We start from the raw sequence: 122,743 nt of genomic DNA on the forward strand, positions 1-122,743 counted from the left end.
TTTTTTTCTCAGAGGCTGGCCACAGCTACATACACTTTCAGACTCCCTAAGGTTTGGGTCTTCCCCACTCTTTCTAGTGGATGTGTGTAGGTGTTGAAAGGCATAACTGATGGTGCCCAACCTCTGCCATCTCCTGACTCTCTAACATCCTTGGCTGAGACATCCTCCCCAGAGGTCCCTATGATAATAATCCAGTAGTAAGTTTCAAACACCCAGCAAGATGCAGAGACAGACTCTGTATCCGGGCCAAGTACTCTCTGTGCCTTGGTTTCTCCTTTGTATAGCCAAGGTCGCTGACTCTGCGCCTCTGAGATTTTTCTGACAGACTCAGCTTATATGGTAGAGGCTTTCCACGTGATCATTGCAAATAATTTATCATTTTTTGTTTCTTTGGTAGTTACCAACCTTACTTAGAATAGCGTAGGTCTTTATTGGTATATTCTTTATTTAACAGTAACTGACAGTATCAATGATCAGTTTATAACCTTTATCCTTGGATGTTCTGTGACAATAGACAAAATTCTTGTAAGCATTTCTCTTAAAATAGCCACTACACTGGGCTCCAGAGATGGCTCAGCAGTTAAAAGCATTGCACTAGCTGCTCTGCCTGAGGACCCAGGTTCAATTCCCAGCACCTACATGGTAGCTTATAACCATCTGTAAACCCACGGTACACAGACATGCGTGTTGGCAAAACACCTGCACACGTAAAATAAAAATAAATGTACTACAGGGACATTGCAGAGTGACAATGACTCTCCCAAGACTCTCCTAGCTGTGACCTGGGAGTTGGCTTTGGCAGTGAAGCATGTGTGGTGCTCTCAGCCTCAACCTTGGACCCAGAAAACTGGGAAAGCCCAGGAATTTTTATGACCTCAGCCTGTAAATTTCTCTGGCCCTCTGAATATGGAACCCAGCATTGTAGAACCCCTGGATGCTGACCCAGTCAGGCCCCTGTGCTTCACATCTGGAGCCTAAGGGCTCTCCCAGCCCCAGGTTCACACCATTGTGGCTGGCATCACCTGCCTCTCCCATGCTCTGCCTGTTGTCTCCTGCTTGTCTAGTAACTGCTGACTAGAACTGGATCAGACAAACAGGCAAACTACTCTGTTGTAGAGTGTGATAAACTTTCTCGGCTGGGTGCTTGCCTTTAGCACTAGGAAAATCATCGAAATTTTTCTATACAGCTTACAGATTCTTATATATACTCTTTTCCATTTAACTTCTCTATTAAATATATCATTTATTTTCTACCTCTTCTAGACTGACATATTAGCTTAGTTGGGGAAAATACTATCTTCATTAAAAATGTTACTTCTACCATAAATTCTCAATTAATTAATCCCTTCATTTATTTGATAAATATTTATTCAATAATTACTTAAGGATAGACTAAAGTAAATAAGGAAATGTGAGTCTTATATTTTAATAATTGGTATTCTTTTTCCTTTCTTTATAATGTCTTATTTGTACCTGTTTTTCTGCTAGAATTGATACTGTTCTAATTTTAATGAATTGCCTTTAAATATTAAAAATGCTAACTTTTGGCGTACTTGTGGGAATACAGTCCCAAGAGCAGAGTTAATATCTTGATTTTGTGTGTTACTTTAAAATAACACACTGATGAAGCGTCACTGGCCATGTCAGTTGAGTACTGGATTGTGTGACATGAGAATCGGCCATAGTCAGCTGTTCTGACCAGGGAAGGAGGGGTTTCAGTCAACTGGTGCTTTGTGCCAAAAGGTTTGGGTGCTGGTTTGGGGAATGATGTGTGAACTAGACCTGGAAGAAGGCATAAATAACCAGTTACTAAGCACCCTGAGCATTTGACATCTGCTGGGTGTCCCGCAAGCAGCCAGCATCTACCTTTGACCAACAGCTCAGTGGGTGATGAGCTGCAGTGCACAGTCCTAAGGCAGCGTTGGGTTTCCCAAGAGGAAACATGGCTTCTGGTTTGGATTTCTAGCTGTGTCTGAGCCAGCCATGTGAAGCGAGCCAGCAGGCAAGCACCCTCCATGGCCTCTGCATAATATTTAACGTGATATTTTTTTCTTTCAAGCTGATTTGCCAAGTAGGCTCTCTCCCTGTCAAAGAGAACACGTCATAATGTTTCTACCTTCCCAAAACATTATTACTAGCTTGATATTGAAAATCAGATCTCAGCTTATCAACCAAGTATATCTTTATACCCCAAATACCAGATTATATTTTATGTGTTATAAGAATGTTATAGTCAATGAAGTATCCTCCCAGGCTATAGAATGTCGTTTTGTTTTCTTGCTTGCCTAATTAGGTAAAGGAAACTTTGAATCTGACATTTGAAGACGCAGAGATTCGTTCAGATTCAGCTACTGAAAATCACGTCTTTGTCTCACTAAGCCTGACTGTGCTGAAATTTTCATCCTGTATATTGAGATCTCATTTTCCCCAGTGCTGGCTGGTTTTGAATGTCAACCTGACACAGCTTGAGTCATCAGAGAGAAAGGAGCCTCAATGTCACCCTGAGAGCCAGCTGTAAGACATTTTCTCACTTAGCAATCAATGGCGGAAGTCCCAGTCCATTGTGAGTAGGCCACCCCTGGGCTGGGAGTTCTATCAGAAAGCAGGCTGGCTTGTGAAGCAAGCCAGTTAGCAGCACCCTCCATGGCCTCTGCATCAGCTCCTGCCTCAAAGGTTCCAGCTCTGTTTGAGCTCCTGCCCTGACTTCCAGAGATGGACCCTGATCTGGAAGTGTAAGCGGAATAAACCATTTCCTCCCCAACTTGCTTTTAGGTCATGGCGTTTTCATCACAGCAATAGAAACCCTAACTAGGACACCCCTCAATTTCTCAACTTGAAATCAGTAGTGGAATTTCCTTCCCTGAGGAAAAAAAGAAAACATGTCAGAATATGAATTCCTGAGCGCTGAGTGGCTATACCTACATGACATGTCCCATCACTAACTTGTCTAAGTTCACCACCAGATGTAGACATCAAACCTTTCATAAACAAATAGGATCTAGTGGGCTAAGGCAGTCATTAGTGCCATCTTGATCAGTCAATCAAACCAGCTACTGTGCATAATGTCTACCGATCTGTACTGTGCTTCGGCTGATTTTTTTTTTTTTTTTTTTTTTTTTTTTTTTTTTTTGCTGTGCTGTAAACTCCGTGGGAATCTGTTAGCTGTGTTTCCAGGGAGAAGAAAATAGAGTTTTAAAAATCTGTCTTTAAAAAAAGAACTTGTGAAAATAAATAGAAAGAGTTCTCTCAGCAGGTTGAAACTGTATCCCCGGCAGCACCACCTGTGAAAGCAATCTTCTTTGTCACTCTGAAGGAAGTTCTGAGTCCCTTGACATTATTACATTGTTGCTGCCACACTGATACGGTGGGAGAATCTCTTCAATTGGCTCAACAATATCCTTGTTTTTCATCCTACAGATGACATTGTTTTCTTTCGGTGGTTGTTGCTTTAATTATTCACTCGGTTCTGGATCTGCTTGTAAAGTGAAGGGTGAGCAAGAAGTCTCTTTCTTGGCATAACTTAGAGTTCTGTGAATGTTGGGGAACTTTCAAGATGTGCGCCTACAGGAATTCAGCAGTTAAGCATCTCCTGGGAGGAAAGGGAGCCTGGGGCAGAGCTGGGGGGGGGGGGGAGGGATAAATTGGTAACACTGAGGAATAGAAGACTAGCTGGCTATTCAAGACAGCTAAGGTTTATACGGTCCATACAGAACCTCCCTCTTCCAACTTTTCCACCTTCCAAGGGTCAGGTGTGGGTCCAGAAGCATTTCATTAACTCTTTATTCCCCGCCTTGGTCTTTCTGCAGACAGGAATCCTTCCCAGACTTTTCTCCATAAGACATGTTGGTAAAGATTCAGATACCTAACCTGTTCAGGCTCTGTCAGCATCGGACCCGACTGAGAGCTTCTCTGGTCCCATAAATAGGGGACGATGGGAGTCCCGAGTGAGTTTAGGAGCAAACAAACTCATCTAGATCGAGCATTTACCATATGCAGAGCAGTATGGAGACTTGAAGTCAGCTTTACGAGGCTGAATTCACTCTTATTTACACCACACTATGCTGCGTAGTAGGCTATCCTGCATCAGGTCCACTGCCCCAAGCCACTGAAACCACAAATAAGGAAAGCCTTGAGCTTTGTAGAAAATACTATCTCCCTGCCTGATTTTCATAGCCGCACTATTACAATTAAACATCTGTGAAATAGGTTCATCAGATTGGTTGTCCGGCAGTGTCTGGCAGTTGAGCCTCCTTCCAGCAGTCAGGGAAACAAGATCAGGCTGCAATAAATCGGGAAGAGACTGGGTATTGCCAGAAGACAGCAACTTACTTGCTTTTCTGGAGGTATCTCGAGAAAGGAGAGATGGACGGGCTCAAACAGTTTTGGTTTTTATCTTGGTGTTTTTAAGGCTGAAAGATGTGAGCACAAGTTTAAGCTAAAGGGAAGTTTCTCAAGGTAGAAATGTAAATAGAATAAGTGGTAGAAATCTCAGTAGTAAGTGCATGTCAAAAATTATTATAGAAAACATCTCTCTGAGAATTTGACATACTTAATCAATTTACTTCACTCAAGAATTTTATATATTGGGCATGATGGTACTTGGCTGCCATTGCAGCACTCAGGGGTGGGGGGTGGGGTGGAAGCAGGAAGATCACAAGTTTGAGGCCAGTTTGCTCTACATAGGAGACCGTGTTGGGTAATGGCCTCATGTCCCATCATGAGGAATTGAGTCAGGCTATACTGAGCAATAGTCCCTAGCCGTAAAGAATTGCTTGACCCCAACCACCATTCCACTCAGCCTACAGAAACAATACCCAGGTATTAAAATCAACTCACCCTGCTTCCAGTCAACCACAAAAGAATAACTGCAACTTCCTATGTGCGTATGTGTATATCCATGTTCTCAGCTCCACTAAGTGGATTCAATTTTTATCCTATGGAAAGGCTGAGGCTCCTCTCTGCTCGATAAAACAATTTTATCTTGTTGAGATCAGATCTGCCTGCTTCTCTGCCTCTGTTTCTTTATAGACTCCCTCCCATTCAAAACTATATATATATATATATATATATATACTATTCTGATTAAACAGATTAGGAAAGGAAGGACGAAATCACACAATGTCAAGTCCTAACATTGAAAATGGGACTCAGATAGTTCAGAACCCAGACCCTCCACAGTGGTGCAAACTAACCTCTCTAGGGAAGGCTTTTGGGTAGAATGAGGTACACAAATAATCTGAGAGCATTCTGAGGAACAAACGACCAACATTTCTCTTTAGCAGAAGGCAATGAAAAAAGTCCAAGGGAAATAACAGAAAAGTGCAGAGGAACAAGGGAGAGGAGCTGAGGTCACACACCTTGGATAAGGAGGCTTGTATAGACTGGTAGCGTGACTAGTGAGGCTTGTATAAACTTATGGCCTGGCCACTCCGTGTTATGGTTAGGGTAAGGTTTTTATTGTAGATAAGAAAAGGAGAACTGCCTGAGGCATCTGCAAGAGTGCAGAGCAGAGACAATGTAGATGACCGAAAGGGCAGACGGGACCTGGCCATGTCAGAAGCAAGGGCAGAGTAAGTGAAGGGGTGGGAAGAGAGAGGGTGGATGCAGAAAGAGGAGAGGGGGAGGGGGAGACAGAGAACTGGGGAGAGGGGAAATGGAGACATCAAAGAGAGGAAGACAAAAACGGTGAGCTTAGCAGGGTTATACGGAGAACGGGTAGGTGGGGAGAGATGCCTAGGAACTGAAGAAGTTTAGGGTAAGGGAGGAGGTGAGAAGACCTAGGAGAACCCTGGACTCTGAAATGTGTAACTTGTGATAGTGAGGGAGCCAGGAGGCCAGCATTTGCTCTGGTATGCTAATAGGTACCTCAGGTGGCCATCTGTCCCTTCTGACAGTGATGAAGAAAAATGTTTCCTTTCAGTAGAGACGAACCAGCTTCATGAGTTCATAAGGAGTGCTGGCTTTAGCTTAACTGCCAGAATGTAGGGAAATGGAGTTCTCCTTGGACCTCACGAGACCAGCTTAAGGTCCCTTAAGAGCAGGAGAGTAAAGCCTGTTGTCAGTACAGACACTCAGAAGGGAACTACCTCTCTACTTCCTAGAGCAGCTGGTGTCTTCCAATTAGTGTACCAGCTACAATTACGTAGGCGGAGGTGTGAAGGGCCCAGAACAATTTAGCAGTAAGTGTGAGCATTTAGTTCCTCTACTTGCAGCCTGTTATGGTGTGAACTTGCGAAGAAATGGGCCCAGCTTTGTTTTGATATGTCTCTTTGATATGTGTAAACATATGTTTAAGCTAAGGAGAAGCGGGCTCTGTCCGGAGACTGGGCAGCTTTGAATCTGATGCGTGGGGAGGTTGGTAATGGCGGGGGTTGGGGGAGCACAGTTCAAAGTCAATGGAGCAATGAACTCCCAAGGTACACAGCCGTGTTTAGTGTTCTCCTAGGAGAAGTGAAAGAGCAAATCTCTGACTGGTCCTAGACTGGGTGTATTAGCCAGAGCTCTCTAGAATAGCTTATAGAATGAATCTACATATGAAAAGAAAAGACAGCACGACCAAGGCAGCTCCTATAAAGACAGCATTAAATTGGGACAGGTTCAAAGGTTCAATCCATTATCATCAAGGCAGGAGCATGGCAGCATCCAGGCAGGCATGGAGATGGAGGAGATGAGAGTTCTTCAACTGAAGAACATCTTCAACTGAAGGCTATGAAGAGAAGACTGGCTCCCACATGGTTAAGAGGAGGGTCTCGATGCCCACTCCCACAATGACACACTTCCTCCAACAAGGCCAGATCTCCTAAGAGCACTACTCCCTAAGTCATGCATATTCAAACCACCATAGACATAATAGATATAGACATATATAGATACAGATATAGATATCAATGACATAGATATATAGATAATAAAGGGGATTTATTAGGATGGCTTATAGGCTCCAGCCCAGCTAGTCCAACAATGGCCATTAACAAAAGGTCCAAGAACTCAGTAGCTGTTCGGTTCAAGAGGATGGATGCCTCCAGTGGTCTTCAGTGTATGCTGGAATCCTGAAGAAGCAGGCTCTAACGCCAGTGAAGGAATGGACTTGTCGGTGAGAGTGAGAGCAAGCAGGCAAAAAGAGAGCAAGCTTCCTTCTTTCACATCCTTTATGCTGGAAGCAGGAGTTGCCCAGATTAAAGGCATATCTTCTCTCCTCAAAGATCCAGTTCAGACGTGGGTTTTCACACTTCAAATCATTTAATTAAGAAAAAAAAAAAGTCCCACACAGGTGTGCCTAGCCACTTGGGTTTTAGTTAATTCCAGATGTGGTCACGTTGGCAAGCAAACATATCCATATAGTGAAGATTATCTAGGGTCAGCACATGCTCATAGTTCATGCAGTCTCCAGTTTGGAGCCCCACCACGTGTACTGCTCCTTAAAAACCGCATGTTTCAGACCATAAATAGTGAAAGATCTCGGAGAAGAGAGTTGTGTTAGAGTTTCCATCACCATCACAAATGTTGAAAGAAACTTTTTGTTCTTTTTGCTCTTTGAGACAAGATTTCTCTGTGTAGCCCTGACTGTCCTGGAACACACTCTCTAGACCAGGCTGGCCTCAAACTCAGAGATCTGCCTGCCTCTGCCTCCAGAGTGCTTGGATTAAATACAAGGCCACTGCCTAGCTGAAGAGAACTCTTAGAAAGAAAAGGCTTTATTGGTTCATTGGCTCATCAGTTCATCAGATTGTGAGTTCTGATTAGTCAGTGCTGTTGTTTTTATGCTTATGAACGATGAAAGAATCGCATGAGCCAAAACATTTACCTCATGGCAAGAGGGAGGCAAATCCTCTTCAAGGGCAAACTCCCAGTGACCTAAAAATCTCCAACTGAGTTCCTTCTCTCAAAGCCACCACCTTCCCACGGCAGCACCCTGAGGACAACTCATTACCACATGGGCCTTTGGGAAGCTTTCAGATCCAAACCAGAGCAGGCTGTGGTGATTAACATCTATTTTGAGCTCTTTAAGGCACCAAATTATTTTGTGCATCTGTATAAAATGTGAGGTGAGTGACAGTAAGTTCTGGGCCAGCATGGACAAAAAAGTCGTACTCTAGAGTGGGGGTGGGGTGCTGGATCCATTTTATACACAGGCCTATTAACTCAAAGTGTTCATTTAAGTTGACCCGAGGTGATGTGTGCTCATTAAATGTTTAGAAGCACTGCTTTAGCCCACAATGATCAACTTGGGGCTTTCTTATACCAAGAATAGGCTGTGCTTTAAATTGTTGGTGAGTAGGCGGGGACTGACACATAACCAACAACCTTCGATCTTTCTGTGTCCCCTTTATGGCAGCTACAGTCTGTAACTACAAGACATAACACTCTACAGGATAGAGTCTAACTCTACAGAGGAAGGCTTTTGCCTCATTAGCAGCTACTTTAATCAGCAAACTTTCTTCCATTAACCTTGGCCACCTCAGAATTTACTTCCATAACTGTACAAGCATCTTTGGAGAGCTAAATTCAATTACATTCCTCTCAAAGGCTTCCTCTCAAAACTAAACAAACAAACAAACAAACAATAAATAAATAAATAAATGCAAACAAAAAATATTGTTCTGGATACTGGGTAGTTCAGAGCTGCAAAGAAGAGACCAAATAGGAAGTGATATTGCTGGACACAGACCTCTACAAAATACTAACTTAATTCATGCCACAAGACTTCATTTGAATGTGACCAATCAATACTAAGCTTAAGGTAGAAGTAGAGAACCTTTGGTTCAACTTGGAACATTTCAAAAGGCTTTTGGGGATGTTTGACAAATTCACCATCCACATAGGTATCTGAGCGTGTTATGGGCTGGGTTTTTATTATATTTGTTTTCTGTGTCCCCACAAATCTATTGGCTTGATGAGGGAGTGGCTACAATCCAGACATAACTAAATGCAGATTCCCAAGGCTCCCATAGGCATTCAATGATGAGACAAATGCAGTTCAGAGAGGAAGAAACAACAACAAAAAATCAACAGCATCTATTTGAGATTTGAAAATAAAGCCCACAATTTTCCTGAGAAGTGGGTACTATGGGAACAGGAGTATCCACCAGCCAGTATGAGCCTAGTTACACCCAATCAGCATAACCTCTGCTCCATATTTCATCCAAGCATCGTAGGCTAACAAACAAACAAAAAGTCACACACTGAAGAGTTACTCACCAGCTTGCTCTGCTCCTGGGAGGAAGTAAAATCGTGGAGTCCGTAGGATATGGGGCCTGGTGTATGTCCTGAAGGGGACATTGGGATTCTGGCTCCTTCCTTTCTCTTTGTTTCCTGATCTCCGTGAGATGAATGTGTTTGTTCTGTCCCACTCTTTCCAAATGTGTTTGTCCTGTCCCACTCTTGTGGGAAGCCACATGTGCCGTTGCAGAGTGGCACTGACTACTGCTGGCCACCACGCATAAGATTGGACAAACAACCAATGTGTACATATGCAGTAAAGTTTTTTGCAAAGACACTGCCTGGCCCAGGCATGATAATGAGGTTCTGTAAGGTACTGAGAGTATAACCAATCAGATGTGAGACATGCAAATGAGGTATGATAATGAGGTTCTGTAAGGTACTGAGAGAGAGTAGCCAATCAGATGAGGAACATGCAAATGAGGCTTAGTGCATAACCAATCCGGGTGTGAGACACGCCCCTCCTAGGCCTATAAAAGCAGCACCAGTTCTGGGCTCGAGGTCTTTTCGCCTCTACAATCAAGCTCTCCCAATAAACGTGTGCAGAAGGATCCTGTTGCAGCGTCGTTCTTCCTGGCCAGTCGAGCGCGCGCAAGACACTCTTCCCTGTCACCATAGGCCCCAAACCAAGGCACCAACTGAGTGTGGACTGAAGCCTGTGAGACAAAATAAACATGTCCTCTTGACTGTTGCTGACTTACGGCATTTTTGTTTTTGTTTTTGTTTCAGAAAGCTGACTAAGACAGTCAACATTCATTAGAAATAAAACAGAAATTTCATTTCATGAACCTTAATGATGAGTTTTAAATAAAAAAAAATATATATATTGATCAAATGTTTGCCAAAGTGCTCGGTAGCCATTACCTTTTGTTTACGTAGAGTTTAAAATTGAAAATTTTATAGTAACAATATATACTTGTTACCATAAAATTAAATTTTAATTTATTCTTATCTGTGCCTTATAAAGTAATGTTTACCTATTAAGGAAAAACATAGTGACATATTATAAAACATGATATTCAAGATATCATACCGAAATATTTGCATTAATAATAGGTCCAAAGTCTTTTTATTCATTCTCAGAATTTATAGATTTTGAGATGTTTACAGAGGAGAACGTTATCTGCTCATTTAAGTTGCAGCTGTATTTGTTAGAAGAGATAGATCTTTCTGGGTAGTTTTATGAATAATTAACCTGACCACTGAGTTCACTTGCGTCTACTTTTAATTAACTCAACAAAGATAGATGATCGGCATATCCTTCTAAAACCAGAAACAAATCCACAGGGGTTTTAAATCAAATAAATAGATTCACAAAGTTTCTTCAAAACAATGTAAGCTCTGCTTTTATTGATATCACTTTATAGGCGTTCTAACAGCCCCGTGGAACGCCTATTTTATTTCTCACTTGTAACTAAAGCACAGCTCATAGTTGCATGTCCCCCAAGCTCAGGCACTGTCTACAATCACCCAGCACACCTCATGTGTCCTCCACTTGAGCACACTGCTGTTTCATTGGAGTAAAATATAGGACTTCCTAAAACCTGTGTCAGTTTGTCTGTGGAGGTCAACCAGTCAGAATACAGTTCAAAACTCACCAGAACATCTGAAACCCTCCATGTTCATCCTCTTGTTCCCATTGGAAGACTGCAAGCACATCAGAAAGTCCTCTTTGTGGATTATCCCAGTGCCCAAATGGATAATGTCACTTTGTCAATGAACAAGACGTCAATGCTGGTGTGTGTGCTGGCTGGTTTTGTGTGTCAACTTGACACAGACTGGAGTTATCACAGAGAAAAGAGCTTCAGTTGGGAAAGTGCCTCCATGAGATTCGGCTGTAAGGCATTTTCTTAATTAGTGATCAAGCTGTGGAGGGCCACTGTGGATGGTACCAACCCTGGGCTGGTAGTCTTGGGTTCTATAAGAGAACAAGCTGAGCAAGCCAGGGGAAGCAAGCCAGTAATAAACATCCCTCCATGGCCTCTGCATCAGCTCCTGCTTCCTGACCTGCTTAAGTTCCAGTCCTGACTTCCTTTGGTGATGAACAGCAGTATGGAAGTATAAGCTGAATAAACCCTTTCCTCCCCAACTTGCTTCTTGGTCATGATGTTTGTGCAGGAATAGAAACCCTGAGTAAGACAGTGGGAAAGGTCCTGCGGAGACATTTCATTCTTCACGTAATCCCCTCAGGTTCCCTCTCTGTGCTGTACTAGAGAGACAAGGAATAGACACAGATGACAAAGCCTGTGTGGAGGTTATGCTCTAATGGAGAAGCCATATTGGAGTTTTTGTTCGTTGTATTTTTATAGAATCTGAGGTAGCCCAGACTGATCTTGAATTTGCTATATATCCAAGAACAACCCTGAATTCCTGATTCTTCTGCCTCTATCTCCCGAGTGACAGGAGATATGCAGAGCGTCAGCTGCTCATCCTCAGAAGCAGGTCCTAAAACAAGAACTCAGATTCTACACAGCTACAGCAGTAAAACATGTGGCAACACCTAAACCTGTAACAACAGGCTTGTCTCAATACACACGGCATTGATCAGCTCAAGCAAGGTCAAACTGGTGTGAAAAGCCATAGACCAGGACAGCCGTAATAATTGTAAAGTTAGTTTGCCAACTGTAGACATATCCTATAAATTATAAACATCTGACTAAAATCTTTTGTTCATTTAAAAAAAAAAACAACCTGTTGATTTTAATTATCTGCTTTCAACAAACTCGTTTTGAAAGTTGGGTTGACATTATGAGTTAAGCTACAGAAGATTGTATTGTTTATTTTTTCAGGTCTATTAAAGTGTAATTTGTACATTCACCCTTTGAAGTGCTGGGTTCTGTGAGCTTGACAAGGAAATGCAAGGTGTGTTCTCCTCACCACAGTCACGATGACTATTAACTAGTTCTAGCACCACAAGCCCTCAGCATGCCCTGTGTAGCTCATTCCTCTCTCTGGAAGGCACTCATGAAATCTCTGGGGTTGTTTGTTTGTTTGTTTGTTTGTTTTGTTGTTGTTGTTGTTGTCAAGAGTGCCTTGAAGAAGTGAAGTGGGAATTCCTGGTTTCTTTGGAGACTCAGTTGTGTCATGTGATGTTTTTCTGGAAAGTGTCTTCTGAGAAGATGCTTTTGCTGAGGCAGACATGTGGTGTTTTCCTGAAAGCTGCTCGGTAAAAAGACATACGATGTTTTGTTAAAGCAAACACTTGAGAGGATACATGATATTTGGAGAGTGTAAGTACAACCCAACAGACAATGGATGACACTCTTGCATTGGTTCGCCTTGCTTTCTTCACTCCCTTGCACTGGTTCGCCTTGCTTTCTTCACTCCCTTGCACTGGTTCGCCTTGCTTCCTTTGCTGATCATTACTTGTAATGACTGAATAGAGAGAAAATGACCAGATAATTTTTTGTGGTATCCTGGCTGTTTCCTGCCACTTCCAAGGACTTGTGCTGATCGGTGGAGCCTCACAGTTTCTTCTGGATGGGCCTGCTGCTACTAATTCATGTTTGGTGTTTGCTAGTGCACTGGTCTGCTGACAGCAAAGATTGAAATCACTCCAGAGAACTATTTCTAAATAGGTCTACAACCCCCATTTCCTGTTAACCTTTCTTTTCCCCTTCCTCTGCTGGGTGGTGGGCAAGAAAGAAGTTGAAGCATTAAAGAACCACAACTAAAGTAGGTTTTGAAAAATCTAAGTCAACAAAGAAGAGATCTCAATATGTGGTGTTTTCTCTCTGGCTTCTTTAACTCAGGATCATGTACTAAAATCCATCTACTACATAAGTTGCTTGGGATCAATGAAATAAGACTCAGAAAGACAAATACCACCTTTCTTCCTCTCATTTGCAGTGTGTGTATGTATGTATGTATGTATGTATGTATGTATGTATGTATGTATGTGGGCATGTATGTATAATGTATGTATAATTTATACACATAAATATATGTATGTATATAAATCTGTGCATAGATGTGTGTGTGTATGCTTGTGTGTGTGTGAATGTTATATATGTGCCTGTGTGTGTGTGAGAGAGAGAGAGAGAAAGAGAGGGAGAGAGAGAGGAGAAAGAACCCTATCTCTGGAAAGAGGAAAGAAATCAAGAGAGAAGAGGAGGAGCAAGAGAAAGAATAAGAGTGAATATAATCAACGTATATGATATTCATGAATTAAAGTGTTAGTACAAAATATACTATATGTTCTAATAAAGATAACACTACAAAAAGTACAAAGCAAAATGCACCAAAACTTTAAATGCCCTTTAGAGCATATACTGTTTTCCTACCATTAAGTGCTAAGTTGCTTACCTGTCCACTGGTTTTTTTCTCCCTCTCCCATTAGGTTGTGAATATACACTTCCCAGGAGAGGGGCTAGCCTGCAAGGAGCACCAGAGAGCTTTAAAAGTGATAGAAATATTCTATATCTTGATTGCAGTAGGACATTACACCCTCACTCAAAATGAACTGGAAAATACATTTAAAAAAAAAAAAACTAACCTTTTTAGAAGCCCAGAAAAGTGACTGAATGATAACCATGAATTCTCATAAGAAGTTGGTTCCCATGCAACAGATTAAAAGGCAGAGCTCCAAAAAATCATGACGTTTGCCCAAGCCACACCTATATAACACACTCAAGCCCTCGTCTTCGGTCTGCCTACCTGCCTCTCTTCAGAATGAGTCCCTTACAAACTAACAGCCATACTTTGGTTTGGGTCATGATAAATGCTTTCACAGAAATCTACTAACTGGAGAGATAATATTTTGAGAGTCCTCTGTGTTAATTTCTTGAAGCTGCTGTAAGAAAATTATCACAAACTTGGTGGCTTCCAATAACCAACCAAAACTTACTATTTCACAGTCTGGAAATCCAAAGTTGAAAATCAAGGTGCTGCCAGAACCCAGCTCCCCCTCTAGGCTTTAGGAGACAATGGGTTCCTAAGTTCTTCCTGCTTTGGTGGCATAAGTGACAAATGACAGGAGGTTGTGTTGTTCCATGTTCTCCCCCACCCCCTTACCTCTGCATGTTCCTCTGAACAATAGAAACCACTGAGACACATTTCAAAGAGAGCTCCTTTATGTCGTTAGAGCTGAACAGACTCAGTTTGCCATCAAGGTCATGTTCATGGGTTCTGGGGCTTAAGGCGTGTATATCTTTTCAGGAGTCATTCTACAAACCACTGAGCCCACCCTGGTTCCATATAGCAGTGGGTTTGGAAACACTCCAGGCAACAGGCTAGAGTATCAGAAGGCTGACTTCAGCAGTTGTTCTTCTCCCAGTCCTGCTGTCCTACACCACCTAGCTCATCTGTCAACAATGTGTTGTATTTCTCCTCTGTATGCATGATGTGTGTGTTTGCTTGTGGGGTATATATATGTGTGGTATATATATATGTGTGGGTGACCATTTCAGCATACACATGTAGGGACCACAGTTGACATGAGTGTCTTTCTTGATTGCTCACCCTTTATATATTAAGGCACAGTCCCTCCATCAGATCCAGAGCTCACTGCTAGTCTAGCCATCCAGCTTGCTCCTGAAATCCTGTCTCCACCTCCCCAGCACTGAGATGACAGTCAAACTGCCACATCCTGGACTCTAAAAATGCTAAAGCAACAACTTGATCCACTGAGTTATCTCTCCAGCCTCTGCTTGTATTTTTAAATCAAATACTGCAGAGTATTTTGAAAGGAAGGAGCCCAAGTGGAAAAGAATAGCGATGAATAACATTGTTGGGTAAATAATAGTACTGCTGAGTCATAATAACAGTCCTGCTGAGTCATACTAACAGTCCTGCTGAGTCATAGTAACAGTACTGCTGAGTCATGGTTCTGTGAGGTGAATAACAGTGCTTGTGAGTGAGTGATATTACTAGTGAGTGGTAGCATTGTCATAGAGATGTGAGGCCCTTTTTTATGAAAAATAAATGACAGGCAAGTAGAAAATATGTGTCAAAAGATAAAAGAGAACTGCCTACAAAAGAACACAGAACATAGACTAGACCATTCTATATCAAAACAAATGTAAAGACTAAGAGTGTAGTTCAGTAGTTGACCACTTATCTAGTATATAATGTTTGGGTTTAATCTCTGTACTACAAAAAAAAAGTATTAATATAGCCATACGCAGAGGAAAAAAAGAAAACATTTCCAGCACTATGTCTAAAATCAAATATCTGTTAGTTAAAAAGAAAAGGGAGTTGCCATGATCAGTGACATACAAAAAGCCAGGTGCTATCACTCACCACCCAGGCTCTTGGAGGACAGATAGGAGAATCCTGGCTTCCTGCCAGCCAACCTAGGCACCCGGACAAGGCCTGGGTGTCAGGGAGAGACTCTCTCTGGAAAAAACAAGGAAGGTGATCCTGAAAAGAGATTCCTGATGGACCTGTGACATATACACGCTCAGGTGTGCACACATATAGATATAAAGCCAAAACCACAAAGGAAATGTCTTCATTTTGTAAAAACACAAACGAACTAGACAGATGTCTTCCCCTAGCAATAGACAGTACCACCGTATGCAAATAAGAGCAAGATTTCCCCCTCAGGTTTTTAACCCTAGAGGATGAATTTATTTGACTGCTTCTCGAAGCAGTATGGCTGGTGACTTGTCAGGCTTCATGCAGAATGCAGTAAGGCACAGCCTTGTGACTGCAGGCTGTTTGATTTAGTCTGCACAGATATTTGAACCTTGACCTTCAACCTTTCACTGCCCACCCTCAAAGTCTCTCTGACAGGAGGAGGTCACTGCAGGGAGCCTGAACCTCCCCCCATCCCCCCACCCCCAGCAGCAGTGCATAACTACTCAGCAGGGCACGTGGACTGCAGCCTCCTGCTACAATATTTACATCCTATTCCACTGAGATGGCCCGTCTCTGCTCACATGACCCAAATGCAGTTCTCACTCCACCAAGAACAAACAGCCAGCACGCAGTCTGCGCTGGCGGCTTTGCACATGCTCCGTCTGGCCCTGTGAATCTCACTCACTCATTGAGGTTTCTATTGGTTTAAAGCGACCTTCCAGTCGCCTCAGCCGAAGCTCTGAGATCTGCAGCATTTTCCTGGCCCAGATCCAAGGCAGGCACCCCCGTGAAGGCTGTCTTATTTTAGGGTTTGGGATGTTTTGTCTGTCTGCTTGGGGGAAGGGTATATAATACTCACACGTCAGTGTTGATGGTGAATGGGATTCTGAGAGTAACACTTCCTCCCCTGCAGAAAGAGTGTTTTTTATGTCTTTGCAAAGGTAGCCTTGAAGGCGCCCGGCAGATCTAACACACACTTAATTCTACAACGGGAGCTGACGCCAACGATGCTGAAGCTGACTGACGTTGGCTGCAGTGTGTGAAATGGTGTTTTCTCCTCTCCAGAGCCCTGACTGGGTTTTTTTTGCCGTTCTGATGGTAAACGATGAGACAGGCTACCATGGATTTCAGCACCTCTTCTGTGTTTGATCAGCACAAAGGTAACACGATGTTTTACCACTCCAATGGCGAAGAGATTTCCAGTTTGTAAGGAGAAGAGGAAAGGTGTGTGTGTGTGAGTGTGTGTGTGTGTGTGTGTGTGTGTGTGTGTGTGTGTGTGTGTGTGTGTGTGTGAAAACAAACCTGGTAAGGACTTGATAAGCTTTTAGGAAAAGAAAAGAAAAAAAAAGCTTACGGGCTTTCTGTCTTGCGGATGTATTCCTAGTCCTACTCTTTGGTTTGAGACATATCAGCTACTTTAGATAGTATCATCTTTATGTCATGTCATAAAGTATGTTAGAGAAAGCAATATCAGAATGCATACCGGGCCTCTTTCAGCCCGTAAATCTCATATTTCGTCACTTCAGCCATCACGAGGCACTGTGGATTCCCCTCCAAGAGAGACCTGACCCACAGACGGGTCCTGCTGATGCCACACCTCGTTCAAGACCGTGCAGTGACTTAATACTGTATTATTTAATTGCAATGGCAGAGTGGGTTTTTTCCCCCTACCCTTCATTTGCATACAGAAAGTCATCCTTCCACGGGCCAAGTAGGCTGTGAGATTCATTGCCATCATCAGACTCACAGCCTGTCAGTCTGTGTGAGTGTGGCTTTGCATGTGCTGTGTGCCTCCACACATGTATTTGTCATCTGTGTAATTAGACCATTTTTTCTATGTACGATGGAGGGGAATTCCCACACTTTAAATACAGCAGACCTTCCCAGAGCCTTTTAATGAAACGTACGGCATCTAACCCACTCGCCGCACTAGGATTCTGCAGCTTCTCAGAGCTTGGTTAGTTTCTTTCTTTCAGCTACACTATGAAATGGTGGCTTGCGGAAGCCTCATTAGCAATAGCCATTTCTTCTTTCTTTTTCCCAATTATCGATGCTTCAAGGCAAGGTCACCTCCTCTAGATCTGGCTTCGTGGCATGGGTAAATGATGTTTGCTCAATGGATTTCTCAAATAATAACATAGATTTAGATTCCTGAGGCAGATAGAGTCTTCTCCAATTCTTGCTCAGAGAGGGGGTAAAGAGGGAGAGAGAGAGAGAGAGAGAGAGAGAGAGAGAGAGAGAGAGAGAGAGAGAGAGATCGATCTTGAGAACATCTTGATTCACACTGAGTCTGTAGACAGGCACCACAGGAAGGGGGCTTACTGTAGTTCCCCCACCACCACCTCCTCTCCTCCCTGTACGTTTTGTTCCACTGATGGCAATCAGCAGAAGTGAGAGCTCTGCTTAGAATCAAGCTGCTTGTGCTGGTTAGAGAAGAGTGTTGCCAAGCCGCAGAATCACAGAGAAACACGGTGGTCATTTGGGAGACTAATCTGAGGGAGCAGGGACTGACTGCAGAAGAACAAGTCCTTCAAAACAAATGTATCTGTGCCAGCCTGGCTCTTTCTATCTGGAGTGAGCTTGGGAAATAACTAAAGTGCTGGTTTAGAATATTTTCTTGCAGCATCTTTTGTGGGAGCAATTCAGGGCAATTCTTCTACCTGATTCTTCCCATAATATTAACTCTAACTCTCTCTCTCTCTCTCTCTCTCTCTCTCTCTCTCTCTCTCTCTCTCTCTCCATCTCTCCATCTCTCACTCCTTTCTCTCTGATGGCAGCAGAGGTTTACACATTCATAGCTCTGAAAAGCAAATCAGTTCAGCTTTTCAGGCTCCACATTTTATCTGACCTCTCTGGACCTTCGCTTCCTTTGCAGTAAAATGATGGAAAAGCTGTTCACTGCAAAGATACATAATGGCATTTAAGCAGTTGCCCCCTTGTTGAGGCCCGGTGTTCCAAATCATGGCTGTGGCTGTTGCTGGTGATTTTAGTACCACTTGATCATCCCCTTGACCTCTAACTTAAATGTAACCGTCTCACTGAGGAGGTTCAGTTGCTGTTGGGTGGACTAGATTGCATACCTTCTTCAGTCAAAACCCCAAGGGGGCCTCTCAGAGTAAGTTCTGAGAGATAGTTGACAGAAATGATACCCACATAGTTCTATCACCACTCCCCAAGCCTTCCCCCACTGTAAAAGCACGGGAAAGCCTCATAACTTTTAAGGCATGAGTAGACTTCAATGTTATCTCATTTAGCAAACTATGGTTAAATGACTAAAAAGGTTGAGAAATTGAGCATGATTGCTTCCCAGCCTTTGACCTAAGATGAAGTGAGAGTGGCTGTTCTTACCAGTTTATTATCTGATATGACAGGGAGGTAAAATGAGAGCTTGCTTCAGCCACTCGGTGCATCGGCCTGGTATTACGGTATCTCCAGGAATGGTACAGTCCAGGGGATCGAGAGGGGGAGAGAGAGACAGAGAGAGAGAGAGAGGGAGAGAGAGAGAGGGAGAGAGAGAGAGAGAGAGAGAGAGAGAGAGAGAGAGAGAGAGAGAGAGAGATGGGCTGAGTGTGGAACTTGAGGGAAGGGATCTACTATGAATTGAAGCCAACAGCACCAGATTCGCATGTATATGTCGACAAGACATATCTTCTGGAAGCAGCTTAAATATATTTTGTAAACTTTCTCTAGGAATAAATAGACAAATGTCTACCTCCTCCTAATAGTCTACCAAGACTGGGAGAACCAATGACCTTATTGGGCTTGTTTACTGAATAGAGATGAGAAATTACTCACGAGATCATGAGTGACCCCCAAGCTGCCATACTACCCCAAAATCTCACCCCAATAGAGATAACTTTTCTAACACTGTGTAGATGGAGTCCCCCTCTCGGTGAAACATCCACAGTCTGTGTGTCCTAGAACCCCCCCCCCCAAGGCCCCAAGGTCACATGCAGTTAAGGAAGAATTGCATACAAATGTCTGGGAGGTGTGGGAGGGAGTAGACAGGATCTGAAGAGAGACTCCAGTGATCCTCTTCACGCCTTCTTTAAGAGGCAAATGAATGAATGTCCACTGTCAACAGGCTCCATTTTGAGGGTCTCCTGCAAGTAACCACAGCTGCTCTGATGGAAATGGCAGCTGTGGTGCTCAGAGGATATCGTTCTACAGCAGATACTACACAGTCCACTGGGTCCTGAACTTAGATGCAAAAGATATAAGCTGGGGGTGGGAAGTTAGGGGGCATTGAAAATAGTGAACTTGGCTTTTACCTGTGGGGTATCCAATAAAATGGGTGTGACTATGGCTTGATCCCTACCCCCAGGATGTTTCACTATGAAGCAAGGGTTGTAAACTGCTCAGTTCACCCCCCTAACATTTCAGGTGGCATGACTGAGCAGTTCAAGGTAACTCTTATAATAATCACAATCCACTGGTAACTAATAGGGAGGACCTAGACCTGAGTGCTCTCTGTGCAGACAACAAAGTAAGCTTTCAATTCATCAAGTGTCTAAACATAGACCAGAACTCAGCTAGCTCATGGCTGAGAAAATGGGGGAGAGAGTGCACGCAGGACTAAGAAGGTAAATCTCTATGACTGTGATTTTCTACAAAGTCTTGTCTCAAACCTCCAGAGCTGCCTGAGCCGATGGCTCTCTCTTGGCTTTGGTTTCTTCTCCCATGTGCTGGGCATGGTTTTGCATATCCACAAGGTCTCTTTGGGTTTCAAGACCAGGTTATCTGACTGGACCAGACTCTAGCTTGCTTTGTAAACTCCAGAAGGAGAAAACCTAAGACTGCAGGGCTTCCCCGTGCCTGTTCCTGTGTCTTGTGCTTTCTGCTCTCACCATAGCAACAACTCTGATCCCACGTGCTTCCCCTGGCTGTCTTCCCTCTCAAAGCCCACATGCAAGAAAGCACTGTAGTAAAACTTACTACAGAACACAGAGGTTCCTGCTCAAGTCAACGTGCTCTGTAACTGTAGATAATCTACGTTATCTACATTTTCAGCTCTGCCACAACTTGAGCAAAGTAAAGCTTTGTTCAGAGAGAAAGCCAGAGACAGGACTCCACAGCCTCCTCTGTCCCAGGCACTCCCTGGGTGGGTCAGAGTGAGGAGGGTCAGGTCTACTGGAGCGCTGTTGGGAAATGGAGCTGATGAAGTTGACTGTAGCCAGTGCAGCATCCTCAGGACTGCAGGCTCCTCACAGCCCGTCTCTTGCAGAAGCATTGCTGCGAGGATGAGAGGAAGGGCTGGTCTTCTGCTTGGGTTAGGACAGTTGACTAGTATCCGTGAGCTACTGTCATGAAGAACCACCACCAAGTGATGCTTAAAACAACAGAAATCTCTCTGTGTGCGTTCTGAAAGACGGAAGTCTGAAATCAAGATGTTAGCGGGAGCGCACTCCTTCTAGAACTTTCAGAGAAGACTCTTTTCTTGCTTCTTCCAGTTTCAGGCTCTCATGACCTCACTGTTTCCATGTCTGCTCCCATCTCTGTCTACCAGGCTGTATGTGCGCATCTCCTCTGTGTGTGCAGTACATGGTGCAAGTCACAAACTCCTCCTGCTCCAGACAATGCAGGAGAAACTCCTTATAATCTATGACTTAACTCAGTTTTTCTTTTCTTTTTTTAAACAATTTTTTATTAGATATTTTCTTCATTTACATTTCTAATGCTATCCCGAAAGTCCCCTATACCACCCCCCTGCCTTGCTCCCCAACCCACCCACTCCTGCTTCCTGGCCCTGGCATTCCCCTGTACTGGGGCAAGACCCAATCTTTGCAAGACCAAGGGCCTCTCCTCCCAATGATGGCCAACTAGGCCATCTTCTGCTACATATGCAGCTAGAGACATAAGCTTAGGGGGTACTGGTTAGTTCATATTGCTGTTCCTCCTATGGGGTTTTAACCCCAGTTTTTCACATCTAAGGCAATTGTGTGTATCTGTCTGTGTGTCTATGTGTCATATAATGCAATCATCATAGGTTAAATGATAGAAGTCAACTCTCAGGAATCAAATATGCTGTTTAGTTTTTTTGTTTTGCTTTTTTGTTTGTTTGTTTTTTGTTAGCCTGACACAAGCTGAGGTCATCAGGTAAGAGGAAACCTTAACTGAGAAAGTGAACTCTATCAGGTTGGCTTATAGCTGGTCTGTGGAGGAATTTTCGTATTTAGTGATGATGTGGATGGTCACCACAGGAGGCCCAGCCTACTGTGAGCAGTGCCATCCCTGGGCATGTGGTCTTGTATGGGAAAGTGATATACGCCTTTAATCCCAGCACTCGGGAGGCAGAGACAGGAGGATCTCTATGAGCTCAAGGCTAGCCTTGCTACAGAATGAATTCCAGGACAGCCAGGGCTACACAGAAAAAATCCTGTCCTGAAAAGCGGAGGGGGAGAAAGCAGGCTGAGCAAGCCACAGAGAACAAGCCAGTGAGTACTCTCCTCCATGGCCTCTGGTTCAGTTCCGACCTCAAGGTTCCCACCTAGAGCCCCTGAGCTGCCTTTCCCTCGTGGTGGAATATTATCAGATTGTCAGATGATACAAACCTTCCTGCCTCAAGTTGCTTCTGATTATGGTGTTCAGTAGAACACTGAAAAACCCAACTAAGACATAAGGCAAAATTTTATATATATATATATATATGTGTGTGTGTGTGTGTGTGTGTGTGTGTGTGTGTGTGTGTGTGTACATATATATATGAAATGCATTCTTACTCGATTTATATGGAAAGTTGGCATGCAAGAGATGAGCGAGAACACCTCTTTGGTGCCAACTCTGAACAGACACTATGTGTAGATAACACAGTGGTAGAACTGATGTCCCCCAAGCACTGTAGAGCCAGTCTCCTGTGCTAAAGACTACACACAGACCAACTCACAAGGGATCTACTACCGGCCTCTTTCTGTTTATTCCGTTGTATCAGCGTAATTCAGAAAGCTCATGACCTAACCGAACAATTACCACAAAGTTGGACAGCAAAGCTGGAATCCCAAGTCTGTTTTTCTTTAAACCCTATGTTTGTTTTTGCCGCAGTGTGTTGTTTTATTGGGTAGCTATAAAAATTTAACAAGAAAATTAAGACATCAATGAAAAAGATAAAATCAACGAGCTACTTTTCACAATCAAGTTACCCTGGGATATTTTAGATCAACACACAAATGTGCTGATTTTAACACTCAGCTTCTGGTCTAAAATGGGAACGCCAACGGAGACTTACTTGCGTTATGCTGAAAAAACAAAAGTTCAAACTGCTGGGCCATATCCAGGTGCCCGCAAAGGAATAAGCAAATTTGAAAGGGTTCAAGGAAGAGGGCAAGAGAAAGCAGGCAAAGGAGGGGGTGAAGAGGGGGCCTTACCTGGGTTTACCTGATGCTTTCAGGCTGAAAGACTGAATTTGAGGTTGGTTTTCTGATTGACAGTATAGGCAGAAGGAGAGCACACTGAGCCAACAATCCATGGGTTAGAATCAATTCCCTAAGGTGATACTCAGCCTTATTCATCCCTGGGTAAAGGAAGGAGAACAGAGAAAAAGAAGGGTGGAAGAATCTTTTTGCCAAAGTTTTGGGCCATTTCAGACCAACCCTGGCTTCACCTCCTCTCTGTTCTGCCCCTTTCTTCCCATCAGACAGCTCTTGGGCCAGGCTATGAGAGACTGGTCCATTCCAGAGACAGCGGAGGCTCACGTCAATCAATACCTCAGAAGACTCCACCTCCAGTAACCTGAGCATTCCTCCCCTTCTACCCTTCTCAGTACCTTTTATGGAGATGAACAGAAGGGAGCCCCTGACTGGTATTAGCCAAACAGCTCCCAGTCACACCTTAGGGAGGCTGGGCAAACGGGGAGTGATGCAATTCTCCACTACAGGACAGCTCTGTTGTTAGGGGCGGACTATGAGGATGGTATCCAGAGATTGAGGAAGCCCTGCTTGGGTAGCCAAGTCTCCGTGGTTTCCCACGATGTCACCAGATCCATTTCAGAAGTCTAACCCTCTACTCAAGCAGAACTGAACTGGTTCGCCACACAGTTCTCCATCTTCTCTGTTCACGAGCCCCACTGCATTGCAGGACTGCACCTCTGTAGATTTCCCCCTTCCCAATGGATTTCCCTCTTTGGGGGCCACCATTTTGGCACCTTAACAAAAGAGCACATCATGGCTCAGGGTCCATGAGAAAAGTGTGGCATGTAGTTGGTGTGGTTGGGCTAGACACCATCTCATAGAAAGACTGCTTCTAGAGGTTGTCACATGCCCAGTGTGCTCAGAAAGCCTGTGGGGGGGGCGGGGGCGGGGTTTAGTGTCTGCGTACTCTGTTATGTCGTGAAGGATCTGCATCTCCGATTTTCTGATCTACCTTCTAAAGTCCTCAGAGTTTCACCCACAATGAACTCTCTGCTAAGAGATGTGTGTGTTTTATAAGTGTCCTTCATTTATCTCTGTCTGTAAAAACTGAGCCTAGCACTGGGACATTAAAGAGCTTGTCCTGGGTCATTGGTTATACTGGGGAAGGAGAAGGTGTTGTGCTCTGTGCAGGAAACATTTCTATTTCTAAGTGTGCCCTCAAACATAAAATATAGGCACATAGTAAGCAAGTGCTCTGATCATTTTTTTTTAGCTTATTTGAAAATAACTTCACGTGTGTGTGTGTGTGTGTGCGTGTGTGTGTGTGTGTGAGAGAGAGAGAGAGAGAGAGAGAGAGAGAGAGAGAGAGAGAGAGAGAGAGAGAGAGGCCAGTGAGAGGATGGGGAGAGGATGTTTATACCTGTGGGATGAGCATCGGGAGGCCAGAGGCCATTTTGCCTGGACTGACTTGCCATCAATCCACAGCAGTGCTCCTGTATCTTCCCCACATGGCAGATGCACACATTTCCCTATTTGACTTTTTACAGGGTTGCTGGGACTCAAACTCTGGCCCTCAACACTCACACGGCAAGAAGTCCTGCCCACTCTACTGTCTCCCCAGCTCCTGAAGAGAGATTTTAATTTACAGAAATATAAGACTGAAAGTCTCCACCCAAATTACATTCATATAACGTAATATTTTAGCCTGTTTTATTATTTACTCTCTTCCTTCCATTCATTTTCCCTCCCTGCCATCCCCACCCCATATGTGTGTGTATTCATTCAATCTATGCTATGTACCCCAGTGCTATCTATTGACCCAATAATGCCTTTTATACTACTACCCACAACTCCAGTAAAGAATCCAGGCTAAGTTAAAGACATTCTGTTTAATTCTTCTGGCACTTTTTTTTTTTTTGTATCTGTAGACTCGTTTGGTCTCTTAGGACATTGAGATCTTTGAAATTAGAGCCTTCTTCATTTGTTAAAAATTGAGTTTCTCCTTTTGTAGCTCGTCTGAGTCTCCCTCATAGCTCAAATGAGAGCCTGCTTTGTTCTCAGGTGTCAGGTATTTCTCTCCTTATCACAGTATTGTCCAAATCCTCTACGGTGATCATCTGGGGGGAGGGGTCGCAGTAGCCAATGTCAATTGATACTAACAGGGCCAATTTTTTTTCCTATTTATGAAATTGGTGACTACTTTCTTCAAAAACAAACAAACAAAACCCAAAGCAATACAAGAATAAGTGAAGGGCAAAAGATGTAGTTTTCCCTTATCTAGTGGGGAAAAAAAGTGTGTGTTCTTCATAGCTTCACCACAGCCCGTTCCCAAAGCTCCTCGGTAGCAAGATGGCGCCCGCCACAGCACCCGTGAGTATCAGCTGCCAAAGAGAAACAACACAGTCAAGATTGCTAACCCAGATTAACTGTTACTAGAAGAGGTAGTTCCTCAGCTCAGGTAGCAGGCATGGTGACAAACTCTGCATTTTAATCATCTCATGTCTCTGAGATGAGACTCCATTTTTGGTCCACCCAAGGTTGCAGGACTGCCAAAGGCAACAAGATAAGAGCAAGGCAGCCATGTTAACTCAGGAGGCTTGCTCCCAGTCTCATCTCTCCTCATGCTACCCTTTACCCCCAGACACACCTCTTCTGTCCATCAGTGCATCCCACCAGCCCTTTCTTGACATGCAGCACTCACTATCGGGGAGACAGCTGGAGTTCTTGACAGAGCATTATCTTTCCTCTTGTCCGATGCCATTGGGCTAGGCTATAGGGAGATAAGCCAAGAAACCTGAGCTCATATTGGCAGCCCAAGTTCTTCCAGGGTGGGGTGGAACAGTCTCCATAGAAGCTGGCCTAGGGAGCAAAGAATGACATCAGCATCCGAACAAGAGAAAGAAGGAGGGGGTCAGAGCGCGAGGCCGTGCTGGCATGTGACCTGGGGAAGCCCTGTGATGGCCAGAGGCTTTGCATCCACAGACAGGGCTTGGCTTCTATCTCAGATGCTTCTGAGCCTTCTTCTCAGTCCCTTTGTTCTGTGAGGCAACAAGTCGACACTTCTCCAAAAGATGGTTTAGAGGGCCTGGGGCAGCTGTAAACAAAGGCGCATGAAACAACTTTTCAACCTGGGTCCCTGGCAGGTTGGTTGTGGTGCCTTCTGTTTCACCACTGAGATCATGGCTTTGATCTGAGGTTTCACCACAGTGAATCAGAATGGACAGCTACTTATTTTTAACACCTTGGTTTTTAAATCAGTGAGAGGGCCATCTAAATCCACCTGACTTGATGCTCTTATTCTGTGCTTATTTAATATTATGTGAAAAAGTATCCCTAGGCTTTGGGCCATAAGCAGATTGACCTGGCAGGGAACCACTGGGCATGAGATGGTACACAGGGATCTGATAGTCATAGAAGAATTGACTTAAGGATGCTGTTTGAACACTTGGGTACCATCCAAGTTTCCCAGCTTTATATTGCCCTGGCAATCAGTCCAGTTTTGATGTGGATCCTTATTATTCTAGTAATTATAGTTTTTTAAGTTTGGTTATTCCATAGAAGAAATTTCCTTCAATATCGATCTGTTTTCATTAAGACGTCCTTACCCATTCTATTGTTTCCTCTTTGTGTTTGTTTCTGTTTGGGGGGGGGGGGGTGGTAGCACAGTCGTGCCCTTTCTTCAAAAAATAATGACACTTTCAGAATTGAGAATTAACTTCCACTCTAAATATATAACACCACACCCTCCCTCTTTACATGTGAGATTGAAGGACAGAGGGATTCCCAGTGATGGAGTGCTGGGGACTCTGTGGTCATTGAAACCACAGAAAATGCTCATGTCCCAAGGGTACCAGATACTGTTTAATGTCTTGGCTCCCAGCTCTTCCCACTTTGCAAGACGTACTTGCTGAGATGAGGCTACAAAGGTGTGATACAAGGGTTGAATTAATTAATACATGCAAAGTACTGGGAACTATGCCTGGCCCACAGTAATTGCCTAGTAAGCGCTACTGTGGGTTCTACGAGGCTTATAAAGATAGTTATGATGATCCCCTTAAGATTTTTATCAAGATTTAATGAAGTAATACATGCAAAGCCCTTGAAGCCATCCCAGCCTATAGTGTTGACTTGGAAAGTGCTGGTTGACTTAAAAAGACTATTACAAATGACTCATCTAAATTCCTTGGGGCAAGCTCTCTCCCCAGGTTCAAGCTGCCCTCTCCTCTGTAGTGGATTCATGACAAAGCACCTCTTTTCAACTGAGGCAGGGGTGCAAAAACCACAGTAGAATAAAAACTAATGTCCCTGGACAGCTGGTAGATCTTAGATGATGCTACATACAGTTTTTTTTTCTCACTCTAGTCCCTTTAGCCTATAATGTTGGGGGAGATTTTACTAACACATACCCACAAATCCAAGTGTCTTCATGTCCTGCTGTTGTATTCTTTTTAGTAGCAATGGAATTTATTACTGATTTTTGTCCAGTAGAATTTAATTTGCAGTTTTGTGTTTACAAGTTTAAATGGTCAATAAATGCCTCTCTCCCTCTCCCTCTCTTTCTCTCCTCTGTGTGTGTGTGTGTGTGTGTGTGTGTGTGTGTGTGTAAGAGAGAGTGTGTGTATGTGTTCAGTTTAGAATAAGCTTAGAAAATCCAATTTTTAGAGAAAAAGAACATCACTCTTTTTCTATATGAATTTCTCATCTCTTGATTATTTTAGCATCTATCTTCACATTTTAAGGAAATCTTCTCACACACTTTGAGGAGCTTTGCGCCTCTGCCGCTTGCTTTGCCATCTTCCCTGGTTGTGTGATCAATATCGCTGCTGTGCTTCCACCTTTGGCTTGGCTGTGAGATGTATTTTTGCTAATGTGAGTAGAGACTCTAACAGGATGATGTTCCTGAGCCACAAAGCTTGTACAATGGTGGAGAGTTGGGGATAGGCTGCCACAGGACAGAATGGAATGTGGGAATGTGGGAATGTGGTGTGCCCATCCTGAACCAAAGAAAGGTCAGCGTCCAATGGATCATATGGGGTCTTTGCATGCTGGTAAAAGGGCAATTACAGACCACAGTGACTGGGCGGTTACAGGTCATGGGGTCTATGGGTCAGAGGGGAGAACTGGGTCTAAGAACCTTCAGCATTAGTTGGGTTCCTCCATTTACTACCCATGCAACTCTGGATAAACCACTTACTCTCAACCTGGGTTCCTTCACCCACAAAATGAAAGAAACCACAGTCCCTACTTCTTAAAGTAAGAATTAAATAATCAGATGAGTAGAGTGCTTATCACAGTGCCTGGCCTATTCTGAGCATTATGCAAGGGTTTCTCATAATTGCAAATATTACTGAGACAGCAGCTTAGCACCTGGGTGCCCTTGCTGTGACTCAGAGGTGTTCCGTGGAAGTACTTGTGAAGGAGTTTTCACTAACACTAGCTTTGTGTTCAGATTTCTTCAGAAGTTCCCAGAAAAGTTTTAGAATCTGAAACTGTGCAAGAAACAACAACAACAAAGATTCAAGAACTCTTACTGCGAACCTTCCATGAGAATCTGGAGTGTGAGCGTGGCAGCCACCGGCTGCATCTCCAAAGTTGTGCATGAATCACTGCAGAGACAACAGTTCTGGGAGGTCCCTACTTTCCACATCATGGTGCCATAGCCAGGGACATACAAGGCTCCTCCTCCAAAGTGTGGATGACGTAGTATCCAACCAGGTAGCCATTATAAATTACTGGGGGGGAAGGAATTACCTAATAATTGACTTGTTGAGTAAAGTTGATTGCACAAAAGTAAATTTTTTTAAAAAATCATGTTACTCAAAATTAAAGGTTTACAAATAATTTAGTGATCAAGTCTAACAAAGACTTGTCTAGCCATAAATGCAATATTATAAATTTTAATATAATATGCATAGGTTTTCGAGTATATAAATACTCAAAAACCTATTCTTAAAACCAAGTGAAACCAATAGAGCCAAGTGAGAACAGAAGTGGCAGAGAGGAGCCCAGAGCTGGAGCATCGCTAACTGATGAAGGGTTAGCGTCCTTACTGCACAGGAAGCTCGTCTAGACCTGGCCAAGTGATGCCTTGAAGTAATACAATGTGACGTCATCCTGTTAGAGTTTATACTCACGGTAGCAAAAATACATAGTTAATTCATAAATGCCCACAAAGATGAAAAAACTTTTAGGAACAATAAAAGAAGTGACCATTGAAAATTATATAGTAGTGTCCTTTTGCAGCAGCAGTAGTAGTTATGGAGAGTGTTGATATAAGGAACCCTTGAAGCTGAGGCAACGTGAGCATCTAAATGACTAATAGTGAGTAAATGATCAAATTAGCCGTGCTAAGTTCAGCAAGTCACATTTTAGGTACACTTTAAAAGGGATGTCATGAAACTTCTTGACATAGTAACTTGCTTATAATCAGATATTATGTGGGAAAGGGCAAAACCCCAAACTATTTGTATTAACATAGTTATACCTTTATAAGGAACATATTATTTCCACATTATGCTCAAAGCTATTAGTTACTGTTTATTTCAACATTAAAATAATTCCAGGGTCAGTGAGATGGCTCAGTGGGCAAAACCCTTCCTGCAAAAGCCAGGCCATCTGAGTCTGGTCCAAGGAATCAGAATGAAGGGACAGAACCCAATCCCAAAAGTCATTCTCTGACCACCACACCCACGCTCCCTTACTCTCCTATGCACATATCTCTCTCTCTCTCTCTCTCTCTCTCTCTCTCTCTCTCTCTCTCTCTCTCTCTCTCTCTCTCTCCCTCTCTCTCTCTCTCTCTCTCTCACACACACACACACACACACACACACACACACACACAGGAGCTCAGAGAATTCCATTCTGTTTCTCAAATCCTGTCACAATCTCATCAATCCACAGAAGTAACACCATTTGAGAGAAAGTTGGGATCTCTGGCACCAATGGCCGACAGTAGTCCAGACTTCAGCCACAGACAGCAAGTCACTGTTCTAACCTCTGAAAGCCACACCAACTTCAGCAAGTAGCCCCTTCCAGAACTTTCCTTCTCCTATTCCTTGCTGCATTTGTTTCAGAGCTATTGGGACCTGTTAACCGCCTGCTTACTCCTTGGGAATGTCCCTTATCTTTTGTGTTGCTACTCAGAATACCTGGAAATAGGACTTCAGTCTTTTTTATTTGGAGTTCAAGATGGAGAACAAGAAAAGAGTTCATGGTCTCAGTGGTAGGGGAAGACCGACCTAACAGATGCTTGTAACTATACACTCTGATACAGATAGATCTCCACCTCCAAGCTCATCTCCCATGAATACTCCTTCACCCACCTAGGACTTCATGCAGTGGGTAGAAATAAGTCATTCTAGGAAGGGGTTGGAATGTATAAAACCCCTCCACGCCTATAGGTAAATAAGTAGCATTAAGACACCAACTTTTAAATTTTTGTTTATGTATTTTTACATGTGTGAGTATTTTAGCTGCATAGATGTCCATGTATCACACATGTATAGGGGGCCCCTGGAGGCTGGAAAGGGCATCAAACCTCCCAGAATGAGTAACAGACATTTGTGAGCTGCCATGTAGACCCTGGGAATCAAGCTGGGGTCCTTTGTAAGAGCAGCCAGTACTCTTAACCACTGCATCATCTTACCATCGTCCTATGCTGTTTAATCTTTTCATATATATTTTCTTCTTACCTGGATGTCGATATTTTTAAATGAAAAAGCAAAATAATGTAAAATGACAGTTCAATTAAATCAAGATGTCCAAGAATAGGACTCAGACATCACTTTTTTCTTTTCTTTCTTTCTTTGTTGTTTTGTTTTTGTTGCAAATTCCCAGGACAATTCTAATGTGCAGCCAGGGTTGGAATCTAGGATGTCTTGTTTTACCAAATAGACTTTCTGAGTCACAATGGTGCATAATAAATAATGTGCTGGATACTCAGAAGGAGAGTCAGATTAAGAAATGGTTTCCGATGTCAGCTTTTCAGTGTCTTGTAACTGTATACTGAGAGCTCTGGTGTGAAGTTTGAACCAGCTTTGCTTAAACTACGTGTTCACAGTGAGGGCTGAGGGCAGCTTCAACTCTTACGATGCCAAGGTCGTGCCTTCCATTAAAGGAGGAGCTACCTTCTTCCACCACTTCAGTCAGCTCTAGCCCAAAGGTTATGAGCTGTAAGCCTTCACTTTTTACATCTTCCCTGTAGTTGATCTTTCCTACTTTATGGGTTCTTCTTTTTCTCACCCTTTATCTCCACCCCCTTTCCACCCTGATCACTAGATAGGAGACCAAGAAGGAGGGGGAGAGAAGATCTTTGAATCTAATTTCTTTCTTCTTGTTTTTTCTTTGAGCATAACTACTAACAGCCAATGGCCACACCTATTGGGGCTCTAGCATTTATATACCCTCTGAAAAGTTCCCAGAATTCCAAATGTCACATAATCACAAAAACTATCTGCAGCAGACAAACCTCTGCTGGAGCGCAAGGCAAATCGAAGACAGATGCTGCTGGGCTTAAAATGAAAACATATTTTTATAGTATTTCTGTGGTTTTTTTTTTTTTAAAGAAGCCAAAATTCCAGAATTGTCACTACATTTTGCCTCTTCATTTTTAAGCCATTGATTATGCTGGGGGTAGTAGGTAATTATAAACAGAGACATTTTCTCTTTTTTTATTACATATTTTCCTCAATTACATTTCCAATGCTATACCAAAAGTTCCCCATACCCTCCCCCCCCACTTCCCTACCACCCATTCCCATTTTTTTGGCCCTGGCGTTCCTCTGTACTGGGGCATATAAAGTTTGCGTGTCCAATGGGCCTCTCTTTCCAGTGATGGCCGACTAGGCCATCTTTTGATACATATGCAGCTAGAGTCAAGAGCTCTGGGGTACTGGTTAGTTCATATTATTGTTCCACCTATAGGGTTGCAGATCCCTTTAGCTCCTTGGGTACTTTCTCTAGCTCCTCCATTGGGAGCCCTGTGATCCATCCAATAGCTGACTGTGAGCATCCACTTCTGTGTTTGCTAGGCCCCGGCATAGTCTCACTAGAGACAGCTACATCTGGGTCCTTTCAATAAAATCTTGCTAGTGTATGCAATGTTGTCAGCGTTTGGAAGCTGATTATGGGGTGGATCCCTGGATATGGCAGTCTCTAGATGGTCCATCCTTTCGAAACAGAGACATTTTCAATGAACTAAGTGCTTTTGGGGTCACTGGCCAGACCTTTCCTGCTCAGATATAATCGTAAGTTTTGATGGTAGCCACAGCTTTTCATTTCCTGTGGAAATATAAACAAATCTGCATCCCCATTATGAAACTTTCAGTGGCTTCCATTCTTATGTTAACATATCCTTATAGTATATGCTGATTTAATTCCACAGTACTTTCTATAACCCAGTGTCTCTCAGCTTCTATTTCAATCCCGTTTATTTGCAATTTTAATTTTGGCCTCAGATCATTAACAACTGTTTGCCAGAACACATATTTTTCAGTACATCCCGACCCTCCTGTTCTTTCTACTGGAGTGGCTTTGCCTGTGATGTAGGGAAACAGCAGCTTGGCAACCCTATCACCTGTGTTAAATTGTATCTCTCTTTTTGCATAAGCCATTATTTTCATTTCTCCTTGGAGAACTTCATCTACAATTCTTGGATGCACAATGAATCCCTGGGAAGTCAGTCCACTCCTTCCCAAGATCATCCCTACTGTCCCAGAGGGCGAAGGACCATAAACTCCAGTCGTTATTTTATAACACTGAGGTTTGGGGGATAGAGGAAGATGTTTATTTGTGGCCAAGTCTACAGCGAAGCTGCCTGCAGTATCGTGCATCAATCTCCAATGCTGAATGGAGGATTTTTGGTCTGCACGTCGCTCTGGCTGTAATGGCTCATATTTTTTTGCTGTGGGGCCTGGAGCTAGGCCCCCAAGGCTGTTTCTGACTAGTAAGAAATTACCTCGAATATCTCTTTAAGACCTACACTCATTGGTCCAGTGTCAACCCTCGCTATATTGCCTCACATCCCTGGAAGCCTAGGCCTTGTTTCTAGTTTATATTTAGAAAATCATTGCCCTTAGAGATGCCTTATTCAGAATTTTGTTGCAAATATTTCCCACAATTAAAGCACCAGTTATTTTGAGATCCGAGACCTTTAGCAGCTTGGTCACAGTATCTTTGCAAATGATTGTATTTCCTGCAGTTGAAACCCTGGGCATTTTGATATCTGAAACCTCTGACTATAACTTGATTAGTATGATACACATTAGAACCAACACCTGGTGTATCCCTTATACACTTGTCTATAGGCACTGCTCTCACCTTTAATGATCTAATAACTTTTTTATATTTAGTATTTGAATTTTCATATGCCAAGGACTCTATCAACATCTGTCTTGCATCATGGTCTGATACAGTTTTGTTCATTGCTGAGACCGATGTTCGTAAAAACTCAGTGACAGCTCCTCCGGAACCATGTATAATCTTTGTAAACCAGGTGGACTTTTTCCCCAGGGCTCCTCAGCTTTGTCCCAAACTCTTAAAGCCACTAAGAAACATTCTTCTATAGTAACATCATCAAGTTGAACCTGTGCTTTTACATCAGAGTACTCCCCTTCACCCAACATCTAATCTTTTTCTATATTCACCCACCTCACTCTATTTCAATGTTCAATATTCACAGCTTTCCCACCCCCACCATGTTAACCATTAAAACTGTGGACCAGTCTCTAGTACAGCTGTTACAAATACCTTCCAAGCTTGAGAAATGAGTCTATTTTGAGTAGCCCAGTTATTTAGAATTTGTCTCACAGAAGGTGAATGCATCCCATATGAAATCATGGCCTCTTTAAATGCCTTAGAGCTATCATTTCTATAGGATGTCATCCTATCTCATCATAGCCTCATTACACCTTTAGCAAGCATATGAGAAAGTTGATGGTGATGATCTTGTAACCCCAGGTTCCTCTCACTCTAGTGACTCCGTTGCTTCTAGATTAACGCTTTCTCTCAAAATGGGCTGCATCATCAGCACATCCTCCCACTTTTTCAGCTTCTCTCTGACCTGACCAACTCCAGCACCATTTCTTTCACCCTTTCCTTCTACAGGAAACCTCCACTCTCTTGCCTTTCTTGCCAGGACTGAGCCTTTTTTGTTTTCTCTTCTCCTGTGAGCCTCGATCCCCAGGTACTTCCACCTCCACCGGCAACCTTTCCAGTTGCATAGACAGCCCCCAAGAGCACCCCCTTCTGTTTCCCATTTCAGCCATCTTTTGTTTCTCATGCCCCTCCATTTCCACCTGCAATATTTCCACCCACTCATCCAATCTTTCAAACTTTTTTTTAAACAAAATATATGAAGAAAAAAGAAAAAAATAACAGAAAAATTTCCTCTGGGAGCAATGTGGAGGATGTCTGGTTGCAGCTCCAATAAACTTTTTGCTTGCCTCTTGAAAAAAATATATTGATTCCTTTGTTCCCTGTCATTTCATTCATGGCATTTGAAATCAAATCCTCTACTTTATTCTTTAACTTCAAGCCCCATGTTGATGTGCTGCTTGTAGCTGGTCTTTGCTACTTTGTGGATTCTTCTTTTTTTCCCACACTTTATCCCCCCAGTTTCACCTCCTATCACTAGATATAAGAGAAAGGATAGAGGGGGGAGAGAGCCCTAAACCTAATTTCTTTCTTTTAGTTTCTTCTTTGAGTGTGAGTACTAACAAACTGCTACTCCCCTGAATGACCACCAACCAACAATCCCACACACACACACACTCCTTTATCAGGGCCCTAGCACTTAGATTCTCTCTGAAAAGTTCCCAGAATTCCAAATATCACACAATCACAGAAACTATCTGCTGCTGACAAAACCACGCCTCTGCTGGAGGGCAAGAGGCAAGCACAGTCAGCTGCCGAGAGGCAGACCCACATTGCCACATCTGATGAAGACAAAAACTGTCCTTATAATATTTCTATGGTTCTTTTTAAAGAAACCAAAACCCAAAATTTTCACTATACTACCCTTCTTCAGTTTGCCAATTTGGAGACAATATGCTAGTAAAATCAGCAAACACCTGACCAATATATTAAACACTGCTCTTACTCATAGTCTCTGAAGTTTAGAATTATTTTTCTTCAATAAAAAAAACAAGTCATTTATCCCAAACAACTGTGCATTGATGCATAGGACCTTCAAAAGAGGTCCTATGGGGAACAATTATATACCAGGTTAGGTTCTATTCATTGCTTTTATGAAGCAAGTAAGTAGCCTAAGACAAGTAATGTAACAATTATCTCAAAGATTAAAAGCTGCTGTATTTCAATTCTTTGTGGGCAGCTTTGATGGCAGATCATCATTGTCAATTTGATTTGGTTTTAAATTATCTAAGAGATACAATTCTGTTTATCATATGATGATAGGTGACTCAATATTTGGCTCCCCACAGATGTTAGGTAGACATGTTGAGTACCAATCAGAAAAGGAAACATAGAGGTCAGCAGTCTACTCAACACCAATGTCTCCTCCAAAGGTATCACCAAGATATGTTCAGTCAGAACCTACTGAGGTACTGGCTAGGAAGCACTAGTTCACAATGTAGCTCCATCCCTGTCTCTGGTTCTCTGAAAATCTCTTCTCTGGTTTGTGCTCACCAGAATTCAGTCTGGGCCTGCAGGAAACAATTATTAACTTGTTACCAGTATTTGAAAGCAGCTGTATGTTTACCACAGTCTGCTCCTTTTTAATTGAACCAAATCTACTTCTTTATATACTTCTTATCTTTCCAGAGTTCCCACAGGATGGTAGAAGCCTGACTCTATCACCTGATACTTTGAGAAAATGAATAAGGTAAAGATAGTCAGATCATTGTCCAGAATAATGAAAGGGGAGATGACATAATGTTTATTTATATTTAGTTTTCAGAGCTAGGCAGGCTAACACAATCCTTTTTAAAAATTCATGTAAAATTTACACTCCCCTAATTAATGAAGGACTAATGCAATATATTAACATCAAGAGTTCAATAAGAATTGAGTGGATAAGAAAACCCATTTGCATTTGAAGATACACCCTAAATTGATCAGTAAATTCAGTTACCCCATTTTAAAGGTTTCTATACGTTAAAGCAAGCAAGAAACAACAACAACAAAGCCCACATCTTTTAAAGAATCACTGACAGGGCATTCTGTGAATGCTCCTTGAGTGCATGTAGTCTCAGCACAAGGGAGACTGAGGCAGGAGGCTCACTAATAGTGCAAAGCCAGTGACTTCCTGGAAAGCCTGGACTATTTACCAAGATCTTGTGTGAAACAGAAACAAAACCATCGAAACCTTAGGCATGATGAAGTATGCCTGCAATCCAGGCACTCAGAAAAGAGGCAGAAGGACTGCTATACATTTGAGGCCTGTTTTCATAGTGAGTCTCAGGCCAGCCAGGGTTACATAACTAGCAAGCCTCTCTATTTAAAATTAAGTATTCATTGAATTAATCAACAAATAAATACCCATTTTTTAAAAAAGAAAAGAAAAAAGTACTTTCTAGAGAGGCATCTTTGCTTGCTCCTGTGTATTTAGAAAGCTCCAAACTGGCTCTAAATTATGTTTTTAAAGATTGGCATTCCCCTGGCTCAGAACCCAGAGACCATAAAGACTCCTCACCACCAGCGGGTGGCAATGTTGTACCTTGGAGCCATTATGGTGCTGTGAAGGCTGGTTCCTCCTGAAAGGTGCAAAGGTCTTCTTATCTCCTTACAAATAGTTAGAGCTTTCTAGGTTGCCCCAAGACATAATTTCTCTGCTGTCCCACAATACCTAAGATAACTGTGTGGAAATAGAGAGGAATCTAAATTAGAAGAAGGCCCTGGAAAGTATCTCTTTAAGTGATTTTACTGTCCAGTCATAATAGCCCAAGGATGTCTCAATCACCACTTCAACATCTGTCTTCCTTCTGGATTATGTTCTTTTAAAAGACAGAGACTCTACACCCTTTGTGGCCAGGAGATGCAGAGTCTATGGATGGCTTAGTATATTTAAATTCTCCAGGGGCAATATGTTCTAGTTAAAAGAATAATCTAAGATCTACAGATCTCTCTATAAATGCTTATAATTAACTCTAATGTCATGGGTGAGTTCTATTACCCAAGGATGCTCATAATAGAATATACCAAGGGAACTCTCTCAAATCCTCTGGTTTCGATTCTAAAGGCTAAAATGCCCTTTACACTGACACGGCCACTCCACGAAAGGGCCATGGCTTAAGCAGTGCAGGTGTTGATCTGGCCTCAAAGCAGTTGCAACAAAATGGGCTCAGTGACTTTTTAATGCAATCAGTGACTTTCCAAAGAACACCACAGCTCTAAAACTGGAACCCAAGAAGACACAAAATCTGAGGAGCTCAGGCACCCCAAACATTGGTAGTAGCCAGCTGTACATCTGAAGCCCTAATGTCCCGAGGATTCAATAGACAGTCTCTAATACAACTGGAAGCAAATTAGATTTTGGCTAATCAGAATAAGCAAAGAGATGTCAAAATTAGCTACCGATCCTTGTGTTTTTTAAGTAAAATTAATCATCTAAAATAGTTATCCAGGGTTGGTTTTTTGGTTGGTTGGTTGGTTGGTTGGTTGGTTGGTTGATTTGTGGGGTTGTTAAAGATCCAATTTTCGATGAGCTCAGATTTTACTAGAGTCCACACTCAGAAGTTACTGTGAGGAGGTGCTGCACAGTTTCTAAGCACACAGCATCCGTTCTGTTCCTCTCACTGCAGACTGGACACGGTTCATAGACAACACCAAAAGGTACCACTTCAGTACAGGTTTTGTTTTTCCTTCATCATTAAAATGTTCACCTTCTTTTGTCTTTTTACAATAACTATATTGCCAAGTGTCACTTGCTGAGTAAACCCAAAGTTCCCTTTGAATAAACCCCAGATTTCAGCGGTGGCCTCAGGAGCAATCAATCTATAAGATGGCTTTACCAGTTGCCAACCTTTTCAGTCTGTTTATAACTTATGAAATGTTCTCTTTGTGTTAATTTTCCCACAGCAGTTTTTAGAATTTCCAAGTGTCAACTTTGGACTGTTTCTTTACTTGTATTATTGAAGTATTTGTACAGCTATGACCAAGGGGTCAACAGAGCAACTTCAAGGTGGGAAGATTTCCTTTGGCTCATGTAACAGAGGGTTTGGTCCATCCTGTAGGCAAGGCATGGCAGAGTGATTCACATCCCAGCAGTAAGGAAGCATCATAAAGAATCCAGGAGGGGCTGGGAACAAAAGACCCCCAAGGACCCACCCCCACCCCAGCACGATGTCCCTAGCTAGACCCTACCTCCGAATGAAGCTCTCAAGCAACACCTTACTGGATGCCAGTCCCCAGCACATGAGCCTTTTAGGGGAACACATTATATCTAAGCCAGAACAGTGATGACTGTACAAAGCTCTATCTCCTTTTTGGGTAATGAAATACTAGTGTAAAGTTACTAAGCCGCATCTCTCTCAACATTTATGAGAAGAAAATCTTGGCTAACTTCGATGACCATAAGCAATGTCCATGCCTTATAGAGTCTGAAAACTACAGGAGGCACAGAACATGACCAAGACATTCCATTTTTTTAGCCTGCTCTTCTGGTTCTTTCTGTATTCCATGCGTAGAGACACATGAAATGTTTTAGAATATACAACTAATATTTCCTCCCATGGTTCTTCCTATTCATTCATGTCCTCTCTTGCTGCAGACTGGCCTCAACGTGAGGCCCTCAATCTGCAGGAGAATCAGAGTTCCGGTTCAGGTGGACAGGGAGTGACAAACAAATACAGACACAAGGGAGTGTTGTATCTGAATGTAATGTGTCAAAGTGAGCATCAGACTTATATATTACAAAAGAAAACAAAGAAGTTAGGTGATACAACAGTTAAGCTACTTTGAAGTTTTCTGACACAAAACAGAGAAAGGCATTCAAAAGACTGGAAGGCACCAGGCAATGTTTACAGTTGAGATAAGAGTAACCCTGCCTAGAGTCAGCTAATGACAGGGACCAGGAGGGGATTTCACACCCTGTCACAGTTTATGTTATTCCTCTGAGCCTTGTGAAAGCTTGCACCAGGGGGTTCTGCTCTAGCAGACCTTTTTCATGAATAATGCAGTACTGTAGTTCTTCCTTAAACCATAGCCCTCCTTTTTCCTAGGCCATGGTAAATTCTTGCATATGGGAGTAACTTGGCTGCTCTTTTAAGTATCTGTAGGGAATGTCCATTTGTCAGAAGAACTCACCAACTTTCTTCTAATATGCAATGTAGTCTGCCATGCCCAACTGTAATGAGAATTCTAAGTTTACTATTTTGAACTAGCCCTGAGAATACTAGCTCCTATCTGGCAAACGGAGATGCCTGATTACTAAATGTCAGCAGTGGGGCATTTCGTCTGGATAAATGACATTCTTACAAAATTCCAAGCCCAGGGTCAGCTCAAGGACTGCCTAGGACATTGGTGAAGGCCAGACAGTAGAATTCAACCTGATTTAGGTTTAGTAAAATCATTTCTTGGAGGCACCTATAATAAAACAATACTGAAAGAAAGCACACAGATCTATACGCTGACTAATGCAGGGACAGGTTTGGAACATTCATGCCAAGGTTCCAGGAGACTGAGTTTCCATGAAACAATTTGCCTCGGGACTGTGTCCAAGCCTTTAGGCTTGTCACGCAGACTTCACTGGAGTGGGTGTGGCTCTCTCTCTCTCTCTCTCTCTCTCTCTCTCTCTCTCTCTCTCTCTCTGTGTGTGTGTGTGTGTGTGTGTGTGTGTGTGTGTATTCTACCTTTCTGCATGCAGCTGTGCATAGGTCTTTCTGTTTAGGCTTCATACACAGAGGTGAGAAGCATTTAAAACCTGCTCCCTGGGAAGATCAATAGAGATATGATGAATTCTTGGTGCTAAATAGGTAGATGATAGAAAATAGACAGATACATACAGAAAGATACATGGAGGATAAAGGGGGCATGTGTTGTTCAATTATATAGAGCTATTTGGTGATGTTAAGTGGATTTGTGACCTTTTGTTGAAAAGAAACTCTTCTGCCCTCATTTTAGATCCCAAAGGATGATCAACCATTCTTTTCTTTGTAGCAGCTCCAAGGTAAGACTAGGGATCCACACTCACCATGGTTTAGACTGAGCATTTCTACGGAGCCTCTAAGAGTCTTCTCGTTCTTAATTGCTAGTTTCCTAGCAGATCCTAAGCTAAATGAACTCGGAAGCTCACTTTGATCAGCCTTGTAGGACACCTCCTTTCCTTCTCCCTTCTTCATCTCTCACTTTAAGTTCCTTCTTAGCATACTTCCTGGATGGTCTTCTAGCCAAGACTATCTATCTTTAACAGGATGTTTGTGTTCTTGTGGCATGACCTGGAACCTGGCTGTCAAGCTCTAGTAACTCCAATGTCTTTCTCTGTCACTCCATCACTGTTACTTCTGACTGCGTAGGAGTCCAGGATAATTTCATTGTAGCACTGTTTACACGAGGGCCCTTTGAAACCAAGACCATTCACAATAGAAAAAGAAGAATAAAGTACACAGAGATGAACTTAACCTAGAAGGCAAGGGACTTGCACACCCAAAACTACAATGAGGTGCTCAAGTAAATTAAAGAAGATGCCAACAAATGAGAAGACATCCAGGGTTTCCTGAACTACAAAGGCATATTTAGATGTCACTGGTTCTCGGAGAAGTACAATCTCTGACAAAAACTCAATGACTTTTTTATAGACATGGGATATTTCATTCAAAAATGTCATTTGGAATCCTAATGATCTCCCAGACGTTTCAGACAGTTTTACAAAAAAACAAAATTAGAGAGAGGCCTCACCTTTCCTGGTTTTACAAATTATAAAGTTACAGTAACCAAAAAGTGTGGTACTGGCATGAAGGTAGTAGTCATACAGATTAATGGAGTAGAACTGAAAGTCCAAAGATGATTCCATATATCTATGGCTAGCTAGTTTTTAAGAAGGGTGATAGCCATGTGTGGTGGTGCACACCTTCAGTCCCAGCACTCAGGAGGCAGATGCAGGTGGATCTCTGTGAGTTTGAAGCCAGCCTGGTCTACAAAAAAAAGTTCCAGAACAGCCAGTGCTACACAGAGAAACCATATGTTGAAAAAAATAAATACAAATAAAATAAAATTAAGAAGAGCGCTAAGATCACTCAACAATGATCTTCAAAATACAGTGCTTAAGACAGTAGATAATAACAGGAAAGATTTTAAATTCTCACCTTACAGCAAGCATATCAAAGACCCAATCATAATGTGTAGAACCATAAAACTTTTAGAAAGGAGCCCAAAGAAAGAGCATCTAGCAATGGGTTTGGCAGGGATTTCCTGGACATGATGCCAAAAGCACAAGCCACAAAAGAGAAATATAGACAAATTTCTGAGAGACTCTACTAACTGCAAACAGGAAAGCCATAGAGGAGTAGCAGTTTGTGCATCCAACATCTGTTATAGGCATTAATATCAATAGCGAAGTTCTCCATATGTCCCTAAAGGCCAAGATCACAAAACAATGACCTTATTACAAAGTGAAAAAAGAATCTTAATAATCATTCTTCCAAAAATAAAGGGACAGCCAATGACATATGCAAAAGATATTCAACATTGGCAATCATTAGAGAACTGTAATTTAAAACTACGACTAAATACTCAGCCACTTTAACCATTCAAAGGTTGAATGGCTCAAAGGGATGGTTGTTATGAAAGATAACATCCTTTCACACACAATATGTAAGCAAGATGAGGATGTGGGAAATTAGAACCTATATACAGATGTGGTATAAAATGGTATAGCTGCCTTGAAAAAACAGTTTCTTAGTAGGGGTTTCTATTGTTGTGATAGAAAATACCATGACCAAAATCAACATGAAGAAATGGTTATTTTATTTTACAACTCTCAAGTTATAACCCATCACTGACAGAACTCAGGGCAAGAATCTAGAGGCAAGAACTGAAAGAAAGACCATAGCGGAACACTTCTTACTATACCTTCCCCATGGCTTACTCAGCCTGCTTTCTTATTCAACATAAGACCACTCACACAGGGATGACACCAGCCACCGTGGGCTGGGACATCCGACATCAATCATAAATTAAGAAAATGCCCTGTAGATATGCCTGTAAACAAATCTTATGGAGGCATTTTTTCAACTGAGATTCCAACTTTCCAAATGATTCTAGTTTGGGTCAAGTTGACCAAAAAAAAAATCAACACAAGCAGTATAGTTGATTGTTAAAACTGAGCATAAAAACAATATAATCACATTAACCAGCAATCCTACTTTTGAGGTTATAGCCAAAAGAGTTGAGAGCAGGCTACCAAAGCAATTTGTGCACACATGTTCACTGGGGCGTTACTCATAATAGCCAAAAGAAAGAAAAGAAAAAGCAAAACCAAGTGGACACCAAGAGATGAATAGAGAAATAAATATGATTGGTTTGTATGTAGAAAAGAAGATCACTCAACATTCAAAAGGAAAAGTGGACACATGATCCTCCATGAATGAGCCGACACTATGCTGTGTGAAATAATCTAGTCACAAAGAGACAAACAGTGTTCATTCCACACATATGAAAAACCTAGACTCAGATTCACAGACACAGAAAGTACGGTCGAGCTTTCTAGAGGCTGGGCAGGGAAAATAGGGGTTATGATGTAATGGGTACAGAGTTCTGGAAGATGAAAAGGGCTTGGAGATGGGTGGTGGTGGTTGTGCAATATTGTGAATGCCTTAAGGCCAGAGAACTGTAAAGTTAAAATGGTTAAATGTTGTGTATGCAAACTCAACTAACTAGACCACCTTCGTGACCTCATGGAATTATCTCCAGAACTAACCATCCTGCTCTCTTAAACCACTCAGGATACACAAATGAAGTTCACGACACCTCATTGTAGCCTCTCTCCTCTTACTCTTCCCAGCCTCCTCCAGCCACATTTAACACACAGGGTAAATATCTCAGTGTAACCCTGACCTGTGCAGAATGGACGGGCCCTATCACTCCCTCGACGTGGTAATAATCAGTTATCAGTTAGCGTTTCCTCCTCGTGAATTAGTTCACTAATTCCTGTGGAGCCAATATCCGTCTAATACCTTATGCTCCTTGCCAATGTGCCACTGCTAAAATTGTCCTTGCCTAGGACTCTCTGGCAAACTCACAAGAAAACTAAAGCATGTCCGCAAGGTAATACAAAACGACAAGCCATAAAATAAATAAGGGAATGAATAAGAAGGATGTCTTGGCATATGCAAATGTTCCAGGGATATTGCTGGCCTAAGGTGCTGTGATTGGGGGTTCAAGTGGTGTCAGCAGTTGCCAGCTCTTCCATTCCCCTGGCTCAGCTCTGCTCTGCTCCATCTTCATTCTTCTCACCAGGCAGATGCTGACTGCAAGCTTCCCAATTCATGGGCAGTGGAACAGAGAGAGAATGTGTGTGAGAGGAAGGTGGGGAGGGGAGGGAGGAGAGCAGTGCTCGCCACAATCCCAGCTGGAGTCTATTTGCTTTTCATAGACTCTAATCGGTCCACAGCCCTGAATATGTCACCTCGACCACAGTAATGCAAATTCTTAATAGCTCTGTTCCAGGTCACATATTCTGAATCTGGGTCAGGATAGAATAGTCCACTGAAACTGCAGTTTGCCTGGAAGTGGAGTACTGATGACCACCCCGGAGTGTTCAAGGTAAAGCTAGCATCAGGAAGAGGGGAGGTTGAGCAACAGAAAAGACAGATTCAGCCATCTTTCAATGAGTCTCATGGGTACTTGACAGGCTCAGATATATTGCACATAAATGTAATATTCAAATCCTTCTGGCAAAATATTTTTGGGATCCTAATTCTAGGAGGCAGTACAGCACCACATCGTGATGAAAGTACTGTGTATATCAGTCATGAACTGAACATGAACATGTTATCAAGTAGCATGCAGTTTCTAAAACCCCACAGTTGAATCTGGTGTGATGGCATACACTTGTGATCTTAGCACGGCGGGTGGGGTGGGGGGCACAGGTAGATCACTCATGAATTTGAGACCAGTCTGATCTACAACTCATGAGTTCTAGGCCATCAAGGGCTACACAGTGATGCCCTGCCTCAGATCAATAAGAAACAAACAGCTCCGTAGTCCACCTGTCACCGTCGGCAGCTTCCTGACCCAATCAGGCTTCTTCCCAGGGGTCACTACCAGCATCTTTGAATGTGCACGTATTACTAGAAAGTAGGTCCCTCTTTTAAGTTGGGGCCTTAGTTCCAACACCCAGAGACCCTGGGAATCATCTTAACAAAATGCCCTGAATTATGTGAAGATCTGTAACAAAATCTAAGTGATATATGGCTTCATTAGTTGCCTTCATCAACAAGAGCCCTATTTTAAATATATACCCCAGACATGTAATACTGTCTAAATAAGCTAACATTTTTTTAAGTGGAGCAGAATAAGTAGCAAGTACTAAAAAATGCTTACTAAATGCCAGGTTGCTGTTAAGCACACAGGATTAATTTTAACACAGAGTCACTCCACCCAAGGGAGGTAGTTTCTAAGGGAGGCACTTGTCAGTGTTGTCAAGATCTCCACTTTACAGATAAGGAAACTAAGCCCGGTGAGGGTGACTGGCCCACAATTCCACGCAGCTGGTTAGCACAAGCCTGGCATATACCCAAGGTATCTGACTCCAAAGTCATCAAGCCAACCGCACCCTGCCATGCAAATGAGTAGGGGAGCCTGCTTCAAAACATGGACGAGTTAGAAAGCAGTCACTCGCTGTACAAAACAATGTTATTGTAAATAAGCCATCCCCAGCTACGAGCTTGCGTTGGACTGGCTAGCTGGGTAAAAATCATTAATGGTTTCTCAGAAATACTGGGACAGAGAAACCAAACCCAAACTTTAGGACTCGTGGCAGCTAAAGTTCAAAGAACCAAAAGGCCAATGGTCTTAGTGTCCACCCGAGAAGAAAAACACAACTTTAAAACTGTTGAGATATCCTCTCTCTAATAGAGGGGCTTGGCACAGCCTCCCCTGAGGTGTCCCACAAGACAGCTCGCTTCTTAACCATCTCTGTGCATTCCTGCAGTCACCTGACCACAGTCTGTTGTCATCCTTGGCAGTAAGACCTGTTGGATCAATTCTTCACAAAGGCACAGTAAACAGTTGGCTCCCTCATTCAAAGCAGTTTCGTACAACCTTAGTTCTTCTAGAAATAGCATCTTTACAAACCCAGGTGTTTGAAACTGAACAGGTTTTAATTGGGGGGGGGGTATGCAAAATGAGGCATGAGAAGCCAATATAAATGCAGTAGATGAGCACCAATGAAAAGGTATGGCTCTCCTTTCAATTGCAGGACAACAGTGGTGGGCAGGTTATGAGGGGGGCCACATGAGAGCTAGTTCTGCATAGGGAAAGCTCCTGGTGGGAAGGAGGCAGCTACTGCTGGATGCCAAGCAAGGGAGGGAGAGCCCCATCTTCTCCCTTCCCAGTCTTCAGTGCCTCCCTCCCATGTATCCTCCCATGCAGGATAAAGGCATCTGGAGATACAGTCATCACAGATGAAGGTGCAGAACATCTCTGGAGGAGAGAGAGGGAGGAGCATAATGCTTTTCCCAAAGATGGATGAACTGAGGTACTAAGAAGACAGGTCATGCGTCCATGGATGTAGTTCAGTTGGTAGAGGGCTTACCTAGAAAGCACATGCCTTCAATGCCCAACAATTGCATAGAATCAGGCATAGCAGCCCACATCTGCAAATGCAAGGGGTGGATGTAAGAGAATCAGCAATCCAAGATCAGCCTCGGCTATATAGAATACTCAAGGCTAACCTGGGCTACACGAGAACTTGACTCTAAACAGGAAACAAGCAAAAGAGAAGACTGTAGCATGCTTTGGGTCTTGAAGAATAGATTGAAGCCAAGACACTGGCCTTCTTCCCTTGCTGGTCTCTCTAATTTTGGGAAACCAGCATGCCCAAAGAGTCATGACATGCAAAGAGTGCCTAATCCCAAGGCTCCTTGCCAACACGTGGTGGCGTTGCAAATGACCTAGAGTGGCCCACTTTTCTTCAGAAGTGTCTTTTCCAGAAAGGAGTATGTGACTAAGCTGACTCAGCCTCTGCCTGGATTCACTGGGGAGGGAGGTTTAGTGACTCACTTGTGTGGGTGACAATCTGGTCTTGTGGTATTCTTTGAGTGAACGTACTCTACATATTAACAGAGTGTCTGGTTCATGCAGGTGACTCATCTGAAGAAGTCGACCTGGCAATGGTGTATCAGGCAGCATCGAATGGAGATGTCAACTCTCTGACCTCCGTCATTCGGGAGGATCCGTCCATCCTGGAGTGTTGTGACAGTGAAGGTGAGCTGTTTGTGAGGTGTTTTTGTTTTTGTTTTAAACCTGGAATGGAATGCTTTATCCTTTCAGAGATGGTCTTTTGAGATGAGCAACACTAGTGAAATTCTTTTTGACTGACCACAAGATACTATAGGCATCTTGCCTGTGGCTCTGTAGAATCCTTTGGCATTTTTCAGCATGACACTGGACACAGAACTTCAGCACCTTTTACACATTATTCACTTATTATATTTCATATATTATTATGAAGTGGGTTGTTTCCAGTATTTTTGTAAGACTGACCAATTACGTGTGTGTGTGTGTGTGTGTGTGTGTGTGTGTGAAAGCCAGAAGTCAACCTCAAGTGTCATTTCTAAGGTATTATACATTTTATTTTTTGAGACAAGGTTTTTCACTGGAATTTTGAACTCACCCAGTAAGTTAAGCTGACTGAGCCCCAAGTATCTGCCTGTCTCCATTCCCTCTGGACCAATATTACAAGTACAAAACATTATGTCTGACTTTCGTATGCGTGTTCTGGGAAACCTACTCAGGGCCTCAGGATTGCACAGCAAGCACTTTGGGGACGGAGGCCTCTCTTTGATCACCAGTAGTTATAACAGGTATCTAGGAAGAGCAGAAATGGATGTTGGAGAAATGTAAGAATTTGGCCCTTGAGACCACATCATGGTTGTATTTCCACCTGTATTCTTTCTAAATACAACTAAGAACTCTGGATATGATGACTAATATAACTCTGGAAACCAAGAGAAGGACCAAGTCCTTAGATCCAAGGACAGGCATGATGGTGAGTTCTCTGGGATGGCCTTTTGCCTTGTATATCCCAGGGTTGGAGCTGAAGGAGCTGGCAACACAGAATACCAAAAGACACGGACAGAAGAGAAGCCTCTGAAAATCTGCATCCTATAGGCAAAACGCCAAGACTGATCACTGATAGGAGGAGACTCTCTACACCTCTATGTGGTTTCACAAGAGGGAACACTCCGTCATCTGTATGAATTCTTGCTTCAGAAGCTTAGAGGGAGAAGAGCGAAATAATCTCAAAACACACGGAGGGGGAGAGAGGAAACAAGAAAAGATGAAATTAACCGGGCGTGGTGGTGCACACTTTTAATCTCAGCACTCGGGAGGCAGAGGCAGGAGGATTTCTGAATTCGAGGCCAGCCTGGTCTACAAAGTGAGTTCCAGGACAGCCAGGGCTACACAGAGAAACCCTGTCTTGAAAAAACAAAAAAACAAAAAAAGATGAAATCAAAAACAAAAGCAATAGGGAAAAAAAAATCTAAAAAAACCAAGGAACAACCTGTAGCACTGTCACTGTCAAGAAAAACTAACTGAAGGAGATGCAAATTCCTGCTCTTGGGAATGCAAGGACATCACTACAGTCCCCACAGAAATGCTGCAAACAACTTCACACACGTAAATTTGACAATTTAGATGAATGGATTAATTGCTCAAAATAAAATAAATTGAGAGGAGGAGGAGAAGAGGTTAGCTTCCCTTAGAAACTACTGTTCATCTATACATGAAAATACCACAGTGGACACCAACAATAAACTTAATTAATGGTTGTTAACAGTCCTGGTACAAAACAAGTTAAATATTCCTATAAGTATTTAGAAAATTAAATTTATAATTTAAAAAATTTTAAAGAGGACTACCTTCAGGCATTGATGGTCCTGTAGAGTTCTACTATGTATTTATTTATTTATTTATTTATTTATTTATTTATTGTTTAGCATTATTTTATGTGTTTGAATGCTTTGCCTGAATTTTGTCTGTATACCATGTGCATGCTTGGTGGCCCAGGTCAGAAGAGGGTGTCAGATCTTCTGGAACTAGAGGTACAGATGGTTGTGAGCCAACCTCTGGGTGCTGGGAACCAAACCCAGGTCCTTTGGAAGAGCAACAAATGTTCTTAATCACTGAGCCATCTCTCTGATCCATTCACAAAAATTTTCCAGAACAATCAGCGTTACTTTCATATGATTTCTTTCAAAAAGAGGAAAATACTTCTTAGCTATATTTATGAGCTAAAATTGCATTACTATCAATACTTGATAAAATCATAAACTAACTAGTTAAAGAAGAAAAATCACATCAGTTGGCACAGACACAGTTCATAGAATTCAATAAACATCCAAAATTTAAATCTCGGAAAATAGAAATGGAGAGGAGCCTTTTCTCAATGTGACAGAGAACAAAGCCAGGGGCAGTGGCACGAGCCTACAGTTCCAGTCTCTCGGGAGAACAAAGCCAGGAGCAGTGGCATGACCTACAGTTCCAGCCTCTCCGGAAAACAAAGCACAAGAGTCATGAGTTCAAGTCTATGCGAGGCAATTTGGCAAAACCCCTTCTCTGATTTTCTTTTCTAAGATTATCTGCGGTATCACTCAGTTGTTAAAGACTGAGTGTTTGGGCTCTGAGATCAGGAACAGAGGAGGAGGAGGGCCCACTCTCTGCACCTAATTTCAATGCCATATAAACGCAAAAGGCTAGAGCAGAGGCAAAAAAGGATGTGCGCGTATCCAAGAGAGCAGCAGAAAGGCCTGCTTTCCCCACAACTTAGCTGTCACTATAGGCAGGCCTAAGCTATGAATTCAGAGATCACAGGTACAAGAGGAGGGCATAAACCTGATCCAAACAGAGTAGAGACAAAATGTACAGGCAATCTGCAAGAAAACATGGAAGCCTGTCCCTATGTACAGCCAGCTTGTCGGTACATACTTATTAAATATCTTGGCCCGCCCCACCAATGTCCGATGTCACCTGAACTATGAAGGGATGCTCCATGCAGATCTGAGTATTTCCTGAACTCTCCTCTCTAAACTGTTGAGCTATCTCTTGTTTTGGTTGTTATAACTTTATAGTAAATATTGTCTGTTAATAAGGCAAGTTTCTGTTCTTTGTTCTCTGAAGAAATTTGCATAGAAAGTACAATCTCAGGATTGATGTAAACAGCTCAGAGAGAGCATGGAATCTTATAAAATAGTATGTAAAATTAATTTGTTCTATTTACTGAATATCTCAGATTTATTAATTGCTTCATTTTCTTATTCATTATGTCCATTCTTTCCCCTCTAATGATTGTACTTTTCTTTCTTTTTTTTTAACTTTTAATATTTATTTACTTACTTACTTTTGGTTTTTCAAGACAGGGTTTCTCTATATAGTCCTGACTATCCTGGAACTCACTCTGTAGACCAGCCTGACCTTGAACTTAGGGATCTGCCTGCCTCTATTTCCCTCCAAGTGTATGCATCACCACAAGGCTTGTAACTACTTAATAGGAAGGGCGATAGGGATGGGGAGAAAGGGAAGAGAGAAAGGAGGGAAGTAGGGAAGAATGGAAGAAGGAAGAGATGAGGGAAGATAAGGAGAAAAGGAGAAAGAAGGGAAGAGGAAGGCTCTACTCTTCTAAGAATTACTTCATTCCTGCTTCAATATTAAAAAGGAGGGATGCTGGCTGGCCAGCTGCCATATTCAGGGAGAACGGCAGCCCAGAGATCCATCCATTCTCAGGATCTCTGTGGACCATAGCTGGGTTCATCCAGAGGAGAACCACAAGCTCAAGGTGGGTCTCCAGCTCAACAGAATCTAAGCACGTGTCAGTTCAGCAAGAGGTCGGACCCAAGCTTGGCCTCTTGGTCTGAAGGAATGTGACACTCCGTGCTTGTCCCAACAGCCCCTCAAAGTTAAACAAAATGTGCCCAATCATCTTTATTTTGTTTTTCTTTTCTTTTCTTTTCTTTCTTTCTTTCTTTTTTTTTTTTTTTTTTTTTTTTTTTTTTTTTTTTTTTGGTTTCTTCAAGACAGGGTTTCTCTGTATAGCCCTGGCTGTCCTGGAACTCACTTTGTAGACCAGGCTGGCCTCGAACTCAGAAATCTGCCTGCCTCTGCTTCCCAAGTGCTGGGATTAAAGGCGCGTACCACCACCGCCCAGCTTCTCTATTTCTATTCAGCAAGAAAACACACTGAAAAACAAAATTACTTTGGTGGTGTTGATTCAGAAAGAGTTCAGTGAAGGGAATTCTACTGAGAATTTGTATAGCCCAACGATAGGCTATTGTCCAGCTTTATCACCGGTTACCTCCAAAAGTGTGCTGAACCTGGATACCTGGGTGGACCAAGAGCTGGTCTGGGTTCCGCACCTACTTCAGCTTAGTCAGGGTGAATTGACCTGGAAGATCTGAGAATTATTCACATCCCTGAGGCAACAATAGCCAGTTTTGGTCACCTGCCCAAAGTGCTTTAATCTACCAACTACTACAGACAACTGAGCATGCAGGAGAGGGGAAAATCACAGACAACTGACGGGAGGGAGCCGATGACGGGAGGGACATCTCTATGTAAACAGAAACCATCACCCTTGGCTCTCCTCAGCCCCACAAAATCCAGCAGATGGATTTGTGCTACAGGAAATCAGAATGAATGAACAAACCAACGGTTTGCTCATAAATCCCAAAAGCTAAACATTTGTAAAGGCTGTTGAAATGTCTCATTCCAGGATGCACGCCCTTGATGCACGCGGTTTCAGGACGTCAAGTGGACACAGTGAAATTGCTGCTAAAGATGGGTGCCAACATTAACACACAGGATGCGTATGGTCGCACCAGTTTATGCCTGGCAACCTACCTGGTATGGATCTCTATTTGTTAATGGGGCTACAGAACAAGAGAACAGAGATGTCATGTGGATTGCACACACAGAATGGTGCCTATGATACAGTAGGTCAACAAGAATAGGACTTTAGGCTTTGCTTATTATCCTTAAGGCTTGTATGGGCCGTAAGTACCTTCATTTATTTATTTCCCTGGCTGCCCTGGAACTCACTCTGTAACTCATGAGTTAACATAGAGGTGATGTGAGATAGAAAATGTTATTTTCTATCTCAACACCAGACTTTCACTTGGGACATTTCTGGCCCTTGTTGGCATTTCTAACAAGGCCATAAATAACCCCCAGAGGGTGGTAACAATTTCAAGATTCAGTTAACATCTGCGGGGTGTACTTAGGTGGAAATTAGCTGAGCGGAAGCTCCAGGCTGCAGAATGTGAGAAGTAATGAGAATTGGGAAGGGTGAGGGGATGTGGGCGTCGGAGATGTAGGCGTTGGGGACAAGGGCATCAGGGACTAGGGCACCGGGGTTGTACCAGGATCACAGGGGCAATGCCAAATGAAGAACTCACTCAGTTCATAGTTAGTGCTCACATTAGAAACTGTAATGTCATCCTTCATACTAGGGATTTCAGTTCAGCATTGCCCAACGTTTAAGCAAAGCGTGGTTAGGACTCACTGAAAATCCTCTAGCCCTCTCCTCTCAGATGCACTAGGTGGTCCTTCTGCAAGCTCCTCGGGCTGGCTTAAATCCACGTGAAACAAGCCCTGCTGGCCATGCGGGACAGTTTATTGCTTTTTTTCTTTTCATGGCTGCTACCCTCTCACATCTGTTGCCTCGTGGGTTCACTGCAGCTGACAGTTGATAGTCAGGGATTTCTCCCAACCAGCCCCCACTACAGATTCACCCCTCCAGCCCCACTAAAATAAAACACTTCCCTTCCCCAAACTCGACACCCCTTCCTGCCACACAATTCAGAGTGTGCAATATGCATTGCTCAATTCCCACAGAGATTTTCTTCAGAGACCACTTTAATTTTTTTTTCTTTGCAAACTCTGTTTCTAGGACCCAGAAACGATTTTTTTGAAATGTGGTCCAGAGGCCTCTTGGATCAATACCACTTAGAGGTCTTGTTTGAAAGGTGGGCTCTGAGGTATGCTAAGACTTCCTTAGTTAGAAACTCCTTAGAGAGCTTGGGAGTAGAGGAGGATGGGAGGCTGCAGGTTAAACTAACCTCCCTGGCAAATTTGGTGTCTACTTGAGTTTGAAGACCACTGCTCTGTATGTGTTAGCTGAGTGAGTCTCTGTATTCAGACAGATGTAGGTCTTGGTCACCTCCCTTGTAACATGTGCAACTGCTCTTTATACAAACCTTTTGTGTCTGAGAAAAACAGGCAACATTTTGAATGAACAGTCAAAGGAAAAGGGTGGGATGGCTTCTAAAGTTGACTGCCATTGGACTCTATAATACGGTAGAAACAAGTTATATGTCTTTAAAAGACTCTAAACTCTAAAATTCAAATTTTGAAAGGACTGGAAAGAAGTGTCCCACTAAACATCAATTATGAGGGGCAACTTGGAATGTAGAAAGGTAGCCTCTTTGCAGGCAGCCCTTGCCATTCTAAAATGCTGGGGAGGGAAATGGTAACAATACACAGGGTGGGCTGCCTGCTTCCCTGTGCCTGTCCTCTGTGTGAGTCCCCAAGGCTCACTGGAAAGAGGTGCATTCTGGGAGCTGCCATGAAATCCAGCAATGTCTAGATTTGACCATTAAGAGAAACTTGACAAAAGAGACACTTAGAAACTGAGTCTCAACTCAGGGTACAAATAAATTTGTAGAAGCGGGACCTTGGGCAAATCTTTTTTGGCCTCAATCCACATTTTTGAGGTGTAGTTAAAAACAATAACCTAAGCTTATCACCTTTGAAGGAAAAGGTGGAGCCAGCTAGCAGGTAGAAGGTAGATTAGACACTCATTTGTTGCGTCAGCATGGTAGCAAGTGTTTCAAATATCTTCATTGGTTTTTAAATTTCCTTTCTGGAAAAAAAAAAGACTGAAGAAAACCACATATACACATTGAGTTCCAAGAAACATTGCAAAATGTTTTAGATATTTCAAGGCTTACTCCACCAAAAGATCTGCTTTTTCAAAAACTGTATGAGTCTAGTGCTTGGGCAATTCTGAAGTTTGCCCAAAGTGTCTTGCTGTTGGATTGCCCTGATTCATTTTTTTTTAAAGCAGAGAACTTGATGATTTGGATATTAGCAACTAGAAACAGATGTAATACATTAGTAAACTGTGAATCAATCCTGACAATGTCTCCAAATATTTGCTTCTACTTAAGACAGCTATCGATGGTCAATTCTACAGAACTGACTTTACGTGATATTATAGCCCATGATATTTATTTAGCTTTGATTTTTGTGACAGGGTCTCATGTAGCCTCCAAGTCACTCTGTAGCAAAGGCTGACCCTTAACTCCTGACCCTTTTTGTTGTTAACCTCCCCAAATCTGGGATTCTAGGTCTGCACATCCATGCCTGCTTTGGTCCAGAAACTATGATGTGCTCTTGTCTGACAGGTATTGTCTAGACTCTTCAAAACCACAAGGTTCTCTTCCTGCTCTCATTTTCTTACCTGAATAAGATTATTAACCCCTGGGGATTGGGTGCTTCCAATTGTCATACTAAGGAAGAGAATCTTCAGTCATCTCATCCTACAGGGGCATCTCTAGGCTTGACTATATACAAATAGAGGAAAAGAGATGCTGCTTTTGGATAAGAGGTTGTCACATCACTCCTCTCAATGAGAAGTTCAGCTATTTAGTTGTCTGCTTATAAGCAGGCAAGAAGCACAAGGGTTGTAGATAAATGTAGGAGACCTTCAGTTTAGGAATGAGAATAAAACTTGGTTATTAACAGTGTTGGATCAGTTAAAGAAGTGTAAACTAAGCAAGCAGTATAAATCTGGGCAGGGCTAGCCTCAGGTTACTCCTGTCCTTTAACATAAGATAGCAAGAAAAAACGGCCCAGTCAGAAATGCTAGCCAGCAAGGTGATAATATAAGTTTCAGTTGGTACAATTAGAATTCAGGGAATTCACCCTGCTTCCCAGGAAATAGGTAGGCCCATAAAACCTTGCAATGGGTTTCCATCCCTTGGAGAACACTAGTTATACCTTCATGTCAGAAACTCAGGATGTTAGCCTTAGAGTCTCAGCTACTGGCAGAGTGTGTGGGTTACATGTGTAAACACAATGAGGCTGACTCATTAGAAAAGGGATATAAAATAATAAAGAATGAAAGCCTACACGTTTGACACAGGAATGTTTCTGGGACACACAGAGGTGGCATTGAAGTCTAGTTTGTTGAAGCAGGTGTTTTTATCCAACTCAGACAGTTGATATGTATGAGTTGGAGATTAAGCCACACGCTGGGAGGCCAGGGCAGGTGACCACAGCCTGTCCCATGCTGTCCTTGGCCCGTGAGAACCAGAGCAGTACACGTGAGGCAGTTGAATCCCAATGAGTGGCTCTGGACATGAAAGGAGAGTCAGGAGAATAGCGCCTGCGTCTGTCTGCATAGGGAAGGGCAACAATCATACTGAAAACTGGGAACGTGAAGCCCAGACTTTCTCTGCTCAGCTGCCAGAGTTGGAACTGTAGTCCTTAATAGTTTCAACTTAAACATGCTGCTAGCCAAACCAAAGAAGTGGGAGAAAGAGAGAGAAAGAAAGAGAGGGGGGGGGGGAGGGAGGAAGGAAGGGAGGGAGGGAGGGAGGGAGGGAAGGAGAGAGAGAGAGAGAGAGAGAGAGGAAGGAAGGAAGGAAGGAAGGAAGGAAGGAAGGAAGAAAGAAAGAAACAAAGGCAAAAACAACGAAAGCAAAACGAAATGAAAAAGACCTATAGAAAGCATGTTGGCCTGTGTTCTGTGTGGCTGTGATATATAACAATGCCATTGCTATTTCAGGGCTGGCTTGAAGGCTGTGTGAGTCTGCTCAGAAACGGTGCCAAGCACAACATCCCAGATAAAAATGGCCGCCTACCTCTGCACGCTGCCACTGCAGAGCCTGATGTGAGGTGAGCAATTCATAGCATGCCAGGTGGAAAAGGCTTTGCAGGAGAAGGGTATGGGGCCTACCCTTCAGTGGCTGATAAAAAGAAGACTTACTCATGGTTTGTAGATAGGACCACACTAAATGTTCTAGAGTAACCTTAAACTCCAGCCTTACTTCCCTCCTGCTTCAATCTCCATCATTTTGAAAGCTCCTATGGCAGCTGGTGACATTTTCTACTACAAACGGCAATGATGCCGCTTGGCGCTTCCTTCATACTCTGTCGCGTACCACATGCCTTTAGTAGTAGTTCAGCATCTCCCAGTCCCAGGCCCTGACCAGCAGCACTGGGGGATAGTTTGTTTGCCTCATTCTTAAGCACCCAGGGTCAGAATGAAGACCTGAAGCTCTGTGGAGCTGAAGGGGTTAAACCATCCTCTAGGCGGGGTGTCTGGGTGTGGCGGGGGAATAACAGGATTTCTTCAGTCATTTTTATAGAAAGTAAAAGGCTTGGGAAATTCCAGGTCTATCCCTGAGGCTCGCTGCTTGTTATCTTGGACCACGTCCAGAAATAACAGAATTTACTCAAAGCCTTGAGCAAGCCCAGACCATTAACTATCAGTAAATATCATAGGTAAGCAAATGGTCTGTTTTCAGAAAAGGAAAGGGAAAAGGAAGGGAAAGGAGAGAGAGAGGAAAGGAAGGGAGGAAAAGGCTTCATTTCGACAGCTTGTACAAATGTTTAGTCATAGAAGTATACTGTTTCTGCAGGAGTGATCTTGAGAAAATAAGTTTAAAAACATTCCCTGCAAGAATTATTCTGCCCTGATTACTGAACTTAAGTGACTTTATCTGCCTCTTGAGTAATTTTAAAAGCTACGTATTCTGAAAGATAAATGCCCACTTAAGTTGTGGTAATTATAGTTATTGCAGTAAATAAAACCCAAAGTTTGAGCACTTCAAGCACTTCACACTCAAGTTTTACTTCACAGCCCAAAGGTCAGTGCTGCTAGGTGGTGGCTGGTTCCCCTCTACTGGTGATTCAGGGACCCGATCACCTCTCCTCTTGTAATGCTAGCATCCTCAAAGGTCACAGAATGTCCCTCACTTAACCTGGTGATGGGCAAAGAGATACCTTGCTCATTCTTGCAAAACCTCAGGCAAATGTCACCGGTCACATCTGTTCTTCTTCCATTAAAAAGGGCTAGTCATTTGCACACACTTCAATAGAATGAACCTCAGGAAAGACAATCCTGGGAGGGCAATCGCTCTGCCTCTGGTGATTCCGAGCCAGAAATGATGAACTCAGACTTCGATGACAAGTTCTCTCTGTCATCTACACCTCAAGTCAGTTAAGCAAAATTACATTCAAGATCAGTTGAGTCAGCTAGGTTCAACCATTGAAATAATTAGTTGAAACCCTGTTCAAGTGCATGTCCTTTTCCATAGACTTGGTTGGTTGGTTGGTTGGTTGTTTGGTTGGTTGGTTGGTTGTTTGGTTGGTTGGTTGGTTGGCTGGTTGGTTGGTTGGTTGGTTGGTTGGTTGGTTGGTTGGTTGGCTGGCTGGCTGGCTGGCTGGCTGGCTGGCTGGCTGGCTGGCTGGCTGGCTGGCTGTTTGGTTGGTTGGTTGGTTGGTTGGTTGGTTGGTTGGTTGGTTGGCTGGCTGGCTGGCTGGCTGGTTGGTTGGTTGGTTGGTTGGTTGGTTGGTTGGTTGGTTGGCTGGCTGGTTGGTTGGTTTTTGGCTTTTTTGAAGACAGCTTTTTTTTTTCTGTGTAGCTCGGGCTGTCCTAGAACTCACTCTATAGACCAGGCTGGCCTCCAACTCAGAGATAAACCTGATACACACACACACACACACACACACACACACGTGCTAGGATGAAAGGTATGCACCAGTGCCACCTAGCTCCATGGACATCGTAGACCGCAGTATCTCTAAACACTGTAGGATCTATCCTACATAGGTAGAACTTTGAAAGCAAAGAGTTGAGGCTTTTTCTTCTCTGGATACCTGATGACCCAGCCAACATCCTCTGATGAGTTTAATCCAGAACGATAAACCTCCGTCTATGTGCTAAAGATAGTTTCTTTTTGTAAAGGGATAGTTGATTCTGAATGGTTAAATCCTGCTTTACGATGCTGCTCAACTATTGAAATCCAAAAGCTGTCGTTAAGTATTTTGAAAGCAGTGTTTTGTGTTAGTCTTCTTCAAAATGGATTGGGTCAAACCCTTACCAACCTATAGACAGCAAATAAAGTAGCTGAGTTGCCTGCAGACACTCTGGGAAGCAGCTTATCCTAAAAGCTTCCTCCTGAGTGTAAAGTGATAAAAATGAGATACTTAGTGGTTATTTTACTGAGAAGTTTTATGGCAGAGTTGCATCTGCTTTAGGTGTTTGAAGCAGTAACTAACCAAGTCACAGAGTTGGGCTGCAGCCACCTGTTTGAGCATTCGCATCCACTTAGCATTGCTTTCTGAGGAAAGAGACCTTGTCTGGCTTTGTAGGCATCTTCCAACATTGCAACTGCACTGGAGAAGCCACGTCTCTTCCATTAAGGCATGTGAGCCGAGTTTCTTAAATGGACATGACTTTTAAAATAAAAGCACTCATTTATTTATTTTGTGTGTGTGTGTGTGTGTGTGTGTGTGTGTGTGTGTGTGTGTGTGTGTGTGTGTGTCTACAATGCACATGGCGAGCCAGAGGATAACTTTCAGAAGTTCTCTCCTTCATTCCTGTGAGTTCTCGGGGTCAACTTTAGGTCGTCTGACTTGGAAGGAAACATCTTTACCCATCGAGCCATCTCACCAGGCTGTACATAGGTATAACCTCAGACAGGCATAGCGAGTGCTTAGGTCTGACTTAAATTAACAGCAGATAATAGTGGTGATGAAGATGAAGATCATGGTGATGTGGAGGTTGATACTGTTACGAGCATGCTCTGAGCAAAATTCATAGAGCGTTCTCAATTCTGACCCATGTAATACACCACATACAAAGTCATACTTGTATCCTCACTTCACAGATGAGGGACTGTGACAAATACGGGAACAAACTGACACACATGAGGAAAACCTGCCCGATGAATCTGCTGTCCTCCTGAGAGCTGCCACTGTGGGCCTTGCAGAGTTTATTGTAATGATCATATTTTATCGGCAAGCCCTTGGCCTGTGTTGCCAGGCCTTATGAGAAACAACAGCCTTACACAATTTACTGGCTCACAATCAGATCATATTTTATTCATTACAGCATCTTCAAAAGTCCTATATAAGAAACCACAGGAAAAAAGTTTCGCTAAGGGCAGCTTGGCTCCGCTTCTCCAGAGAAATCAGATGGGATTTGTGTTATAGGAACGCTGTGGTGTGGTTTATGATCCACTGTCTCACTTTCTGTGCTTAGAAAGTTCAAACCTCAGTTTGAAACCTGCCTATGACACACACAGGTCTGTAGGTCATCTTTTCTTCCCATCGTCTGCCCCGGTTTTCTCTGACTAATTTCTTCACTCACCTTGTTTTTATTTATGTAACCAAATGTCACCTAAGATCCTTGTTAGGTTGAGGTCAAGAGTGGCGGGGAGTCAGGCTAAACTTGAATCTGGCCTCATCTGACCAACCCCTTTGTCTTGGACAAGTTCCTATGTCAAGGCAGATAAGTTTCTTTTCTAGAAAGTAAGGAGAGGCAGAATTAGAGGAAAATTTATTAGCCATAGTACTGATCACGGTACCTAATACATTGTGTTCAGAAAGCATTAAGGCTGAGTGTGTGTGATTGTAGACAGACATGAATATCAATCTCATGCTAGCGCTAAAGACTAGGATCCCTTATTGCCACCCCACCAGTTCCCACCTTGACACAGGTCTGCAGAGGGTACATGCAAACACACAGTTATTTGTGCACACAGCCCTGTAGCATCATGCAATACCTGTTCACTGCAAAGGATGCTGGGATAAGAACATCCACTCCCGGTTGTGTAAACTCAAGGAAACAGACTGCTTTGGGACTGCATAATTGAACTCAGGCTATTCAGTTCCACCAGAAACTCCCTTTGCAACTTGTGAGTGCAGATCCATCTGTATTTTCTTCATATTAGTAAGCAGTACGAACAGCCACCCTCCCAGAGACCTTGAGAAAAGCTGTTTACACTGGCTTAAAAATCTGCTGACCCTTACGTTTTCAAACAGCATGCTCCTCCCATGTGACACTCACTGGAGGCTATTAACAAGAAAGCCTCAGACTGAAGCTGCTTTTAAACAGTCCAGAGGGACGCTTATATTCTGCCTGTAGCCTACAGAGAGATTCAGGTTCTCTGATTGGCTTGCATTCACATCCTCAGCTAAGGGCCAGGGCAGTGGGGATTGGAGCAGACACAGGGATATCTGATTTATACATTAGCCCGACAAACACAGAGGAGCCGTGCCTGCTCTGAGCTCTCAGCTTCTCAACAAACCCAAGTTTTCTCCCTTTCAGTTCTCTTGAGCTTTTTCCCTTGTGCCCTTGACTGGGTAAAAGTGGGGACAGGATCCTTTGGACAAAGCCTCAAAGAGACAGAATTGTGTTTGTACAGCCCTGTAGGCGCTAGCACTGAAAGGCAAGAAACATTTTTCTCTGGAAGAATCCACCAGGCTCTGAAGGACTGCTTCATGGTCTCCATGGTAACTGGCAGATTTTTTTTTTCTTTTCTTTTTCATCCCTCTCTCCCCCACTGCCACACTGCCAGCAGTTCTGGATCTTTTCATCACTCTTGACTACAGCCAAAAGGTTTCCCTACCTTGGGATCCTATAAGTTACTAATGCTGTAGCCTGATGAGGATATTTCAGTATAGCACACTCTTGCATCCAGGTGGCATTAGGGACAGGAAGGGGAGGTGGCTGGTTTGGGGGAGCATCTCCATTCATTGCCATCACTGAGCTGCAGGGCTGGGAGCCTGCAGGGTCAAGAAACTGCTCCTATGATGTCTTTAGCTGATTCCTGCTGCCCCCTGAATCACCTGAGGGTGATCAGACAAGACCCAGAAAAGACAAGACTCGACAAGGTCTTTGTTTGCTTGTTTGTTTGTTTTTAAATAAACCAATATAGAAAAGTTAGGGGTGGGCACATGAGAGTGACTTCATCATAAGCATTAACTCACTTAAAATTATAGCGAATCTTGAGGAATTAGAAGGTATGTTCTTCATTGTACATATAGAGATGCAAACCAGAGAACCTGAATCTCTCTATAGGCTAAGGGCAGGATGCAGTGTACATATGAGGCTCCAAGAATGTTATAACTTGTCCAAGGCCCCTGGATTGTTGGTAGGAAGCATGGATTCTAATAGCAGTCCTCTATCTCTTGTTATTCAGTCATGGCCATAGGTGAGAGAAGACAGGTGCTGGGGATCCTTGTTTGCTGTCCTGATACCTGGTGTGTAGTGGCCCGGAGCTGCTGCTCTGAGATCGCAGGCAATTTGAACAGGTTCCAGTGGGGATGTCAGAAGAAATGTTTCTAGCCACCATAGCATCATGCTGGAACTCTAGGAGAACAAGGTTGAGGCCAGCAAGTGTCCCAGAGCTGAAGCCGATGGTGACCAAGTCAGATGACCTCCACACCACAGGACAGCAAGGGGTCAGCAGACTTCACAGAGAATATCTAATCTCTAGTTCAGGCTGAATCGCAGGAATGCTTTGTGGTGGCTTTAGCCAGCAGTGTGGTGAGTTTCAGGGAAGAGAGAAAGAGATGGCAACCTATAGTCCCTACGAGTTCAAAGCCAGACAGAAGTACATGGCAAGATGCTAAAAGCCAACCAACCAAGCAAACAAACAACAAACCCCCAAAACAAACAAACAAAAACAAACATTCTCCCAAAAAAGCAGAAAAAAATAACACCTTTTAATCTAAAGGGGACAAGGAATCCATGCCAGAGAGGGGGAGGGGGAAGAGAGGGAGGGGGAGGGAAATAGAGGGAGGGGAGGGGAAGAGAGGGAGGGAGAGGGAGGAGAGGGAGAGCTCTTCATCTGGATATTTGTGACCAACTTTGAAGACCAATGAGTCTTGAAGACTTCAAAATCAAATAGTTAAAGAGCATAGGTTGTCCCTTCAGACAGAGAAGTCAGGAGGTTCTAAAAGGTAGCAACCAAGGAAAGTCCAGTGAAACTGGCAGTACCTAGCACAGTGACACACACCTGTTGTCCTAAGCTGAGGCAGAAGAACCACAGCTTTGATGCCAGCCTATGCTTCAAAACAAAACAAAACAAAACAAAACAAAACAAAACAAAACTTACATTCTCAAAAAAAAAAAACAGAAAAATTTTCCCACCCCTTCATCTAAAGGGGTCAAGGAATCATTCATTGCCAGAAGCTAATCTGATTTGTTCCTCCCACTGACCACCAAATCCTACGTGTGGACACTTGGTTAATGTCATCTTCGAAGGTCAACCCCAGAGCCAGGGATTGCATCGAGAAAGAATGTGAGAAGCCCATGGTGACAGGGATTCATCTCACAATCTTGGGGCCACCCAGGCTGTGACATGGGCTCTTTCTCTGTTTACCCTTATTCCAGTCTTCCCTGCGCCTCACTTTCCTGGGAGCCATTCCAATGCATCCACAAGGGAAAACCTGTCTGAGTGCAGAGGAGACATTTACCTTGGGGCTAGCTGAGAGAGCAACACTGGCTCCAGCTAAGCAGCTCTCAACCTGTGGGCCGTGACCCCTTGGGGATCGCATATCAGATATCCTCCATATCCAATATTTACATTACCATTCATAATAGTAGCAGATATACAGTTATGAAGTGGCAACAAAAACAAGTTTACGGTTGGGGGTCAGCACAACAGGAGGGTCACAGCGTGAGGAAAGTTGAGAACCACTGCCTTAGCTCATCTCTTGACTCCCATGTCGACACCCACTGCAAACCAAATGGACGCTAGAGATTACAAGCGACCACTAGAGAGGGACACAGAGAGGCAACAGTCTCACTCCCATCCATAAAGCAGCCAGAACGGAAATAGACCCAGAGGCGAGACAATTACAGAAACGGAAAGCGTCACCCCAATTCAATTATTTTTATAATGACTACCTATCAGACAAAGGAATGAATCTGGAATTCAGAAAGTGTAAAAGAGAGGCTCTGCTCACAGTCTTAGCCCATTCCTTCAAACCTCTGTGCAAGGAATTCTCAGCCTGCTACAGCCATTGAACCTTTCGCTCCACTGCTGTTATGCATAGGGAGGTCACTCAGCAGTGAGGTGGGAATTAAGCTCCAGCAGCAGCTTAGCTCCCCCAAAGACAATGGAAAAGCTAGACTCAAACCCAGGCTTCGCAAGCCATTCCACATCTATAGGACGATCTCATCCCTATTCAAACCTTCCTTGCACGGCGTCTACTCCGAAAGCAGTATGAATGGTCCAGCATCCTTTTCCTCTCTTGTTGGTAGTGATTGAATGCTTAGGGTTTGAGATGTTATCTAAGCTGAGGTGAGTGAAAACCCGGTAGAAGGACTGGAAAGATGACTTCCATCAAGCACAGAGACCCAAGTGTGGATCCTAGGATGCACAGAAAATCATGGCAACTGGCATCTAAACCCAGCGTTGGGGACGAGGAGGCAGGGACAAGAGAAACTCTGGGGATCACTGACAAGGGCAGCCTGGACAATCAGTGAGCTCTGGGCTCAGTGAGAGACCCTGTCAAAATAAGAAAAAAGATGAATAGCAATTAAGGGAGACACCTGCTATCCACCCCTGTCCTATACACACATACACACACACACACACACACACACACACACACATGCACACAAGTGCATACACACATACACACTCCACACATATACATATACATACACATACATACACACACACAAAAATGCATGTGCACACATATTCACACATGTACACATGCACACACATACGAATATGTGCATGCATGCACGCACAGGCATGAACATAAATATGTACATACAGAGGACGCATGAACACATAGAACATACACAGAGAGAGAAGAAAAGTTGGATTGGAGAATAAAACTAAACAGCTTTCTTTTTCAAATAATCCTTATAAAAATCACTTGAGCCTCTCTGCCTGCATGTTCTCAGCTCTCATCATCAGAGTTCACTGAGCAATTGCCAGCACCTTCTCAAAGGTTTCCAAACAGGGCTGTTTACTGGCCTGGCCTGGGAAGGTGCTTTTCTACTGTGCCGATGAGGCTTCTCCAAGACCCACTGAGTCCAGTCCAGCTGTTTGTGACTTTTAAAATCCTCCTGGTGGTTCAGAGATGGGGCCCACGGCTCGAAAATCTGAGATTAATGTTTCTGGAAATAGTATGTTTGTCTTTTGGACATATTCTACATGCTTCAGCATATTATCTCAATTAGTCTCCTCCATGAGCTGTGAGACCAGCACTTATTGCTCCCAAAGACAGGAAGCTTAGGCACAAAGATGGTAAGCAACTTGGCTCAGAGCACAGAGTTTGGCAGGACTGACATGTGAACCCAGACTGTCTGGCTCCAGAGCCTGGCCCTTGAACCAGTGCCACCAACCGCCTCTATCTCATGGAGGGAGTATTGACCTCAGACAACCAAGTTCAGGGCAGTGAGACTGAACTTGAGAATCACTGGCTGTTGTTGCTCGATGAATCCTGTCACTGCCTGCTCAGATGTCCCTGTGTTACCAGTGTGTGGAGATGTAAACACAAGCACCCCGAGTGTGGTTATGCAAAGGAATAAAAGCCAGGCAGCACATGATGTTGGCTACTGAAGTACTATGTGGGTGACAGAGAGTGAGGCTAAAGGCTCGATGTCTTGCCTCGCCTTCATCCCCAGGAGCACTAGAATGGCAAGAAGCTGGAGTAGACAGGTGTGCTCCTCTGTTTTTCCTGCTAACGGCTTCCCATGCTCCTTTTCTCGGATAGATGGGAAGGACCTTGTTTCATTCGGAGGCCTCCAACTCCACCCATGGTGTTGGGCTTTAGTATCCATTCAGAGCACCCTTGGCTGTCCGGGCTGTTGATCCACTCTGTCCTTCCCAACAGGCTCCTCATAGTCCTGCTGCAGCAGTCCAGCCTCAGTGAGATCAACCATCAAGACACAGAGGTGAGTCGACTGTCCCCAGCCACATTCTGCATGTGGGGATGGAAGACATTCTTTGCACACCCCTCTAGTGGGCAAGCCTCTCTTCTCCTACCTTCAGACAGAGCTCTAGCATGCCGGGTGTGAGCAGGCTCTACCATGAAGAGGTTTTTCTTGCATTGAGTTCTTGGGTGTATTAATTATATGACTGAAATTTTGTTACTTCCCTCTGGGCATTCCTTCTCCTGTCTTCTAGAGTGCCCCCCACTCAGATGTAAATAACAAGCAATGGTTCAGATGTGTTTTTTTCTGAATTAGAAGGACAGACAAAATAGTTCCAGGTCAGCATTGCTAGTCCTTGTTAATCACGACTGTTGCTTTCCTTCACATTGCTAAGGCAGCCTTGCAGAAGGCTTCTGAGTCAGCAGTCCTCATCTTTGAACAGAGTTCCAGGTCAGACCCTTCAGTGTTGCCCCAGAGCAGCTAAAGGGTTTCTTATAGTTATTTACTATACCTATGTCAAGTTGTTCAAGGACCAGGGCTGATTTTCATCAACTAATAGATTTCTATTACAAGCATCCCAAATCCAACTGAAAGACCCCGGGGCCCTTAGTGGGCTTTCTATATAAACATATGCTTGGCTAAGTTACCCTTCAGTAAGAAGGGTCGGTAATATTGAGAAAAGTCTAGAGTAAAGTCATGCATACACAAGATTCACACTAGACTGGTTTTGATAGACCCAGCTAGTCATAGACATTGAGTTAGGAGTCAGGCCCTCATAGCTTCATCCTGGTTTACATCTCTGCCCTCAGATGTCTTGAGCCTATCATCAAAGGCCTCTCGCTGATCATCCTGATGACCACACCCAAAAGCCCCTGTTTGCAGCTTGGGTTTGAGGTTGAACCTCTCCCTGATTTGTGGGGTCACACACTGTCTACACTCCACAGATCTTCAATGACCCAAAGGCAAACCTCAGAAGACAGGAGCGCACTTTTTTGGACTTCCGCTTTAAAAAGGAGAATCAGGGTCAAGATGGGTGCACTGATCAGTCTGTGCCCACGTGTGAAGCAGAGTGCTGCGTCTGCACGCTGGGGATGTCTAGACCCTAAGTTAGCTACCAACCACTTCCCCTACCTCAAAGTGGGTCTTATTTAGGCAGCTGGTGACTCAGCCATTCATACTCTAAAGCCAGATTCCAACTCTGGCTACTTCGAAGCTGAACTAGTAGTGTCCCAAGCAAATCATAGTTCTCCATCGCCCTACTCCACCCACCGAAGCCGAGATGAACACAGATCTTTAAAAGACCTCTGGTTCTTCTTCAGGCAAAGTGATCTCTGTTTAAACAAACAAACAACTGAGAGGCAGAGTGGTGCATGCCTTTGATCCCAGGATAACTCAGGAGTCAGAGGCAGGAGGATCTCTGTGAGTTCAAGACCAGCCTGGTGTATATATCAAACTCCAGAACTACATAGAGAGATCCTCTCAAAACAACAATAACAAAAATCTCCCTTGCTATCACAGCAGCATTTTGACCAACCAAATTCTAAGCTGAGAAAACAGTAGTCTTAAAGGTGATATGTTCTATCCAATGTCACAGTTTCCTCTTAAACCAGTGTCTCGGCAGGTCTGCATCCAACTGAAACGACCCTCTAATTAGCTTTCCTATTGTAGAAACAGGAGTGTGGCCTGTGGGCAGTGAGGTACCTTGGCAGTTAGGATGGCCACACAACATTTGTCTTTCAAATTTAGCTTGGTTTATCCACACCCTTATAATACTATGCTACAGACATCTCCCCAAGCAAGGAACCATTGGTTGGGCAGGAACTATTACTGAAGGATGTGACTGGGGATTTTTCTAAGGTGAGGACACTTCAGGAGCTTTGCCAGCTCAACCCACCTCCGCAGTAGAGTCCTTCATTGTGGGTGGCCAGCAGCACAGCACTGGTGCAGGTTTTAGGTCTTGGCCAATGGCTAATGCTAGCAGTTGAGCAGATATATGTGAGTTCAGCAACCGCGCCAGAAGTTCAAAGGTCACTGGAGCCAGGACCACACACAGAGGCCAGCCTCAGGTCCTCTGCCGATGAGTATCATCAACACAGAGGCTATGGAAGCCCTGTCTTGGGTGCATGGCAGTAAGATCTTAGAGATCATTTCCCAAGTTCCAAGTTGTGTATCATTTCACTGGGAGTTATCAGGGTTCACAGCTTGGGGCTAGTTCACGAACACATCAATTTGTCACTTTGTGATGGTACATGGCTGCTCCATTAACACATTAGAACTTGCTTCTATTTCTTGCCGGAGCTTCTTGGTGGCAGGCTTACAGGCTTACTCTAAGTCACACAAAATGGTTTTTAAGTTACACATAATGGTTCCTCTAATGTTTCCAAACCCGTGTTTTCCATACTGTGTGCATCTATATGAACCCATGCAAATTTAATATAGAGTCAGATCTCTGTATTTATGGGGAACTAGCCCTGAGCTCTACCAACAATCAGAAGTTCGAGTCTATAAAACAGTAGTTTTGCCAATAACTTATGCTCATCTTTTCTCAGACCTCAGATCTCAAGAGTGATGGCAATAAATTTCTGAGGCACTGCAAGGGATGTGTAACAGTTGTTAGACGGCACCGTTTAATGACAGGAAAGAAGTCTGTGCATGATTAGGGCTTCTGATCTTCACAAATAGTTTCAACCCTCATTTGGTTGAATTCATGGATATGAAGCCCACAGATGGGAAGAGTCATGAAAAGAAGAAAGGGGAAAATAATTTCTGAAAAAAATTCTAAAAACTAGAATGTGATGCTCTTATGTCAAGAAAATGGGTATCATTTTAGGGATTGTCCTATGTGAGTTCATGACCTGAAACAATTCTTCTGGGGTCCAGTTTTTATATACTCATATTTTCTTTCTATTCAGTAATTTCAATGCTACACGTAATATTAGAAAGCCCCTCCCTCACTAATTCCAGCCCACTACACGGGCCTCCAAGTAATCATGTTACCTACCCCATCTTCCCATGTAGTCATAGAAACCAGACTAGGACACAGAAGGTATGGCACTCTGTGTGTTGTTCGTTGAGTTTATTCTTTCAGCTCTCCATGTTCATGGCTAGCAATCTTGCCCACACTAGGAAAACACTTTGGTCTATTTCTCTGTTCCCCTGTGAATGGATACTCAGGTTGCCTCCAGTTTTTCAACCATCCTAACACTAATCTAAAGATGGAGTCTTATGCAAGTCTCCTTGAGTCCCTTATGGAAGACTTTCTCTAGAAAAATTATTTCTGGGTAATAGCATGTTCATTTTTAGTTTAATACATACTGCCTACTTGTTTCCCAAAACACCAATTTATATAGCTTGGTCAATAGACTAAGTAGCGTCTTCTCCAAGCATTGTTGAGTTATACATATTTGCATTCATCACTTGAGACTGCGTCTTCCATGCATTTCATGATCTACCTCTTTGCATCCCCTTTCCATTAATCTACAGGGGTGCTTGTCATTTTCTTGTTGTTTTATATATTCTGAATGCTGTTACTTTGTCTTGGCTAGGTTTAAAATATATTTCCAGTTTGCTGAACTATTCACAGTGGCATATTCACAAACTTGTGAATACAATTTATTGAGATAATTGGTTTTTCCTGTGTCTGATTTTGATTTGGGTACTTTTTTTTTTGTTTAAGAATGCCTATCTACCCTGGGAAACCTAATTACAGAGGACTAAATTTTTTCTTAGTTTGTCTGTGGTTTCATTTCTCAACTCTTTATTCTATTCCAGTGATCAGCTTTTTTTTTTCCTGTTTTATTCTTACTAGGCTGTTTGATTGCAAGTTGACTTCATTAGATGCTATCCACACTGCTCATGGTGGGAAAGGCTGGATGGGTCAGCTGTCCTTTGCATAGGTAGTCTAGAAGGCTCTCAGAAGGATCAATGGAGGTGTGTTTAGTTCAGAGAGGGAGCTATCAAGTGTCTGGCTGGCTGGAATCTAGCCTCTCCTCCTCTCATCTTAGCTTTTACAGGAGGAGCCCCCCATCAGGAGGGGCTGTGGGCTGTTGGCATCCGTGTTAGAACTCTGCGTGCATCCAGGCAGAGAAGCACCGGCATGCCTGGTATTTAGGATGCAGTGTTGATCTTATGCATGATTTAACATTAGTACATTTTTTAGGAACAGCCTCATAATCCAAATACCAGTTATAACAGCACTCTGAAAAAAAAATTCAACTTGCAAAAGCAGATGTGAAGTTCTGGATGTGATCCACGGCACCAGTCCCGTCTTCCGCATTCCTAGTACGTAACTCTAGCCAGTGTGCGCCCAAAAGTGAAATCAGAAGAAATAGTCCCTGATTCTAGACATCTGGCTTGATGGTTAACAGAAGGCAAGTGTAGAGCATCTAAATACCCCAAAACTTTACACTACAACAGACCATAGTTTAAAGTGGAGTAAAGTCACTCCTGCTTAAGAGCCCTTAAGTCCCTCTATCCCCTATCCCCAAACTCCATAAGTTTCTGAAGATAATGTCTCTTTCATCTTTGTACTCCTTGACTCTATCTCAGTAACTCACACATAGTAGATATCAAAGTGAGTATGTGTGTGTGTGTGCGTTTACACGTGTGTAGATGTATGTGTACACATGTGTATGTGTGTGTTTTACTGGAGAGATGACTCAGTGATTACGAGTATGTACTATTCTTTCAGGACTCTCAAGTTAAGTTCCCAGAACACGTGTCAGGGTGACTCACAATCACCTAAATCCAGCGTCAGGGGACTGAATTTCCTGACTGCCACAGATACTGAATGCCGGTCTCTCTCTTACACAAACACACAAACACATACACACACATACTTTAAAATAATCATACAAATATTTTTAAAACTGGTGTATATATGCAATAATTTATCTTAATTGATATGATATACATCATATATACACACATTACATATAAATACACATTATCAAAAGAAACAGAAATGTTTAATTCAAGAAAAGTCATGCAATTCATGCTACTTTTACACTAACGTCCCTTTCCTCTTTGTTTTGTTACCTAACTCAATTACATAGTTCACAAAAGACAGTTCTAGGTACCATTAGTTATTTCCATCATCTATTCCCCCAAAATAATATTTTCTATCAGTTAACATCTTTCCAAAATGTCCTATAGCCTGGAGAGCAGGAAATTCTTACTCGTGTTTTGCTGCATGGATGGTTTTGCCTGATGCTGAGGCCTGTGGATCTCTGGTCAGCAGAACACCAGAAGTTACACAAAAAATATATAGGATTACAAAAGTAATCAATTGTTTTGAAATATAGTTATCAGAATGTTTTAAAGAGCAAATTGATAATAATGGTATGCAAGCTGTATTTTTTTTAGTGAACTACTTTTTTTTGAGGTGTTGGGTACTGAACCTATATTCATACATAGGACCTACAGTCTAGCATATTTAAGCTATATCCCCAGCTTCCTCCACCCCCCCTTTTTTAAGTAAAATCTCATTAGATTGACAAAGCCAGTCTTGAATTTACTTTGATAGCCCAAGCTGTCCTTGAATTTACTAGTCCCCTAAATGCCTGGGATTGCCGGACCTCAATACTAGGTCTGACTTACACAAACTTTCTACTGGTGCATTAAATAAGATTTGACGTAGGGACCAACATCTACAATTCTGAAGTAGTGATGTATGCAAAGACATTGTGAGGTGTCTGTGGTCACTGAGGTGAGACGGAAGTATCTGTGTGACAAGCTATCTAGTTCTGTTAGCAACCGTTCTGTTGACAACCGTTAAGTCGTTGCCAATGTTCATTGTTGAAAAGATGTTCAGGGAGGATGAGGCTTAGTTCTCTGATGCAACCCTGCACATTTCTACCCTCATTTCTACCCATGGCTGTAACTGCTACTCTAGTGAGCTGTCATTCAAAGAAAAAAATCTTCCAAAGCCACTTGGGGCATTGAATGAACTACTTAGCCTCCCCTGCCTGTATAGTATTTGCTAAGTCCCTGCTGAGTGTTGTTAGAGTTTTCTTTCTGCTCTTGTGATTCACCAAGTCCTGAAGAGTGGGACTGTTTGATTCTGTTGAAAAAATAAACACAGTGTTAGTCTCGCTCCTTTTGTTTTGCTTGTCTGTTTTGTTGTTTGTTTGTTTGTTTGTTTGTTTTCCAGTGTCTCCACATAGCCCAGACTGTCTTGGAACTCACTGTGTAGGCTCTGCTGACTTCAAACTAGGAGATCCGCCTGCCTCTGGCTCCCAAATTCTGCGACTGAAGGCGTGCGCCGCCATGCCCAGCCTCTGCTTATTTTGTTCTTGTTAGAGTTTGCCTCTACTCTATGATCTTTAACTTTTCCCTTACAGTAGTGTCTGACCTACACTACAGAAATCTCCATTCTAAGGAGATTTTTAGTGGCTGCATCACTTTGGCAACTCTACGGAGAGAGGGTTCTTGAAACACGACGTTATTGTCACTGTCTCCAGTACTAAGACCCAACCTCAGTTATTAATCTCCAGTTGTAACCTTTGGCTATTGTGACGTTAGCTGGTTTTCTAGACTAGGAAACTCCAAGGCAAAGATAGGGAATCAATTTACAGATCTTTCTTATCTGAAGGAGTTTGGTTTTTATGTTTTTGTTTGGTTTGGTTTTTTCTTTTTTTTCTCTTTCTTTTTTTGTTTTGTTTTGTTTGTCTGTTTGTTTTTGTTTTTGTTTGTTTCTTCCAAGTAGAAGTGAAATAAAATAGAGAACAACATACATTTCTAACCTTTTCCCCCCCTGAGGGATGCTCTATAACTTTGTGGGGAATGCCCACATGTGACTGGGGAGTTAATATTATGTGAATTTTTGTTTGACCTCAAAGAAACCAGGGACAAAAGGCTGAGGTGCCTGTTGATATATCAAAGTAGGTGCTGGTTAGCTCTCACGCTGTACCTGTGGCTCCTCCCAGCATCTCTCACCCCGCCCCCTACCCTAAAGCTCTGCCTACCAGGGGCGGGGTTTCCCCTTCCCTGTCCCCAGCTTCTCTTTCCTATATAACAACAACCATTTTGGAAACCCGGCCTCCTGGCCTGTTGGTTGGTCTCCTGGCATGCTCCTGCCTCTTACCCACCCTCTCTCTTCTCTTGCTCTCTCTCTCTCTCCTCACCCCCTATTCTCTCATGGCCCAATTCATATACAGTAAAACTTCTCAGTTCATGTCTAGGAAACAGTCATGTCTTTTTTTTTTTTTTTTTCCATTCAGTTTTTAAATACCAAGGAGGGAGAGGCTGAGTTTCCATGCAGTTCTAGATCCTTCGAGGTGTGGAGATGTTTTGCTTATCTCTCAGCTCCCTGCTATTGTCCTGTCCTCTGCAACACCTAGGACAAGCCAGACACTTTGTGTGCTCACATCATCATTACTCTCTGTGTCCTTCAGTGTTAAGGAGAGGTGATAGTAAAATTGCTTCACATGAGTCAGATTTCTGGTTCAGAAAAAAAAAGTTAGCAGTGGTTGTCAGAGAGGGAGCTCTGAGATTCTTTCAGTACCTGTCAGCTAAGCAGACGTTGAAATGGAATGTTCTGGCTCAGGACATAGAGTTACTCATCGGCATTTCACAACGGCCATCCTGTGCACCACCAGCTACAACCGGCACTGAGCTCTAGGGTGACCTCAAGACATACCCTGTCAAAGAACATGTGTTCTTATATTCCTAAGTTAGTGTGAATTATTCTTCCGGTCTTTGAACTGATGTTTATTTTTCATAAAAATGGAATTCCATGTCACCAAGGCCATCTGGGGACTTCTGTGCACCATGTTTCTGATTCTTCAGCTTTCACCTCTGGAATGTTTCCGTGGTCCAACTAAACCCTCCAGGGAGCCAAGAACACAGACAGTGGGAAAAGCAGATGAAGGTAGCCATCTCACATCCAACGGGTTCCATACTTCCTGTGTCCCAGAGATCCTTAATAAACTGGAACTCACTAAGTCTAGAAAACATCTTGAATGCCTGCTATGAGCCTGGTGCCATGCACAGCTTCCACATTTACGTGTTTCACATTTCCATTGTGATGTCTACCGCGGCTTAGCACAGACCAGCTTCCCAAGCCTGAATGAAGCCTGCCTGGATATGGACCCCAAAGCCTTCACCAGCACAGCCTTGACTGCCCGCAGGCTCCATGGAAACTGACGCAAGGAGAAAGCAATGTTCCTAGGGATGGCTTGCACAGTTCCTGTGACTGCCTAGCAGTGACTTACCCTGCTTCCCCGTTTGAAAGCTTAGAATGCCACAAGGGGGGTTATTTTTATTTCTCATTAGCTCAGCTTGGGGGAGGGGGGGAGTAGCAACAGGAAATTTCTCTTTACTGAAAGTTTACAAATGTTTACAATGTAACAGCATTCAGGGAAGTTAAGGCAAGTCATAGTTGGTGGCAAAAAAAAAAAAAAAAAAGAGTTATTTCTAGCCATGGCTAATTGTAACGCCTTTAACCCCAACACTCAGTTTAAAAGGGGAAACGGGAAGAGGCTAGTTACTATTCCTTCAGAGTGAACTCTGCTGGACATGCAGGTTTGGCAATGCCTAACTGCTTTTCTAACCAACGAAAGCAGGGTAAAAAATACATTTAAAATATTAAACTTAGCCAGGCAATAGGGGCAAACACCCTTAATCCCAGCATTTGGGAGACAGAGGCAGGTTGGAGGTCAGCCTGGTCTATGGAGTGAGTTCTAGTAGAGCCAGCGCTACACAGAGAAACCCTGTCTCAAAAACAACAAAGGAGTCATTTCTAAAGTGTCGCTAGCTATACTGTTAGAAGCCTAGAGACAAACCTGTTCCCTAGTGAGAACCACCATTGCATAAAGTGAGTCAGCTAAGATAATGCGCGTGCGCACACACACACACACACACGAACACGCGTGCACACACACACACAAACACACGCACACACACACACCACCACCCACCCACCCACCCACCACAATTTCCCAGCAACTGAGTTCCCTTCCAAGCATAGAAATCTACCAATATAATGAAGATCATTTTCTTCAGAACCATGGGCATACAGATTAGAATTCCAGCCTTACCAAGTGTCACAGCCAGTGTCACAGGCAAATTGCTTAACCTGTCTACTTCGGCTTCCTCACTTTAAAAAGGATTCTAAAACTCCTGTCCTTGGGGGTCACTGTCAGAATACATTGAGATAACACGTACAGGCTTCTTGGTGCCAAATAGGTGTCCAGAGGTAACATTTGGGTTGACCAGATAGCTAAGCAGGAAAAGGTGCTTGCCAGCAAGCCAGGCAGCCTGAGTTCTATCCGGAGAAAGCGAGAACCCAAAGCTACAAGCTGTCCTCTGACTTCAACATGTGCTCTGGCACAAACACACATACAAAATAAACTAATAAATGCTTTTAAAACAAAGTAACATTCTTACTGCCTTACTCCTTTATCAAAAAATGTAGGAGTTACCCTTGGATGTTTTATTGTTTTAAAAGAAAAACGTTTACAATGTAGCAAGTCCAAGTGGGACACAGTTGCTAGCCTTGCATAACTGCAGTTTAATTTACAACCACATTTTCACAGTGAATTCCCATGTGCTTAAATCATAATTCTATATAGTCCTTGCTATCTATTACACATTTCCTTTCCGGTGTGTGTGTGTGTGTGTGTGTGTGTGTGTGTGTGTGTGTGTGTGTACAGATTCATGCTTTTGTGCATGTATGTGCATATGTGGGTCAAAAATGGGGTCCCCAAGTGGGGAGTTTGACTGCATGCACCCCCACCGCACCACCAGGTGGGCATCTGGCTGTGAGAAGCCATAGAACCCCACTCCAGGGGTGGGAAACGCACAGTCTGAGGTTCCCTGCTGTGTGCCTCAGAAGAGCCAGTTCTGGCACAGAGGCCAGAGATGTCAGGTTCTCAGCCTTGGACATCTCAGATGCCACTGGACGTCATGGAAGAGCTGAGAACAGAGTAGGGCCCGAGGATGGACTCTGGCCCGGGCTGAAGGTAGAAGGGCAGGGAGGAGAGAGCTCCGGCTGGTTACCGCAGGGATGAGACTCCTTGTCTTGCCTGGCAGCTTGTTCTGCAAATGGCTTGGATGTTGGCTGGAGCGCAGAGAGGCCTCCTGGACAGAGGTTAGCGCTCGTTAGGGAAAGACCTGCTCCATTGCTCCAGCGTGGCCGATCCCAATGAGCAGAGGCAGTCCATGGTTTTAAGGCATTTGTTGTAAAAAAGCAGGGAGAGAGAGAGGGGAGGAGGGAGGGAGAAAAAGAGAGAGAGAAGAGAAGTAGAGGTCAGCCATGGCCGTCGCGTGGAGAGAGGGAGTAAGGAAAGGAGGAGAAAGGGAGAGCAAGGGAACAAGAATAAGAGAAAGAGAATAAGAGAAAGAGGAGGGGCAAATAGCCCCTTTTATAGTGGGCCCAGTCTACCTGTCTGTTGCCAGGTAACTGTGGGGGTGGAGTTTGGACAGAATACTAGGAACTTGGGGCATTGCCTATATGACTGATGGCCACACACTTCTCTGCTGGGAGCAGGGGGTAGGGATGGGGGCAGCTGTGGGAGGCTGTAGCTGTGACCGGAGCCAGGGCCCCAGGAGGTGTGGCCGAACACCTGCGGTTCCTTAGGGTCACCGGGGGTTCAAGGCTTATGCTCAACTGGGGACCAGGCTCTCTGTGCACAGCTCACTGCCCCACAGAAACTCATGGAGTAACTCTACATTCCAAGAGAAAATGCAGCAGTTGTGTCAAATAGGCAAGCCCCAACGTCTTTGGGTAAATATTCCTTTCCATATGGAATCAATTTGCTAAACAGCCCCAAGACCGGCTCTAGAGGCTCAGTGCTAGAGGACAGCTGTAACTTGAAACCTGCAAACGCACCATAAATTACAGATTTAAAATATGAAACTGGCTGAGGTGATTTAGCATCCTAAGCTCAGTGCTCCACCATCCTCAGAGCCTGGCCTCACTCAAGGTGAGCACTTCACTGGGGCTATTTCTTCTTCTAGAGGTCAATGGCAGAGATCGGGGTTTGCTAACTGCTCTGGTGACACAAAATATCGATATCTTGGCACAAGAAAATACACTTTGGTTCCCATCATGGTGATGCTGATTGGTGAGGTGTATCTGCTCTCTGACAATCTCTCTTCAGTTAGGGTCTCGGGCTTTGCCCTTGTGGGGAACAGCCCTGTCATCCTCCACACTCAGTGAGATGAGAAGGGGACCAGGCTTCAAGGGAGTCTTTGTGCCCTCTGTCCATTTTCCAATGGTTACAACTCAGTTCCATGATTGACCCAGGTGTAGAACACTTAGAACGTGGTCTGATTGTATGGCCTGGGAGAACAGGAAATATCCTAGGAACATGGGGAGAGATTCCCCGTAGCCTTTACACCAGAAGGTGGTTTGGGAGATAGAGTAAGATAATAGCTGTAAGAACTCTGATGAGTTTCTGGATCAATAAATATTCTGGGGTGACCAGATCAAGGATTGTCACCTGTACTCAGCTCATCTGATAGGCAGGGCAGGCCTATTGCCTGTCTTCACGCTGTCTGCAGGAATAGCAATAAAAGAGAAATTCCATAGCTTTTCTGTGCCTTGGCCTTTCCTCGGAAATCCTAAACTCAGTTCACTTTGAATGTTTTCATGCAGGTGAGAGGTGTGATCAGGGAGAAACCATCCCTCCCTTCGTACTCCCAAATACCACTGTTTCTTGAGGGCAGGCACCCTTGCCCAGCATAAAATCACCTGCCGCAGGCCATCCCTTATCTGTATGACCTTCGTTTCTCAGAGGCTGAGCTGCAGCAGACAGACTCAGCTAGCCCCGTTCTCCAAGAAGTCCCTCCCAACAATGTAAATCAGATCATTCCAACATCCACTTGAAACCACCACTGTGTTTCCGCTAATGTGAAATAAAATCCCAATGGTTTATGCAGGACTAGCATTCCCACTGGCCTTCTGGGATTTCATCTCTCCTCTTCTCTAGTTCATTCACTCATTCATTCATTCATTCATTCATTCATCCCACAGCTATGCATACAGTCTCTGTTCTAGGCACTGGGACCTCAGCAGTCACACAGTGTGCAGGACATGGCGGGGCTTGTGTTCTTCCATTATTGCTGTCTTTGTGCATATTCTCAGCTACATGGCTTGGTGCTGCTGTGCCTCTTCCTTCAATCTGTCTCATGAAAGCCTGTTTTAGAATAGACCTTGCTCCCTTGGTTATACTCTGTGTGACCACTGCCAATCAGGGAAATCCCCTGACTCCTTCATGTGTATGTATTGTCTGTCTTCCTTTATTTTCCCACAGCTCAACCCCATGAGGGCAGGCATCTTGATTCTTATACTCACTTTCCTATCCTCAGCACCTATTAACTTGGCAGAAGGTTAATCATCAATTATCCCTTGACCAAACCATTTAATGAATGAATGGTAACAAACTAACAGCAGTGGGTGTGTTCTCCGAAGAATGTATCTTGTTTCCTCTTGGGAACCCTGTTCATCTCTGTCCCCTCTGATCATTATATTTCAGGGGATGACGCCACTCCATTGGGCAGCTTTCCACAACCGGCCTCAACACACCCAAATGCTGTTGAAGAAGGGGGCAGACCCCACCCTTGTGGACAAGGATTTTAAAACAGCCCTCCACTGGGCAGTCCAGGTAAGAAAGCAGGCTGTGAGCTTGTCTCGGCTTTAAATGATGTAAAGCCATGTTAACTAATTTCTGCACGGGTCATCCACAAAAGTGGGAACTATCCCACATGGTCGTCCTGGTATTTATCTGAAATTAATATGATAGATCAAGGAGGACTGTCTCTACTCCTTTTCCCTCCTCCTACATGCAGAAAGACAACAGCAAGTCACACACGTGCGCGCGCGCACACACACACACACTCACAAACCTGCAATGTTGTCCCCTACATTCAATGCTTACGATTGACTTCCAGAAACCCTCAGAGAATTGCCAGGCAAATTCCTTCAGTCTTTGGACCAGAGATCACCGACTTTCTTCCATCCCACCCCTATACAGCCAAGCCACTGCAGATGACCCTGACTTTTGTACTGAACAGCAGAAGACAATGAGTCACACTCCTGCATCACTGTCACGGGAGTTGAGCCACCCCAGTCCACATGGCCACAAATAGCAACCTGGGCCTGCGGACTCTACAGTCCAAAGAAAGTCAAACAGACGAGACAAGAGAGTAAAGACAGCTAATAGTTCTGAAGTCTATCCTGCTGAGCAGTTAGACCTATTCAAACGCTCAAGGAGAGCTTTCGGGTGCTTCCTTCAGCAACCTTGGCTTCCCAACCCCTGCTCTTCCCTGCCATTGGCCAGTCAGGGTGGCCTTGTAAGTCATCTCTGCTACCCAGCTATAGTTTCACTTGGTGTTTTCATGGTGGCAGGGTAGCACCTGCGAGTTTCAGGACTCACACGTGTGCCTGAGGTAAGGGGGAAAACAAGCGATTTGGAAACTGCTCTGGGTTTGTGCCTCTAAACTTGGCTTCAGTCACAGGGCACTGGACCCCAGCCCTGGGCCACTTTACAAAGTCAGCAGGGCTTGTTTTTGTCATGCCCACCTGCCCTGGTGTGCACCTACATACTTTCATTATCTAATCATACGCCCTGCCCCGTCCCTGCCAGCTCCGTGTGGGGGCACTTAGAAATTGCCTCTGGCTGGTTAGAGGTCACCGCTGTAGCCCAAGCAATCTGGGTCAGCACCCAAGCAGCTCCCTGTGCACGTTGGTTCTGAGCTTAGGTGAAGACGGTACCTGAGAATCAAGCGTTTTCTACATATTTACCCTCGATACACTTGCACTCTGATTCCTGCCTTTGGACGGTGTGCCCTTTGGGAAATCTCCCCCTGAGTAATTCTGACAAGCATGCATTATGTGCCCGCTTCCTCCATCCCAGCCTGTAAAGGAACTTTAATCCAGCAATATGGCTGCTCTGGCAAGTGATGTCTTCTTTGAGGGACAGACAAAGTGACAAATCAGAGAAAGATTTGACAGAATGAGTCAGAGTTAGGATACGCCCAACTCTCCTGAGAATGGGAAAGAGAGGCTACTTAAAGGGGGGGGGGGAGTTCAGTCAGCTCAGTTGAGTTCATTGCAGAGCAGCCCAGTTCGTGGAGTTCACGGGCAGTCTTTCCAACAGAGTAGTTCAGTCAGAAGCCAGAGAAGCCAATTTGAATCTGTCGTCCTGGAGAGAAGTGTGAGCCAGAACAGCTGAACTGAACCAGCCAGCCAGAGTTCAGAAGGAACTAGAAAGAGTGGTTTCTTCAGCAGCAAGTCTCAGAGGCTGAAACACTCTAGGTCTAGGTGAGCAGATGGAGGCTGGAAGCTGAAGCCTTCAAGGTCTGGGCTTGCAGAATGCTAGACTGTACGGCTAGCAGCTTCCAGGCCTAGGCCTAGGGATAGCTAGAAAGGCTCTGGGCTCAGCCAGGTAGCCATAAAGCCTGGGTGTGGCTCTCATCTCTCAATTTATTTGAGGAAATAAAAGTAACATTTACATTTACACCAACCACGGGTGAGCACCTAAATTAGCCCTTGCAATGGAATGAGCTCAATGGCAGAATCCTGGACTCCATCCCAGACCATTTGAGTCTGGCCCTCTGGAGATGAAGCCTCTGCTCCCATCCTCTAGGAGACAAGAACACTGACCTGCATTATAACAGCCCGCTCTCAAAGTAATCAGGGCACACTTCTCAGAACTACAGGAATTACCTCCTAAGAATGAACATCCATGCCCCACCACCCCGATCGACTTGCCTCTTCAACAGTCAACTGCTCAATACTATTACACTGGGGGATAGAGGGCCAAGGAGATGGCTCAGATGGCAAAATGGTTGTTGTGCTGTGCAAGCCTGAGGAGCTGAGGAGAAACCCTCAACACCCACTTGAAATGGCAGGCATCCCCTGTGTGCCTCTGTAATCCTAGTGTCATGGGGCATGTAATCCTGGTGTCATGGTTATTCCTGGAGCTCACTGATTCATGTCCAATGAGAGGCCCTGTCCCTGAAAACAAGGTAGAGAGTGACAGGAAAAGACAGTCAACATCAACCTCTGACCCTCACATACGTACACCTAGGAATGTGTACCAGTACACATAGACAGCATAGACAGGCATACACTACTCATTCTCTCTCTCTCTCTCTCTCTCTCTCTCTCTCTCTCTCTCTCTCTCTCTCTCTCCCCTCCCCCTCCCCCTCCCCCTCTCCCTCTCTCTCTCTCTGCTTTCTTCTCCCTATGCCCAAACACACACACACACACACACACACACACACACACGACATTATATTGGAAGTTGAATTTCAGAATGAGTTTTATAAAAGACAAACCACATACAAAGCAGTAGTTTCTAATTTCAAATTCTATTTGTTCATTGCCAATATATAGATAAAAGTATTTTGTCTTTTGCATAAAATATGTCTTACATCCTGAAAACTTGTTATAATTGTTGATTAATTTTCAGGCTTTGGGTGGCGTCTGTCTTTTCCAATATGCTACCTAGACAATCTCATACCATGCACATGTCAGTTACAGCTCTCCCTCCCCAGGCATCTTACTTTCTCTCCATCCTCCTGTCTTACTACAGTAGTTAGGACTCTGGCTCCCAAAAGAGCTGAGAACAGTTCAGCTTCTAATGTTTCAGAGGTATTGGGCTCTTTTCTCTCTAGTTAGCCTGGAGCCTGCTCTCAACTGCTCACTCTGCAGACTCACTATCTCCATTCCAGTCTAACTTGTCTGGCTACAGCTTTAGCACGTCATAAGCACGCAGGCCTTTAAGGAAACTAAGGAGACGTTAGCATGGGCACTAAAACGTTGACTTCCACTTGTACACTCACTAGCACATGAGGAGTGGTGTTTATATCCGCCCATTTAAAGCAGGAAGAGGATCAGAATTCCCTGTAAAAGGGCGGCACCACACAACTTATCCTGCATCTAATTATTACCCTTGTTGCTGTGACAAAGGCAACTGAAGGATGAAAGGGTTGCTCAGACTTGAAGTTTGCGGGGATGCAGTGCATCATGGGAGGAAGCATGGTGACAGGAGCTGGAGGCAGCTGATCACACTTCATCCACAGTCAGGAAGCGGTTGAACTTCAGGGGCTCAGCTCCCATTCTCCTTGTCATGAAGTCTGGGACTCTAGCGCATGGCACCGTGCTCCTCACATTCAGGAAAAGTCTACCGTCTGTTTCCACGTCTACAGCAGCACCTTCACAGACACACCCGGAGATGTGTTTTCATGATGATTTGATGACTCTAATACAGTCGGGTTGATAAAGAAGAGATTAACCATTACAGGTCCCTAGACATAAGCTGACAACCAACTGGTCTTACAGTCTCCTAGGGAACCTCCTTCAAAGGACACTGCCTTAGTTACTCTTCTGTTACTGTGATGAAACACCATGGTCAAGGCAATTCTTATAAAAGGAAATATTTAAGTGTGGTCGGGGGGGCTTGCCATTTCACAGGCTTAGCCCATGATCACCATAGAGGCGAGCATGACAGCAGGCAGACAGGCAGGCAGGCAGGCAGGCTTGGTGCAGGAGCAGTAGCTAAGAGCTTACATCCTGATTCATAGGCAGAGAGAGAGATGGAAAGAGACAGAGACTTGAGACATTGGACCAGGCTTGGGCTTCTGAAACCTCAGAACCCACTCCCCAGTGACACGCCTCCTCCAACAAGGCCACACCTTCTTATCCTTCCAAAACATTTCCACCAATTAGGGACCAAGCATTCAAATATAAAAACCTATAGCGGCCATTCTCCTCCAAACCATGGCAGACACCGAGAATAAAATGGGTCTTCAGTCAGGATACTGCAATTATGGTTTTGTTTTTTCACATATATCATTATTATCTATTACTTCAGCTTTCTCCTTGGCAAGACTTTTTCTGACTCAGGCTCTTCTCCAGTGTTCTCTCCTCACAAGGGGTAAATAGAAAACAATTGGACTACAACAGTTTTCAGAGGGCGTGAAGGCAACTCATGGGTCATTACCCACTAGCAAAAGCAAAGCAAATCAATACAACAGAACAATCTACAACCCCAGTGTCGCTTACCGATGCAGAATCCAAGAATTTAAGAACAGGCTCCAAGTGCTATCCTTACTCTCTGGCTTAATCGCCTCCCCACAGAGTGTAGACACCTTCTCTGTTGCTCCTATGGCCCCAGCTGGGCATTCCTACTTCTTCTCTCTTAGTGTGCCTCGGTCTCTGTGACTCCTTCATCCCATCCCCACTGTCCGTGAGCTTCCCTTTGGCTGATACCATCCAAAGTACTAGCTGGAAATGCTGTGTGTCACCAAGAGATTATCATCCCTGGTCTTGGCATATACATAAGTGCCTCTGGGTTTCCTTAAATTCTCAGGAGGGTCGCCATAGTAACATCACTAGGAGAGACATCTAGAATGCCTACTGATTAATTCAGTCCTCAGTTGTCAAGACTCATCATGATTACTTACTTATATGATAGGTCTGGTCAGCAGTTTTCACTTCAGCTTCCTCAGCTTGAACCTCCAGGATCTTTTCCTCAAAGATCAAAGCATACAGACTCTACAGCGTCAATCCTGGCTCAGCCAATCCTTAGCTGTGAGCCAGAGCAGATTCCTTAGGTCCCTCTTGCCTCTGTTCTCTGACCTCTCCAATGTGCCAGTGATAATAGCAGCTACCTCCTGGGATCCGTGTCAGGAGCGGGTGTAGAAAAGGACTCAGCCGTAAACAATCTCCCCCATGCACACAGCTATCGCCATTATGTCTGAGAAAACTCATACAAATGCAGAGCGAAATACAAATAATAATGGTTTTTGTGAGATCAAGGAGCAGGCAAAGGAATTATCTGGAAAATCCCCCAACAAAAGGCATGGAGAAAGAAGTGCAAAGCTAGGTGAGATGTCTGGTCTCACCTTATTCAGAGGGATGGTCTACAGTATCCCAGCCCCCAAGACACACGGGACAAGTCGGTCAGACTTTTACAAGAGGCACACACAGGTGCCCATGGCTGCAGCCACTGCCAAGTGACTGCTGCCAAGGGTCAGGCAAGGAGAAGGAGCAGAGGTGAGAGGCCTCCTTTTGTTTTTCTCCTCTGTCCTTAATGCTCCCTCCAATACAAAGAGGGGAAGCTGAAGGGAGGGGGAGGTGTTTGCCCTTTGAATCACCTTGGCAACCCGAATTCCTTTTCTCTTCCAGGAAACTGGAAACAAAACTGCTGGCACTTTTGCCTGTTTTCCTTTTCTAGGAGCTAGCACTTTCCAAGAAAAAAGTCTTTCAACTGGTTCAACTATGTCCCAGACTCCTCAAAATTCATGCCATGTGAAAGACTCTAGAAAAATTGATAAAAAAAACAAAAAAACAAAAAAACAAAACCCCTGTGTGATCAGAGGCAGGCTTCTTGTGCCAGGCAGGCACACACCAAGTTACAGCCAAGTCCTGTGGAAGGAAGGCAACATGGAGAGAGGGAAAGGACGTGGGAAGGGCACTGTGAGAGGAAGAGAGTCATGTGCTTTGTAGGCAGGGTCTACTTCCCAGCTATGTGACCAAGATCCAAGAGGGTCCCGGAGATATGATGTTCTATGGTCACCACCATGAAATCTGCAAGTTTTGTAAGAGAACGTTAGGCAATGAAGCCTGCACACACACACAATTCTAACTGCAAAACTCCTGTGTCGGGAGTCCAGTCCTGCCCAGCCTGCGCTGGTGCCCTCTGCTCTGGCAGGGGCTTTTCCCTGTCCTACCCGAAGGGCACCTGAGAGGATCTGGAGGTGTGGTAGGAGTCTCCTACGCAAGGTGCACCATGCCAGGCTGAGGAACAAGAGAGTTTTGTTTTGTTTTTTTTTCTGTATCCCTGTATCATTGCTCTCATTGTTGTCTTACTATTGAATTTAACTGTACAGCTGTCCTTACATCCACGGTGGTGTCTGCTGAAATGAGGAAGTCAAGCGAGCAGATCTAACGAGCAGTTTGTTGTCTAGGTGACCCACCTGTCAGGCTAGCTCTGACGTCCGCTGATGTTTGCGGTCAAGTCTATCATCAGTTCGCTAGACTCGGAAGACATTAGCCCCAGCTGAAGACAAAACCCCTGGCAGAGAATTGACATAAATGGAAATTTGTCGAAGAAATGAAGTACAAATTGTAGGAGGCCCCATAGCTTGTGATTAGATTTCTGTACCGGCCCCAAGAGAGCACACGAAAAATAAAAATTAAATCACCACATTTGCGCTCCATCTCACTAAAACCAAGCTAAGTTGTTACCTGAACGTCTGAGAAGCCAGGAGAGAGGGGAGGGGAGGGGGAGCTGGGGAGGAGAGGGGATCATAGTCAAATTCTCCACAGATCAGACCACATGGTCATGAAGCGCATTCCTTTATCCTCCCAAGTCTGTATCCGCCATCACAAAACTGTAAACTTAAAACATTAAAACACTAGTGTGAACTTTAGACACAGTTGTCATGTTGAATAGCCAAAGGGTGGGCCATGCCGGCGAGTACTTGCCAAGCTGGGTCTGTTAGTCCTCATTCTCTGAGAAGTTTTTGAAGTGATCAATCTGGTTTTTTTCTTCTTTGTTTCCAGTTTTTTTCCTTCATCTGTCCTCCATCTCTGTCTCTTGTTTCTCCTCCCCCCCACCCCACCCCCGCCCCCACCATGTACACAGGACCATGCACAGGGTTGTTCCTGATGGGTTTTCTCTGACTCTTTCTGCAGAGTGGAAATAGAATTCTGTGCTCCATCATTCTGAGCCATCGGCAGGGCCCGTCCATTATCAACTACGACGACGAGAGTGGGAAGACGTGCGTCCATATCGCTGCAGCTTCCGGTTTCGGAGACATCATCAACGATTTGGCAAAGGTCCCCGAGTGTAACCTGCAGGCTCTGGATGTGGATGACAGGTATCCATGGCAACTCAGGAAGTGCTGAGAATTGCCAGTCATCTTCTCCTAATGTTAACCTTAAAATAAAGATGTTGAAGGCCATCCTTTCCGATTATATCCCTAATTGCTGGTAATATGGTGCCTGAGACAACAAGCCCTGCTCTATTTTAGTAAGAGGAGGAAGAATCATTGTTGTGGAGAGCGGTGACTACAGCGCTGTCAGATTTTCCACTTTCCACTGAACACAGGCAGTGTTCTCAGAAGGAGAGCTGTTGAGCTACGCGGGCCCTGGTTCTTAATGAAGTTCGTATTTTCTTCTCGCCTGAGTTATATTGTAATGGCCATAATTTCTTATCCAGAGTATAAGAGGTATTTTAATTTAAAGCCATGGACCTTACTAATGAGGATTTTCTTTTCAGTCGTTGATGGCGCTGGCAAAGGAATCTGGGACGGGAAAGGTAAAATGACTTGTCGCGCACGGGGCGTGTTTGGAACCCAGTGGCGGATTGCACTAGCATCTTGTAAACATAGCGCTCATCACTTATAATGATGTGCTTACTCACTTTTGTCTAGATTAGGCACCGAGCCTACAGAAATGTAAGGAAAAAAAACAACAATAAGTAGAACTATTAGAAATACATGTAAGGATTACAAACTATCTGAGGGTGTATTTAACATTTTCTGTTAAAGTACTAAGTACATAATCTTTGACATCCCACAAGAACACCTCCCCCTGATATCTTGAATTCTGTTTGTGTGTGTGTGTGTGTGTGTGTGTGTGTGTGTGTGTGTGTGTGTGTGTGTTGGGGAGAAAAGAGTCATGTTTCATGGAGATCTCAGAGGCTGTAATTAGCTAACCTGATGATCTTTTTTATTGAAGTTGAAGTCTGCTTTTTCCCTAAGAACAGGTGTTGATCCTGAGGAGGTAAGAAAGGGGGGTGTCAGTGAGATGAGGCAAGACATAAGAGATCCATAAAGAGAAAAGAACACATTTTAGCATCAGGAGAGGAAAAGAAGTTTGCCTACTTTAAAAGTTGCTAGAACCAACTCAGAGCAGATGCCTCCCAGTTTTTCAGTACTGCAACCATTATCCTGGGTCTCAGAGAAGCAAGCAAGCCTGGAGAGGGAAATCAATACAGTTGATTGGGTGGGGTGAGAAGGGAAGTCCAGTTTCCTGGAGGCTCCATGCCACTGGCTAAAACATTTGTGTATTCTCCATCTTGTATTCTCATGTTGACCACGACACTCTGTCTGTCCCATTGAAACCATGAGATTCTGTTAATAGTTGAACTGTCCAAAAGTCAACACAAGCTTAAGTCATCTCTCCACCTCTTTTCATCTTTTCCTCTTCTAGCGAAAGATTTTGCTAAAGAAAGACTTTGTGGGAAGAGGAGAAAAATAAATTTGCAATAAGAGATGGGTAGGGGGGAGGGAGAAAAGAGAGAGAATTTAGAGCACTCATCTGCTGTACATTAAGGCACATCAGAAAGTAGGCAATGGTGTTATACCCTGAAACCATAGCCCTCAGGAGGCTGAAGTAGGAGAATCACAAACTGGAGGCCAGCACGGGCTATAGCATGAGACTGTCTCAAAAACACCCCATTCAAAAAATGGCCAGCAGGACGGCTCAGAAGATAAAGGCTCTTGCCACCAAGTCGCATAAACTTAGCTCTATCCTACATAACGGAAGGAGGGAACAGAGTACCACAGTTATTCTCAGATCTCCATCCAAGTGTCATGATACACAAGCATGCACGAATGTACCCACATAAAATAAATAAATGTAGGGGGACAGCTAAGTCACAAAATATGATGTTTAGGTATGATAGTACTCACCGAAGATTAATGCCTTCTCACAAATACGGCAGAAGCAGCCCGTGTGTTTCAAATGCCCCAAATGTCATCAGTCTATGAAGTCATAACTAACTTCAATAAACAACTTGTTTCTCTTCAGGGAGGACAGCCTTTTATCAGATTCTCCTCCCTACATACTTCTGGGAATTCTCCATGGATGTTTACAGACTTAAATCAACCCTTCGCTACCGAGAGCTGGAGCAACCTTGCACCCTTCCTCCCATCATCCCTCACCACCCAGAGACCAACCACCACATCACCCAGTGCTGCTCTCTGCTCAATTGCCTTACATCACAGGTCCTGACTTTTCCCTCCTCATTGCAATGGCTGAGGCCAGCCTGCTGTCCCTGCAGGGTGATCCTGCAGCCTCAAGATAGGAAAGGAACTGTAGGTCAGACAGCTCAGAACCGGTGTCACAGATTTGCCACGGAGGCTCTCAGTATGTGAGTCGGAGGTGTTGTCAGTCTGTTCCTCTCGGTTCTCCGTACCCCTTCCGTGATGGCTAGAGGAATTAAAACAGTTGGTCTTAACAAATGTAAGGCAGGATTTATTTTGCAAACCTTCAAAATGAATTGTTGCATGCTAGTAGCCCGACTAGACCAGTGTTCAACCCTCTATCGACTGAATTTATTGACAATTTTTTTTTCTCTAGATGGAGGGAGCAATCTGCATAGCCTCCTCTTTAAAATCTTGTCCAGAGAACTCTTTTAAGTAGAACGGAGCAAATTCTACCTATTTCATATGGAGATCATATTCAGATGCAGGGCGATGTATCACTGAATTGATGAAACATTGCCCTCTAAGTCCTCAACCTGTGGGTCACAACCCCTTTGAGGTTACGTATCAGATATCCTATATATCAGATATTTATATCACAATCCATAATAGTTATGAAGTAATACCGAAAATAATTTTATGGTTGGGGGAGCACCTCAACATGAAGAACTATATTAAAGGTTCACAGCACTAGGTAGGTGGAGAACCACTGCTCCAGTTGACCAGTTGAGAACCACTACTGTCATAAAGGGCAGAGGGATAGTTAACAGACAGAGAACATGATCAGAGGATGTGGGACCAAGGCCAACAGTATGTACCGAGGTACTCAGGTCCAAGGCTCTTCTCAGACCTCTTCCAGGTGCTCCCACACCTGAGGCTAGCTTGACCCTCTCCGGCATGCTCAGGACCCTGGCCCCATAACCAGGAGAGCCTGCCATGACCATGCCCTTCCATGCTGCCCCAAGACTGCCTCCTTTTCTGATTGAGAGACAGGAAGCTTGGTCATTCTCTGCAAGGGAGACCTCATTCACAGTAATGACATATCTTTGCCTTCCTGATCCCAGTCTCCAGAAAGAAAAAAAAATAGCCAGAGCCTGTCAGTGTGACGTTATATCATCAAAATGGGGCCTATCAAATCTTGACTAAAACTATAGTAGATTCGAGTGCCTCGTCTCTTCCCATACTGTTTTCCAAAAGCCTAATGGCTGAGGCTTCTCATCGCCTCTGATCTGATAGAAATTTCCCAGCAACTGCAAAACTACAAGTTCAAAAACTTCTGAGCACAGAGCAACGTAGAGCTACAGCTAAGGAAGAAGCATGCAGTTAATACAGAGATAAAACATGCTCTCTGCACCCCAACCCACTCAGAGGTTAACTCTTTATATGTGTTAGCTTAGCCACAGAGCCCCAAAACTTCTGCTTTAAATGAAAGGTTCTAATGCACACTGGAATGCTTAAAGAAACCCCCCCCCAACAGGCTATCAAATGAACTGTCCAAATTCTCACTCCTCATAGAGCTTTGAGAAGCCACAGTACAGTGTTACCCAGAGTTGATTTGTCCATAGGATAATAAAGAGGGTAAGATCATCAAAGGATCCTTTTAGCACCCATTTGCCTGAGACCCTATGGAGCTTGGGTGCCGGGGTGTGTGCTGTAGATACAAACAACACAGTAAGTGAAACGTTCTTATTTCCTTCTTCCATGCAGTGTAAAGTACATCCAAGGAAAAGAGTGGAATACTCACTATATACAGTATGAGTGCTTTGTTAAGACCAAGATTCTTAAAAATAATAATAACAATTATATTACCTATAATTTAATCCTTTTTTCCAGCATGGAATTAAACCTGGGCCCTCAGTATGCTAAGCAAGCACGCTGCCACTGAGATATCAAACCAGCCCTATAATTTCTCATGTTTACCATCTAAGTATGGTAACCTCCATCCCTTTTAGGTTGATTATAGAATTTTCACAACACTAAAACATCTAAGAATAGAGGTGAGAGATGATCCTCTTGATACATGTCTTTGTCCTTTCCATCTGATGAGGCTTCACTCTCTGGGCTGTTCATTGGAGCATGGTGATCGTGAGCTGCAGGGGTCCCATTGGCTAGACACATCACTCTGACAGGCCCCTCCCTCCCACTAGCTCCACTGAAGAAGCTAAGTCCTAGGATCTATTGTTTAGCCCAGTAGGCCTTTATGCTCTCATCAACCTTGGTTTTTAATGGTACTGGGTTTCAAATCCAGTGCCTGGCACATGGTATGGAATGCTCTACTATAGAGCTATATTCTCAGCGCTCTATCACCCTTATGTCATATCTAAGGGAGGACTCTTTGTCTAAGATTGGGGAACCCAACTCCATTTATATGTGCAGTTAGATAACTTGCCTTTGCTTCAGATCTACTCGAAGTTTTGAGCCTGGCTTTTGGAAGCAGAAAAACATTACTCGCCATGTTTACCCTGCCACACCTCTCCCTTAAGATTAAGGACAAAGCCAACCATGCCTGTAAATAGAGGACAGGAGAAAAGTGTAAAATACACAGTTACGTTAACCAGGCAGTGGTGGTGCACGAGTTTAATCTCAGTACCCGGGGAGGAAGAGACAGACTAATCAAGGCCAGCTTAGTCCACAGCGTGAGCTCGAGGATGGCCAGTGATACACACAGAGAAACTGTATCTCAAAAAAATAAAACAACAACAACAACAAAAAAAGCCAGAAAGAATATACAATCAATCACACTAATAAATGGTATTGAGAAAATGGGCCACGAATTAGAAAGGCATATATCACACATACCCAGAGATAGGAATTTACTATCTAACCTTGGCTAGCCTCAAACTTCTAATCATGGTGCCTGGGCTTACTGATGCTGAAATTATAAAGGTGAGCACCATGTCAAAGCACATTTCTTATTTTTAATCTAAATAAATCTAAAAAAAATTGCTAATTTTTCTTTTTAATCTATATCCACACAAAAAAAAATCCCATTGTTTGGTTCTTAACTTTTAGCTTGTATAGATTATGTGCAAACACAACCAAAGTCAGAAGAGCCCCATTAACCCCAATGCTGCCTTGTTATAGTGGCATATCCCCCCATCCTAAGCCCTGGCAACCATAGATTAGTTCTCTCTATAGTTTCTTCCTTCTGAAATGTCATATACATGTGACTGTAGGTTGACTGTCCCTTAGCCGCCATGTTGTGATGGGAAGTATTTCAGATTTCTGAATTGTTGCGATTTGGGAAGACTTTCCTAAATATCATGAGACATCTTAAAATGAAACCAATTGTAAACACAAAATGTGTTTAAGCACATAGCCTGAAGGGAATTCTACACAGCATCTTAAGCGCACTTAAACTTCAGCTCTGACTTGTCATACAGGGTCAGATATTGAATTTTTCCCTTGTGACATCCAACACGTCAATGTTCAGAGCACCTCAGATTTCAGGTCTTTACAGGAGGGAAGGTCACTTTTGAGATTGGCCCATGTCACTTAGTAGAATGCACTTGGGGCTCATCTTGACTGTCACACATTGGCAGCCTGTTGGGTCTGTCGTTGGGTCATATTCCACAGTATAGAGGAACCAGTTTGTTTATCCACTAGCCCATGGAAGGTTGGTGGCTTGCTTCCAGTTTGGGGAAGTTATGGTACCGTTGCTATAAACATTTGAGAGCCAAATTTTCATTTCTCTACCTAGGTAACTAGAAGTGGGGATTTCTGGGTCACATATTCGGGATATATTAAGCCTGTAAAACTTCTGCTAAGGTGTTCGGCAAGTTCCAGATCTTCTGCGTTTTTACCACCATCAATTATTACGAAGTTCTGTTGGGGTTTTGCCTTATTTTAGACATTTAAACAGGCAGGTGGTATCTCTTTGCCATTTAAATTTGCATTTCCCTAATGATAATTTTGGTGTTGTCGAGGCAGGGTCTCTGTAGGGCAGATTGGCCTGGAACTCACTATGAAGCCCAGACTGGCCTCAAACTCAAACAGAAATCCTCCTTCTTCCCGTCCTGCATTCTAGGACTCCAGGTGTGTGCCACCATGCTGCCTTGACAAAGTGTCTTTGAACCTGTGGCATTTCATCTTGAATATCTCGCCACCCATACATCTTTTCTGGTGAAATGTCTATTGTAATCTTCTGCCATTCTTCAAGAGTTTGTTTTCTTGTCATTCAGCTCTGAAAGCTGATATACATTCTAATTATAAGCCTTCTGTTACAAATCATGTGTGATTTGTAAATATTTCCTCCTGTTGTCTGAGTCGTCTTTAGTTTATTAAGAAAACACTGGTTTTACAATTTAAAAAAAAATAGTTGAGTGTTGGTGACTATTTGTCTTCTGGTTAAAAAAGTATGTTCTAAATATGAAAGAGATAAATTGAAATGCAATTAAATGTGAATGGTTTTCATTTTTATAAAAAAATCACTAAAAACAAGATTGAATAACAAAACTTTTGAAGTTTGTATAGATGATCAATAAATGATCAGTATCTTTAATATGTAAATACCCCCACTTAAATTACTAAGGAAAACACTAATACTCTAAAAGAAAAATAGAAACTGTCTATAGTATGACACATGCCTATAATACCAGCATTAGGAAGGCTGAGGCAGGAGGATTTTATATTCAGGGCTAGTTCATGCTATACAGTATGTATCTACCTTTTTTATAAATAAAAAATAAATAAATAAAAAGGCAAAAATAAACAAAAAGCATTAAGAATGACTTCAGTGAGGAAATTTAAATGGCAAATTCAGCCTTTCTATAAAGAAATGCATAGGAAAACAACATCCAAGAATCATTTTGCCAACCAAATTAACAAAGATCTTAAAGACTGAGACATACTTCGGCGTTCAAGAAGTAAGGATTCAGCTGTAAGAAGGTAAACTGTGTCAGCGTTCCTAGAAGGCAGTTGGCCTTGTGAATAAAGAGCCTTAAAACCACTCATACTTCCTCTTCTAGGGCATTCTTAGGAAAAACAGAGATGGGAAAGGCCGAGAGGCTGCACAGAGGTAGAGGGAAGTGTGGCGCACACACATGCATGCACACACATGCATGCACACACCCTCTCCTCCCCATGCTGGGTCCATGTGCCCTGTTTCACACTGTGGATCTAAGGCTGTTGTCTTCCTTCTGCCTGACTCTGGCTAAGCAGCCTACAAGGCTCTGACTCAGCCCCTCGTGGTTCCTCTCTGTCATCCCTCCAGGACACCCCTGCACTGGGCTGCAGCTTCTGGAAAGGCAGAATGTGTCCAGTCACTGCTGGATCTGGGCATGGACAGCAACCTAAGGGACATTAACGAGAGCACGCCCCTGGCCTACGCCTTGTACTGCGGTCACACGGCCTGTGTCCGGCTCCTTTCCCGAGAAGGCCGGTGAGTGTATCCACTGTCCTCCTCTCAAAGATTTACAACATTAAAGTTTTTATAAACCACCAACATGTAAACCCAGCAATAATAATAATAGTGTGTGTGTGTGTGTGTGTGTGTGTGTGTGTGTGTGTGTGTGAGAGAGAGAGAGAGAGAGAGAGAGAGAGAGAGAGAGAGAGAGAGAGAGAGCGCGGGCATGGTTGGGGGGAAGGAGATAAAGGTTAGAAAATAGCTTTCAGTGTGAGTTCCAAAGCTGAAACTTATGTCATCAGACTTGATGACAGACATTTTTATCCACTGAGCCATCTAGCTGGCTGCGGTAATTTAATAGTATGAGAGTTACATAAGTAGCATTATTAATTATCCAATTAATTATGTACACTTGCTGTCATCTAGCATACAGTGAAATGGTCTCCATTGTGTGGCACTCAATGATAGTAACAAGCTTGAATCCATCAGCTATGGTTCAAAGAACTTACCCCCTCCCCCACTTTCTTCCTGCTTTTGCCTTAAATCACTTCTTCCAGAATTATTTTACACTCTCAACACTTCCTGAAGATGCCAAAGAGCTTGTAAAGTCTAAGTCACACCTACCACCATTATGGTGTCAAAATATTTAACTGAGAAAATTTCCATGAAGTTATTTGTTTTGTTATTTGTTTAAGTACTAATAAATATGTGATTGCTACGTGTTAGAACAAAAACCACATTTTAATTAAAACAATATTGCAGTTGTAATCCTGGGATTCTGGAATCCAAAGCAGGAGAATCGTTTGGGGCCAGTTTGAGCTATCTGTGTAAGGAGACACCAGCAGTAAATGAATGAATAAACAAATAACTTTTCATTTCATTTAGTTTGCTATTTTCCAAAACAAAGAAAATTAGTAAGAGCAGCCCAGTTTTACGTTCTTGGCATATTAATTACATTCTTGACAATTAAACCAACCTTGCTTGAAGCTTGCACTGTGGTACACAAATTTCATCTGGTCAAAGCCCAACATCAATAAGGAGAGAAGTTTTCTTTTCTTTTCTTTTTCTTTTTTATTTTGTTTTTTGTTTTGTTTTGGTTTTTGAGACAGGGTTTCTCTGTATAGACCAGGCTGGCCTCGAACTCAGAAATCCGCCTGCCTCTGCCTCCCAAGTGCTGGAATTAAAGGCGTGCACGACCACCGCCTGGCAATAAAGAGAGAAATTAATGCCACCAAAATTTTTCCTCCTCTTGTCACACTAGGACTGATTACTATTCAGTCTACAAGTCTGTGTCCCTCTGGACTGGGCTTTTTTTTCATGCAAATCTGTACAAGCTTTCAACATTAGAATTCCAAATCCTACAGTGGGGGTGGGGGGATGTGGGGGCTGGGGGATGGGGCTGGTGGGGATCAGATCTCAAGGCAAGATAATGTCATCACATCTACCTGGCTACTGTCCAAGAACAAAATTCAGTTTAAGCACTGCTCCTGCAAACAGCACGCATCAGTTGTTAGGTGCTGTGCTCATTGCAGAATGAGACTGAGAAAACAGGGACACGGCCTCAACAAAATGTCCAATCAGTGGCGTGCTCAAAAGAACAAAAAAACATAATAATAAATAAAATATAAAATGAAAATATGTAAAAAGTCAAGAAATTTTCCCAATCCTGATTTCAAACCGAGTAGAGTGTACGTCTATACGCACTAAAAAAGTGTTTCATTTATAAATTCAGAAGCAGCAGCAGATCACTGCACTAGTCCAGAAACTATTATGAAAAAAACAAATGAAGACAATAGATTAAAAAATTTAGTCAGCTTTTTCCTTTTCTCAGCTTCTTATATGACACCGCTGGTAAGATGAACACTCTGGAAAACCTTGTGTCTTAGCCACACCCACTAAATTTTTCTAGAATTCCACGTGTTGTTTCATCGTTCATATACTCTGCTACATGGCCAACTGAGTGACTTGGGGAGTCTCCATTCCGGGCAGTCATTCATTTGGCCATGTGACTTCCACAGTGAAAGGGAGATTTAAAAACGTATTAACAATTTAAAAATAGAAATGGCTCTGTGTGTGTGTGTGTGTGTGTGTGTGTGTGTGTGTGTGTGTGTGTGTGTGTATACATTCATAGTGAGAAAATATCCATTGTCTGCATCCAAATTTAATGCTGGTGTGTTTCAAACAGACTAGAGCATCTCGCTCCGAAGGGTAATATTGTAGTCTCCCTCTTGGCAGCTGCATGCGGGTCCAGCACTGGGGTCCAACTTCATGGTTGATCCCCACTGCAGAAAGCAATGGCTTGACTAGGCCTCAAAAGAGAATAGCCCAGACTTTCCAAAGTGCTAAACCGGAGCAGCGCCTCAGGGAAACTCAGCTCGAGCCAGCTGCCAGGCAGCTGCTGCTACCCCTTTCCCATCTGAGTCTGCTTGTGTGTTGAGCATTGCTCACAGCTGCCACACCCAGCCTCTGGCACACACAACTTCCTCTTCCCTGGAGCTCAAACTCTAGGTCCTCTCTGCCTGTTTCCTCTACCAGAGGATTTTTCAGAACCATATTTAGGGTTTTGGGTTTTTTTTTTGTTTTTTTTTTTTTTTTTTTGAGATGTGAAAAACAAACGGCATAAGACAAGCAAGATTCTAAGGTGCGCCATACCAGTACTGCTGGAATTCTGGGAGCACTCACTCAAAAGATAGAAAACGACAGCTTCCCGCCTCTTTCTGCCATATGAGGCCTGAACTTACACCTTACGTTAATCCTGAGATTTGCCAGAGAAAAACCAACTCCACCATTTTGGGCCAAATTTGAAGCAAGCTTTATTAAATATTAAATTCTGACCAAAAGATGGACTTTGGTCAGGACCACTCCCTGGAATTTCCAGCTGAGAAACAAATCTTGCAGGGGTTTATAAAAAGAAACCTATAGTCCACCACAGGAGACTTTTGTTATATAGCAAGAACTACAACTCCCAGCATTCCAGGAGGTTACCTGGTCCTCGGGCAAGTGGAGCTTACAGGTGAAGTTTCAAGCTTCACCTGCAGTGAGAGGCTCTGTCTCTAATTAATTAAAGTTGGACAGGAGACATGGTTCAGCAGGTCAAAGGGGCTTGCTGTGCAAGCTTGCGCTAAAGTTCTGTCCTTCGAAGGCCACACAAAGGTCAAAGGGAGAACCAGAAACATAGATTTAGCTCACCTCAAAGTCTCGAAGATGAAGTTGTCATAGAAACAGAACACATCAAGTTGCAAATCAAGGCAAATACATTGATGGAAACTTTGGTAGACATGTTAGAAGAGAGCAGGGGAGTTTCTGCTAAGGCCTCAGGTACTTTCTGCCATTCTCAGCCTTTTGGTTGATTGCTCATACCACATGATTGATGTAGAGGGTCAGAGAAGAGGAACCAATGGCTACTAAAAGGGTATTAAATGTGCTGAGATAATTTGACTCTGGACTTGTAACATTGCAACCCCCCAGGGGTTGTGGGGGGAAGGGGATGGGAAGTGCAGCTTCTCCCTGAAAACTCTTATTCATACACACAATTGTAAATAAATATCAAAGATTAAATAAATAGGTAAGGTTGACAGACACAGAGGAAGACACACCATATCAATCTCTAACCTCCACATGCAGAGAGAGGAGAAAGGAGGGAGAAGGGGGGGAGGGAGGCAGAGGAGGGGGGTGAGAGCAGAGTTGGGGTGAAATGACTTCCTTCCATGCATTATAGGGGTACAGTACATAAATGTATGCTGCTGCCAAAAAACAACAACAACAAAATAATGGGGGGCAGGGATGAACCCAGCCCCTGAGAGATGTGGGTAGCCCATGACCATGAGTACAGAACTCAAGAGCCTGAAGCTAAGAGATTACAAGTTTGAGGCTACGTTATGTGGAGTCCCCACCTCAGAGAGAGAGGAGAGAGAAGGGAGGGGGAAGGGGATGTGTGTGCTGAGGTACCACCTATGTAAGGAGTTAATAGAAAATGGGAGTTCTTATGCAAAACCTTGACTTGAAGACAATGGGCATGTGTGCATGAGCCCAGGCTAGCTCATCAAGCAGATGGAATGGGGTTTGGGGTGTCCTATCTTGTCCTCTCCCCCATTTCCTGTCCTCACATGGCATTCTTGTTCTTTCCCATTCCTCTAGAGCAGAGCCTGCTAGGCCTCTTCCCTCCCAAAACAGCCAACCCCAAAAGAAGGAAGGACGATTCAGCATGCTCAACCAAATCTTCTGCAAAAACAAGAAAGAGGAGCAGAAAGCCCATCAGAAAGACCAGAGCAGGGCCAGACCTAAGGAGGAGGAGACCTCGGAAGTCAATGACATCATCGCCACCTTTGACAGTGTCGTGGATACCAACTGCCAAGGTCAGCCTGGTGACCAGGTGGACATGGTTGTCTTTAAGAAGAGGACCTCGGAGAATTCAAAGTATCTCTTGCCAGAAAAGAAATCCCTGGCCCGCAAGGGGCTCCCACCAATCAGAACCCAGAGTCTCCCACCCATCACCCTGGGCGGTCACTTCCTGACAGCCTCCCAGGGAGCCGTGTCCCATGCTGGCCTGAACGCTGGTCCTCAGCATACTGCCCAGCGTTCTCAGAAAAGTCGAAGCGAACAGGACTTATTAAATAATAGGACTGGCTGCCCGGTGTCACTAGAGAATCCTTGGAAGGGTGACACCAGGCAGGTGTTCTCCTGCAAGGCTTGGACCGTGTCTTCTTCTGATAAGTTACTAGACAGGCTGTTCGCTGGCCAGCCTGGTCACCAGGAGCTCTCTGGGCCACCACATCTTCCTCATCTACATAATCCCTCATCAGGTAATGGCCTTCATTCTCTCTCCTCAAGGCCTCCCTCACACTTGTAGAGTTAAGCTAGTAACTGCCAGGTGAGTAGCCTGCAGGCAAGAGCAATAAAAAAACGGGAACTACAGCCACTTTTAATTTTGTCCTAGTTTGAAGATTTCTGGGAAGTGAAAACCTTCAGCTTTTCTACCCTGAATGGGCTGAGGTAAAAGAGTATTGCGGTTCCTCTAAAAGACATTCTTCCCCGGAGTTGTGTAGCCGGCTCATTCCCAAGACATTAATTTATTTGTATGGTTAGTTAGTCTTGTGTTTTAAATCATCATTCAGTCCCCACTCACAATCCACCCCTAGCAAACCATTGTTAGGATAAATGGCCTTGCTTGAACCTGTGTAGAATGGCAACATAGTTGCACGTTTATGGTTTGTGTCTCCCCACACACCAAAGGCTTGCATGGCTGCTCTCCCTCTCCCTTCTTACCTCATCCACAGCTACCAGCGCATTCAGGTTTTGCTTACGCTTCCAGATACATTTTATGCATTTGTGTTTACGTCTTTTTTTATGAGCATAAAAGCGCCCTCTCTCATCCTCTCCCATCCCACTGCTACTGACGGGTTCCGGGAGTCTCAGCTTGGGTTCCGGGAGTCTCAGCTTTTCTGTGTGACTGTTTTGCTCTCAAACTCAAGTAACTTTGTCCTGGGCTTTAAAAATAATTTCTTCAAATAAACACGCACTATGTAGGCATACCCTTGTAAGAGTTATCATACTAAAGAACTTAAGAGTTTGTTACTCACAACATTGATCCCAGCACTCAGAAGCCAGAGGTGGGTGGATCTCTGTGAATGTGTGTCAAGGCCAGCCTGATCTACATAGTGAGATCCTGGCCAGCCTGGTCTCCATAGTGAGGCTCTTTCTCAAAAAATTAATTTAAAAAAACCTACATTTTATATGCACATAAATATTATTCATATACATTAGTATTCCCCTCACTATACATCACTATACATAATACATACAGTATGTAATTTATTTTGTCACTTACTTTTTGAGAGGGTTAGTAGCATAGAACTTACTATGTAGCTGAGGATAACCGTGTCTCCTCTCCAGCCTTCACCCTTCGAGTGTTGGATTATGAGCTTATGCCATCTTGCCCAGCTCTTATTTTTACTTTAAAACATATTGATTTATAAAGGATTCTGAGGCTGTAGAACAACTTCCAAATTCTGCTCACTCACACAGTGCCTTTTGGTGTTTGTTTAGACGAATCAATTACCAATATTTAAAACTTAACATTTTACATTAAACAGATCTAAAGATTCTAGTTTCTCTTGAGAAATTGAAGCCAGCATTCTCACATGACAGTAACTGATTAGCCCTGAGTGACCAGTGCACCCTTGGCTGCCACTGTGCCCAGTATTATGCACAATTGTTTACACCACTTGCTCTTTCTCAATATACTTCAGGTATTTTTCATAGTAGGGTTATAGGGAGAAAATTATATATTGATTTAACCCATATTTCTGTCTTAAGTTTGAAAAAGGAAAAACTGAGTTCTTTTTTAAGTATGGAGGGTCATGTTTCTGTTTGGTTGTAGAACTTATTAATTACTTTTTAACTCGTGTATGCATATGTAATGCAGATGCCTTGTAGGTCAAGGGACAGTTTTGAATGCCCTCCTCAGGAATGCCATCCAACTGTTTGAGACAGAGTTGGGGTTAACTAATTAAGTTAGACGAGCTGGTGCGAACACTAGGGATTCTCCTGACTCTACCTCTCTAGTGCTGGGGTCACAGGATGACAACAGTACAGCCAGTACTTTCGCATGGGTTTAGGGAAACACAGATCCTAGCATTTGAAAGGCTTTACCAGGTGAGCCGCTCCTTGTGGTGGTTTGAGTAGGAATGACGCCCACAGGCTCATGTGTTTGAATGCTTGGTCACCAGGGAGGAACACTATTAGGAGATGCGAATTATTGGAGGAAGGTGTGTCACTGGAGTTGGGCTTTGAGGTTTCAGATGCTCAAGCCAGGCCCAGTGTTTCTCTCTCTCTCTCTCTCTCTCTCTCTCTCTCTCTCTCTCTCTCTCTCTCTCTCTCTCTCTCTCTCCCTGCTGCCTCGTCTGCCTGCACGCCGTCACGCTTCCCTGTCATGACAAGAATGGACTAAACCCCTGAAACTGTAAGCCAGGCCCAAGTAAATGTTTTCCTTTATAAGAGTTGCGATGGCCCTGGCAATTAAACCCTAAGACATCCCTCTACCCCCTACCATCCTGTTTTATATACAGCATGTTGGGTACTCCTTTGTCATTGACACACTTGATGCATGAAGCTTTTAAAGAGGAGTGTGACTCCTTCTCATGTACATAAATATGCACGTTATACCTCTCATCACAGGATAATTATGGATGTGCACATGAAGGCTATTGGTTAATATCTGAGATAAACCTCTCAAGATTTTTCTTACCCCATAGAGCACTGAAATCTTTGGCCTGGATGATGTTTTTATACTGTTCCTGCCAGAGTAGAGAGGGAGCCCACAGTTCTACCACCTTTGACAGTCTGGTGGCTGCTGAGGCTTCAATGGAGCCTTCCTTTTGGACTTAGTTATGACCTGGCCAAGCTTATAATGCTTCCATTAGAGAACCCTTTGAAAACTTGGAAGTCTTGTTCTTTTCTCATTTATTTAACATAAGTGAGGTTTGGGTTCAGCTACCTAGAACAGAAAGCCAAAACAGTTGCATCCTGACTCAAAATGGCTACCTTAAATGTTGTCAAAGTGACACTTTTACTTTTACCAATTTGCTGGAATCAGTGTTTACAAAAAAAAAAAAAAAAAAAAAAAAAAGGGCTGGTTGGCAACAGGACCAAGGAAGGAGGCAGGAACCCAAATCTCAGACCACCATCCCCTGGCCAGAGTTTGAGAGAGGTATGGGGTATAAATGCTGGAGCCAGAGGAAAGGTGACTGAAGGCCAGGTGACTAGTGCATGCGTCATGCAACCTCACAGTTCTTCAAAGATGTGTCCAGAATGGCGTCGTGAGCATGATCTGTGGGTCGGTCAGATGTTGCCCTCTTCCCTCACAGGGTCCCTCACCAGACATTTGCACCAGCCCAAGTAAATAGTTGGTCAACTCATTAAAATCCCCTCAAGCCTGTGAAAGTGCTCTAAGCAAATGTTAGTCGTCATAACCGACTAACATAAGCCATACCAATTGGAGAGTTAACAACATACCACTCAGCTGTGTAACCACCAAAATGGTGATTTTTGTTTTCATTTGGTTTTGAGACAGAGTCTTTTTCTGTATCCCTGCGATTTCCTATGTAGACCGGGTATTCCTTGAACTCATGACAATCCTCCTGCCTCAGCCTCTCAAGTCCTGGGATTTTATGCATGAGCTGCCATACCCCAACACAAAACTGATGCTTTTTAAGGTTGATTAGAAGCAAATAAATAGTTGGGTGTCACCACACATGTTCTTACCACTGGAGGGGGCAGGGTCAAAGCAGGAGAATCAGGAGTTTAGTGCCAGCCTTCTCTACATAGTGAATTTAAGGCCAGCTTCAGCCAGACTCTAAACAGATCGAAAAAGGATGGGAGGGTGGGGAGGACTAGAATCATGGAGGCTTAATAAGAAACAAAATTCAAGAGAGCTGGCTAGTGTAACTAGGCCAAGGCCAGCTGCATTCATCGGTGGTGATCAAGGGCGGGAGCTGTTCTCTCACAGAGCATTTGAGACTTCCGTCTTGTTATTTTGAGTGACTCTTGAGTCCTTAAAAGATGAGATTTGGGCTTCAGTAGATACACTTAGAATTCTAAGGCCTCCTTTCACGAACTCCCATCGACCGAGCTCTCAGCCTTACTCTCACGTGGAGTAAGTCTGAAGTAGGCATTTCCCAGTGAATGTGAGATCACCAGAGACACAGGTTCCTTCCATATGCATGCCCCTCATCCTGGTCTCTAGCTTCCTCTCTCTCCAGGTCACTTCACAGTCTAAGCCAATGGAACAAGAGGAGGGAAGGGCGTGGGAGGATGTCTCCCATCTCAGTCTCCTCCCTCTTAGACGTTCTCTGCCCCAAGACCCACACTTCTGCTTGCATCTCACTGGCCAGACCTTGGATCACATGCTCATACTACCTAGCTACAAAGAGGATTGAGAACTGTCGTACTCAAAGCTGGGTACCACATTCTGGCCTCTAGCTAGACTTCTGCTTCTAAGGGAGAAGAAAGGGGGTAGACATTGGGTAGGAAATTAGTCGACTCCGCCTGGCATACCAACCAAAGATGTCTATAACATTTGAATAACAGGACATTTAATGCAATTGATTTGGGATTCGCTTAGTCCCCAGAGAAGTCATGAGTGAGATCTTTGGGCTGCCAGAACGGTGAAAAGGAGACATGAAAGTCACCAAGGGATTTGGAAGAAATGAACAGGATCTATAGCAAAGAATTCGTTTTGTTTTGTTTTGACCAATGCTTCATAGTGCTAGTGAAAGCGAGGAGCCATTCGAGAAAACTGAGGAATGAAATCACAGATCTAAAAAAAAAAAAAAAAAAGAAATCACAGATCTCCTAAATCTCCTCAGGCCCAAAATGAGCTTTGAGGGACACAGATGACGCAGCGAGATGACCAAGCAACTGAATTAGGGGCCTCCAGAATGTAAGCAAGCACTCTGCCCCCTTGAGTCCCATCTCACCTCCTAAGTTTCTATCACATCTTGACAGCATGTCGGATTAGGAATCTCCCATGGACTAGACACTCCCCAAAAGCCCCATCACTGCACATCGCTTCACGGAGAGCCAAGTCTTCAGCACATGAGATGACCTTTGAAGGTCATTTCAATCCCCAGACCATAGCAGTTCTCCTCTGAACTGTTGTGGGTAGCTGTTAGGATTAAATGAGCTGAAGGCTGGGGAGATGGATCAGTGCCTGACAGGAGAGTGTGAGAGCTTGTGTTTGGATCCTTAAAAGCCATGAAAATACTAGGTAGTGTGGCATCCCTGGGAGACAGAAACAGGAAACCCCAAGAGCAAGCTGTCTAGGCAAACTAGCCGAATCAGCTAGCTCTGGGCTTGACTGCAGACCCTGCCTCAAAGAATAAGGTAAAAGAAAGATCAAGTATGATTAGTGACACCAACTTTGGATTATCACATGCACATGCATACAAATGCCCACATACATACAAAATATGCATAACTAACAGCACACACAAACACATTCACACTACACACTTACACTCATACACACTCACACTACGGACTCACACATACTATACACATATTCTCACACACTACACACACACACAAACACACTCTCACACAAACTTACACTATACCACACATACACATGCACACAACACCACACACACTCATACAATACCACATACACATACACACACTATACAAACTTCCACATTGTATATACATACACTCACTTGAACTACACATAAAACTCACACAACAACACACACACACACATATATACACAAGGGAACAGACTGAGTTGTTATAGACAAAGTAAACCAGTGACAAGCAGATGCTACTAGACATATGTTTTGCTGTTGCTGTTGTTTTGTTTGGGTCTGGTTGGTTGGGTTCTGGTTTTGGTTTTGGGGGTTATTCATTTGCTTCTTGTTTTCTGAGACAAAGCCTCACTCAGCAGCTCAGGCCTTAAACTCACAGCTATCCCCCTGCCTTAGCCTACCAAGTGTTGGGAATATAGGAGTAAGACATCATACCGACCCTTCATTAGTCCCTGTGCTTAGCCCTACAACTTAAAGACAAGTGGCTGCTAATAGCCTTTATTTTAAAAATAATGAGGTTTAAGCCAGGTGTGGTGGCATGCCTGGAGTCTAGTCACTGCTACTCAGAAAGTAAGACTTCATAATATAGCATAGGTCACATGGTGAGACCTAGGAAGGGAGGAAGGAAGGAAAGAAATAAGGGAGGGAGGAGGGAGGGAGAAAGGGAAGGAGGGAGGAAGAGAGGAAGAGAGGGAAGGAAGGAGGGAGGAAGGAAGAAGGGAGAGAGGGAAGAAGGAAGGAGGGAAGAAGGGAGGGAGAAAGAAGACAGAGAGGGAAGAAGGAAGGAGGGAGGGAGGAAAGAAGGAAGGAAGGAAGGAAGGAAGGAAGGAAGGAAGGAAGAAAGAAAGAAAGGAAGAAAGGAAGGAAGGAAACAGAGTCTGATAGCTCATGCCTATAATCCCACCCCTTGGGGGGAGACATGAGGATTGGGAGTTCAAGATCACCGTTGGCTACATAGCATGTCAGAGGTTGGCCTGGGCTGAGGAGAGAGGACCTGTCTCACTATCCCCCTAACCCTCCTCAAGAAAGAGAAGAAAGGAAAGGGACGAAGCAGTGTGTCTGGTGCAAGTCTTCCTCTTGCTCCCCTCTGTTGCCCAGGGCTGTGTTTTCAGGCACCTTGCCTGAGGACTTCAAGGTAGTCTCACCCAGGCAGCACTGAGAGAAGATGAGGTTGGGAGGAGTAGGAACGTAGTGTGTCTCCACGGCAACTCTCCCTTCTTCAACTCCCTCCATAGACATGGCCCATGCTAGGGCTCTCACTCCATTTCTGGGCTATGGTATCACCATCTCCTCCCGTTACCCCTTCAGCATGGCTAGAACAAGATCCCCCAATCTAGGGCTTGTGTCTGGTTTCCCAGCTTTTCTATCATGAGTTTAACAAACATGTATGAAGTGTCCTCTATCTGAAAGACCTAGAGGCCTCTATCAGATAAACTCAGATTGACAAAGTAAGAAATGTGTTTTCTGTATTACAGTGTCAGGAGACCATCAAGAGATGGGGGTTGGGACACGTCTCATAAGGCCCCTTCTGATCATTATTCACGTTGCCTAGAAAAAAGTTAAATTGTTTGCTCAAAGATATTCCAGTCCGTTGGTGATGTATTTAAAACTTGACCCAGCACTCCTACACAGGGATGTGCTCTTAAGTATTGACACTGAATTTATTAGCATGCTTATTAATTCTCCAGGTATTTTCTTTGTTAATTATGTTGTCCCCAAATGAACAGATTTTCCTAACTTCTGAACCTTACTTTTGTGGATTTTTTTAACAGCATTGGATATATTGTTTTTATTTAGAATTACTGAGTCTTTTGCCTTAAACTCAAATGGAATGGGCCAATGAGATGGCTCAAAAGGTACAGGAGCTTGCCCCCAAGCCTGGTGACCTGAGTTCGGTCCCTGGAACTCACAAGACAAAAGGAGAGAACCCACTCTCACAGGCTGTCCCCTGACCTCCACACACACGCTCTGGTCCAAATACACATGCACATATAAATACACACATGCATACATACATACATACATACATACATACATACACCCCCACACACACACAGATACATTTTGCTTAAAAATTGAAAGGATTCATTAAAGTAGCTGAAGTTGTTATTTTAGGCGGGTTGAAATTTCACGAAACTTCCAGGTTTTTATGGCAAACCTGGCGTGGTGAAGCAAGCGACTGTACAAGCTCTGTACTGCTGGCTTTCACTGAATGGCCCCCTTTACCGCTGGGTCACTCTTCTCTCAGGCCTGGGTTCAGCAGCACTGATAGGAGCCAAGGGTGCAGCTGACTGAGGTCCTGGCAGCTGCTGCCGCCCTGTGCTTGCTCAGCAATTCCAGCATTCACCTGCTCAGTGCTTATGAGACAGTCAGTGGGTGGCAGGGCCGGGGAGGAGGAGCACTTAGCCTAATGAGCTGGACTTCGGAGTGCCTCAGCTTGAATCCTTGCCAGCAGTGCGCAGAGAAAAAGGAGCAGAACGGCCTGTGGTGTTTTCTGCTACCCTGGTTATTTACAAGTGGTCACAAGAAAAGTAAAAAGAAAAAAAAAATTTTTTAAGCAGCTCACTTCCTTGTTTCCCTTAAGAGACAACTTTTTTTTTTCCCAGAATTTTCTAGATGATTCCAGCAACAATGCACTCTTAGGGTTAGGTAGGTTAGAACCATTGATGTGGGTTTAAACACGTTAGCAGCTTTTCCAGAACAAAAGCCAAAGCCCTAACCTGGGTAAGCATAGCCCTCGCTCCACGTGGGGCTAGCCTGTGCCTCACAGGAGCAGTGGAGCCCTGTCTCAAATCCCCGCCAGCCATGCCTCCTCTGCAGTTCTTTGACTAGGTCTCAGTTCCTGGAAAACCTGCCACCTTTCCACTGTGTGATGCCTTTGCCTGTGTTATTTTCACTTCTAACTACTACGTGTGCAGATTCAGTGCCACATACCCCAAAGGCTGAGATGGAGACCAGCCTGAGCTACATAGGAGACCCTTTCTCAAAAAGTAAAGGGGGCAGGGGGGGGCAGTCAAAACACATCTTCTATTTGAAGGTCACAGAAACACCTTTAAATAGTGGTTTCTCATTATTGAACACTTCCCATCAGTTACACTGGAAGAGCGTTTTTTTTCTTCCCATTTCCCACTTTATAGATAAACCTCTATAGATTGAGGCTCTGAGAAGTTAGCTCACCTGCCCAAGGTCTTAGAAGTGCACAGAAAGGGGCGAGCACACAGGCAAGGCCTCTAGGACTCAAGAACAGCTCTTCCATAGGGCTTGGGCCTGAAATGTCCTCCAAAACGTTATCAGACACACAAAGGAGATAATTCAAGCCCTCGTCCCACTGAGGTGACCTTCTATAGAATGTCACAGCACTTCCTGAGAGACATCAGGATCCTGTGTAAACTGTTAGGCCCTGTAAGCACAGACTAGGTCTGAAATAGGTGAGTTCCAAACTCAAATAATTGCTGGCTTCATTATTTTATTGTCCCACAAGGGGTGCGTTTCCTGAAGGTGCCTGAATCAATAAGAGCTTTGGGCTCTGCACAGCTCCATTCTGTCCCTCAGAACGGAGCAGAAGGCCAGCACGGGACCTTCCAGATCACTCTCCACTCTCCCATCCAAACAATCTTTCCTCTATGCCTAAGGAGATTGAATGTGAGTTTTAAGGTCAGGTACAGCTAGCCTGAAGCCTAGTTCCTGTCCTTTCCCAGACAGAGACCTTGAACCTGTTTAGAATTCCTCCAAACCATGGGGTCCAGTAGTTATAAAAACGTGAGGAGATCATGCCCACCCCAGTTCACCCAGTAAACAGCATGTATAATTAACACTACCTAGAAATGAATTTGACATAATTCTACATAGGAATGTTTCCTCTCTAAGTAATGGATGCTGGGGCTATTTTACTTTCAAGGTTAAAAGAATGAAATACAACCACAGAAGCAAACCTTCGCTCAGTCATTGTCACAGGGCATTGCTTAGGTGACTGCCATGCACAGTGTTCCTCTGGAGTCACTCATGCCACCTGCCTCCTTATTCTAAGGATTGCTTTGTCCAAATAGAACTCTGAACTTTGCTGTAGATGGGTTCCTTACCAGACCACTTAGCAAATGATAAAATTGTGTGTGTGTGTGTGTGTATGTGTGTGTGTGTGTGTGTGTGTGTGTGTGTGTGTGTGTGTGTGTTCATAGTAGGGGGGTTTTGTTGTTTTCTTTGTGCTAAGGTTGACTGTGTTGCACACTTTATCCTGAAATCTAAACGCTGACCTTATATTCTCCAATTCAGTCTTCAGGACAATTCAAGAAAACAGATATAATAATTTTCACAATTTTACATATGGGAAATTGGGGCTCAGAGTAGTTACGTCACTTTGAGCAAGATCACCCATTTAGCCAGAACATGGTGAAGCAGGAAAAAAAAAAAGCCATTCCTGTCTGATGTCAGAGATGGAATTCTTGTTCACCATTCTATTAATGTTTAAGTAACTTTTTAGTGGACATAGTTTTTACTGTTCATTTTATGTTTTCTGTGTATGGGTGCTTTGCTCTCATGTATGCCTGTGTACCATGTGTGTGCCTGATGTACAAGAAGGCCAGAAGAAAGGGTATTCAAGTCCCTGGAACTACAGTTACAGCCAGTTGGGAACCACACCATATGGGTGCCGGGAATTGAACCTGGGTCCTCTGGAAGAGTAGCCAGTGTTCTTAACTACTGAGCCATCTCTGCAGCGCCTACCTTTTTTCCTGTGTCTGAGTGTTTGTCTGCAAGTATGAGTATCCCATGTGTACAGTGTCCAAAGAGGCTGGACCTAGAGAGATAAACAGCTGAGAGCAGCTATGCAGATACTTGTAATGGCTGAGCCACCTCTCCAGCCTCCCCACCCCTTTAATATCTCCTTCTGCTTTCATAGATCAGGGAAATCCATCTCTCGTGATTAGTGATGTGCTGATTTTTTAACAACTAGCCTTCAGAGATCAGTGACTGTCTATTTCTGTGGTGGAAATAGTGCTAGTCAATGATGACAGACAAAGCACCAGGGTGTCCAGAAAACCTCAATAAAGCCTTGACAGGGTATCCATTCTCTCCGAAGAGTAGGCCCACATGCACACATATTCCCACACACTAAAGCTCACCATTACAGAGGAGCCATTTCTTGGCCAGGTGTGATGGTATTGGCCCTTAATCCTAGCATTTGAGAGGCAGGGGCAGGTGCCCCTCTGGGAGGTCAGCCTGATCTACATATCGAGTTTCAGGACAGCCAGGGCTACAACATCAGACACCCCGTCTCAAAAAAAAAAAAAAAAAAAAAAAAACCGAAACAAAACAAAACAAAAAGCCAGTTCCCGTGTATATCTCTCAGTTCCTTTTCTGATGTTCCACCTGCAAAGATTCTGGTTTAGTCCACTTGGGGTGTGGCCATGACGATGGTCACTTCACTTAAGCTCACCTGGTTGTCGTCTGTGCAACAGGGATTGAGAAACCCTCTCCCAGGAAAAACATAGCCTAGCCATCACTCACACTCAGCAGAAAGGTCCAGATGGGAGGTGACAACCGTAATCCACAGGACTGGAATCTACCAACTTCAAAGTTTTAGAAGTTTAGCCCTCAGACGTGACCAATTGTGCTTGTTTATGACATTTTATTTAAATTAGTTCAACTTAAAAATGACTTCTGGGTATGGCCAGACAGCTCGGTTGAGTAAGGGTGCTGACTGCTCAGCGGGTAAGGGTGCTGTCTGCTCAGTGGGTGAGGGTGCTGACTGCTCAGTGGGTAAGGGTGCTGTCTGCTCAGTGGGTGAGGGTGCTGACTGCTCAGTGGGTAAGGGTGCTATCTGCTCAGTGGGTAAGGGTGTAAGGGTGCTGACTGCTCAGTGGGTAAGAGTGTTGTCTGCTCAGTGGGTGAGGGTGCTGACTGCTCAGTGGGTGAGGGTGCTGACTGCTCAGTAGGTGAGGGTGCTGACTGCTCAGTGGGTAAGGGTGCTGACTGCTCAGTGGGTAAGGGTGCTGTCTGCTCAGTGGGTGAGGGTGCTGACTGCTCAGTGGGTAAGGGTGCTGTCTGCTCAGTGGGTGAGGGTGCTGACTGCTCAGTGGGTAAGGGTGCTGTCTGCTCAGTGGGTAAGGGTGTAAGGGTGCTGACTGCTCAGTGGGTAAGAGTGTTGTCTGCTCAGTGGGTGAGGGTGCTGACTGCTCAGTGGGTGAGGGTGCTGACTGCTCAGTAGGTGAGGGTGCTGATTGCTCAGTGGGTAAGGGTGCTGACTGCTCAGTGGGTGAGGGTGCTAACTGCTCAGTGGGTGAGGGTGCTGACTGCTCAGTGGGTGAGGGTGCTGACTGCTCAGTGGGTAAGGGTGCTGAAAGCTCAGTGGATAAGGGTGCTGACTGCTCAGTGGGTAAGGGTGCTGCTGACTGCTCAGTGGGTGGGGGTGCTGACTGCTCAGTGGGTGAGGGTGCTGACTGCTCAGTGGGTGAGGGTGCTGACTGCTCAGTGGGTGAGGGTGCTGACTGCTCAGTGGGTAAGGGTGCTGAAAGCTCAGTGGATAAGGGTGCTGACTGCTCAGTGGGTAAGGGTGCTGCTGACTGCTCAGTGGGTGGGGGTGCTGACTGCTCAGTGGGTGAGGGTGCTGACTGCTCAGTAGGTGAGGGTGCTGATTGCTCAGTGGGTAAGGGTGCTGATTGCTCAGTGGGTAAGGGTGCTGACTGCTCAGTAGGTGAGGGTGCTGACTGCTCAGTGGGTGAGGGTGCTGACTGCTCAGTGGGTAAGGGTGCTGAAAGCTCAGTGGATAAGGGTGCTGACTGCTCAGTGGGTAAGGGTGCTGCTGACTGCTCAGTGGGTGGGGGTGCTGACTGCTCAGTGGGTAAGGGTGCTGACTGCTCAGTGGGTGAGGGTGCTGGAAGCTCAGTGGGTAAGGGTGCTGACTGCTCAGTGGGTGAGGGTGCTGACTGCTCAGTGGGTGGGGGTGCTGACTGCTCAGTGGGTAAGGGTGCTGACTGCTCAGTGGGTGAGGGTGCTGGAAGCTCAGTGGGTAAGGGTGCTGACTGCTCAGTGGGTGAGGGTGCTGACTGCTCAGTGGGTGGGGGTGCTGACTGCTCAGTGAGTAAGGGTGCTTTGTTATCAAGTCTTCTAACCTGAGTGCTAGCCTCAGGATCTACATGATAAAAAGATCACTTAGGTAGGTGTAACACAGTGGGGGGGGGGGGGCAAAGCCAGAGGCCAAGTAAAGTGAGTAGCCCATGCCTAAGACACTAGTGCTTAAAAGTTCACTGCACACTCACTCATGAGTACATGCAGCACACACACACACACACACACACACACACACACACACACACACACACACCCTAAAATTTAAAAAAGGTAAAACAAAAACCCCACCTTCCCCCTGGAGACATTCCCTGTAGGTGTGCAAATTTAATAAAAAGTGTTTTGTTTGGTTTGTAAGCACCTTCTGGTGTCCATCGGGCTTTATAAATTGCTTTTGGTCAAGTCTTGAGTGATTAACAGGTATGTGTTTGTTCCCAGGACAAGCTCTTCAGCATCTCTCCCCAAACAGACCTAAAATCAGAGATCTCCCCTTCACTCGGAACAGCCTTGCACCTCTGCCAGACCAAAAATGTAAGGACCGGAGGGAGCCCCTCCCCAGCTCTCTCCACAAGTGGTATCCGTCTAGACAAGCTCATTGGTGGTTCAGTTTCTAATTATTTGTCAAAAGGCCATCGGGTGCCAATACTTGTGCACAGAGGAAATCCCCTAATAGGACCTTGAAGTTGGTAATGCCTACTTAATAAATAATGAATAAATAAATAAATAAATAAATAAATAAATAATCTCCCCCACTTCAGGGAATTTTGTTTGAAATACAAACACAATAGCAGGAGCTTATTTGGCCATGTATTATCTAATGTCTTTAAGAATGTACTTTAAGCTGGATGTGTTGGGACATGGCTTTCATTCCAGCACTCAGGAGGACAAGAAGTTCAAGCCCAGTCTTGGATGTCTAATGATGGGATTTGAGAGCTGCCTGTGCTACAGGAAACAAGTCTCAAAAGGGGGTGGGGCAGGGGCAGGGCTCTGAAGGTGACCGATTCCCTTACCGTGTGGGATCCAGCCCAAACACTCCTAAGCTGAAGGGAAGTGTTTGATTGGTTTGGTTTGGGTTTGTTCTATTTTGTTTGAGACATGGTCTCACTGTCTGCCAGTCCAATCTGACCTGAAATTCTCAATTCTCCTGCTTCAGCCTCCCAAATGCAGGACTAGCTGCCTATCCAGCACGCATAGTTCTTCTGCCTTCATTAGTTAGCTTTATTAATTTATGTCACACTGTTTTATGTAAAATATACTCTCTTAGGCCAGAAACCTTCAAACTGAATGAGCCCAAATATCTCCTGCTATGTTTATTTTAGGAGCCCCAAACACCTAGAACTATGAGTTTATATATCCTTACATCCATATTAGGAGGTAGGTTTTACCACTATTCCCATTACACAGGCAGGAAAACTAAGTTCAGAAAGGACTTTTCCAGTATCACTTAGGTAGCAGAGAGAACAACCAGGAGCAAAAGCCAGAGGCTAAGCATGGTGGCTCATGCTTGTAGTCAAAAGGCTGAAGCAAGAAGACAGAGAAAGTGAGGCCAGCCTATGCTACATAGCTAGTTCAAGTCCAGCCTGGGCTATATAGATAACGTCTAACAAAAGAAAATCTCTAATGGATAGAGAATCAGCTGCCTCATGAAACAAGCAGCATTTACTAGATGCCAACTTAGTTTCTTCTTTGTACACAATACTGCCCTGTTTAACACACACACACACACACACACACACACACACAGCCTCTGCATTCGACGGCGAATTAGATCATTTTGGAACTGGCCTAACAATTTCAGACAAGCTCCTAACTCTTTGCCCTGTGTAGCTGCACCAGTAACATCAGCATAATGAGACCGTCAAGGGGTTAAGTGAGACGACATACTTACACACCTAAGACACTTGGCATGTTTATTTACACGGAGTCACTAGGCAAGTTGCCCTTTCTACCCCAGGCTAAACTTTGAATGGGGCCAACCAAGAGTGTGAGAACTCTATACAGCACAACAGTGAGCTATGGGGAAGTGCTGGGTCATTTTTCATGGCAATGAAAACCCAGAGCTGAAGCCAATTGTGCAGAGAAGGAGTTAGAAGTGGGAAGCCAGGATTCCTCCTGGACACACTTGACCCCTTCCCTTACTGCACACAGTGAGGGTTCTGAGCGGTGCCAATGTTTCTCATTGGGGGAAACTCAGGCCAGTACCCTCCTTTAATTGGCCTGGACTTGAAGGTGGCCTGAAGAAGTCAGAGAGGCTTTCACAATTAAATTCCAGGAGACAAGACAAAGATACCTAATCGATTCTGCTGAGTGCAGAAGAAGTAGAGCAAGCCCAGCTCTTTCCCAAAGAAACCTGAGAGCCTTTTGGGGGTTTGCATGAGAGCAAATGTCTCCAGGCTTGTTCAGAGCCATGTGCTAACTTGAGCATTCACAGATGCTCCACCCCAGAGAACTGCTCAGACAGGCACACACAGCTAGAGCCTGTTGGATCAAGGCTGCTGCAATCTTGTATTTGCGCATTCCCCAAATCCCTGATGTTGGTGTGTTGTAAGCTTGATTAGACAAGAGCACATGGCTTTTCTCCTTAGTCTAGTTCCCATCACCACTGGCTTCTTAGAATCCAGTGCTTGACGAAATCACAGGATTCTCCTGAATCATCCCCTGAGAGCCTCTAGCAGAAGCAAATCTCAAAACGTCTCTCACTTTCTCCCTTCCCCCTTCTCCTTTCCAGTTCTATCTGGAGAACCCCTGAGAACAAACCGGGTGCTTCCAGCAATTCCAAGCCAGAGGGGACATGACCCATCACCAGCTGGAGAGAGCCAGAGGGGACATGACCCACCACGAGCTGAAGAGAGCGGGGGTTCCTCCAGTCCCACCCATGATGAAAACTAACTACAGCTCGCTCTCTGTGGAAATGGAGAAGATATATATTTTTCGACTTCCCAAGGGTGAGATTACTCTAGTTTATATGAGCAAAGTCTTAATTTAGTAAGCTGCATTCTACAAGCCATTCATGGTTTTCTAATTCAAGGTTCCTTATTTCAAATAAATACACTCCCTAAATACTCACTTAGAATCTTCAGGCGTGCAAACATCACCAAGTCTATTAGTTTCTGTGACGCCCTACAAACTGTAATTGAGAAACAAAATACACTCCTGGAGGAGGATTTAGGTATGTTTCACTTATGGTTGTGCCATGTTTGCTGTTTGGTCTGGTTCTTTTTTTTTTTTTTTTTTTTTCCCTCTTATTTGGTGATTTTATGTATTTTTTTAAGTGTATGCTTTGCTGAATAAAAAAAAAATAAGAAGAAAAGCAAATCCTAAGACTTATTTTTTTTATTTATTTATTTCCATCCTACCTCGCCCTGACAACGCTGAATTAAAATTGAGTTCTAAACTCCTCTGTCAGTCACAGTGTATGACTTTGAAATGCTCAAGCTTCAGCAAAAATATTTTCTGACGTTGTCAGCTCTTGGCTAAAACCCAAATCACTTGGCAGTGTTTATGTCTCTTACTTGTCATTTAATTCTTTCCACCTTCTGTTGTTTTCAGAAAGTCTGATGGCCCCAGGAGTAAAAAGGGTCATGGGAGCTGGCAGGGTGTACTTCCTGGTCTGATAGAATTTCTTGCTCTTTCCTCAAATATCCTACCTGTTAAGAATTCTCTTCTTTTGTGTTTCAAAATAATGCTTTCTGCCTTCGAGGCCTTCTCAGATTTGAGACTTAGCAAAGTTCTGGAAGATGCCCTCTTTCACTGAGACGATGGCATGCTATTTAGACTGACGTTGGCTGGCAGCCTTGCCTCCAGTCACATTCGGTAACACTCCGAGTTACTACCAGGTCTGCAGGTTTTGGAAATGTGTCGAGTGTGACATTTACTGTTGTATACTAGGGTTATTCTTCAGTTGGAGTAGACATGATACAGAACCTTCTTCTCGCAGCACGTTCCAGGACACAGTGAAGACACTCAAACACTTAACTTGTTTTCCAGAAGGGAGTAGAAGCAGAGAGAGGGAGGGGTCGAGAGCAGCCTCGGTAAGGAGTGGTCAGAAGCCCATCCTGCCTGTGCCAGTTGTACTTGAGGCTGTGAAAGAGAAAACTCAGCCTTCTACACAAGCAGGGCTGAGGACAAGCCGGTCCTACAGGACACAGAGGAACCCTTAAGGCACAGCTTCCAGAGGGTCTTCTTTCTGTGTCGGTTTTGTTTGGGGAAGGTGTTTTTGCGTCAGATTGTTAGATTGTTCAGTGTGTCACCAGGCTACTTTAGAATCTGTTTTCACCCACTAGTAACTGGGTGGTCTAGGCCCTGTACTGCCTAAACCAGCCAGGATAGGCAAGTTTCTGCTCCAGGAGTAAGCATCCCCAAGTCCCTCGGTCAATGTAGCCCTCGGCCACAATACAAGTCCCGCGCCAACTGGCAGAATTAGCTAGTATACAGTATACAGTATATAGTATACAGTTTATATAGTATACAGTATATATAGTATACAGTATATAGTATAGATTCCATCGCAACCTGGTTCCCATGGTGATCGAAGCAGAGGAAATAGTCGTGAGTCATCATTTCCTCTCACGTTTTCTTCACCAAATCAAGTTGTGTGAATGTTATTAATTTTAAGTGGGGGTGAGTACAGAAACTCAAGCTCTTTACATTTTCAGCAAAGAAGGAATTACAATCTTTATAAATGATCATAACAACGACCACACTGACCAAAACAGAGAGGGCCCCTGATTGAGTCAATAGATGAAAACATATTTTTAAACCCAGTGAGCAATGGGTAAAGCCACCATCCCCTAACGCCTGAGTTGACATAGGTGCACATACAAAGACTTTTTCAGTGTTGGGCCTTTTGGGTCAGTTTGGCACAGGGATTTTTGTTAGCCATGGAGATGCGCTGTGTTGCTACTGCCTCTTCCAAAAGAGCAACCATCCTTCTGCCGGGAGGTAAAGTTGCTAATGGCACAAACTGATCATTGGGAACTATTTAACTGACAAAAGCAGATCTTCAGCCGGGTGTGGTGGCGCATGCCTTTAATCCCAGCACTCAGGAGGCAGAGGCAGGCAGATTTCTGAGTTCGAGGCCAGCCTGGTCTACAAAGTGAGTTCCAGGACAGCCAGGGCTATACAGAGAAACCCTGTCTCGAAAAACAAAAACAAAAACAAACAAACAAAAAAGCAGATCTTCAAGCACTATAGTTTACATTTTACATGGTTTTCAAAGGATTGTGTGTTAAAGGCTTCACTCACCTCAGGCTTGATGCTGTTAGAAATTGGTAGAATCTAAAGGGAATGGGGCTTAATAGGAAATCTTGTGGCCATTGGAAACCTTGAAGGGAACTCTGGGACCCTGGCTGTGCCTGTGTCTTCTTGGTATTTTCCCAGCCTAGACATTCACTCCCTGGCATGGTGTGTTGCCTCCTGTGGACCAGGATCCACAAGTCAAAATACAGCTTTCCTCTTAGAGCCGGGTACTCACATATGACAGTATAGTCATGGAAAGCTCACCAACACACTAAGGATTCACGGGGGTTGGTGGTAAATGCGGGAGTAGAGTGCCTACCTTGGGCACGTGAGGCCACATATTCCATTCCCAGCTTTTCAGTGCTTTTCAAAGTTTCAAAGAATCTATTCTTTTAAATTGAGTATGTGTTGTTTTACCACACACACCTCCCTTCATTACTAGGCCTGAGTCATTTGTATATATGTGTAAACAAATTCTTTCATTTGACAACACGTAAGGTTTGCTCAGTCATCCCCCATCTCTCTCTTACAGACAACTAATTTGAAGCTGAAAAAGAAGCTAAGTAATTTGCCCCAAATCATGTAGCTAAGAAATGGCAGAGCCAGGCTTAGCAAGTAGATCTCATTTGCTTCAAGGCCCATATACAGATTGCCCAAACTATCATTTTTCTGACCCACAAACCCATTCTCATTTCATAGTGCAGTATGTCCTTCCTGATTTTATGCAGTCTGTCTGTCTAACAAGCAAAGTGGAGCTACTGTCACTATTTCAGGAAGTACACAGCAACCCAGGACTTTGTGTTAAACCATCAGGGCTAGGGGAAGTCATAATTATTTATTTTCTCCATATTTCTTAGTTCCCCGTGGAAATCACCTGGCTTAACCATGGTGTCACTTCTCCCAGTAAATGCTCAACTCCATTGTTCTCATCTTCTTGGGATGAAGCCAGTATAAACAGATCTATGTAGCTCCCGATTATTTATTTCAACTCTACCAAAACACAGTTTGACACTCTGTGTGACTTCAGAAAAGCTCACTAAGTAACATTAGAAATGCCATGCCTTCCAGGAAGACAAACATAATCATTAATTTTCCTTTGGCCTCTATTCTTTGAAATTAAGCCACTCTTGTCTCCCAGAAAATGCTTCCTGGCACTCTGAAGGTGGTCATGAAAACAACTCTTTGGACTCCTTGACAACAACTCCTTAGAGACAGAGTTGGAGTGGAGTAACTGAGCATCATATGTGACCTTAGCATAAAATATAATCCCCAAGTGGACAGAATTTTTAAAAGAACATAATAACAACCCTTGCAAATAGAGAACTAGTCTCTTAATGTATTCAAGGAAAAATCACATTTAAAATCAAGTAACTAAATTAGAATTGTGTATTTCCTAGACATTAACATGGGAATGTTAGTTACTACTGGTAAGTGAGGATTGTCTACAAGCGTTGTAGCTTAGTGGTAGAGGGTTGGCCTAATGAATCACAAGAGGACATAACAACCCCAAGGTATGGTTGAGGAGATGGTTTTAATTGTGGAACTGAAAGAAAGAACAACCCGAGGTGCCTGGGAGAGTTGCGAGCAGGGAAAGAAAGGACTCATCATGACTAGTAGACTGAACTGGGACTGGGTGAAGGGGTGTCGGGGGTAGGCAGAGCGAGATAGGACTAAGAGAGGGACAAGAGAGCCAAGAGGAAAGAGAAGGGGGGAGAGAAAAAAGGAGGAGGGAGTGAGAGGGAGGGGGAGAAAGAGAGGGAAGAAGGGAGGGAGAGAGGGAGTGAGGGAGAGAAGGAGGGAGGGAGAGAGGGAGGAGGGAGGGAGAGAGGGAGGGAGGGAGGGAGGGAGAGAGGGAGGGAGGGAGAGAGGGAGAGAGGGAGGGAGGGAGGGAGGGAGGGAGGGAGAGAGAGAGAGAACAGAAAGGAAACAGAAAACCAAGAGGACAAGAGGGCTCATGGCTGAAATAGCAAGGTAATATAGGAATCAGAGGCTGGGGAAGGGAAGGGAAGCCCCTATGGACTGTCTAGGGAGGTTTAGAGTAAGGGGCAGGATGAGAAAAGCTGAGGGGATCCACAGGTACAGAATGAGGCTGGAGGCCTTCTTGCACTACAGTTAGACATTCACTCCAAGTTTCTTTTGGAACTAATACCTAGCATGTGCAAGGCTCTGGGTTAGATTCCTAGTGCACAGGCACAGGCACAGGCACAGGCACACGCACACGCACACGCACACACACACACACACACACACACACCCACACACACACACACACCTATAGTCTCTCAAAGTAGATGTCCTCCATCTTGACTTCCATTCTAACTTCTGTTTTCTTGGGTGATTTACCAGGCTCCAGAACGTCTTCAGATCTGGGAACCTAGTTAAGTAAATTGTATGAAAAGCTAGAGAGTTTCCAGTCAGCGGGTCATAACACACACAGCTGTGGCTAGGAGGATAAAAGGAGTTTTCACACAGATGTATGAAAAACAGGAAATGAGTTGCTGATCATTTAATCCCTAGTCTGAAATTTTATTAATGGTGAAACACCTTACAGTTGCTAGTAGTCTACAGGCTACAAGAAAGCCATCCAGTCAGCTCAGGAGGATGGAGTAGAATCGGTTGAGCTTACCCATAAGATAGGAAGGCAGATGCTAGACCCCAGCAGCTGGACCCAGATGTAATTGACCCCACATGAAAGGTGAATGTAGGTATGATGGATATCAAACATCCCTAATGCTCGTAGCCCATGGGTGTCATTGGATTCCTGCCACCTCTCGAGCCCGGATAGAGTACAGAGAAGATATGTTTCTGTTTCCTAGATCCGTGACACCGCCCCCAACCCCCACAGCTTTGCTACCTTTCTGTGTGGAAGTTATGTGTGCATGTGCTTGTGTGTGAGTGCTGCTGTGCATATCCTATGGGGTACAAGCAAGGTCAAGGGACAACCTCAGTTGTTGGTGTTGACTTTCTGCGTGGTTGGAGAACCTCCGTCTTTGTTACGTGCTGTTGTGAATGAGTCTAGCTGGCCTTACGCTCCAGACACTGTTCATCTGCATAGTCAAAGTCCCTGTGGGAACACTGGGGCTAAAGACGTACACCACTGTGTCTTGGCTTTTATGTGGGTTCTGCAGATCTGACCTCAGGTCCTCTATAGATATCATGGCACACACCACCCACCTCCCCAGTGCTGTGAGCCTACATTTGAGGTGAACACTGTTTCTCCTTTTCCTGAATGTCTATGTGTGTTCGATATTCAGTCAAACTCCAAGCCTGGGGATCCTAAACCCTGTCTGTGTCTTTTCTACCCAGTGATTGGCTCTTGGCATCTTTATTTACCAATCAGAAATAACTTGGGGGCAAGGCCACATAGCAGTCACTTGGGTCTACCTGTGGACCCCCTCGTCTCTGGGGCAACCAGGTCTTGGGGACCTGCACTTAGCATTACAGTACACAGCAGAAGACCAAATCTCAACAGGCTGTATTTTAAAACACTTTCTGTAGCTGCTAAACTAAAGAAGGACCAAGTTTCAGAAAGTCTATAAGAGAGCAAGAGTAAGTAGGAGTCACCGTCAGCCAGCACTGGGTCTTAGAGTTAGAAGGAAGCCCCTAGATCGAGCATCTGAGACATACAAGATAGCAAATTCCAGAAAATCTGAAGACCAACCCTTACCTATCCCAGGGTGCTGAGCAAGGTTTGGGAGAAATAGAGCTTGCAAATCGAAAAGATGCAAGCACTCTGCCCTCCCTAACATCTCTAACCCCTGAGAGTATCTTGCATTTCTAAAGACAGGCTTTGGAGCTCTCATATGTAAGCACAGCATGTATGCTGTGCTGTGTGCCACAGTTCATATTCAAAAGTAGAGATCTGAATTTCCACAAAGTCCCTTCCATTAGCATAGTAAGACAATGAAGGACATTAGATTTTTTGTTTTTAACATGGAGTGTTTGCTGTAGCCAGTGCTGGAGCTTATAAGGGTTAATTTTTAGGTCCTATACTGAAGAACTTTTATGAACTTGCTGTTCATTGGTGGCTTGATATTAGTCATGGTGGAAACATTTGCACTATGAAATTTATGTAGATAGTCCTAGATAAAAAATCTCTTGGAAATCTTCCAGATTTATAAGCACTCTAAATTAATTTTTAGAAAATGGCAACAGACTCTCCCTACCCAGCCCTGGATGTCCCCACCCCAGCTCGCTGATCAGACTAGCCTCAAACTCAAGAAATCCACCTGCCTCACCTTCCCAAGTGCCGGGATTAAAGTTGTGTACCTATATGCCTGGCTTTTAAATACAAAATATAGGGACTTGCCTCTGGTCTCCCTGATGACAATTGATTTTGAAGGAAATAATGATAACATGCTTAGGTGTGGATGTGTTAAGTAAAAACATTTTGTCAGATGCAATTTAACTCAGGGCTTAGTGGAAACTGTCCAATACTTGGGCATGTGAGTCAGCACTGCCCCCAGAAAGGGGCTCCCCCTGAAGGTTCATTAGGAGCCAAACACACCTTAATGAGTATCCCGGGGGACCACTGTTTCTTCCTGTTACCCTGTGATCCTAGTAACAGCTGTAGCTCAGTTTAGTCTGTTTTTCTGTTCAAGGTAAGTAGCCTGATCTTCATATAGGTGGCACTTCCATGGCTCATGTTAGATAGTACTACCAGCCCCATACACTAGCATTAGCATTCAGGAAGGGAATCTACGTGCCCCTCCCCAACCCCTCTTGTATCTAAGAAATGAGCAGCGAATCCAGTCAAGAACCCGAGATGGTAAGGAATTATATATTGTGTTTTCCTTGCAATCTGTTTTTCCAGAATAAAGAGAATTGCTATAGTTTGGATATGACTTAAGTGTGTCCCTAGGATGAGATAGGGAGGAAGGATGCTCTCTTTAAAGGTAGGGCCTTTGGGACATGGCTGGACTAGATAAGGTCATCAGGGCGGACGTCCCTGTGGATGAGTAGTGATGGCATTGTAACAAGAGGGGGAGATGGGCACACATGACATACACATATACATATAAATACACCCATACACATGCATGCAGGCATGTGCGTCCATACCCCTTGTCTCCTTGTCCTGGACTGACCCAGGACTTCCAGTGAAAGACCACCATGTGATGTGCCTCCTCTGCCTTGGCCTTGTAGAGCTGAGAACCAAAGTGAACTGCTTCCTATGCTCATCTGTTCTGTTTCTGTGTTGTTGGTGACAGAGAATGGTCTCATTCAGAGAAGCAGAAGTTGTACATATACCCAAGCAAGGTACAGATTCTCTCTATTCTGTAGCCACACACGTGGATATAAACAGGTTTGGATTATTGGTTAGTAACTGGTATAGCCAACACACAGACAACACTGGGTAGGCAGGAAGGCAGCAGAGATCCTAACTCCACCATGTACAAAGCTTGTTTCTCACTCTGTAGGCTAGGCTAGCACTGAACTTGTTTTCCTCAGTCTACCAAATGCAGGGATTGCAGCAAGTACGACCACACTCAGCAAGGTCCAGAATTTGTCTCCGTTTTTTTTTTTTTTATTTTATTTAATCACCTGTTCTCTGGACTTGGCTGAACTTGTTTCCACTAAAAACACAGATGACTTCAATGCATTTGTACATTTACTCATTCAACAAATATTTACTGACTGCTGAGCAGGCTCTGCTGGAAATAAAAAAGAATGCCCAGGCTAGGAGTAGAACAAGTTGATAAGGGTGAGTAATAAACTTACTAGAGAAAAAAAGTTACTAAATTATTAATTTTTCTCTGCATTTCGTTTTGTGATTTGAGACCAATAAAATTACTTTGAATAAAACCAAATATTGCATCTCAAAATTGTTTCTCTGCTTTTATTCTCCAAGTCATAGGCACAGAATCTATTCTTAAGACTATTGCCGGGCATGCTGGCATGCATCTGTAATTCCAGCACTCTTGAGGCAAGAACGAAAGGCTCAGGGGTTCATGGTAACCCTTGGCTACCTAGATAAATGGAGGCCAGTCTATATTACACGGGACTCTGTCCCAGAAAACAAAACAAAGACCATAATTTAGGATTGATGGCACATGCAGGTAATTCCAGATCTCTGGAAGCTCAAACAGGAGGATTAAGAGTTCGAGGCTAGTCTGGACTACAAAGCAAGGTCTGATCTATCAGTCTGGACTACATAGAAAGTCTAGCATAATCGTCATCAGAGAGGCTTCATCCAGCAACTGATGCAAACAGATACAGAGACCGACAGCCAAACATTAGGTTGAGCTCAGTGAATCCCATCAAAGAAGAAGAGGAAGGATTCTAGGAGCCAAGGGGGTCAAGGACACCAGAAGAAAACCCAAAGAATCAATAAACCTGAGCTCCTAGGGGCTCACAGAGGCTGAACTGACAATCGGGGAGCCTGCATGGGTCTGACCTAGGTCCTCTGCTTATATGTTATGGTTGTGTAGTCCGGTGTTCTTGCGGGACTCCTCACAGTGGGAGCAGGGGCTGTCTCTGACTCTTTTGCTTGCTTTTGAGACCCCTTTCTTCCCACTGGGTTGCCTCATCCAGCCTTAATACGAGGGGAGGTACTGCAACTTGATATGCCATGTTTGGTTGATATCCCGGGGAGGCCTGCCCTTTTCTGAAGTGAAGCTAAGGGGAGATGGATGATAATGGGGACAAAGAAGAGAGGAGGGGAAGGGTCAAGATGTGATATATGAGAGAAGAGCTAACTTTAAAAAAATGAAAAAGCAAATCCTCTCAATACAAGTGAGTCTCAATACAAACTGAATCAGCAGTCCAAGTTGCTGGCACTGTGCCTCTTCAGGACCCTGGAGTTCAGAGACAGTCTCTCAGCTGTTGTTACATGATCAGAACGTGAGCGAATCCGGTATGTTCTTACAAGTGTCACCTTGGTGTCAGGGACCAAAGCTTTCCTACTCTCAGCATCACTGTTTGACCCCTTGGGTCAACACACTCACTGTCAGCTCTCCACCATCCAGTCTACAGAAAAGGAGACCTAAGTCTTGAGGCTGTAAAGCTCTGGAGAGTGTGAGAGGATTCTGGGAACCTGTCTCTTCCCCAGCTGCCCCCATCTGGTCGGGGCTCTTTATTCTCAGCCCTTGTGGATTAGCTTCTCTAACAGAGACTGCAGAGGCTATCAGGATGCATGGACTTAGCAGTACTTAGCCCAGGAGAAAGGCCCCACCTTCCTCATCCTGATGGATTGTGAGTTATTTTTTCTCTCTCTTCCCTCAAACTTTTTTCCTTTATTTATTTATTTATTTATTTATTTATTTATTTATTTATTTATTTATTTATTTATTTGAGACAGGGTCTCTCCCTGTAGCACTGGCTGTTCTGGAACTCAGCTCTGTAGACCAGGCCGGCCTGGAGCACACAGAGATCTACTTGCCTCTGCCTCCTGAGTGTTGGGGCGAAAGGAGTGTGCCATCACACCCGGTTCTCACATAAACCTTTTAACACACTGTTTTTAAGAAGCAAAACAGCATGATTTTTTTCCTAGCCACTTTTTTTTTTAATCCTGGGGTTATCTCATGAACTCTGGACAGAGAAGCCTAGAAGATCTGTCACCTTTGTACATAGTTCCCTGGAAACAAAGAGTCAGGAGTGGCCACCGCACAGCCAAATGTATGCACATACAAAGTCAGGGAGCAAGGGGTACAGACAGCGTCTCCTACTGTGATTTCAACATACAGCTGGTTCTCATGACACAAACTCAGAACAACATGTCCAAGAGGCCTCTCAGGTGTGTGTCATCTTCAGGGTTTGAAATCTGACACTGCAGAACACTTAAAATTAAAAACTAACTTTCTAGAATATAACACTTTGTCTTTATGTGACTTTAAAATCTCACCCACATGACTATATGAAGAAGAGTCTGCCTCCCATTAAGGATTATCTGGGAAGTGTGTCTTCTTGACAACATTGAAAGAGAAAAATAATATGAGAGAGAAGAGTGTCCATTTAGCTCCGAAAGACATGCATGGCAGTCCTATCCCCGTTGCTAGGCATCCTCTAAGATGCAAAGAGATGGCTCAGTGGGTAAGAGCACTGACTGCTCTTCTAAAGGTCCTGAGTTCAAATCCCAGCAACCACATACATGGTGACCACAATCATTCATAGTGAGATCTGACGCCCTTTCTGGTAAGACAGCTACAGTGTACTTACATATAAATAAATCCTTTTTTAAACTGCTCATCAATGATGACTGTAATGTTTAAACACCATCAGAAGGAGGACGCTGTACAAGAGAAGAAATATTCAGCCTCCCATAAATTCGATCCTTTATTCTCACCGGCCACTTCCCATCTCTTACTTGAACCCCTTTTCCACAAGTAAAGATTGATGGCACACAAACAGTTCTGAATACCCAGTGCGCACTACTCCCGGAGGCAAAGGGACGGTAATGAATACAAAAGGTCTGCTCTCGGAAAGCTGCCTGTCACAGGCTGCCAGCCCAAATCCTCCAGGTGGTGTTTGTACAGACAAGACCACTGCAAAAGCCATTACCTAGGTCAGCGCAAGGGAGGGTGACCCTCTCAGCCCAAGAACAGGACAAACCCAGACACCAGATACTCAGCACAAAGTAGACTTAATACCCAGAAGGGGTAAGGCTAGGGGGGCAGGGCTGCAAAGGCACACAGCAGGCGCAATAACAGCAGCAAGGGCGAGAAGCAAGCAAGCGGGGAGCAATCATCTTTCGCAGAAATTAGTTTTTAGGGAGAAAAGGGGGGAGTCTGTGCTTGGGTAGGTTGGTAAATCCTGATTGGACACATTAGCCAAATAGTGTATTTTGATTGCTAGACCTTGGTGTTATATCTCAGGAACGATTCCATGGGCCAGTAAGGGAATACACCTTGAGGGCCAGCTTTAGGAATGCATTCTAACAGTTTTTAGCAAGGGGGTAGGGAGACAGGTAAAAAGGCAACGCCTTTCAGAGCCATGTTTGCTATGTTCAGGCCAGGTAGAGCCCTTCACTCAGGTTCTGTCTGACAGTTATAAAATCTGTTGACTATTCTGTCCTGTTTGGATCCCAGAGATTTCATAAAACCCAGTTCCCAAATGAGTTTGCCACTAATGATCCTGACTCCCTTGGGCTGTGCGTCCTCTGAGCTTGATACAATCTAAG

General features: G+C 44.0%; 1 protein-coding gene and 2 long non-coding RNA genes across 12 annotated transcripts; 1 reads left to right on the top strand and 2 right to left on the bottom strand.

Annotated features, from left to right (window-relative positions):
* The first annotated feature begins 16,147 nt into the window (after nt 1-16,147).
* Nucleotides 16,148-111,702, top strand: Ankrd55 (ankyrin repeat domain 55). 10 transcript variants are annotated; one of them, NM_001168403.1, is made up of 12 exons: nt 16,148-16,679; nt 45,411-45,516; nt 46,122-46,244; nt 50,749-50,879; nt 54,826-54,935; nt 63,912-63,972; nt 76,431-76,559; nt 83,603-83,787; nt 91,112-91,279; nt 95,381-96,045; nt 108,826-108,918; nt 111,116-111,699. In NM_001168403.1, exons 3-12 carry the CDS (start codon nt 46,151-46,153, stop codon nt 111,274-111,276), a joined length of 1,797 nt encoding a protein of 598 aa, NP_001161875.1. In that variant the 5' UTR covers nt 16,148-16,679; nt 45,411-45,516; nt 46,122-46,150; the 3' UTR covers nt 111,277-111,699. The 10 variants fall into 10 exon arrangements, with proteins under 10 accessions (NP_001161875.1, NP_084174.2, NP_001161877.1 ...); XM_017315638.2 differs by lacking the exon at nt 45,411-45,516 and adding an exon at nt 27,581-28,577 and having other exon boundaries at nt 16,151-16,679; nt 111,116-111,702; XM_006517789.3 differs by lacking the exon at nt 45,411-45,516 and having other exon boundaries at nt 16,151-16,294; nt 16,585-16,679; nt 111,116-111,702.
* On the bottom strand, nt 79,251-83,502 carry Gm41065. The gene is made up of 2 exons (XR_873966.2): nt 81,367-83,502; nt 79,251-80,162 (listed from the first exon to the last, which is right to left on the bottom strand). It is a non-coding gene; the product is annotated as a predicted gene, 41065 (long non-coding RNA).
* Nucleotides 84,222-92,318, bottom strand: Gm48837. Its single transcript, XR_003950502.1, has 3 exons — nt 92,220-92,318; nt 84,628-86,125; nt 84,222-84,356 (listed from the first exon to the last, which is right to left on the bottom strand). It is a non-coding gene; the product is annotated as a predicted gene, 48837 (long non-coding RNA).
* Nucleotides 111,703-122,743: the final 11,041 nt, after the last annotated feature.

The sequence above is a fragment of the Mus musculus genome, chromosome 13 (assembly GCF_000001635.26).
Source record: "Mus musculus strain C57BL/6J chromosome 13, GRCm38.p6 C57BL/6J".
Lineage (NCBI taxonomy): Eukaryota > Metazoa > Chordata > Mammalia > Rodentia > Muridae > Mus > Mus musculus.

What these genes read in the sequence shown, in the direction of transcription:
- Ankrd55 (NM_029898.3), top strand. Translation starts at nt 16,625, where the DNA reads ATGAGACAGGCTACCATGGATTTCAGCACCTCTTCTGTGTTTGATCAG. An exon ending in GCTCTGGATGTGGATGACAG is followed by an intron (nt 83,788 to 91,111) that starts GTATCCATGGCA and finishes TCATCCCTCCAG; the next exon opens with GACACCCCTGCACTGGGCTG. An exon ending in ACCTCTGCCAGACCAAAAAT is followed by an intron (nt 108,919 to 111,115) that starts GTAAGGACCGGA and finishes TCTCCTTTCCAG; the next exon opens with TTCTATCTGGAGAACCCCTG.